Source organism: Dipteris shenzhenensis, chromosome 27 (assembly GCF_047967505.1).
Source record: "Dipteris shenzhenensis isolate YYH24624 ecotype China chromosome 27, Dip_SZ_1.0, whole genome shotgun sequence".
NCBI classification, from domain to species: Eukaryota; Viridiplantae; Streptophyta; class Polypodiopsida; order Gleicheniales; family Dipteridaceae; genus Dipteris; species Dipteris shenzhenensis.
Window position 1 is genome coordinate 39961237 of NC_141622.1, and position 144179 is coordinate 40105415.

The following is a 144179-nucleotide window of genomic DNA, read 5'->3' on the forward strand; positions in this document are numbered from 1 at the left end:
GGCAAGGTATTGAAAAATTTGCAGGTTCCGAATCTCCCCTTGTTTGTCATCATGGAAAGGCTGCCAACTGCGACCTGTGTAACATAGTGATTCGGTTGCAAAACTCCAAGGAAGTATGGAAGGCCAGTCCCCTATCGGGCAACATGCGAGTCAGCTTACAGAACCCATCAGAACTTTGGAAGAGCAGTCCATTTGCAAGCTCCAACAAAACCAGCAAAAAATAGGTGGACTTTGGGACTTCCTTCAAAATCAAATTCTTGTTCATTGGGTCAGCAGTGTTGTTGAATTGCAAAGGGATTGCTTGTAGCGTTGTTGATAGAGCGGAACTAACCTCTAAAATGGATGATATACAAACGGAAAATCTTAGGAGTAACTTGAACAGGGCAGGGTACTTACATTTGTATAGCGTTCCTATTCGCAGGAAAACTTTGCAATTTTACAGACACTAGAAGCTCAACAAGGCTCATTGATACTAGCGTTCCCATTCGCAGAGATACTTCAATGAGGATCATTGGTACTTTGCAATATTACAGACACTATAAGCTCAATGAGGATCATTGGTACTGCATCATCTTCCTGCAGACATAATCTGTGTCGCATTGCTCAGCCACATTAAGAGCTGAAAACTGTTATTATAGTCTCCTACTACCAGTCTCTCTCTCTCTCTCTCTCTCTAATTGCCATGTTTTGTTTGTGGGGTGCACGAGGCTGGGAGGAGGAAGTTGCTCGAAATGGTCTGCTTGTGTATTTTGTGCTTGTCGCTCTACCTCATTTATCGAGTACCATTACTTTCTTTGCAAAGAGGTGAAGTTAGATGATGAAAAAGAAACATATTTTACTACTAGAGCATTCGGCCATTTATGTCCCTCCACTCAACAAATTTCAGAAATAAGTATTGTCCCTTCCTGAGAGGAGGTAGTGCTATAGTGGAGGATTCAAACTACTTTTGTGAATTTCTAAGTGTAATTTTTTTAAATTAATTAAGTTAATTCCGATCTCCATTTATGGAGATTATCTTACAAAAATTGCCTTTTAATAACCCAATGCTGTTCAAAATTTTGGTTGCTTTCTTTGAGTACATCTTCTGATCATATATAATCGTCTCTAATGATGGCCATTATTTGGAGGGCTTGCATGCTTTCCATAGTGTGCTCGCCTCAACCTACAAGGGCTTGCATGAATTACTTTGATTTTCTATTGTCTCATAGGCTCGTTATTTGGAGGGCTTGCATGCTTTCCACAGTGAGCCCGCCTTAGCCTACAAGGCTTGCATGAATTACTTTGATTTTCTACTTTGTCTCATAGGCCTGTTGGGCCTTTAGAAGAGAGTAATACATCTCTCTCTCTCTCTCTCTCTTTGAGTCTCTCTTTTGCTACAACATATGTTCATGAATCCATGAACATTTTTATCACCTTTTCCCTTTATAGTTGCATAAAAAGTTATCATGTTTTATGAAATTTTTAGTACTAGTCACACTTACCTCCATTCTTGTTCTTCATTAGATCAACAAATTGGGGTTGCACTCTTTGGGCGGCCACACTTTGGTTTTTGGCACTAATAATCCCAAGGGGTACATCAGGTTTTGCATGGTAAATTGCACAATTCCTATGCAACCTAAAAAGTACTGGGGCTACCCTTGTGATGACACTTGGTTATTTGGTGGTTTTTCCCACATCTAACGAAATTGATGGGTGTTTGTTGGTATTACTTGATTATTGGCATACATTGGGATGAGACCTTTCACATCTTTTCATGTTGTACATTGGGTGCTCTAGCTTAAATTTCTATTTTAGTTCTAGGTCTTATGTTGAAAGAATGAATACTAGAACGAGATTGGAAGCTCTAGAATATTATGGAGTCCTCAAAGTGGAGGCACTTGTGTCCTCACAAGGGTGAGATTTGACCTTGGCTTGACTATGTGGGATTGCTTTGCATTGCCAGTTGTGCGTGGTAAATGCTTTGTGAGCGCTTTATCATTGCTTATTACTCATTTTTATTTTTGCTTTTTGGATTTGGTAGTGAGAATTTGTGCTTCTTATTACATAAGAGTGGATTTGGTAGTAAGCACAAATGCTATACATATGGGCACAAGGACTAACCAAAACCATTTCTAGATTGTCCTCACAAGGGTGAGATTTGACCTTGGGTTCTTGTGTGGGATTGCTTTGCATTGCCAATTGTGCGTGGTAAATGCTTTGCGAGTGCTATCACTGCTTATTACTCGTTTTTATTTTCACTTTTTGGATTTGGTAGTGAGAATTTGTGCTTGTTATTACATATAGAGAGGATTTGGTAGTAAGCACAAATGCTATACATATGGGAACACGGACTAACCAAAACCCTCATACATGATATGGAAATAGTAAAAATTGCGGAAAAATGAAAGCAAGGTACGGATGTAAATGGACAACCATCCATTTTAAAGTTCCCAGGCATACTTAAACTCCCTTGGACCTCATCACTTGAAATAAAGAAGTGGAATGTCTAGGGACAAGGTGCACAATAAGCACACAGAGCCCATGTGAGAGATAGCTACTATGAGTGAGAGAGAAAGTCACAACACCTAGGGAGAGAGATGGACAAGGTAGAGATAGAGGCCATGAAAAAGACAACTACTGTAATGGAGGTAGAAAGACAAATGAGGGAGAGACAGAGGCCACCTGAAAGATAGTTACCATAAGAGGGAGAGAAAGATGTAATTACAAGATCGTGGATGTGACCAAGCATGGGCATTTTTGTTGTTTAGATGCATCTCCTTGGATGCACTTCCTCTTTATATCTCTACATGTTTATTTTTATGGTGCATGTTTATTTTTATCCTTGATGAATCATCTTCACTTTTGTCTCCTTTGCAAGTAGTATCTTCACAATTTATGTCAAAGTTCAATGTAAAAATGTCCTTTATAAATTCCATCATTGAATTTGACTTAGTAGAAAAAACATCTCTAAAATTACACCCATCAACTCCCCACTTGGTTCATTAAGTCCATTCAAATTCATCATGCTTTCATGTTATACAGGGCAACAATCAGACTCCCCCACTCTTGAAAGAACATTATTGATTGGTCCATATGGCTATGCCTTTTGACATCATGATTTTTCTCTATAATGTCATATCTATAATTGAATACACAAATCCCTAAAATGCATCCACATAATATCATATCTATAATTGAATATACAAGTCCCTAAAATGTATCCACAAAATATCGTATCTATAATTAAAATATACTCTTGACAAAATATCATATCTATAATTGAACATATAAGTCCCTAAAATGCATCCACATCTAAAAGAACACAACTCTTTACACTCTTGACCACTCATGACAAACTCAAAAGACTAGTCCGACGATGTATCAAATTCCCTATTTCAATATGCTATCATTTTTATTGTTATATGCATTAGCATTGTCATTGAAAATCTCATATCTATTGATCGTCTTTAAAATTGCAAGATCCATCCCATAAACTTTTTTGTCTCATAATATGGGCAGAGTACGGACCATCAAAAAGGTTACAATATCCATATTATGGTGTATGCATGTTTGGTTGGACTATAAAGCAGTGTCTTGACATTGCTATCTGAGTGCTTGTAAAAGCACATTTTAATTAGAGGTTTCAAAAGTCAGCTGATTATTTAACTCCCACATCCATGTTCGACATGCATAAGATAGTAATGGATCAAGAGAAGATGATCAATTCATGGGGATGTAGATGAATGCATTATGTTAAGTTGATGGACATTAAGAACTACAAGGCAAATGGGTGATAGAGAAGGAGCGGTGAGGAATGAAGAAATCATCTTTTAAATGGAAAAAGAATCTACAACGATGCATAGCAAGCTAGATAATTTCCCTTATGGGATCTATTGGAACTTAATTAGTAAGTCAAAGGAAAATTCATGGAAATGAAAGAGGGTGAAAGATAATAGTACAACATTACATTTCAAAGAAATATTATATAATTTTCAAGAAGAGAATGCTCTATGTCAACCACAATTATCTCATAGACCATCTAATGCTAAAGAGATCACTAAAAAATAGTTTCTGATGCGGTTAAGGGAGAAATACGTGAGGAAAAGTAGCCCATGTTGCAGAGAAGACAAGATGGTTTTTAGGTTTGCTTTTTGCTTTGTGTTGATAGCGCATTTCATAGTAGCTATCAAAGTAGTATTCTTGTAAGTGGGACATACATATGAGGATATTAATCAAATCTTCACCAACATCTCAAGAGAGTTAAATCAATGGGACATGGAGACAATGGATGATTTGAAAAGAAGATGTGGGAGGCAAATAGGTGCATGAAAGAAAGCACATAGTGCTCAAATCTTAAACAAATATATCATGTTAACCAACATATTATTGAAAGATATTTATTCAACCCTTTGTAACTATCCATATTGATTCATTTCTTTTTTTAAGATGATGAGAAACTAGTTATGTAGTGTCACATTATTCATCTAGTACAACAAATTGATAAGGACTAGAAATAATTGCACAAACTGTAGAAAGTAGGGGATAATGCGAATGGGGACTAGAATAATTATACGTAGCTTGTGCAACAACATGTTGAATTAAATGAGGAAATGTATCTTTTCATTAATTTTAACTTTGTGAACATAGTCCCTCCATCTCATTTGTACCACTTAAACATGTTTACAATAGATATTTTTGCAGTAAGTGATTGGATCCTTCTCAACAAATGTGTTAAGTCCCTACTTTTTGAAACTATTATGAATATTCTCATGTCCTTGTATTTTTTATGTACATTGCTGATATTTTGTTATGCACATTGTTGATGTGTCTATGTTTTCTCTCATGTAGAAGCTCCATGACATGAATTTAAGCTATGTGAGGTTTTGGAATGAAAATTGTTTGTATATGTGGAAAGTATGTTCATGACATTAAATTGAAAGAATTATGTTTTTGTCGATTTGAATTACCAAAGTATTTTGATGTTCACGGTAGCTTCCCAAGTCACATATTTGGTATTCAGTTTGAGTAACCACCAAATTCATTTTTTATTTGCAAATGAATTTTTGGATTTCCTCCAAAATCATATAGGATTCAAAAATTAATGAAATGCATGTTAATTATCACCATCTAACTAGCCCTAATACTTAAACTATGTAGGTATTGCGGTTAATGATAATGCTTGAAACCTAACTAGTAACGAATTAGCACTAGCACCACTACCAACCTACCAATTCATGTAGCACTATTAGTTAACTATTTAGAAATTCTTTTAAGGTGCTAGCGAGTTAGCTAGTATAGAACTAGGACTATGATGCAGATTTTGAAGTCCATGTTTTCATGTATAGAGTGTCAGTGTATGGGTATCCTAAATTTTGATAGCTAGACATTATAGTCCCTAATTAACTATAACGCCAAGAAACAACCACATATTATAAAGCTTAATTTGATTTTTAAAATTTTTAAAAAAATTTTAAACTTTTTCCTTCATCAAATTTAAGCTTAAGAAATTTGAAAACATGCCTTTTTTATGTGAAGTTGATCAAAGGCAGTAAAGATGTTAATTCCACTTGTTTAATCTAGGGTTCATGCACACATAAGGTTGTCTAGTCCAAAGATTAAATTTGAAATCCAGTGGATACATCTTCATATATCTACTTTGGATTTTTACCTCAGGTTATAGGTATATGTATATTGTTTGTTTGTGTGTGTGTGTGTGTGTGTGAGTGAGTGAGTGTGTGTGTGTGTGTGTGTGCGTGTGTGTGTATTGAATCCTTCTGGAAGTCTGAGAACCAAGGTCGGGGTCAACTTACCTACGACCATCCAAGAGAAACTAAGTGTTAGAACATCATAGTATAGGTAAGGCAAGGTTGTTCAATGTAGATGAAATGTAATTTTCCTCTAGTATATCCTAAGGTACATTCTTACTCTAGACCCAAGAAAGCACACCTACACCAACATTCACAAGATGTGAATGATTAAGAAAATCTTGCATTAGAGCCTTCACTTGTTTTTTATCAACCCCCTATAACTTTACTCTCCAGTAGTGGTTTTGTCTCTAAGTATCCATCTAAGTATCAAGCTATTCAATAATAAAAGGATTGTTCCAAATTGATGTTATTTCTTTGTCATTCACTTAGACGTTGTTTCATGTAGCAATTCATAGAGAGATGATCGTGTTTATCTTTCTTTGAATCAATAGCAAGAGGGAAGATTGATTGGGATATCCTATCTAGCAAGTACACACTTGACAAGGACCAATATGACCACGTTGAAGAAGACTAAGCATTGGGCTCCATTATGATAGCTTATACATGATCAATCAAATGTGTGCTAAATGTGTTGTATTGCACGTATATGGGAATTCAAGAAACTATTGAGACAACAATGTCTTGGCATATTTGGAAGCTGGGTCTTGCTTTGGACATTAAATTGATATGTTCAAGAGCTTTAATCCATTGAATCTAACATAGGGATTGTGATTCTTCACACTACATTTCAAGAAATGTAGAGTCCACTGGCTATATGGTGGTTCCCCTATTAGGTTCTTGCAGTGGGACCCAGGGGAGTGGGAATGGATTGATGAGAGGCACCGAGAGAAGAGCTTTCCCTTCTTTTGCTATACAGTTAGAAATGCTCGGAGATTTCAGCTCAGTAATAGAGGTTGGAGGCCCTCCAGAGCACCACATTGGCATAGTTTTCAGATTTCTATAGCTGTGCGGAAGAACTTTTGGCGTAGGCTTTAGAAATCCCTCAGGAATAAAAAGATCACTCTTTTATTTTGGCTTTCTATTCATGGAGGGATTGCAGTGAACCTGTGGAGATCCAGGTTCAGGGTTGACCCTTACTTGTCCTCGTTGTCACATGGCAGTTGAGTCAGTACAGCATTGCCTTTGGGAGTGCAGATAGGCAAGGACGGTCTGGAAAGGTGTTGCTAGGATTTTCAGCATCTTTCATACATCACCTTTCTATATGACCTGGGGTTCAGTGGCTTAGTTATCTCTTACTGGCCCACAGGTGTTTTTCGAGGGACATGATCCAGATCCAGCTTTCATTGTACGGCGACATTCAGTGGAGTCTTGTTCCCTCCAGGATGTTCCCCTCATTCCTTTCAAAGCTTCTCATGCCTCACGAGACATGCCTTGGGAGATTTTGGCTAGCATTGCAGCTTGGCATATTTGGAGAGCCAGGTGTACAAAGGTGATGGAGGGTATCCAGGTTCACCCTTCTCTGACTATGGCTAGTATTTGGACTGACACAATACACACTCTGATGGCCATTGGGGTGAGCATACAGGGATCTTCCAGAGCAGCCACTGCCGGGAGAGTTACTTTTCTCAGAGTTTGGAGGGGATCTCCTTTCTTCTCTGAGCTTCCGTCAGGGTTGAGATGGCATTTTCAGCCTCCACCTTGGTTCTTTATTAGCTCACTTTGAGCTATTTTTTCCTCATGCATTGCATGATGCACCACCGCATTTGAGCTTGCTCTCGTAGTTTTCATTCATACTTAATAAAGTAATTTATTTATTTTTTTAATGTAGAGTCCATGGTGTACTAGTTTCAATCATCTTTAGGATCTTGTATAGTGCATCAACAAGATATATCAATTTGTCCTTGTTGCATCGGTACTCGATGTACACATTTTGGGCATGATGAATCAATGCTAGAAAAGGTTGGAAGTAGAGAGAGTAGCGAAGCTATGAGACAAACACCAAGTGATAATGATTGTCAAAGAATCACAAATACTCATTAGGGGAGAATTGGGGTCTTAAAAGGGCCTCATAAGGAATGGATTAGGGAATGCTTAGTGGGCTAATGCAAGGGGCTTGGAGGGTCCCAAAGAGGCCTAACTAGCCTAACCTAGGTGGGTTAAGCCCACATTTGAGCCCACCTCTCCCCCCATCAATGAGGGGAGGGGGCCACTTTTTGAAATTTGAATTTCAAATTTCGAATCTCCCTCCCTCCCTCTCTCTCTCTCTCCCTCCCTCCCTCTCTCTCCCTCCCTCCCTCCCTCCCTCCCTCCCTCCTCCTCCTCCCTCTCCCTCTCCCTCTCCCTCCCTCCCCCTCCCTCTTCCTCTCCCCTCCTCCGTCTTGCTCCTCCTCCTCCCTCCTCCCTCTCCCCTCCTCCTCCTCCTTCTGGCTCCTCCTCCCTCCTTCCTCTCCCCTCCTTCTCCAGCCGCCTAGGATCCCTCTCCTCTGCTCCTCCCTCCTGCAGAATCTCTCCCCTCCTCCTCCCTCCTGTAGCATCTCTCCCCTCCTCCTCCCTTCTATAGCAGCTCCTTCCCTCCTACACCTGTCGCCCTACTCTTCTCCTCCTCTTCCTCTTGCCCTCATCTGCTTCTCCTCCTCCCTCTTCCTTGCTACTCTCTCCCTCTCACTGCTCCATCTTTGCCAGCTCTCCCCTACATTTTAGCCTGCATCACTGATACCTCTCTTTGAGTACTCATGGCACCATTCGAGGACATATCCAACAAGTACCATGTGAACCTACAATTGGAGGCAGAATATGCAAGCACATGCTCTTTGGAATATAGTGGAACTCCTCAAAGTGTGCTCCACAGTCTCCGATTGCAAGGGAAGAAGCATCTTGACCTTTGGGTGGATGGAAACTTGTATCCTTTAGACCCTGCCACCCAAAAGAGTCCTCCTTTTCATATAGTGCATGATGTTGTTCGGTTTGTTGGCAAGGGACATGCTGGATTGCTTGGCTATTGCAATCGATTGAACCATTCTCATACATTGGCTATGCAAGCAAGCGAGGTGCAGAGAGCCCAAGCAGAAGAACTTGCACATTTGGGAAATATTACTATTGTGGCAATGCATAATAGTATGTAGGATCTCCAATTGCAAAACAAAGAACTCAGTGACAAAGCACATGCACTGGACTTGGAGCGACATGAATTGGAAGAATCAATCTAGAAGCTTGTTGAAAGCAAACAAGATTTGGAAAGGTCTATCTATGGCCAAGTTCAACGTGCTATGGAGAAGGAACGAGAGAAGTCGATAGAACGAGTACAAAAGTTGAAGGGAACACCTTTGGGACTGAAGGAGAGGAAAAGACAATTGCAATCTATGGATGCATTGTCAACCAATAGTGGTGCCCGAAAGAGGAGAATACGGGCTGCAAGGTTAGTTCCCCAAATTCTCAATGAAATTTCTTACCCCAAAATATTTGTGGTGTTGCATTCTTTCCACTAAGACTCATTTGTACTCTACTTTAGGAATTTCATGGAGGATGTGATGGGAACAATGGAAATGGATGATAGTGATCCTTCATATGTTCTAAGAAGTTTAATAAAGCCAAGTGATGTCATGGAAGTGTTGAAGGACCCTAGACAAAAAGGGCTACGTAAACAAGTTGCTAGAGAGGTAATGAAAGATTTCAAGGGCCTCGTCCAAGCAAAGGAGGTGCTTGAAGCTTGTGATGCTGCTAGTGTAAGTCGTGAAGCTTACAACTCTGTTTTTAAAATTTTCAAGTCTGTTATGGAGGAAAAGTATAAGATATCTACAGTGCCATTGCCAACACCGTAGTCTATAAGGCTTGCATGTCAAGAAATAAACTAATGTGCTAGAGAAAAGCTTGGAGGATACCATTGTGTAAGTGGCACAATGACTTGGAAGAGTAAAAAGAAATCTGGCATCCAAACATTTGAGATGAATGCTTTTAATAATGTTTACGTGGATGTAGAGAATTTGTAGAGAGCCATGGTCAAATTCTATGGGATGAGAGAAGAAGGTAAGAGAAATTCCCTCTTCACATTCAACTTTATTTCTTCTGATTTCTATATCCTTACTGAATTTCTCTTTCATTGTACAGATGGCAAGCTAGTATTTGTTATAAAAATGGATGAAGCTCAGTTGGTAAAAGAGCATAAGCTAGAGAGGGTGAGCATTTGTATTATGAATGACGCCTTGCATTTTGCTCAAGGGGATGAGGAAGTTGAGCAGGGTTTCTCAGTCCAATCTGAGAAGGACATATGGTGGCTTACAGCCTTTGAGACCCCAAAGGAGTGCCACGAGACATTGAAGTGGGTTTTGGAGAGAACCGGCATCCCATCGATTATTCAAAGACAAGAGGTAGGGCAAACATTAATTGTGGATGGGCATGGAACGTTTCAAGTTGAATGGCATCTAGCTGGTGATTTGAAGACCCTCAAGTGCTTGTATGGTTGTGATATAGGTGCAGATGCAAAATGGACATGCTTGTATTGCACCCACTCTCAGAAGATGCAAAAGGGAAGCCTACAGTGGGAAAATGGCATCCTTTCTTGCAACCAAAGTGCAGCCCTTGATCGTCACAAAAAGGATCCTAAGTGGGACCCCATTCTACCAATTCCATTGGAGCGGGTACACGTGTGTACTTTGCATGCTATCATTTCCTAGGATAGGAACCTATTCCCTGTGTTTCCGATGACTCCACATGCTAGGAGGTCATCAGTGTCCACCTCCCTAAACCCTATGGGTGTGAGCTAGGCTCGAAAGCGATCTAAATGCTTCACGAACATGGGTTCTTGATTGAACAAGTACTTTAAATGATCAATTGGGACCCATCTTTATGTAGACTCATCAGGTTGATATGCAAAACTGGCGATAGCGTCTTGCATGTACTTGATGAGGTCTTCAAAATCATCTCGGGCTCCCAAGTAGGTGCCTAGGACATCTATGCTCTTATCAAAGACTGGAAATAACTCCTCCTCTCTATCAATTAATGGAGTACGGGGTATGAAATCGTGGAAGGCAGACCTAGCAGAATCCATGGTAGTTTGGTAGCTAGGAGAACTATGGCTATGATAGTGAAACTTTGAAACTAAAGTAACTTTATAACCTATGTATACCCAAATGTTTAAAATATAAAAAATAAAAAGAATTATAAATTTTTTGGGAAAAACTTGACATTGACATGAAACAAAACCATTCAAAACATCAAAATTAATTGCACCACTATTAATTGGAAAATGTCAAAATCCACAATTGTTTCACCTCACATTTTCTAGACAATCTTCAATATTGCAGGAGGGATAAAAGTGGCAGTATGCATGAGCTTCTCTGTACACTTTCCTACCTTTTCACCATTTAAGGTAAAGTGAAAGGACTCAGACATGCCATCCTCCATGACCAATAGGTGTTCCCGCACGTCCTTGAGAGTCCACTGTGACATGACAGTCACATTCTTGACATCTCCTAAATGAAAACCAATACATAAACTTACCCCTATATTATCATCATCGTTAGAGTCAAGGGGGAGCCAATTGCCACTTGTTTTCTTCCAGTGCCTATATTGGAAAGCAAAATATAACATTTGGCAAGAGATGTGGTACTTGACAACCACATTGTCCTTACATACATGGCATTAAAACAAATCACCCTTTTGTTCACCTGACCTGCTTCCCCAATTCACCCCAAGCAATTCCTCAAGGGCATTCTCATGTAGGCACTTGCATGACCACACAATGGACTAGAGCAGGAGGGGGCAGAGAAAATGCTAAATGAGTTCCCACATTTGAAAAATGGAGGGAGAATGGAGCTGGACCAGAGAAGAGGAGGGGGCAGGCCTGGAACAAGCTGAGAGGGGAGAAAAATTCACCCAAAAGGACCCACCGCCCCTTGAATGACTTGTAGATTTGTTTGGGGGAGGTGCATATGGGAGAAGGGTCAAGCATGGGTTGAGGGGGCGGGGGGATGGTTTGACTGGTCCCCGGTGTAAGAGGAGTAGCCAATAGGGCCTGTTTGTAGGTCTACCCACCCTCCACCTCAACATGGCATTGCCCCACAAAAAGGAGCACTCCCATTGGTACACCTCAAATACCTCACTAATCCCTTGAACTTGGGAAACACTAATTGGGGGCCCTTTGGAGACCCCAATTCTCCCCTAATGTATTGTTCCTACGTGTATCTATCAAGGTTGTGACTATTTCTACTCAAATTATCACTTCAAACAATATGCATACAATATCTTGGATAAAAGTAGAAAACCAGGGAGATACAAGATGGGAATCTTGATTACATGGAAGGCTTGTGGACTCACACTACTAGGGATGATTGTGTTGTTCATATATTTACCAGAGACATTATGACACACTAATGAGAACAAGAAACTCTCCTCTGTGTGTGTGTGAGTGTGTGTTTAGATTTAATAATCCCATCAATATATGAACCATACAATTAATTCAGTCATTTGGATAGTTATAAAAAGATGCATATGAGAAATGGATTGAACTTTAAGAGAACTAAATTGAGGTAACTTTTAACAATATTGTAATCCAAAATTTTGGTACGAAAAACAAGAGGAATGGCAATAGAATTTTTCTTAATATTGATTTTGCAAACTTAGCAAAGAATCAGTACAACGGTGTCAAATCCGTCAGGTAATCCAAGCTTCGAGGTCAGGGTCTACTTACCTGTCACCATCCAAACAAAACGATGTGTTAAAACATCATAGTTTTGTGGGGGAAGATAGGTAATGCTTGTAAACCCCAGCTTGTTATTGCTTATACCACAAAGCAAGACACCTATCAAGATTCTAAAAATATGGGGCATCAAAAAAATGTTTTTAAATTTAAAGGGGGAACCCCATCTATTTTTCAAAAATCATCAAGCTCTTATAAATGAAAGAAAATTATTGAGAAATAATGAACTTCTTGTAGTATGGGGGGTAGTCCACACCCATAATGAACATACCCATGGGGGATAATCCACACCCAAGATTAACAATTTGGGATGAACCACCGCCCTTAGTTTTGGGGGGTGTACCATTAAAGAAGAAGAAGAAGGGGAGTATACCACTCCCATCATGGTAAAAGGCTCTACAAAATTTCTCAAAAATTAAAGCTTTCCTAAAAACAACTAGGTCTTTCAATAAAAGAAATTTTAACAAAAATAAGCAATAAATTTTACAAGTGCTATAAGGATACATGAATAAACTATTACAAAAAAAATTAAAGACAAATCTATATATAATATAAAACAAGAGGGCAACAAATAAACCAAAGTGAATACAATCTATAAATGCATATAAATTAGTTGATAATTTGTTCTAAGAGAAAACCACTTAAGAATAACTTAAAGAAGTAACCGAAAAAGAGGAAGCTACAAAGAGCAAAAACCCATAAGAGTAAAACACCATAAATTTCAAACACACGAGAAAAATTTTAATAGTACACACATAAGTATATAAAAAAATAAATCACACAACTTCATGGGTAGTTCCATTAGAAAGTTTGCGTTAGTGCGAATCAGTGTGTTTCCCAATAACTGGGTGAAGCCAAGGAGATGCGTCCTCGTACAAACTGAAGAGAGACTAAGGGACCGCCTAAGCTTTCAGCCAACCTGTCGCCAGGCAGTAAAGCTAAGGGAAATAGCAAAAGCTACGCGAGGCAGCAGCAGCAGCAGCTACAGGATGTAAAGAGCAAAAGCTAAGGGAGGCAGCAAAGGTTTCTATAAAGCAAACTAACAGCTTCAAGAGTTATAAAAAAGAAAGTGGCCGACCACAAGCAGGTTGCTCTAAGCAAGTAAACTGAACGTGGAATATGCTTGAGAAGCAAAGAAGGAAGGCTCTTAAGCAGCTTGAGAAGGATCTTAAGGAGACAACAACAACCTGGGTTGGTCACAATGAAGAACTAGCCGTAGCATCACTGCCACCAAAAGTGATCAAGGAAGGCGTATGAAGCCCACGAGGTCACCATAGAGTTGTCGCCGGGATTTCAAACTTTAAAACGTCTCTCATTAACTCGTCATTTGTCACGTTTGGTCTTTCGTGATGCTTTCGATCAATATCTCTTTGTAAAATAGCAGTCTATGTCCCATGCGCTATTGCGAATGCTTGGCGGACTTGGTACATGAGCAACAAATATGGTTTGTATAGTGTGAATAGTAAGAAGAATGTTGAAATTCTCATTTTTAAGTACTCATGAAAGAAGAGTCGACCATCATGTGCACCATGACCAAAAGGGAATACGAATGGAAAAAGTGCATTCTCAAGTGTCAGCTCCTCGCCTTGTATCATGGCATTTTGTGTTGCAATCACTTCTCGTTCAATCAAATTTCCCTCTGTACATATCATGATAGTTTCTACTTCTCTCATCGCTGGCTTGGAAAATTGTGACTTATTTGGAACGTGGTCAATTCGCTCTAAGACTGACAAATAGTTCCTATCATGAGCACTACCCATTGCCTCAAATGGAGAATCAGCAGAATGTTTTTCTATTATTTCTGTGATAACATTTGTTATGATAACACTGATTCCTAGCCTCGGATGAGCCTCTCAAGCATCATCTTGTATCGTTGTAACACTGGGTTTGAGATGAGATTTAGAGATAGGATGTCTTTAATATCTGATAAAAAATCTTCAGTGCTTTGGCAAAATCGCTCTTCGTGATTCCAACATATTAAAGGATTATCCAATAATGACCATGATGTCAATTGTCCCGCTGCCAAAGACCGCATGACTCTTATTATATTTAGGATGACATATCTAATAGTGACAACATTTGCACATGGAAGACGTTTGCTCGAAGTATCGATTGCATGTACTCGGCTTTGTAAGGAATAGAGTAGAGCTTCTGAAAAGGATACACATGCCTTGCAAGTCATACATGTTGCTAGTTCTCCGTGAGACTTCTTGGCGTGTATGTGTAGCAAGACATTGGAAAAGCAATAAGGAGGTACTATGTTGGATTGTTGTAGACTATTAGATTGTGTAAGTTTCTTGCTTTTCCCAGTCCAAAGCTTGCATTTTCCACATGATGCACAGAATTATAGCTTCTTAATATGTTGCGAGTAGTCACTATTCCATTCACTTAGCAATCTGTCTCGAAACATCCAAGATATTGTTGAGGGTTGTAATTTCTTTTTTTTTTGTCTAACATCCTAGTTATAGCTAGGCAACGTTTCTTGATAATCCTGTCTATTGCCATTATTCTAAATGTAGGTGTCGTGCATCTATTGTAAGCAAGCGAGTACAGAATTAGTTTATGTGCTCTACAAATAATCCAACATTAACAAAGAACAAACTTGAAGTAGCGAGTTGCTTCTTTATGAAATTTGCAGAACTATGAAGGATTTGTTGTAAAGTTTCCTTCTTTTTTTCTTGTAAATTAAAAAAAGAGAAATACCTGATTATAAATTAAGCTCACAATAGCAGGTCCGTCAAATAGACGTGTGTGGTTGAGCATTCCCTTCTTGCGAACACCTCAACACAGAAACAGAAAAAGAAGAATTTAGAATATGCAAAAGTGATTTATTTTAAAAAAACATAAAATGGAAAACATATGTGTGTGTGTGTGTGTGTGTGTATAATTTATATAACCACACATAGTGTGGGCGAGGAGGTGGCGGGCTTCCTTCCCCAAAGAGTTATAATCCGAGGGAACGGGCCCTTCCCCATGCACTAAAGTTAAAATCACCAAGAGTACTAGTGCCGAGATTGAGTATCGCGACTTATGTAGGAGACTAATATATTACCTAGATCTCAATGACCGTATCTATACTCCAAGTCGAGCGTCGTCCAAGTTCTTGTACAAACCAACCATATGCGTCTGCAATACGTTTGAAATAGAAACAATGTCAAAATATGGTATCATTAAACAATAAATTATTAATCTAGCTTGTAACGGGATTTCTTGAATCTTTTAAAAAAAGTGGTTTGCACGGATCAGTCGCATACTTGAAATTAGTCAATCCACTATCTGGACTTAAATTACTCACAAGTTGATGATACATTATGTTTAGTGTATTAGAACTTATTTATTGAAAACTCGGGAATTTGCAACTTTAGATCATAAAATACTTATGAATTCAATGTAAACATAGAATATAGGATTGACCAGCATGGAATGACTTTGTATATTCGATTTGCCTTTATTACATCAAAAAATTAATTTGGGATCATATCGTATCCCATCTCTTGTAATGGTTGCATACATATATCAGGCTTGATTCTCCTCGATGAAAATAGATTGCATGAACTCTGTAGTGATATGCGGTCTTTTGGATGTTGTTTAAGCATCATTTTGGAAATGTATGGAGAATTTGTAAACTGGGTACATATTTCATTATGTAAGGGTTGATTTTAGAAAGCTCTGAGAATATCCAACCTAGAGAGAAAATGTCTGAAGCAGATGTCCAAGGTTTTTTTGTAGTACCATCATATAGCTCAAGGGCTAGCCAACCCATCTTGCCAAGTCTCTCTCTTTCAAGCTCAATTCTATTCTTGTATTTAGTATCTTCCTCACTAGAATGTCTGGCTAAGAAGTTCTTCTTTGAATTTATTACATATGTAGTACATCCCCAATCACAAATACCAATCCATACTCGCATAGTATGCATAGTCCAGAAGGACATTTCCACTGTGCAAATCATTGTGGATCCAACCTTGTTCATGTGGCTTTTGAAGTCCAAGGCAAAGAGCAAAACAAAGTTCTGATACGAGAGTCACAACCTGTTCTATATTATTTGCAGGGATTTGCTTTGTATCTAACTCAGGCTTGGAATGCATGAACCTTTTTTTGGTTTCTTTAAAAAATGTGTACAGTGTCCCTTGAGGCTTGATATGTTCTTTCTCCCTCCCCCTCCTACTTTCTCTATGAGAGAACCTTCTCTGCTTCATTAGGAGACCACAATTCCCTCAAGCTTCTCCAATCACATATCCGTCCCTCGAATGCCCATCTGTACTTCTGTTTGATGGCATCGGAACGACCTCCAAAAGTGCAACACTGTTGGTAAGAATGGATAGCCACAGCGAGTGCCAGAGATCAATCCCTCGTGTGTCCAATCCCTCCCAGACTCCTCCTTTGGAATTGCTTTATTCTTCCTACTCCCCGGCTGCTCTCTTAAGCCTCCATGCTGAAACAAAGTTGGAAGCTTAGCGTAGCTCTGCAATGAAGTACCCTTGGCCTTCAGTCAGTACTAGCGATCGATTTCTGTGGTTTGGAAGAAAACGTAGCCAATGCTCCGACCTGTACGAAGGTCGCAGATGAGATTCGCAAAGTGCTCGAGTCCGATTCCCAGTACCACTACTGCTCTTAATTAGTGCAGTAAGGTAAAGTGAGTATGTGAACGTCATGAACAAGCAATAATCATCTATTTTAAGCTAGCCCACTTTGACATCCCACATGAAGTGCCAATGTAGAGGCTTCTACAACATTTAGTGTCTTTGATAGATTTCACACGACCATACCTTCACAACCTCACCTTTTGGAACTTGCGGTTTTGTGTAACTTACCAACCTGGTCCAATTCGCGTGCACAATAAGATGTTCCATCCGAACTGCTTCTCAAATTTGAACACGAAAATCCTTTATACGATTTATTCCTTACTGGTAACTAGGTGGTTTTTGTTTCAGTGGTTTAATCAGACGAGGGAATGCTAAAGATATCGAATTCTATCACAACATCTACATTGAGGGAGCCATCGAAACTCAAAGATGCAGTGAGCGATGAGATCACCTACACAAATCAACTACGTCAGATGCCAATCTTCAGAAAGTAATGGAACTGATCTTGCACTAAACATGCAATTTCTCTTACTTGAGAGACAAGGACGGATGCACAATGTCCAAAGGATGCCTATAGATGTCGTAGATAGCCTTACTTGCATTGCTAGGATAACTTCGTCATCTCTCTTCTTGATCACAAAAGATCATTGCCCCATGAACCGTAAAGAACAAAAAAAAAAGCGAATTCGAGGTAGCTAATCCCTCAAGTCTAAAGGGAGCCATCAAAGCAACAATACCCAGCATAAGCAATGGTGTTCGAAGCAGCTCTGTGGCGCTAATTAGTTTGATAGATAGCCCCTTGAATTAAATTGCAAATTGCACATGATCCATGCGGTGCTTTAGATCGCGCTCCTTAAAAAACTCCATATGTCTGCCGTTGCGAGCCTTGCTGTATTGAAAGCAGACATCCTCCTGAAAACAAGAGGCTGATTCTTCCCCAAATCAGTCCCTCTATCAAAATTGGAAACCTGGTTTGAATCGCCAACATCAATCATGCAGATTTGAATGCAGATCATCAATCGTAAGCCTAGGTCCCAGGAAATCCACTAAACCCCTTGCATTTGTTTATGGTACAAATTCCCTCATTATATCCCCTTCATTAGCTTGTGTTACCTCGCTAGGTAGTGTTTGTTGTGTTTGTTGTGTTCAGTTGGTTGGAAGGAGGGGGGGGTCATCGATGCCTCCGATAGCCTATGGTATACTGACTGCCGATTTTTTCTACATGATAAAATTTTTGAATTTGTTAAATTCATTGTACGATATCAACTTTTTACCTTGGGGTATTTCTGCAAGGATCTACTCAGATGGTATATTGTTTGATATTGTCTTAATTACCTTAAAACCCAGAATAAGAAAATTGCAGATGCATGATAATTTTTTTACACATGCTGTCAACTTTGTGCCTTGGAGTATTTTCGTAAGGTTTTGCTCAAATGGTATATTGTTTGACCATGTTTCCAACGTAAATTTTTTTAAAATTTTGTTAAGTTCACTATACAATATCAACTTTGTACCTTGGGGTATTTCCGCAAGGATTTGCTCATATGGTATATTGGCATGATCTTGACTTTGCAATTATAATATTGTCACATAATTTTAAATTTTCTGTCTCTTAACTTTCTATTTTGCTTCACACCATTAGATCTTGACAAATCAACGTATGAAATTGAGACAAGTGGCTTCATGAGAGCTCTTGAAAGCCAAACATTCCTTTAGGCTGCCTACCATAAAGAGTCTGAGAAATAGACTGAGTCGTATTCATAGTAGTTGCTACTACCAAGTGAGGTCGGGAGAGCTAAGCACTCTATCACAGTGAAGATCCCAAAGTAAGAAAGATGGTCTTGGACTGCAAGCCATATATCAAGGTGAAGGAAGTGTTACAAGAAAGTCCAAAGGCAAGGTCGTGGGTGGTGAGGTTGTGGGAAGGGGGAATGTGCTATGAAGGAGCTCAAGTGTTAGATGGTGGAGAAGAAGCCGTGGCACTTAACGATGCAATTACAAGGAGATAGTGGATAAGAAGTCATGGACATTATCGATGCAATAAGTGTCACACTACAGAGAATGTGCAAGGAGAGAAAGGTTCAAGGGTGTAACTATGTGGGTCTAAATAGAGCGTGTGTAGGTTAAAGGTGGTTGGGGTAGAGGTTGTAAGTGTGCGGGTTAGGGGGGTTTTGCAAAGGTTTATCGGCCTTTAAGGAAAAGACAAACAAAGGGGGAACTTGACAACAAAGCAAGTGTTAGTAAGTCTAAACATACTCAGGGCTAAAAGAAAAATAATTAAAGACTAGGGGGTTTGGGGTAACCTCACGGACATAAAGATAATAAGGACTTACCCTTTTTGTGAGACTTAGGGGGGACACATGTATGAGTGTGTGTACATGGGTGTGTGTGTGTGTGTGCGTGTGTGTGTGTGTGTGTGTGTGTGTGTGTATTGATAAATATGCTTGGGGCTAATACAGTATCTTGGGATACCAAGTTTGAGACTTATAAAATCAAAGTAATCTAAAAGATTAGGTAGGGAAGAAACTTTTACCACTAACCATTGGTAGAAAATATAATTCCTATACAAAATTTAGGAAGGTTAATAAGTATATGTGTGTGTAAGTAGGGAAGGCGTTATAGAATTGTGTGAACAAACAAAAATTGCTTGCAAAAATTCAATGTGGAAAATTAATCAGTGACGTTCGAAACTTATGAAAATACTTCTCAAACACATAAGGACTATAATGTTTATTACATATATAATTCTAAGCCAAACCAACAATTTAGCACAAGGTTAAAGCTTAAGAAAAGAAAAGTGGATGGTGGGGAAAAGAAAAAATCAATATGGGGGGGGACAAATGTGTAAAATTTACCAAGAGTGGGAGTGAGATTCCAACACACACACACACTTGCCTCCCAAGAGGCAAGAAACTAGATCCCAACGGTGACCATATGGGGGGACAACTCACCCATGTGTAGACGACCAAATGAAAAATGCATACCCACAAATATTAAAATGGGTTGGATAAATAAAGTTGGGGAATCTTGCAATACCCATATGAAAACCCCCCCCAAAAGGAAAAATCAGGGGATAAGATGTTACTAGGGGAAGGAGCCCTTCACACAATGGACACACACCCCTCACCTCTTCGCCCACTGGCCTCTCAAAGAGGAATGGACATACCTCTCACTCGAAACCCTAAGGATAGGGCAGTACTACCCTTTTACATAGGATCGACTACAAATATGTGCACCTACACATACTTGCCCCGCAAGAAGGACAAGAATAGATTCCAATATAGAGCCCATGGAGGGAACAACACACACCCATGAGTAGGGCCAATTGCAAATATGGATACCCACAAATATTGAAGGCATTTGACCAAAGATTAGAGGCATATCCAAACCTCTTGAATAACCCCTTCGAATAGCAAGAATTGCACAAACTGACCCCCGAGATCCGACAAGCATCTCGAGTTTCTCAGGAAGGGCACATTGACTTTCCGATGAGTAAGGAAAATGAAAAGAGGAAATATCCAACCAAGATTAGAAGGCGAAAATGGAACAAGAGGTTGGAAAGGCCCTTCACATCGAACCCTCCACCCCCTAGACCCATACCCGATGGTTTTTAAATAGTAAGGCCCCTGAATGAATGAGGTTTCATGGAGCCTTTGGGAAGTGCAGGGTACTTGGACCCTCTCGCACTTGCAAAATTAATTTCCCGCCCTCCCACCTTGGGCGTGGTCCACAATAGCCACCTGAGGACACAACTCCAGAAGGTATCCAAGGCATATCGAGCCCAACGCCAAAGGAAACAACAATGAGGCCTTTGCTCTAGCATTCTAGATTTCCATGTATCTCCAGCTCTGAGAATCAGCAAAAAGGCCTAGCATGATGGCTCATTCCAGACGAAGCTCTTGATAGACAACTAAAGAGCCTCGAAAGATACGCGCCCAACGAGCCCTTAGACGATGGGAAACAACCAAGTAGGTCACACAAATGCTGTTCCTTCTCTTCTGCCAGGATGGGAAACAACCAGGTAGGTCACAAAACGCAGCACTCCAGTGAAGGCTTTCCACTCGAAGAGATGAAGCTATAGAAGAAGGATGGGGAGACCATTTGATGTGAGAGAGCACCTGCTTCCAATCCTGAATCAAGGTAGTAGAAAATGGACAGCCAGGCATTTTGCCTTGAAACTTGCCAAGTACTACTTCCCATGGATCAGTGAGCCAATGCCCATAAGCATTTGTGCACATCTGGCCACACATAACTACCAACATAAAACACCATGGCTGCTCTTGCTGAAAAAAAGTCATCAGCATAGTGACCTTTCTTGCCAACACATGAAATTTGATGTTTAGAATATTCAAACATCCATGCATCTTTGGAGAGCAAAGCAGGTCCATTTTGAGCAACCTCAAAGTTTTTTTATAGAGCTTAGTTTTCCAAAAAATCTCCATGGCTTGAGACATAAAAGAAGAGAGATCTCGAGATGATAGTAAAGGCAAGTAAAACTGGACATAAGCCAAAACAATGGACTGGACAATTCGAAGCCGAACATGCAAAGGCCAAGTGGAGATCTTCCAATATTTTAATTTGTCTTGAATTTTGTTGAATACCCAAAACATTTGCTGCTTGTTGCTAATTTTCCAGCCAATTGGATAACCCAAATGCCTTATTATGTGCTCAAGAGGAGCAATTTGACCTAGCCAAAGAAGAGCATGCCAGTCACAAAGCTTGAGAGGCAAGAGTTTTGATTTCTAAAAATTAATATTTAGACCACCTGCTGCTGCCAAATCAAAATCAGAAAGGGTATCCATCAATAAGCAAAGCTCCATAGGACAATTCTTTGGCATGCACAAAGAATCATCTACATAAGCCTGTGCAATAAAAGGCCATAAGCCACACACACACACACACACAATTTCTATTTTCTTACACATAATTACACACACACACACACACAATTCCCAAAAAGAAATCATATCATAAAGAAAGTGGGGCAATTAAATGTATAAATTGTGTGTGTGTGTGTGTGTGTGTGTGTGTGTGTGTGTGTGTGTGTGTCTCATGGCCTTTTATTGCACCGGCTTATGCATATGATTCTTTCTGCATGCCAAAGAATTGTCCTATGGAGCTTCACTTATTGATGGATACCCTATCTGATTTTGGTTTGGTAGCTAGTCTAAATATTAATTTTCAGAAATCAAAACTCTTGCCTCTCAAGCTTTGTGATTGACATGCTCCTCCTTGGCTAGGTCAGATTGTTCCTCTTGAACACATAGTAAGGCATTTGGGTTATCCAATTGGCTAGAATATCAGCAACAAGCAGCAAATGTCTTGGGTATTCAACAAAATTCAGGACTCCACTTGGCCTTTGCATGTTCGGATTTTAATTATCCAGTCCATTGTTTTGGCTTATGTCCAGTTTTACTTGCCTTTACTGCATTGGTCATCTCGAGATCTCTCTTCTTTTATGTCTTAGGCCATGGAGATTTTTTGGAAAACTAAGCTCCATAAAAAAACTTTGAGGTTGCTCAAAATGGACCTGCTTTGCTCTCCAAAGATGCATGGATGTTTGAATATTCTAAACATCAAATTTCATGTGTTGGCAAGAAAGGTCACTATGCTCACGACTTTTTTCAGCAAGAGCAGCCATGGTCTATATGTTGGCAGTTATGTGTGGCCAGATGCGCACAAATTCTTATGGGCATTAGCTCACTGATCCATGGGAAGTAGTACTTGGCAAGTTTCAAGGCAAAATACATGGATGTCCATTTTCTACTGCCTTGATTCAGGATTGGAAGCAGGTGCTCTCTCACATCAAATGGTCTCCCCATCCTTCTTCTATAGCTTCATCTCTTCGATTGGTAAGCCTTCACTGGAGTGCTACTTTTTACTCTTCTTTTGATGTACAACAACCAATCAGGGCTTACAATATGATGAAGTTGGGCATTCAGTTCATTGATGATGTGGTGGATATTCGGGGGCATATTCTCTCTTTTTCGGTAACTTGTCAATAATACAATCTTGGGATGCATCATAGACCCATATGGAAAGTTATTGCAGATCTCTTACTCCCTTTTGTTCCGATTCCACCATTGGCAACAGTAAGAGACAGGCTTCAAGATTGGCATCTTCAGTCTTCAAGGGATTGCTCATCATGCCAATTCTCTTTAGCATCTGAATAAGTCTTTATCTTGGTGGAAAGCAAACTTGAAATTAACGTGGAAGCTGAAAATGCCATTAAAGCAGAGACTCTTTTCTCGGAGATGTATTGCTAGTATTTTTCCAGTGGGAGTGAAATTGGCTCAAAGAAGGATTGCCTCTCCTCTTTGTCCAAGATGTCATCATGCTCCTGAGATTATTTAGCACCTATTGCAATTTTGTCCATATTTTAGGGACCTTTTGGACAGGATCACCTATTTTTTATCTCTCAGATTTCCGGCACACAGGTTCTCGAGATTTTTTTGGATTTTTGGCAGATTACCAGCTCCTATGTCCCAGTACTCTCTTTTCTTCCATTGGATCAGATACTGGGCGTTGTGGACCCTCTGGCTTTAGCGAAATCATGCATTTCTTTCTTCATCTTTTCAGCACCCTTATGAGTTCTTCTGGGCCTCATTGTGACAGTCCTTATATGATGCCTTGCATGAGGAGGATTTGGACGTCTGTTGCATTCTTCCATTGGATCAGATACTGGGTGTTGTGGACCCTCGGGCTTCAGCGAAATCATGCATTTCTTGCTTCATCTTTTCAGCACCCTTATGAGTTCTTCCGCACCTCATTACGACAGTCCTTATATGATGCCTTGCATGAGGAGGATTTGGATATCTCTTACATTGAGATTTTCTTTTACTATTTCTAATGGATGGGGCATTGGCTCTTTTCTGGAGCCCTGCCCTATTGTAAAATGGTTATTTCATAATATAATGTTCATAGTTCCACACAAAAAAAAGTGTGTGTGTCTGTGTTGCCTATCAGAACAGTAAAATCTACTTCTCCCTTACTATAACTTTCCTGCTCCTAATAATCAAAATGCCCTTTCCCTTTACGTATCTTGGGACCCATGCATTTACTATAATCTATGCTGCAGCATACATATATCCACAAAACTTCAAAGAAATTCCCAATTCTGAGTTCATCATATTATATTAATACTATCCCAATCAAGCCATACATCAGATGACTATTGCATATTACAAATATTGTTTCCTTCTTAAAGTCTTCCAACAAAAATTACTAGTTTGATTAACATAAGGGATACTCAAGAGTATCTGATAATCATATCTTGCTTGTTCATTGTATGCTTTACAGTAACTAGTTTGCCCTTTCCTCAGGCATAACTAGTAAGGGGCTGCCTAAATAGCTTCCAAAATGCATCAAAAAGTAGAGTAAGTAATCGGCTATATATAATAACCATTCCTGCCTGGAGGAATACCGCATAGTGAATCAAATCTGCTAGTAAGTGTGTCAATTATCCTCCCCTCCCTTTTTCAACCAAAAAGTTGAGACAAGTAGCTAGACTCACCTGCATCCATCCACAAGCACAGCATGTTAGCACATGAGTACAATGCAATGTGAGACTACAGGCTTAAGGGCTCAGCTACGGTTGTTATCCCTATTAGATACAACTTTTCCTTTAAAAAAACAGCGGAGGTATTGAGGGAGCATCAAGGATCTCAATCACATTAGAGAATTTTTCTCAGATCTCAATTACATTTAGAGAATTTTTTGGTAGTTCACCATTAGTAGCATTCCCATACCCAAAATGATATATAGAGATATTTTAAAAAAAAATTGCTGCATATGTGGTTACTAGACCGTCATATAGCTGTTTCTATATTTCTCATATGCTAGCAGGATTATGTCAATCAATAAAAGAGGTCAGTTTTCATAGATACATCTATGCCCCTTTTCTATTAGGAGGGTTTATATTACTAAAACATTGTCAATTAACTGAAAGGTAAAACACTTATGACTAATGCCGTTGTTACGAGAGCATCATATGTAAGTGCATTTGCTGCTCAAGCTGTTTAGTTCCTATCTTTGTTCGTGTCAAAGTACACAGTAGGGATGTAGGTAAAACCTTCATATATTAGTGCCTCTGGCCCAAATTAGGGTGCCCGAGCTAGTGTACATGAAAGTTGAAGGGAGATGCATGGCAGCGTATACAAGCAAGTTGAAGAACTATTAACAGCATTGCTATTGTCGACACTTGTGGGATACCCATATCTAAGCTTCATTACATATATAAAAATCAAGGAATGTACGATTCGGTATAGAGCTTCGTATGTATCTGGATAAGTCATTTCGAGCATTTAAATGTATGCAGGGGCTAGCAAGGACATGCTATGAGTCCCGAGTGCTTGACGGGGGAGGAAAAATGCCTTGTAGGGAATAGCCAGGTCCATGTAGCTTTTTAGTAGCTACTCATCATTCATGTGCCTGAGTTCCTAGGAAGTTTACATATATATGTGCGTGGTCATATTCCATATCGTAGTGTAAAACTATACCGGAGTGGGTGCTGGGCGAGGTCTACTCATCTAACGGCTCCTAGCTCTTCAGCCACTCCTGAGCCCTTTCATTTTTGGGTATTACTTCCATACGTATCTTACAAAAGGTACTTAGGAACTGGTACTGGATGACCAGGTTTGTAGGCAGTTCCATCAGGCGAGGGAGGAGCAATGTCATCCTGCGGCAGGGCAGAGGAGAAGGAATGGCATTTATGTGACCTACCTGGTTGTTTCCCATCGTTTAAGGGCTCGTTGGGGGCATATCTTTTGAGGCTCTTTAGATGTCTGTCAGGAGCTCCGTCTGGAATGAGCCATCATGCTAGGCCTTTCTGCCGATTCTCTGAGCTGGAGATACATGGAAATCTGGAATGTCAAAGCGAAGGCCTCGTTGTTTCCATTGGCATTGGGCTCGATATGCCTTGGATACCTTCTAGAGTTGTGTCTTCAGATGGCTATTGTGGACCACACCCAAGGTGGGAGGGCGGGAGATTAATTTCGCAAGTGCGCGAGGGTCCAAGTACCCTGCACTTCCCGAAGGCTCCATGAAACCTCATTCATTCAGGGGCCTTACTATTTAAAAACCATCGGGTATGGGTCTAGGGGGTGGAGGGTTCGATGTGAAGGGCCTTTTTCCATTTTCTCCTTCTAATTTTGGTTGGATATTTCCTCTTTTCATTTTCCTTACTCATCGAAAAGTCAATGTGCCCTTCCTGATAAACTCGAGATGCTTCCCAGATCTCGGAGGTCAGTTTGTGTAATTCTTGCTATTCGAAGGGGTTATTCAAGAGGTTTGGATATGCCTCTAATCTTTGGTCAAATGCCTTCAATATTTGTGGGTATCCATAATTGCAATTGGTCCTACTCACTGGTGTGTGTATTGTTCCCTCCATGGGCTCTATATTGGAATCTATTCTTGTCCTTCTTGCGAGGCAAGTGTGTGTAGGTGCACATATTTGTAGTCGATCCTATGTAAAAGGGTAGTAATACCCTATCCTTGGGGTTTCAAGTGAGAGGTATGTCCATTCCTCTTTGATAGGCTAGTGGGCGAAGAGGTGAGGGGTGTGTGTCCCGTGTGTGAAGGGCTCCTTCCCCTAGTAATCCCCTCCTTTTCCTTTCGGGGGGGTTTTCATATGGGTATTGCAAGATTCCCCAACTTTATTTATCCAACCCATTTTAATATTTGTGGGTATGCATTTTTCATTTGGTCCTCTGCACGTGGGTGAGTTGTCCCCCCATAGGGTCACCGTTGGGATCTAGTCCCTTCCCTCTTGGGAGGCGCGCGCGCGCGTGTGTGTGTGTGTGTGTGTGTGTGTGTGTGTGTGTGTGTATGTGTGTGTGTCCCGCTAAGCCTTATTCCCGCAGCGGTCTCCACTTGTTAGTCTATCCGTGGGTAGCTGTCCACCCATCCTCATAGACTGGGTTGGACCGCGGCCCTGCATATGGTATATATAGGGGTAAACTTAAAGATGTGAAAAGGGTTACGGTGCTTACTTATCCATCGAGTTCTTGTATGTATATCCAGTGGGCATCCAGGGAAATCGCCTTTAAGGAATTCCAGTATCAAGCCTTTGCTCCTGCCTCCATTGAATTCGTTCCTTTCAAACTTCCCGATCAATTTTTCAATCTGTATCAAGGCATTGAAATTCCCACTCTCCGTGTAGAGGATAGGCATTACTTGTGAAAGTATAACCTTTTCTAAGAATGATTTTGGTCTATTTCCGTCTTGTCGAATGTATTGGCATACTTTGTACTTAAGCTCTTCAAGTTTATCAAACTTGTTGGTAACCGCCACTCCATTTTTGGGGTGTACGACCGTAATGGTCATGTTCAGAAAGGAAACCTTGGTACCTTGGGCTTTCGTTTGTGTATCGGGGGAGTATGCTTTTGTTGTTTCTTTGATTTCTAAAAACTCCAGAGGATAAATCCAATATGGATTGTTGGGGTCTTTCTCATTGGATGGATCTAGGAACTGTCTTGGGTTTGGTACATTAATCAAGAGGATGTCATCCATGCACCTTGCTGAATGTCTGAAATTCTTTAAGGTTTGCTCTTGTTTTAGGTGCCATAGTCTCACGGTGAAGTTGTACTCGAACCAAAATAGGTAAAGGTTGCACCAAAGAGGGGAGAAAGAGAACCCCATGGGGGTGCCTGAGACCTGTCTATAGGTTCCCCCTCCTAAACATAGGTGCATATTGCATAGTAGCCCAGTATTCATTTCAATCAATTCCTATTTCGATGTCGAGGGGGTATGTTGTGGTGTCACCCGTTGCCATTCTGCTTCTCCTCGTTTTTGAGGGACAATGAAGCTTTTCTCTGAACATGAGAAAGTGAGATCACATGTTCCATTACCTGGATGAGACCCATCTCCCTTGTAGAGGGATGTTCTCAAAACATTTGCCAATGTCTGCTGTGAATACACTTGTTATTGCATCTGGTAAGTTTATCTTTACGTCATAGACCGACTTGACTATCCAGAAGGCCTTCGATGGGACCCCAAGGTTGTCCATGATGGATTCTTGTAGACTTGCACTAGCAATCATGAGGGGTTCCAAGCATGCCTGTAATGCTGAGGAGATGAATCTCGCTATTTCAGAGAATACACATGCATGGGCATTCGTAATCCACCTAAAGGAGCTCTTGTGTGCTTTGTATGTGCACATTAGGTAGGGTAGTGAAAGGTGTTCAGTAAGTGGACATATTTGAAATGATAGAATGTCCTTGGCTAGTCGGTCAAGGGAGTCCCCATGCTTAATCCGAACGAAGTCCCGGGCTTTGTAGCCTCTCAAATGCTAAGGAGAAGGCGAGTTCATCAGTGCATATAAAAATCAGAGTGGATGTTGATTTATCCGTGGAGGTGACTAGGACTATAGATGTAAGCCGTTCTATTTCCTTTTGTACTTCAAGGGAGTAGAAAAAGGTTGAGGGCTCCCCTCTTTGGGGGGTCTTGGATTCAATTAAGTGTTTCAAGAAATCTCTTGTGAAACTTTCAAGGTCTTTACTTACTTTGTAAAAGCTGTCCCCTTCGATTTCATCACTCAAGCCTATCAATTGATGCCAGGCTTGCATTAAAGTAGAGAGTGTATCTCCCATTTGTATTTCCTCCCTTGGGATATGGTTCAAGCCTTTTTGTACTTCATTAGGGAGCTGTACATTCTGAATAATGTTAGTATCCATTGTTATCACATGGCTCCAAGTTTTGTCTATGAACTTGGCCATGTTGGGTTCAGGGCAATGACTTACCTTCATCCCTAAAGACCTACCATGGTTTCATTAATTTGGCTCCCATGTGGTGACCTTTCCTAACGACTGTTCGGTGAACCCACTGGAGCAGTGCAAGCGCACTCAACGGAATACTGGAAATTCTAACTAAGTATATCCTCGCATTAAGATGGGATCTTGGGAGGTTTACCTTCTCACACTATGAGCAGAGCACAACTAACTAGATAGTCTATTCTAGCGGTAAGTGGTTAATGTAAGCTCCCCATGGGGGAGGTAGACAAGATTTTTTGATGGGGAGTTGCATACCTGCAAAATATCAGTTCTTGTCATCATACAAGAGGTGCTTAACTAGTAGCTTTTTATTGGCATCCTGAGTGAAGGACATTGTCTTGCCGCCTCTCATAATTTTTGAACGTCTTACTTGAGATTCACTTGTGTCCAAGTGGATTGAGCTCTCTACACTATTCTGCCATTCGATTTTCTTCGAGGTGCGTGATTGGGCTGGTTATATCACTTTGGATCGCCCATATCCTCCTCCACCATGTGATTGGAATCTGCCTCGTTTTGAAGAGCTGACTCCTCTATGGTTGCTGCCATCATGTCCTCTTATGATTCTTTCTCTGTATGCCCATATTCCAGGGGGTGGTTGTGGGAGTAATGGTAGAGATGGGCTTTTCTCCAAGTTCCGTACTACTGTGAGTATCAGTTCCCTCATGTACATGAAGGTGATAGAGGCCTTTCCTGACAAAATATGTGTGCCTCAGGATCTATGGAGCACTCTAAGGTGGATGGAACCTATGTGGAAACATGATGAAGAGAGTACTCATGACATGTACCTCAAGTCAATTAGGTTCCAAGATAGATTAGCTTGGACTCATAAAGAGAATCTTGAGAAAGTGCAAAGTGCTTGATTGATATTACTTCAAATGAACCTCCCTTTTATAGGTGAGGGTACTTACATCCATTTGCTTGCTCACATGTGGGATATCTCCTCCATGCCATGTGGCAGCTTTCCCTTTACTCATACCTTTGCTCTATATGTGCTCATGGCACCACAACTCTCAACACCTCCCCTTGGTGCCATAATCCTTTGGCTACTGCAAGATGGTCAGATGTGAGTTACAAGATCAAATCCTCCCCTGGGTGCCTACATGGCTACTCTCAGGTGGTCAGGTTTGATTTACAAAATATAGGCAAGGTTGGCAAGGTTTTTGTTTTCTCAATACATTCCATTGATGTCACCTTTTGGCTCATGGCTTGATGACGATGTCGTTGTCTTCTTCGCTTGATGTAGCTTCATGCATGATGCTTTGTTCTTCCATGTGCCTTGATGCTTTATGTGTGGATGCCATGCTTTCTACTATGGTCATCTCATGCACTTGTGCTTTTGGCATGCTTATGACAACGATGTGTGCATTCATGCTTTGATTTTTCATTTGTTGCAAAGGTCTTACCAATTGATTTCTTTCAATATTGGCAGTGTCTAATTGCATACAATGATTCTGATCTGATAGGCGCGTAGAGCTCGAAAAGACGATCACTTACTCTTTTTGGAGCGTGTGCGAATTCCTCCTGGATTGCAAGTTATGGCTTGTCGAAGTTTCTGTGAACAAGAGGGCCTTTGATGATGTGGCACAGGGATTCACATGATGAATTCCACACTGTGCTTAGGTGGCACTTGGTGATGTGGCACTTTTAACTAACCCTAGTTTAGTTAACCCACAGTTACTCAAACTGTATCAAGGTTCAACTGACCCAAATAGTTAACTTAACCACAGTTAAAGGTTACCACCTTATCTGCCACGTGGCAATCAGCCAGGTGGCCTAAGGTCTGAAACCTTAGGTTGAAGCTTCCATGCAGAGAAGTGACGACGGCGAGAGGTCGACGGAATGGCATGGCAACGATGAAGATGGCTATGGCGACGTGGTGCTTTGCAACAAGCCGCGAGGGTCGTTGTCATTTCGAGGGTGCATGGTTGGGTTTTTCCTCATGCAAAGGCAATCGGGTCTCTGAGGAAGCGCCGGAAGCTTGTCCGGAGGAGCTTCATATCCCACAATTAGTAACCCGAGTCATTGTAGAGTCCGCTGCAAATCTGAAGCTATGGCATGGCGCTGCTTGGCGGCTATGGCAGAAGCTCGTCACGCTAATGGAGCAGTTCAGCCCTGGGTGTTGCAGGGTCGTGGTTGTAGGTAGTGCGTTGGCGACTGGCTGCAGGGAGCTTCTGGAGGTTGATGGAGGTGTGCTGAGCCTGGAGGGTCAAAGCTAGTCGGTGATGGAGTTTCTGCATTGTTAATGGAGGTGGAGGTTAATGGAGGGCATCCTTGTTCGTTGCTTGCTTCTATAGCTGAAGTCTTGTGGCAGATTGACGAACCTTCTGATGCAGTCACTAGTCGATGCAGGTCTATGGAGTCGTAACAAAGTAGTCGATGCAGCTCTGTGGAGTCGCAACTCTGTTGTTGGGCGTTGTTTGCTGTTGTATACTGGTCAGCTTTTGGCCCGTAGTTCAGTTAAAGGAGGCAATGGATGTCACCCGTCGGGAGCGCAGAAGGAGGCTTTAGTTGGTGCAGTCGACGTTGTGAGTAGCAGTGCCAAACCTGCGCTCTTTGAGTCGTTGGGAGCTTCTCTTGCTTTGTCTCTTTTAGTCAAGATTATGTTTAAAAACATCTCTCCTTCTCAGCAGATCCACAGGAGGTCTCTCACAAATCTTTCTTTGAAAGACTCTCTCTATCTCTCTCTCTCTCACAGCAACAAGGATCACTCAAGCTCACAATGAATCTCTCATGAAATGGATGGACGCAACATTTCTCTCTCAAGGGACGGAAATTTGTACTCAATCTACAACTAAAACTAACCTAGGAATGGGAGCAATCCTAGTGAACTACTAATGAGCTAAACTAGGAGAGCTAAACCTATGCTCTGATACCATGACAAAATATGTGTGCCTCGGGATCTATGGAGCACTCTAAGGTGGATGGAACCTATGTGGAAACATGATGAAGAGAGTGCTCATGACATGTACCTCAAGTCAATTAGGTTCCAAGATAGATTAGCTTGGACTCATAAAGAGAATCTTGAGATAGTGCAAAGTGCTTGATTGATATTACTTCAAATGAAACTCCCTTTTATAGGTGAGGGTACGTACATCCATTTGCTTGCTCACATGTGGGATATCTCCTCCATGCCATGTGGCAGCTTTCCCTTTACTCATACCTTTGCTCTATATGTGCTCATGGCACCACAACTCTCAACATTTCCAAACAGCACCATATCGGGGGACTTTATGAATAACAGGAATGAGTTGAAGGCTGCCTTTATAGGTCTTCCTGGAAAAAAGGTAACTAGATTATTAACAATGAACCATATGGCATGGTCAAACCAAAGTGGCTGGGCTTTATAGTCCATTTTCTCTTCATTGCATCTGCACTTAATATATGGTCTCCCCACGTTAAAGATATCGTTGACGTATTTTGGAGACCTCCTCTCTGATTCACTGATCTTGCTCTTGCATCTGCCAAATACCCCCACTAGGGATGGACATCTGCCCGATGCAAACATGGCCATGGGGAAAAAACTGGCTAATGCGTGGCTGTAAATAATCGGGATGTCAAAGTTCTGAGCTACTTGTTTCGCTTCCAATTTTAGGCTTTTAGTAGATTGTAGGAGATCAGTGAGAAATAGCCGTGTCAATGTGAAATGGGGCCAATAAATTCACATCATGCAGGTCCCAAACTTTGTTATCATATGCCATCAATTCTGCCTCCAGAACCCTGGGTAGGAAGAAGGGGTTTGTGTAAGTGGGGCATGAGCTCCTTTTGGTAGTGGTGACTGGTGTCACCATTAAGTCTGAAAAGATCTTGTCTTGGTCATCCTGAGGCAATCCCTCCATATTGCAAAAGCTGTGTTGGGGGGGAGAGACAGGACTCTGTGGGGGGATGAAACACTTCAGCCCCATGTTCTCCGCAGATGCTGGACTGATTGGGGGGTTAAGGTTGAAGTTCAGAAATAGATTCCTCATAGTGTTTGGAGATGCTTCTGCAAACTCCAAAAGAGTTTAGTTAACCTCATGAATAATCTTGCGAGGAAAAACGCCTTGTAGGGAACAGCCAGGTCCATGTAGCTTTTTAGTAGCTACTCGTCATTCATGTGCCTGAGTTCCTGGGAAGTTTACATATATATGTGCGTGGTCATATTCCATATCGTAGTGTAAAACTATACCGGAGTGGGTGCTGGCGAGGTCTACTCATCTAACGGCTCCTAGCTCTTCAGCTAGTGTTGAACCCTTTCATTTTTGGGAGTTACTTCCATAGGTATCTCACAAGGTACTTAGGAACTGGGCGTAGCGAGCTTCTAGGTCCTTCCTAGCAAGCTCCATGTATAGAGTAATGTCTATCTGTGGTACTATGAGCTTACATGTAGGGCTATCTTAAGCACTTGACGTTCTTTGCAGTCGTGGGTGATCCGTAGATTCGTGAGGGTTCTCCTCTCAAGTTGACTGTGCTACTAATACGGCGAATGTCAATCCCCTTATGGAAGAACAGGGTGCAGTGAAGCCTACGGTCCGAGCATCGTTTTTACAGTGCAAAACACTCCCCATATTTTCCATTAGCTCCAGAGCAAGGGAGGGGGAAATGTGTGTGTGTGTGTGTGTGTGTGTCCCACCAAGCCGCAATCCCGCAGCGGTCCAGGTACCACAGTCCATGTGTGGGTAGCTGTCCACCCATCCTCATGGACTGGGATGGACCGCTGCCCCACACAAGGTTTAAGGAGTGTATGCATTATGTCGTGTTAAAGGTGTTAAGAGGTGCTTACTCATCCATTGGGATATCGCTCGGATGTTTAGTGAGCTTCTTGGGGAGTCGTTTTTCAAGAACTCGAGTATCAGCCCCCGACTCCTCTTATCAAATCCGTTCCCTTCGAATTTCTTCATCAGCTTCTCAATCTGTACGAAGGCATTGAAGTTTCCACTCTCCGTGTAGAGTATAGGCATTATTTGTGATAAGATAACTCTTTCCGCAAAGGATTTTGGCATGTTTCCATCCTGCCATATGTATTGGCATACTTTATTGTAGTGTGTAGCTGAGTTCCTCAAGCTTATCAAATCTACTAGTAACTGCTACCCCGTTTTCTGGGTGTACGACGGTGATGGCCATGTTTAGGAATGAGACCTTTGACCCTTGAGGTTCATTCTGTGTAGGAGGGGAGTATGCTTTTGTCGTTTCCTTTATCTCCAAGAAATCCAGAGGGTAGATCTAGTATGGGTTCCCGAGGTCTTTTTCCTTTGATGGGTCAAGGAAGCGTCTTGGGTTCCGTACATTAATTAAAAGGATATCATCCATGTACCTTGCTGCGTGCTTTGGATGTACCTTGCTGCGTGCTTAAAACTCCTCAAGGATTCCTCTTGCTTGAGGTGCCATAGTCTTATGGTGAAATTGTATTTAAACCAGAAAAGGTAAAGGTTGCACCAAAGAGGGAAGCAACCAAAACCCATGGGGATGCTAGAAACTTGTCCATAGGTCACCCCTCCTAGGGAGTGGTGCATATTGCAAAGGAGCCAAGTGTTCATTTCAATCAATTCCAGGGGGTATGCCGTGGTCTCCTCTCATGCCACTTGGCTTCCATCCGTTTCCGTGGAACAATAAACTCTTTTTCCGAACAAGAGAAGGCCAGTGAAATCACCTGCTCTATCACTCAAATGAGGCCCATTTCCCTTGCAAAGAAATGTTTTCAAAACATTTGCCAATATCGCCTGTGAAGACACATGTTATGGAATCCAGTAGGTTTATTTTTGTGTCATAAATTGATTTGACTATCCAAAATGCTTTAGAGGGGACTCCTAAGTCGTCCATTATTGCTTCCTATAGTCTTGCACTAGCAACCACGAGGGGTTCTAGGCATGCTTGTAGTGATGATGATATAAAACCAGCTATCTCCGAGAAAACACATGCATGGGCGTTTGTAATCCACCTAAAGTTGTGTGCTTTGTATGTGCACATTAAATAGGGTAAAGAGTGTTTCTCAATAAGTGGACAAATCTGAAAGGATAGGATGCCCTTGGCCAATTGGTCAAGGGAGTCCCCATGCTTGACCTGAACGAAGTCCAGGCTGTGTAGTCTTTCATATGCTAGGGAGAAGGCAAGCTCCGTGCATATGAAGGTCGGTGTGGATGCTAATTTATCCGAGGAGGTAACCAGGATACTAGATACAATTCGGTCTATCTCTTTCCACACTTCATGAGAGTAAGAAAAGGTTAAAGGTTCCCCTCTTGCGGGGACTTAGAAGCTATCAAGTGTTCCAAGAAATTACTTGCAAATGTTTCAAAGGGTTTTGTTAGCCCTTGTAGGTGGTCCACTTCATGTTTATCAGCCAAGCCTAATATCTGGAACCAAGCTTGCATTAAGGTATGTAGTGTGCCTTCCACTTGTATTTTCTCTTTTGGGATATGGTTCAGGCCTTTTTGCACTTCGTTGTGAAGCTGCTCGTTCCTAATTAGGGATGTATCCAGTGTTACTACGTGGTTCCAATTCCCATTGATAAATCTTGCCATATCAAGCTCAAGGCAATGGCATGCTATGTTCCCTTCATCCCTAAAATATAGCCATGCTTTCATTAGCTTCACTCCCAGGTTTTCCTTAAAGGACCAGCTAATACATGCCTCCATTATAAACGCACTAGCCTTTGGTAAATTGTGATCCAAATAGAATTCAGAAAGCAGTTTCTTTACAGAAAAATAGTCAAGGAGGGGATCATCAAATTCCAATGTTAAAAATCCTTTCTTATCATTCAATCTACGAGTGATTAAAGTAAATTCCCCATGAGGGAGGTGGACAAAGCTCTTTGGGGGAAGTGTGCGTACCTGCAAAACATCAATCTTTTTCATCATAAAGGAGGTGATTCACTGCCACTTTCATATTGACATCTTGAGTAAAGGACATAGTTTTTCCACCTCTCATAATCTTTGACGGCATTACTTGAGATAGAGCTTTCTGCACTATTTTGCCATTCAATCTGCTTCGGCCCCACCTCGTGATTGAAATCTGCCTCGCTTTGAGGAGCTGGTTGCTCTGTGGGTGCTGAAATCGTGTCCTCTTACAATTCTTTCCCCATATGAGCAGATTTCTAGAGATGGGTGCGGGAGCAATGGCAAGGAAGGGCTTTTGTCCAAATTCCGTATTGCTGTGAGAATCAGTTCTCTCATATACATGAATGTAATGGAGGCTCTTCCAAACAGTACCATATCAGGGGTCTTCATGAATAGTAGGAACGAGTTAAAAGCTGCCTTTAGAGGTCTATACCAAGAAAGAAGGTCACCAAGTTGTTGACAATGAACCAGATGGCATGGTCGAACCAAAGCGGTTGGGCTTTACAGCCCATTCTTTCCTCATTGCATCTGCATTTGATATATGGTCTGCCCACGTTAAAAATGTCATTGACATATTTGTGGGTTCTGCTCTCTGCTTCATTAATTTTCCTCTTGCATCTGCCAAAGACTCCTACTGGGGATGGGCATCTGCCTGATGTTAACATAGCCATGGGGAAGAAGCTGGCTAGCGCATGGCTATAGACAATTGGAATTTCAAAATTCCGAGCTGCTTGTTTTGCTTCTGACTTTATACTCTTGGTGGACTGTATCAAATTGGTGAGAGATATCCAAGTGTCAATGTGGAATGGGGCCCATATCATGCAGGTCCCATACTTTGTTATCGTGTGCCATAAGCTCTTCTTCCAACACCCTGGGTAGGAAGAATGGGTTGGTGTAGGTGGGGCAGGAACTTTTCCTAGCACTTGTCACCGGGGTCACCATCAAATCTGAAAAGATCTTCTCCTGGTCGTCTTGAGATAATCCCTCCATATTACAGAACTTATGCTGGGAAGGGGATTGCATGTTCTGTGGGGCAATGAAGCATTTTAGGCCCATGTTCTCTGCAGAAATTGGGTTGGCCAGGGGGGTTAGATTGAAATTGAGAAGGAGGTTCCTCATGGTATTTGGGGATGACTCCACAAAGTCTATGAGGGCTTTGTTATCTTCATGTATGATCTGGTCCAGTTATATTTGGAGCTGTTTGATGAGAGTTATTGCCTCCTCTACTTTTCCTTTGTTGAGGACCAAGACTTTGCACTAGTCATTGAAAGATAACTGCATTATCAGCAGCCTTCCCGAATCTGGGTGCTCCTTCAATTCCTGCAGGTCCAAACCAATAATGGTCTCATGGAGAACATGGTCATGATAGCTTGGCATGCTTGAGAAGGGGCTAGTAGTCGATCCTCATAACCAGCTTTCGCGAGGTCTGGGAACCAAGTAGTTGTTTGGGGGGGAGAGAGAAACAAACCCATCAAGTTAGGCTCTTTGTAATCTGGACGAGCTTGTTATGGTGTGTGTTGCCTAGCAGAACAGTAAAATCTACTTCTCCCTTACTACAACTTTCCTGCTGCTAATAATCAAAATGCCCTTTCCCTCTACGTACCTTGGGTCCCATGCATTTACTGTAACCTATGCTGCAGCATACATATTTGTGTAGATATATCCACAAAACTTCAAAGAGATTCCCAATTCTGAGTTCATCATACTATATTAATACTGTCCCAGTCAAGCCATACATCAGATTATATTAATACTGTCCCAGTCAAGCCATACATCAGATGACTATTGCAAATTACAAAAACTGTTTCCTTCTTAAAGTCTTCCAACAAAAATTACCAGTTTGATTAACATAAGGGATACTCAAGGGTATCTAATAATCATGTCTTGCTTGTTCATTATATGCTTTACAGTAACTAGTTTTCCCTTTCCTCAGGCATAACCAGTAAGGGGCTGCCTAAAGAGCTTCCAAAATGTGTCAAAAAGTAAAGTAATCGGCTATAAATAATAACCATTCCTGCCTGGAGGAATACCGCATAGTGAATCAAATCTGCTGGTAAGTGTGTCAATTATCCTCCCCTCCTTTTTTCAACCAAAAAGTTGAGACAAGTAGCTGGACTCACCTGCATCCATCCACAAGCACAGCATGTTAGCACATGAGTATAATGCAATGTGGGTGAGTACAATGCAATGTGGGACTACAGGCTTCAGGGCTCAACTACGGTTGTTATCCCTGTCAGATCCAACTTTTCCTTTTAAAAAACAGCGGAGGTATTGAGGGAGCATCAAGGATCTCAATCACATTAGAGAATTTTTCTGGGATCTCAATTATATTTAGAGAATTTTTCGGTAGTTCACCATTAGTAACATTCCCATACCCAAAATGATATATAGAGATATTTTTAAAAAAATGTGCTGCATATGTGGTTATTAGATCATCATATAGCTGTTTCTATATTTCTCATATGCTGGCAGGATTCTGTCAATCAATAAAAGAGGTCAGTTTTCATAGATACATCTATGCCCCTTTTCTATTAGGAGGGTTCATATTACTAAAACATTGTCAGGAGTTCAAAATAAACTTTAACTGAAAGGTAACACAGTTATGACTAATGATGTTGTTACGAGAGCATCATTTATAAGTGCATTTGCTGCTCAAGCTGTTTGGTTCCTATCTTTGTTCATGTCAAAGTACACGGTAGGGATGTAGGTAAAACCTTCATAAATTAGTGCCTCTGGCCCATATTAGGGTGCCCGAGCTAGTGTACATGAAAGTTGAAGGGAGATGCATGGTAGCGTATACAAGCAAGTTGAAGATGAACTATTAACAGCATTGCTATTGTCCACACTTGTGGGATACCCATATCTAAGCTTCATTACATATATAAAAATCAAGGAATGTACGATTCGGTATAGAGCTTCATATGTATCTGGATAAGTCATTTTGAGCATTTAAATGTATGCAGGGGCTAGCAAGGACATACTGAGTGCTTGTCTGGGGAGGAAAAACGCCTTGTAGGGAACAGCCAGGTCCATGTAGCTTTTCCATCATTCATGTGCTTGAGTTCCTGGGAAGTTTACGTATACATGTGCGTGGTCATATTCCATATCGTAGTGTAAAACTATACCGGAGTGGGTGCTGGGCGAGGTCTACTCATCTAATGGCTCCTAGCTCTTCAGCTAGTCTTGAGCCTTTCATTTTTGGGTATTATTTCCATACGTATCTTACAAGGTACTTAGGAACTGGGCGTAGCGAGCTTCCAGGTCCTTCCTAGCAAGCTCCATGTACAGAGTAATGTCTATCTGTGGTACTATGAGCTTGCATGTAGGGCTATCTTAAGCACTTGACGTTCTTTGCAGTCGTGGGTGATCCGTAGATTTGTGAGGGTTCTCCTCTCAGGTTGACTGTGCTACTAATACGGCGAACGTCGATCCCCTTATGGAAGAACAGGGTCCAGTGGAGCCTATGGTCCGACATTTTCCATTAGCTCGGGAGCAAGCACTCAGTATGTCCTTGCTAGCCCCTGCATACATTTAAACGCTCAAAATGACTTATCCAGATACATATGAAGCTCTATACCGAATCATACATGTTCCAATTGACAACGAGTCTCACCCAAAAGATATTTTAAACTTCACAATGCGAGGTAATCCTTGGAGTTCACCCTTGAAGAAAAATAGATTGCCTCAATATCCCTCTATAGACTTGCTTGGCGATGTGGAAGAGTCCCTTGAAGGTGAAAGGAATTACAAGTTTTTTCTCTTTTAGATGTTTGTCTTTGGATGCATGGTATAAAATATTAAATGCAAATTTGTTTTTCATGGCATTATAGAAACAATGTGGAGATCTTTTTGTAACTACGTTATGGAAGGAATCCATATAACTTGAGGTACAATATCTTCTTTCTTTTTTGCATAAAGCTAAAGGAATTTCTAAATAATTGCTCGCTCTAGTATGTAAGTTGGCAAAAAATACATTTTTAGCATTAAAGGGGTTTCATGGAAATTAATTGTTGGATGAAATTCCTATTAGCATTCTCTAGGCCCATCATCCAATTGGACAATAGGAGTTGCATGTGCATTGGTTTAATTGGTCTTGATTGTAGCCAACTCTATACTAATCCTCTATTAAAAAATGCCAACATGGTAAGACAACTACTAAACAATACCTTTTCAACAACATTGAAGATGAAAATGGTATGAGTTGGCCTCACAAAAGCCTTCTTAACACTCCCTTGGGCCTTTCATACCCATGGTCCAATTGGAACCCGTTCATTCCAAGCTCATTTATTTCACATTCCTTGTGACAGTGTGAGACTTGCCAAAAATGCACTTTCATGGTTATTAAATAATAATTGGATACATAATGATGCAACCGTGCAAGGCAATTCTCAACCCCAGCAGCTTTCGTGGTTATTTCGTCTTAACACGAATGTTTCTCACATTGTTCGACAAATTGGACCTCCTTAGAATTGAAGACCAGAGGGCCTTGAGGGTGCTCTCACAAACTTATCAAAAGACACGTGAATCTTGTGGTCCAAAAGTTTGTGGGTTATAGCCCATCATGTATGCTTTCAATTCAAGAATAGTCTACACAAGATTTTTCAGTGAATGATCGGCTTAGAGTTGGTTAATAGAGTCCAATCAATCTATAGATATCCTAAGTGCTAGGAAATGGTTCAAAGAAGGTTGCACAAGATAGAATCACCATGGGATCTTATATCTTCCTTGTTGTTATCCATGAAAATGTCCTTTACAATAGTTATCAATAATGGCGAGTATGTTTTCGAGATCCCATTTTCCACTTTAATCTCAATGGAATGCTTGTTGTGTGGGGTTCACAAGATGCTGGGCATTTTTCAATTTTGATTGGAGTTACCTGTATCCAATTGGCAAACACATGTGCAAGCGCCTAAGGAATGGTAGTTGGCTTGTTTATGCAAGCTAAAATCACCTCAAGTTTTTATCTACTCCTTTAATGTCCATGAAAACATGTTTTTGGGGCTATTTTCACACCATAGTAAGCAATGTTTTATAAGTTATTGTTTTAGATTAGGCCAAAAGTACCTCAGCAGCGCAAGGTTGTGCAAACCCCTAAGGAATGGCCGTAGGAAGATCAATTCAAGGCCAAATTACCATAAATAGAATTACAAATTTCCCATCTAAAAAAAGATAGAGTAATTATCTATGAATACACATTCACCCCCTAGGTTTTTGAATCTCACTTTCATAAATCTTTTAATTGCCTTTCAATACACCCTCAACTATTCATTGTTATATGAGAAAATGAGGGGAGAGGCCTCTTTCCCTCTTTTTTATGAGGATGATGTTTTAAAACCATTATACCATACTTCTTTCACAACATCTTTATATAACGTAGTGGTAGGACCTCATAAATGCCTTGAAATCAACAGCTCTTTTGCATGATATTTTAAAACTATCCCTTGGACCCCAACTACTCCACCTTTTCTCTTAGAGAAATACCAATGACCTTAGCTCTACTTGGGCTAGTCTACTTTTACACCTATGAAATATCAACTTAATAATTGAGAATTACAAGTCCTTAATTATATTTCATCTTCGGTTAAGTTATATTTATGGAATAATTTGTTGAGATAAAAGGCCTTTAGAACAACTAGATGGGAAGCATAGATGAGCAATCTAATGGAGGATTTGGGTGAGACTTAAATAGGGGGGTGTAATACCATGTATGTGTGAGATAATGCAAATTTTCACAATACTATTATAGTTGCAACCTCCTGATGTAGGCTATGGCCGAGCCTCACAAGGAACATGCAAGTAACTGATACATCTTCCATGCTAAAAGAAAAAGTAAGCTTGTTTAAAAAAACCACCGGCCTGAAATTTATTTTATCTCAAAACTCTAACCTTTCTAATGTCAACCATTCTGTTGATTTTTTAAAACCACATACTATAATCTGATTTGAGTCTTGGGATGAAGTGTTGGAAACAAAATTCCCAACTCCTATGAACATTTACTACTTTAAGCACTATTATGAAGTTTTCCCTGCCGTGAGTGCACTAGCTGTGAGTCAAAGTGACCGGTACTCACTACAATTTGCACAAGCTACTTTTCGACATTCATTTAAAAGGCCAAACTTCGATTCCACAAAAGGTTTAAAAACCTCTTTTCAAGTCTATTAACCCTTTTTTTTACCTTACTAATCATTCAATCCTCATCTTCTCCCAGCTTTGAACTTACTTTGCGTATTCTTGGCACCTCATCTCATTCCTACTACTATTCAAATGAGAGCATATCTCACATACAAATCCTCTTGACCTGCACCAGCTTCCCATGCCATTTATTCTCTATGTAGAAGGTGTCATGTAACTTCACACTGTGTTGCAAGGTGATCCCAAGATAAAGCTCAAGCTACATTTACGTTTCAGAATCAACATCCTCGACGTAAAAGGACTTCTCAATATTGTCATGCAACATTGTCTTTTTGGTGATATTTTTTTGTGTTTTAACTGTTAGAGTTCCTAGGATCTCTTTTAGAGTTCTTAGGATCTCTTTTTTGATTTCTTACGCTCACGTGTAAATTGTTTTTACGTGTTAGCGTCCTTAGGATGTTTTATTTTTTGTTTCTTAAGATCTCTTATGTAAATTGCTTTTTTGTTTTTGTATGTTAACTCACTACTGACCATAAATCAAGGGATTAACAAGCACTTAAATTGGGTGCAAAATTTGCTCAGCATCCCAGCTTGTCTACTTTTTTTCCTTGGTTAATGGAGAGCCGTAAGCAACATGGACTATGAAAGCTTTGCACAAAAATCTGGAGATTTGCGTGCAAAGAATTGTCCTTGAGGCTTTTTGAGCTAAGAAAATGCTTCATTGTGATTCAGTCCAGAAAAAGTGTGTACTAGAGTTGTAGATGCCATTCAACCTACATGGAAACCAATCAGTTAGATTAAATTGGCATTTGTAATTCAATGCCTTCTGGACTACAGACAAAAAAGAATGATGAAATGGGAGTATGCGATGTATCCTTGGATCTTGCATAGCGCACCGAAGAGACTTACAAAGGTGTACATGTGGCCAATCAATAGACATCCTTTCCTTGATCTTTGCACGTAGACAAGTATAACCCAGTAACTTCAATTCAGCCTCTTTTTTGAAACTAACCAAAATTTAGAAAATTAGACATTCTCGTCCAACAAATATGACAATAAAAAAGAAAACAATGATAATGTCACATGCCTCCGTCAAAAACGCCTTGAGTAACCACCGCCACCTCTGTGGCCATCTTTCTTGACTTCTATCTTACTTGAGTCAAGTCTGTTCTCTGATCTACTGTTCTGTGCTCGTCCAGCATTTGAGAATTTTAAGGGCACTACTGGCTTTAAGTAAGATTGGCCAGGATTGTGTCTCAGAGATTTGTGAAGCCTTGCAAGTTCTGGAATCCAGTGTGCAACATATTCACCATCTGGATCATAGTTCTGGGCCTGAATTACAACAAGGCAAATATGATATAAGCACAGGAAGCCTCACCTTTGGAACTATTTTAAATTAGAAGGAGACAACCATTAATGTTCATTAAAGACCTGCTTTGGGATGCTGAAATACCGATCTTCCCTTGGATCATTTCCAACCCCTGCATGCATGAAGTATAACATCAATGCCATGGCACAAAGAATGATATCAGATCTGCCCATTCACACTCAGCAAACTGGATACAAGCAGCCATTGCAATATATACAACGATTGAGATTTGACAACAACTCTCTCCCCACTCTTAATGAGCAGGTTGCGGTTTACTACAAACACGAGACAAAGCCTCAAGATGCAGAGTGAGAAAAAATAGTGGCCCAATTTTGTTTGGAAGAATTCAAAACTTGTGACCCTCGTCCTTGCACAATCCTAAATGCTTACTGCAATGCAGATAAATCCTGAAAGAAAATCTCTACTAAAAAGAATCCCCTTATCTTGACAATTCAAGACATTTACTTGCACTCACCAGCACCATATGTCCAATTTCCATAGTTAGAACAAGGATCGTAGTCAAGCAAGCAACTCTCGAACCATTCTGCTCCCATACGCCAGTCTATTCCCATGTCTCTCACCAAAAAGGAGCAGACAATCTGACAAAATCACAATTCATTCGGGAGTTCAACTGAAAATTATGTGCTGAAATCCACAAAATGAGCATGTATGCTAATGAAGTTGCAGAAACTGTATTGTAATGTGCCCTTACATGGAATGCCAGGTCAGCAATAATCAGCACATTCCTAAGCACTACCTTGCTTAAAATGTGCATTCCCCACACAAGAATCCCAAAAAGCCATTATAACGCTGCAAGCATAGGTTCAGCCGAAGAATCTCAGCACAACTGCTTGATCTTGAAGGCATTGATACAATCTGACTACAAACACTGTTATTCTTTTCATAACATGGAATCAGGGATGAAACCCCAGGCATATTTTGAAAATGACCATTACCATTGAAGATTAACGTTGACCTCACAACAGACTCAGCCCACAACTTTCCAATGGAGACCCTTTGTAATAAGGACCTTTAGAACAGGTGATATAAAGAGGAGTACGTGAGCTTTAGTATTCTTGAACTTTTACACACACTTGATGCCAGAATTGACTTCTAGGAGGCAAAGGGAAGACTCACCTAAGACTAAGAAGAGATAGACTTAGCACTGCGATCCCTGATTTTCCACACCTTAACATGACCCAGGTAAAACATATATATGACTTTTTAATTTACTCAAAATAGCTAAAGAAGTAAATTAATTATTTAAGTACCTGCCGCCCCGATTTGACATGAATGCTATAATAATATGCTCATTACTATAGATGACTTTTTATTTCATTCAAAAACTTTGATTCACAATTAAGTACCTGCCGTCCCCGATTTGACATAAATCCTGTAGCCATAAGCTCCTTCATATTTGCATCAATAAGAGGATAGCTGCCAAACATACACACACATTTTATAAGATTCTCACAGACATCCATAACCAGCTTAGATGAAACCCCCCCACCCCCCAAGAAAAGAAGAAGGTAGTTCACCCTGTCCTGCCTGTTCTCCAACTTTCAAAAAGGTCTTTATCCTGGCTCCATCTGATTCCTTTGACCCTTCTTGGACCCTCTATGTTCATGCAATAGTCATGAATGAGAAGTACGTTGATGAAAAAATGCACATGGGAGCAGATGCATAGTGGGAGCAGTGCTTGAAATTAAAACATAAGTAGAAGCCAGTTTCATCATACCAACATCAAGTAATGCATTTTATTTTAATCCATGGCTATGACAAAAAGAATAAAAACGTTCCTATCTTTCATTCAAATAATGTTACCCTCCATATGACATAACCTTGAGTGAACTGAACGCTAAACATCAATATGCATAAATTTCACCATGAAAATAGGATTTTGATAGCTGCTCACCCAATTGAAATATTAAATTTCCATACTTCAGAGACACAAAGCGGAAATAGTCTCTCCAAATAAGCTCAAACAATACCCTGTATGGCAAAATAATGTGGAGCTACATGAGCAGTAAAAGAACAACCATCTAGAATGGTAGACAATCAAAAGGTTCAATTCAGATCTTACCAGTAAGTGGAGTCATTTGAAACCCTCTCTTTCTCATAGCGCTTAACCTGTTCATGTTAAGTGCAGAGTCAAAATTGGATTATTGGCATGCTTTTTTAAGTAATACTACTCTGCATGAATATACAGGAACTAAATATATACCTCCTCATAAATATAACGTGGAGATAGGAAACCTAAAGCGAGCCCTGGAGAGAACTTTGTAGAATAGTCTGCACCCAACATCCCATTTCTAGTCTCCTTGTAGATCCGTAACTTGTCCTACACAAATGAAAAGAGAAGAAGACTTGCACTATTAACTGCATGCTTTCATATCTTAGCCGTTCCCTGCAAAACCATTGTCTATACAAGGACAAGGTAAGGCAATGAAGATCAGAAAAGCCTCAGCCCCAATTCTCCTATATCCCTCACTCAACAGAAAGGAACCATGAGGATCCCATCAGAAACGTGAGTTCTAAAAAGTTCATCATCATTGGGGCCAAACCAAAATGCAAAGCAAGTTTAGTCTTACATTGTCCCGCTACTCCTGCTGCCCTCCTTCCTGCTCCCCTCCTTGCTGCCCCCTCCCTCCCCTCCTTGCTTCTCCTCCCTCCCCTCCCCTCTACCTTCTGCTCCCCCCGCCTCCCCCCCGACTCCCCTCCCTCGCTGCTGCAGCCCCCCCGCGCTGCTGCAGCCCCCCTGCGCGCTGCCGCCTCCCCCCCCGCGTGCAGCCTCTTCCCTCCCCTCCCTCCTACCTGCTGCTCCCCCCGCCTCCTCCCCCAACTCCCCTCCCTCGCTGCAGTAGCCCCCCCCACGCTGCTGCAGCCCCTCCCTGCGCGCTGCCTCCTTCCCCCCGCGCGCAGCCTCTCCGCTCCCCTCCCTCCTACCTGCTGCTCCCCCCGCCTCCTCCCTCCCCTCCTTGCTTCTCCTCCCTCCCCTCCCCCCTACCCCCCGCCTCCCCCCGGCTCCCCTCCCTCGCTGCTGCAGCCCCCCCACGCTGCTGCAGCCTCCCCTTGCGTGCTGCCTCCTCCCCCGCGCGCTGCCTCCTCCCTCCCCTCCCTCCTACCTACTGCTCCCCCCACCCTCCCCCTCCCCCCTCTCTCCTCCACTCCTCTCCTCTTTCCCCCCTCCTCTCCTCTCCCTCCTCCTTGCTGCCCCCCCTATCCCCTTGCTGATTCCTCCTCTGCTCATCCTCTCTCTCCCTCCTTCCTTTCACCCTCTCCCCTCATCTGGAGTACCCTATTCTCCGTTAAGGGTCTCTTGGGCTTCAGGAAAGCGGATGAAGTTTTTTCCTTGCATTTGAATCGGCCTTTCCCACCTTGATTGACGAATGGGTTCCCACTCATTCAATCCATTACCGCCCACACCGGCCGCGAGAACCATCGCTTTCTCAAAAGACGAGCTACAGCAATTGCAAAAGGATTTGGAGCATGAGTGTTCCACGACTCTCTTCGCACGCACTCATGGCTCCCACCCCTCCAGGTCACAAGCTAGAGATTGGATGCTTGCGGCACCTCCCCAGGAGCTGGCCCCCCACCTTAAGGATGTTCGTTTGTTGGGACGAGGTTTCTTTCAGGTGTGCCTAGATTCCCCGGACGTCACGAGAGACCTGCTACAGGCCGAGTTTCTATTTCTAGGCTACAAGAGGATTTTTTTGTTTCCCTTTCAACTGGGCTTTGACCCAGTTGAAGAGGACAAGCAGGGAGTTTCTGTTTTCATCAGGTTCCCTAGTCTCCCCTCAGTTTATCACAGGCTTCTTTCAATTATTGGAGAGAGGTTTGGTGTGGTAGCAGAGATTACCCCTCTTCCTGGCAAGCCCTCTTCGGCTGCTGAGGCGGTCAAGATGAATGGGGTACCCAGGGTTAGGGTCATTGTCCAGGACCCTAATATTTCAGATGACCACATCATGCTACAGCAACCCGATGGGTCCTTCTTCCACCAGAGATTTAAGGTTGCAAGCCGGCAGGACCAGTGCAGGATTTGCAGATCCTCGGGGCACTTCGCCAGAGATTGCCCAAAGAAGAAAAAGAGGCCCAGAAAGCAACCATCTCGTACTAGCTTATGACAGAGAGCAGGAGCAGGACTTACCGCTCCACAGGCACCGCCTCAGACACGGGCTCCCTCCCTCCAAGGGCTACTCGAGTCCCTCCCACACCCTGCACCACCTCTGGCCCACGGTGGGTTCCGGTCGCGGTTAGGCCCTCTACTTCAAATCACACATCCACCGCTTCAGAGTCTATCCCCTTGGAGCCTCGGGAGGAGACTAGTGTTCAAGAGCCTTGTTCGACTCCACCCCAGGATCAGGCTGTACCTTCCTCTGCAGCCCAGGTTGTTGGTACCTCATCCGTAGCACTTCTTGATCAGGACTCAGTACAGGTGCCTCCTTTTGTGGATAGAGGGAAGGGGGTCTTACATTCTATCCCTACTTCGGTAGGAATCCTTCGCACCCCCTCCCCAGGACTGGCTCAGTGGAACTCCTTTTTCGCTCTGAAGAACTTCTCTGACCTCCCAGATGATGATTTTGTACCTTCCACTTTCGGAGAGCCAGTTATCGGCATCCTCTTGAGAGATCTTTCGCTCTCTCACCTATGGACTTTCCTCCCCTTGGACCTCGTGTGTATGGCAAGAGGTCAACTCCGGTGGAGGGTTCTTTTTCCGCCACCAGGTCGGGTAAGGTATTCCAACCCGCTTCCTCCTACCGATGAGGATAGCCAGTTGGAATATGCAGGGATCGGGCGGCATCCCTCATCGCCGTCGCAGACAACTGATCAAGAATCAGCTCCATCCAGGTGTTTCAGGTGGTTCCCTAGACATACTTTTTCTTCAGGAACACAAACTGGATGTCAGAGATTTCTCCAAGTCAGGTAAGCTGCTTTCATGCCGGACTTTTTGGCTTCCTGCCTTGGGAACCAAAGGAGGTACATGCATATCAGTTTCAGATTCTCTTCTCCCTCTGATCATTGGACACGGTACCATTACCCCCTCCAGGGCGCAATGGGTTTTACTTCTGATTGACGGATGTAAGGTTGGTTTCCTCAACCTCTATGCTCCGAACAACAGAGGGGACCGCGTTCTGTTTTGGAAAGAGTTGCTCTCGTGGGCTGACATTGCAGATTCGTGGATTATTGGAGGTGACTTCAACATGGTTGAGGCACCTTCTGATAAGCAAGGAGGCAGAGAAGGTGGTATTCATTCCCTCGAGAGAGCAGCTTGGGATGCCTTCTTGTTCAGGTTCAAAGGCAGAGATGTTTGGTCAGATGATGCATTTCATGTTCAATCTCAGTCACTTTTGTTTTCATGGTCGAACCATAGGGTGTAGAAGCCTATCCATGCCCGGATTGACAGATTTTATGTGGATGACTGGGACAATTCGCATTGCACCTGGTGTTTCCACTTCCAACCATTTTCTGGTAGTTTTGTCCATCTCAAAGCCCCATCTGAGAGGACGGTCTCACAGTATCAAGATCCCCGATGCCTTATACACGGATGAGACCCTCACAGAGGCAGTCTTGGAGATCTAGGTTTCTCACATGCAGGGGGGGTGGCCGGTCCTTCACATGTGGCCACAGCACTTGCCAGTATCAGCGACTTTTATCACTCCGTTGCTAGTGCTCGGCGAGGTGAGGTACTCAAACCGGAGATTGGTATCCGCTGGCAGTTGGCAGCCTTGCAGAGGGAGGAGCAGAAATGACCATCTGATGCTTGGGTACAGGAGCGCCTTGCTACGGCAAGGGCTCACTTACAGACATTGCTTGATCAGAGAGCTGAGTATGCCTTCCATGCACGGGAGTCCTTTTGGATACAGATGGGAGGGAGAGTCAATAAACACTTTTTCTCTACACTTGGTCCGAGACATAATAGAGAGAGTGTCAGGCAGCTTATTAACTCTGACGGCGTTTTGCAGTCTCATCCGAATACCGTCATGCACTTAGCGACAACTTTCTATGCCTCCCTTCTTTCTGCAAATCCTGACACACAGGCCAGAGATGTGGCTAGAGATGAGATTTGGCAGAGTTTACCTGTGTTGGTCACGCCAGAGATGATATGCTCACTTAATGCACACTTTACCAAAACAGAATTCAAGAGTGCTCTCTCCGCCCTTCATAAGGGCAAATGCCCTGGTTCCAATGGTCTTACTCCTTTTTTTACAGCCTTTTGGGATATGATAGGTGATCATATTACTTCAGCCCTACAGGGCATTTGGGACTCGGGTGAGATGCCTGACTCACTGACCGAGGGACTCATACACCTTATCCCGAAAGGTGGCAACAGGAATTTTGTATCCCATTGGAGACCCATCACTCTTTTGGGCTCTCTATACAGAACCCTGGCCAAGGCGATCAGCATCCGGTTGCAGCCCCTTCTTCCAGACCTTATCCATGATACTCAGACAGGCTTTGTGCATGGCAGGAGCATATTCGATAATATATTTTCCTTTTGGAAAGCCACAAAGTGGACTATGCAGAGCGGGCAGAGGCTGGCAATTCTACTCCTGGACTTTGAGAAAGCCTATGACAGAGTAGATTGACAGAGTAGATTGGGGTTTTCTTGAGGGCACTCTTCTACGGTTTGGATTTTCAGATGCATGGATTAGAGGGGTGGCCTCCTCAGCCCACAGCCAGGTTTTAATTGGAGGGGTAAGGGGTGACAAGTTTCAGATTTCCAGATCACTTCGTCAGGGATGCCCTTTAGCCCCCTTCCTCTTTCTCTTGGTGGCAGAAGCTATGAGTATCTTCTTTAGATCTCAGGCTGAGCTTTATGGGTTGAGATTGCCCTTGAGACAGGAGCAGGAGCTTCTTGACTATGAGTTGGCTGATGACACTGCTATTTTTATTGAGGCCTCTTCGCAGTCACTTGATTCTTTCCGGACAGCCTTGGGTATTTTTTGCTCAACTGCAGGGCACACATCAATTGGCATAAATCCTTTGGCTTTTGGATCAGTGATGAGGACACTCCATGCTTGGGAGTTGACATTGGCTTTTCTTGGATTCAGAGGGGTGTTCCTGTCATGTATTTGGGATGCTAGGTAGGATTGGGCATCTCTTCAGCACAGCAGTTTGTCCCAGTATTAGAAAGTATAAGGAAAAAGCTCCTTTTTTGGTGCTCAGCCAAACTCGACCTTGTCTCTAGAGTTGTGGTAGTGAACCAGGTTCTCTTGGCCACCGCCTGGTTTGTGTGTTCTCGCTAGTGCCGGTCTAGATATTGCATCACTCGGCTCATTAGACCAGTCAGGAATTTTCTATGGAGTGGACTTGATGGCACGGCAAATGTTGCAGCGAGGGTGGCCTAGGAGACCATTATTCTCCCTACATGGGAAGGGGGACTTAATATCATTGACCCGGACTTGCAGTGCAGGGCATTGCTTTGTAAGGTGGTGGTGAGGGCACTCATGCCTAATCAGGAACCTTGGAAGGATTTCTTTTTTGGACGCATTCAGGCTTGCACACCTACCTTAGGAGATGATTGGGTGGACAGCCCTCGCTGGATTTTTTCTTCCGCCTCTCTTAGGTCTCCTGCCTCTCCTCTCATAACTGCCATCCTCAAAGCTTGGGGGAGCTTCAGGAACACTCTTCGAAGGGTTCCGCCCTCTACCCTTTAAGAGATTGATAGGCAACCGATCATTTGGAACGATAGTATACTTGATGAGCATGGCAAACCTCTGGGCACTTCCCATTATATGCAGTGGTCTGGATGGGAGAGAGGCCCCACCTACACAGTAGGCACTTGGAAGGCTTTTATCAGGCTACCTGAGGATCAGAGACTACAATCCGTGAGTCACCTCAGAGGGGTAGCACGCAGGATTCAGCAGATAGATGCAGCCATCCCGGTGGAACGGACAGTTGAGGTGCCTTTTACTTCCACCACTTGGATGGGAGCTTTTTCGAGGACAGCAGTTCCTCTACAGGTGATCGATCGCTCTTCGAGGTTTCGGGGAAGATCTTTTGGTCTTTGACGTTGGGGATGGAGGTACACTCTCTAGATCCACGGATGATGATATTCTTCTAGAGGTTGCCTTTCAGCCTGTCAGGATTGCTGGTTTTGTGGACCACGGAGCGGGCTTGCAATGGTACTTAGACCCCAACCCTCTGCTCTTGGCCCTGGGATCCTGGAGGTTGTGGTTATATGGAGGTGCACCTATCAGGTACTTACAGGGGGAGAGGTGCACCTATCAGGTGCTTGCAGTGGGACCCAGGAGAGTAGGAGTGGATAGATCATGGGCACCGAGAGAGGGGGATTCCCTTCTTTCGTTTCACGGTTGATAATGCCAGGAGATTTCAGCTGAGCAGTAGAGGTTAGATTCCCTCCAGAGCCCCCCATTGGGATAGCTTCTTCATCACCGCAAATTTGCGTAGGAATTTCTGGAGGAGGCTCTGGAAATCCCTCAGAAATAAAAAGATCACTCTTTTCTTTTGGCTTTCTATTCATGGAGGGATTGCAGTGAACCTGTGGAGATCACGATTAGGGGCTGATCCCACTTGCCCTCGTTGTCATTTTGCAGAGGAGTCACTGCGACATTGCCTTTGGGACTGCAATCAAGCGAGAATTGCTTGGAAAGGAGTTGCTCGGATACTCAGCATTTTTCATACTTCCCCTTTCTTCATGACTTGGGGCTCGGTCGCATGGTTATCCCTTACTGGGCCCCAGGTGTTAAATGAAGGTGAGCCTTCTTCTTGGGCACTCTCGATCCGCCGACAGGAGATAGAGCCCTGCTCTCTTCAGGATGTACCACATACTCCTTTCAGAGCTTCACATGTTTCAGTGGACACCTCTTGGGAGATTTTGGCTAGCATTTCCTCTTGGCACATTTGGAGAGCCAGATGCACACAGGCCTTGGATGACACCCAGATACACCCATCATAGGTGTTCACTAGTATTTGGAGTGACACGGTTCACACTTTGATAGCCATATGGGCTAGCATGCAGGGCCCTTCACGGGCAGCCTCTTCTAGGAGGACTGTATTTCTTCGAGTTTGGAGGGGTTCTCCCTTTTTCTCGGAGGTTGCTACCGGATTGAGATGGCACTATCAGCCCCAATCCTTTCTCTTTGGCTCTTGAGCTTTTCATGCATTGTATGGTGTATCCCGTATTCCCGTATGGAGCTTGCTCTAACAGTTTTCTTTAATACTTAATAGAAGTCTCTTTTTTGGGAAAAAAAAAAGAAAAAGTGACACATGAATTGATTTTTTGAATTTGATAGGAGAAACTTGATAAAATAGAGAGCCTCTGTGGAGATGCTTATGCCTGGATCCCATTGAGCTCCCTAGGAGGAACCAACGCAGCCTTAGGAGCTCCTCCAGAAAGTGCTGCCACCTAACGGCAAAGTGTTGAGAATGTAATTTGCACAATGTGCGTCAACAATTACTTGCACATAAAGAGTGGTGAAATGGGCATGTCCCAAATGTAAAGGGTGAGTGTGAAGCGACAATTAGAGTTCTCAAGTTGTACATGTCCTTGTAACCTTCATCTTTTTCAATACAGAGTTATTCCTTTTGTATAGAGATCTTGTGTGTGGGAGCTGCCTCTCTCCACTCCTCACACCTCAAGACACTCTCTCAATATGGTATCAAAGCTTATGGTAGGCCCATTCTCTTCTTCCAGACTTGCATTTGTGTGTGTGTGCACGGGCGTGTGTGTGCTTTCAAGCCATAGCAGTCTTCTATTCATGTCCAGCCAGTATTGCTCCTGTAGGTCTCGTTACTATGGAAAATAAGTCCAAAAAAACTCCTCAATTGGAGTTTTGAAGACCGAATTAGCTCAGTTTGAAGGTTTCAGCCCTATGTGGTTAAGGGAGCACGTTTTTGACATTTTTAATCATTTGCCAGTCCAAACTATCATTTCAGTCTGCTACCAGTTTCTTAGAGGACTTCTTCATGTTCCACCCCTTTGCGAGTTGTCCTCAGTCCTTTCAGTGACCTGTGAGGGTTTTACGTTGGCATTTGTGCCAGATTTGTAAGGTTCAAGAGGGGGTTAAGGTATTCTACTCTATTTCATCAGGCAAAGTAGCTAAAATCTTGGCTACCAGAAAATAGCACATTGCCAAAGCATGACTGTGGAGAAGAGATTAGGGAGCTCTTGGACAACATTACAACCTAGCACGCATCCAGAAGGAAAGCGATAGGTCTTGCAAGCCTAAACAAGAGGCCTTCCAAGAGCATAGAATCTCTCAAAGCAATAAGAAGACTCAACTCCAAGTCACCATGGCAACTCAAGTGAAGGCTTTAATAAGATTTGCCATCAACATTAATAGTTGAACTCGGCAGTCGTCGTCGAAGCCTATGTGGCTAGTTGATTAAACCAAAACCTTACGCTAATTCCTTATTAGCTAGTCAAAGACTGGATATAGATATTCAGTGCTGAGAAGAGAGCAATCGAGCTCAAGCAACAACTCACCAAGAGCTTCAAAGATCTCCACAGGTGGAGCAGCGATACGAATGCTTTACAAAGAACACCACGTGAGTATAAATAGCCTAGAACCTAGTAAGGCCGGTGACTTTTCAAGAGCATGCTTAAAAAAGGTTACAGTAAATGTGATGTGGGCAATGAGAAGACCACATAGTGCTACTTGAGCACCATTAGTCACAATAACCAAGAGTAAACCAGCCAAGCAACACTAATAGAGAGAATCTACATGACACAACAAGGTACAAGTGCAAAGGGAGACAACACGCTATAGAAGAAGTTAGTCTACAAGAAAGAAAGAAAGAAAGAAAGTTTATTAAAGTCTTTGGAAGACCGATGGGTCTATGAGACTGTGAAAATCCTGATACAATGAGCTGTGGTAGTGGAGCTACTAAACGAGCGTCCATACCAATGCAAAATGCAAAAACTGCAAAAAATGCAGAATGGCAATACTAAGTCCTAAGTACAACATAGTCATGTCGATGGTCAACTATATATCAATCTCAGCATCATCATCAATATCATCATCATCCCCAGCAACAGCAAGATATCAGGATGGATGAAGCAGTGGAGGCATGAAGTCAGCAATAGAGTGTTGTAGGCCACTCAAAGGTGCGGTCCAGGCACGTCCCCTGGTCGTAGCTCTGCGTCTAACCGGGGCTACTGTGACCCCCGTCGGTCGGGCTCCAACTCTAACCAAGGAGGGGATGTCTCCAAGTGTGATCTGTGTGTCGACCCTCTGTCTGAGCTGTCGGGTCACGGGCTCCGGGTCACGGTCATGTCGAGGCCTCGTCTCGTTGGGGTCCATGTGATCTAGCTGAAAGAACTCCGTGATAGAGCTCTGAGAGGGATCACCCGAGTAAGAAGTCTGCTCCTGTCTTCGTGCTCAAAGTACCCTCTCGCGCTGTCTAAGTGCCTCATGAATGAAACCTATCAAACACCGCTGGTCTGGGTAGGAGAGTAAATGGGATATGATCCCATAACTATCTCTGAAGAGGCAGTGGAAACGTCCTCGGATCTCATAGTACACAGGACACCTGAAGATGAAAAGCTCCTCTGTCTCAACCTCCTGTATGTCACATAGTGTGCATATGCGCCGCTCCCTGGGTAGTTGCTCTGCTCTGCCGCTCTCGATGCGAAGTCTGTGTAAAGAGACCCGGAACTGCCCAAGAGAGATCCTCATCGAGTGGGGTAGGTGAATCTGTGTGTATCCTAGTGGGTCAATGAAACCCTCCGCTGTGATATGTAAGAAGTGATCTCTGTAGAAGCTAAGCTTCACTGGGGGTTCACTCGATTCCAACCAGGTCCGAAAAGTGTGTAGCTGTACTAGATCCTCACGGATAACCTGGTTGACCTCGTGTGATAAGAGGGGAGAGAATGGAGCATCCATGCTATACTGGAAGGGAGGTAGTCTATCCATGTGGAGCCCCAGTTGCTCAAACCATATCTCTGTACGTGCATACCAACTCCTCTGATCTCCTCCTGCTACAAGTGCCATAGAAGAGGATAGAGCTATCCATGGTAGCCTGCTACGCCCCGAGGTATAATCCCCATATTCCCTAACTCGGTACAGATATGTGATGACCTGAAATGTAGCATCTAGCTGTAAAGGGGGTGACCCAAACTCAGCCTGAATGATCTGGTGAGGAACGGATGACTTACCACGAATCATCCGTGATAGCATGAGAACCTGTAGCCGCTCCACACGGGCCCACTCTGTATCCGACAAGTCTGGCTCCCAACAAGGACTGCCGTACATCCCCGCTGGGCGAGCCAAGGAGTCAAAAAGCAACCCCTTGGTGCGTGGATCCTGAAAGTGTGAGCGGAAGCACTGCCTCTCTAGCCTGGCCAATGAGGCATGCCCTCTACTCAAGCGTGCCTACATCGCGGGTCTCATAGTGAAGCTTGGTCCGGAGAAGATAACCCCAAGATAAGTGTATGATGAAACTATCTCAACAGATGACCCCGCAAATGCCAACTGCTCCTGACACATGATGGCTCGAGATGTATTGAAGATCATGACCTTGGTTTTACCCAGGTTGACCTTCAAATCAAGGAGCATCACAATCCTTCAAAGGACTTGAAAGTTCTTTTAACCCTAAGCGAAATCAAGGAAGGTCTTCACTAAGAGACTAAGGTAGATATAAGAAGCACCAAGAACTCAAGCAAGAAGCGTTTGGAGAGGATCTCCTTTTTTTTCTGAGTCTCCCTCAGAGTTGAGGTGGCATTTTCAGCCTCTGCCTTGGATTTTTATTAGCTTCTTTTGAGCTGTTTTTTTTTTCCTCATGCATAGCATGATATATTCCCGCATTTGAGCTTGCTCTTGCGGTTTTCAAGCATACTTAATGAAGTAGTTTTCTTGAAAAAATAAGAAGCAAGAAGATCATAGCAACAAACAAACTTGAACAAAAGCTTCAGCATTACATTCGAAGAGCTTAGGCACCACATAGAGGCCCTGTAAGGTGACGTAAAGATCATATGAAGTGCTATAGACGCAAGTGAAGAAACGAGACGCACAAGAAGGCGAGTCTGCAAAAGTAGTGGACACTTTTTTTTTTCCAAAAAGATTACTTCATTAAGTATGAATGAAAACTGCAAGAACAAGCTCTAATGCGAGAGTACATCATGCCATGCATGAGAAAAAAAGCCAGCTCAAAAAGAGCTAACAAAAATCCAAGGTGGAGGCTGAAAGTGTCACCTAAACCCCGAAGGAGACTCAAAGAAGAAAGGAGATCCTCTCCAAACTCTGAAAAAAGTACCTCTCCTGCTGGCTGTGGCTGCTCTGAGGGATCCCTACATGCTCGCCCAAATGGCCACCAATGTGTGTATAGTATCAATCCATATACTGGTCATAGACTAGGAAGGATGAACCTAGGAACCCTCCATCACCTCCGTACATCTGGCCCTCCAAATATGCCAAGCTGTAATGCTAGCCAGAATCTCCCATGATGTGTCCACCAAGGCATGAGCAGATCTGCACGGAGTGAAGGGAACATCCTGGAGAGAACAAGACTCCACAGAGTGTCGTCGTATAACAAAGGCTGAGTCTCAAGTCATGTCCCTCGAAAAACATCAGAGGGTCAGTAAGAGATAACCATGCCACTGATCCCCAAGTCATGAAGAAGGGTGCTCTATGAAATATGCTAAAAATCCTAGCTGTTTTAACACCCTTCCAGATCATCCTCACCTGTCTGCACTCCCAGAGGCAATTTTGAACTGACTCAACTGCTGCATGGCATCTAGGACAAGTAGGGTCAGCCCCAAATCTGAATCTCCACAGGTTCACTGCAATCCCTCCATGCATAGAAAGCCAAAAGAAGAGATTGGTCTTTCTATTCCTGAGGGATTTCTAGAGCCGCCTCCAAAAAAATTTCTGCACCTTTGCATAAAACTGAAAACTATCCCAATGAGGAGCTCTAGAGGGCCTCCAACCTCTACTGCTAAGCTGAAATCTCTTGGCATTTCTGATTGTGTAACGAAAGAAGGGGATGCTCTTCTCTCAATGCCCTTCATCAATCCATTCCCACTCCCTTGGATCCCACTGCAAGAACCTAATGGGGGAACCACCATATAAACAGAGTCTCCAAGATCCAATTGCCAAGAGGACAGAGTCAAGATCAAGATACCACTGTGAGTCCTTGCCCCACTCCATGTAACCTACAACCTAACAAGCTAGAAGGCAACCTCCAAAACAATATCATCTGAAGATCTAAGAAGTCTGCCTCCTGACTGAACATCAAAGACAAGGGTCTCGTCAAGTGCATCCTGCAAGGCAATAACCTATAAAGGAATGCCCGTCCCCATAAAAGCTCCCAACTAAGTGGACTTTGTGATAGGCATGTCATCTGTATCTATCCACTCTGCTGGTATGGCTGCATCTATCTGCTGCATCCTGACTGCACTCCCTCTAAGGTGGCCAATTGATAAGAGTCTCTGATCCTCTGGAAGCTTCCTAAAAGCCTTCCAGGCACCTAATGTGGTGTTGGGGCAAAGGCACATTGCCACCCCTTTAAAGTTATGACACCTATGACTGTCTTAAGTCATAGGGTGAAAAACCTAATCCTAATAAAACCTATGAGTTTGTGGTGTGGCTCAACACTTTTTGACGCACCCACACATTTTGTGTCTCTCTCTCTCTGTCTCCATTGTTCCACTCCCCTACTCTTTCCCTCTCAACTGGTATCAGAGCCTTTACCTCTCCCTCTCCACTTCGCTCTACCCCTCCCTCTTCCCCTCCCTCTCCCCTCGGATCTCGTGCCCTCATCGGCTAGCAGGGCGGCAGCGCGAGCAGATCGGGGCAGCGCCAGCGCACGGGGTAGCGCCAGTGAGCGGGGCAACGAAAGCTTGCAGGGCAAGCAGCCAGTGCAGGAGCGGCTGCTGCTAGCTGCGCGGGCTCAGCCAGTTTGCGCACCGCACAACACCGGCCGCGCGCAGCCAGCGCGACCAGCGCGCAACACAGGCTGCGTGCAGCCCTTCGTACGGATAGGTACGCCCGTCCGTACCGACTGTACGGACGCCGTACAGGCGGCCGTACCGTACGGACGCTGCGTCAAGGAGGTACAGGTTGGATTTTTTTTTTGGGATTTGTGCCCTCGCAGGTACCCTGCGCAGGTACAGCAGGTACCCTGCGCAGGTTTTTTTTGGGGAAGAAGGAAAAGAGAGAGCACTCTGCTCTTCATTCCCGGTTGTTCAGATCTCAAAACTGTGTGGTTGAGGTACAGCAAGTACCCTCGTATCCCTCGTGCTTAAGGTGACTAGTGCCACAGTGTGTGGTGGTTGCACAGTTATTTTGTTTCGGGAAGGTCAAATGCCTTGATTTTGCAGAGGGCTTTTATGCTTTTGCTGAGTGCAAATCTCAGCTTTCGGGTGACAATTTCAAAGGGCTTTTGCCTGGAAGTTTATGCAGTGTATGCCTTGAGGCAGTGTGGAGCCAGGGTACCCACATTGGTCTTGTTTCCGCAGTGTATTCAGTGACATTTCTTGCAGGTCACATTCTGTGTACGACACTTTGAAAAATCTCAGTTGAGCCACGCTTGGCCAGGGCGCATCGAGTTTACTCGGTCCCTAACTGTCCATCGTTGACAGTGCTCAAAAGATTCTCTTCAGTGTTTGTACGTTGGGATCTGTGTTGTCACTGTGTACACAGGGCCGTTTATGCATTACATTGTCAGGTGAAAGTGCCAGGAGAGCGCTGTATTTTGTATGCTACCTCAGTGTTGAGGTGTTTTTCACTTGGTACAGGTGTCAAATCAAGGGGCTTTTGTCCAGATTTTGCTTGTGAGCACTTGCGTTACTGTTTGAGAACTTCAGATGCCTTTTATCCCCTTGGCAGAAGGGTGATTGCTTGGGATTTGTCCCATTCCTTGTTGCAGGTTTGTGACAGGCTGAGGTGTTTGGAGCCTTTTTCAGTGGACAAAACAGTGTATGACAAGTGGTTTATGCATATCAAATCAGTGCAATACCTCATCTGAGGTGGGAGAAGTGTCCAGGACAGCAGTGTTTTGTGCTTCGTCAGCTGATGATGCACTGATAAAGCACTTGTGGAACAGCTGCAGCATTCTGAAGTTACTGTTTTATGCCTATTTGAGCACGGTACAGTGTGTCAGAAGGTACAGTGACTGGAGGGAAAATTTTCTGTTTTGCTGCAGATTTTTTGACAGTAAAAACAGCACTATTGTGAGTGCTCCTGGCTCTTGATAGAGCAGGTTTTCTGAGAAATCAGAATTTTATTTAGTCATTTTGTGACTTACAGGGAGTCAAGTACTTTCCTTTTCTGATATGGCATCAGGGGGAAGTGAATCTTCAATTCTGAACATAAAGAAATTGGAAGGGGCACACAATTATGCATTATGGGTGGAACAGTGTTTGAATGTACTTCTGCTAAAGAAGATTTCTAAGCCCATAAGGGTGAAGGGTGTCAAGCCATCTGGGATGTCAGATGATGAGTGGGAGGAGCTTGATTTGTCCGCTAGGGCTGCTATCATGCTTACTCTCAGTGATTCTCTTGTGTTCAATGTTCAGGCTAAAAAGACCTCTTATGGCCTATGGCAGAGGCTAGAAGAGTTGTATGCCCAAAAGAGTTCAGCTAGTAAGGTTTATTGGTTGAAGAAGCTTGTCGATCTTCGCATGAAGGAAGGTACAGCTATGACCTCACACTTGAGTGAGTTCATTGCCATCTTTACACAGCTGATTGCACAGGGGTTGAACCTTTATGAGGAGTTCAAGGCTACTTTCTTGTTGTGTACCCTCCCTGAGAGTTGGGACACTTTCAAGACCACCCTGTCTAATTCAAATGTCACTCTTATGTATGCTGATGTGGAGAGCTCTCTCCTTATGGAGGAGATGAGCAGGAAGAATAATATGGGCAGCAAGTCTTCCAATGCTTTGCAGGTACAGGAAAGAGGTAGGACTCAGCAGAAGGGGAGATCTGCTGGAAAGTCCAAATCCCGCAGTCAGTCCCGTGGCAAAAAGGATATTGAATGCTTTTACTGTGGCAAGAAGGGACATGTGAAGTCTAAGTGCTTCAAGTTTATACGGGATCAGAAAGCCAAGAAGGCTGAGACAAAGGATGCAGGCAATGGAAGCAAAGGCAAAGGCAAGGCCAAGGCAGATGACTTGGATGCAGTGAATGTTGCAGCAGAGGACAGTGAAAGTGACAGACATGATGTTTTATGCTCTTCTGCTGTAATTGCACATACATTGGTTATTGATGGCCATGACATGCACACCTGGCTCTTGGATTCAGGTGCTTCTTTTCATGTTACTCCTCATAGGGAGTGGTTTACATCCTACACAGGTACTCATGGAGTTGTTCACCTTGGGAACAACTATGCATGTCAGATTGCAGGGATTGTCAGTATACAGATAGTATTCCCTGATGGACGCACATTTATGCTTGATGGTGTTCGCCATGTGCCGCAAATCAAGAAAAATCTGATTAGCACTGGCTTGTTGGATGACAGTGGTTACCACACCACATTTGGGGATTCCAAATGGGTGATTACTGATGGCCAGGTTGTAGTGGCTGAGGGTTATAAGAGTGATACCTTGTACCCTCTTTATGTTTCCAGTGTAGGTAATCATGTTGTTGCCATAACCGAGCTGCCAAAGGTTTCATTGTGGCATAGCCGGTTGGGACACATGTCCGTTAAAGAAATGCAAGAACTGTCACGTTTGGGTTATCTGCCGTCCCTTTCATTTTCAGATTTGCCTACTTGTGATCATTGCATATTTGGCAAGCATTCTATGACTCCTCATAAGAGGAGAACTCCCCAAAATAGAGCACCACTTGATCTAGTGCACACTGATTTGTGTGAGATGCCACAGCTATCACTAGGGGGTGCAAAGTATTTCATGACTTTTATTGATGATGCCACACGCAAAGTGTGGGTCTATTTCTTGAAGCATAAAAGCGATGCTTTAGATGCTTTCAAGAAGTTTGTCGCTCAGGTTGAGAATCGGACAGGTCGCAGGCTGAAATGCCTCAGATCCGATAATGGGGGTGAGTATGTGTCACATGCTTTTGTACAGTTTTGCGAAGCTAAGGGCATTAAACAGGAACTCACAGCCCCTCATAATGCATCTCAAAATGGTGTGAGTGAGCGGATGAATCGACTATTCAGGAGAAGGTTCGATGTATGTTGTCTTATGCTGCATTGCCCCATGGCTTTTGGGCAGAAGCCGTGCAAACAGCAGTTCACATAATTAACAGGTCGCCGAACAAGGCTTTGGAGTTGAAAGTGCCAGAGGAGGTGTGGTCTGGCAAGCCACCTTCATATAAGCACTTACGTGTGTTTGGCTGCGAGTGCTTTGCTCATGTACGCAAAGAACTGCGCACCAAACTGGAGCCAAAGTCTTTCAGATGCATCTTCATGGGTTATGGTGACGAAGGTGAAATGGGGTACAGGTTATGGGATCCCGTCAAACGGAAGATTATACGCAGCAATGATGTCATCTTTAAAGAGGATAGTGTACACAAAGAACCCGTGCAACCTGTGGAATACAGGAGGGTTGTTTATGATGATGTCGGACAGCAAAGAATGCCCATTAATATGCAACAGCAGGCTGCTGTAGATAACCCTGTTCAAGAGGGTGTACAGGCTGAAAATCAGCCAGACAATTTTGCCAATGATGCACCACTGGATATGCCAGCAAATGGGGCTGTAGAACAGCCAAATATGGTGGTACAGCCACCCGTCATGCATGACGAACAGGCTAGACAGCAGCCTAATCCGGAACATTTTGTTAGGAGGAGCACCCGTGTAAAACGGCCTCCTGACAGGTTTGTTCCAGGAGCCAATAATGTGGCTGATTTTATCATGCTGAAGAACAGAGAAAAGGAAGTGGGAGAAAGCCATGCAGTCAGAAATGGACTCCCTACTTCAAAATGATACATGGGACTTGGTGCAGCTACCTGCAGGCAGAAAGGTTTTGCCATGCAAATGGGTTTACAAAGTCAAAGTGGATTCAAATGCTTTACCGAGGTATAAGGCCAGATTGGTTGCCAAGGGATTTAAGCAGGAGAAGGGCATTGACTTTGATGAGATCTTTTCCCCTGTAGTCAAGATGACTACTTTGAGAGCAGTGTTAGCTCTTGTTGCTCATGAGGACATGGATTTATGTCAGATGGATGTGAAGACTGCTTTTCTTCACGGAGATCTCCATGATGAGATCTACATGAGTCAGCTAGAGGGATATGCTGTTAGAGGGAAAGAGCAGCTTGTGTGTAAGCTCAAGAGGAGCTTGTATGGACTCAAGCAGGCGCCAAGAGAATGGTACAAGAAGTTTGATGCCTTCATGCAGTCCCAAGGGTATCATAGGTGTGAGACCGATCACTGCTTGTACACCAAACGGGCAAAGGATGGCAGTTTGATGCTCCTCATTCTATATGTGGATGACATGCTGATTGCCAGCAAATCTCAGCTGGAGATTAGTGCTTTGAAGAAACAACTGCATAAGTCTTTTGATATGAAAGACTTGGGTGATGCAAATCATATTCTTGGTATGCGGATTATCCGTGACAGGTCCAAGGGACTTTTGTTTCTGTCACAGAAGGAGTACATTGATAAAGTACTGCAGAGGTTTAAAATGGAGGGGGGGAAGTCTATTAGTACCCCGTTGCCTCCACATTTAAAACTCAGCAGTAAGGACAGCCCCAGATCAGATGATGATAAGGCTGAAATGGCCAAGGTTCCGTATGCATCTGCAGTTGGTTCTTTGATGTATGCCATGGTTGCCACTCGTCCGGATATTGCTTTTGCGGTGGGAGTCATCAGCAAGTATATGGCAAATCCAGGCAAGCGGCACTGGGAAGCAGTGAAAGGTGTCTTGAGGTATCTCAAGGGTACCAAAGACTTGTGCATATGCTATGGTAGGCAGGATGCATTGGTGCATGGTTTTACAGATTCAGACTATGCAAGGAATGCAGATAACCGGAAGTCTACTACCGGTTATATTTTCACATTTGCAGGAGGTGCTATATCATGGGTGTCTCGGTTGCAGAAATGCGTTGCACTGTCAACCACTGAAGCTGAATATGTTGCAGCCACTGAGGCTTGCAAGGAAGCAATATGGCTTACTCGCCTGGTGGGAAGTTTGGGCATTACAGGAGATATGCCAGTTTTGCATTGTGATAGTCAGAGTGCTATCATGTTGGCAAAGAATCCGGTCTTTCATCAGAAGACCAAGCACATAGATGTGAAATACCATTTCATCAGGAAGGTACTGGAAGACAAGCGACTTGAGCTTGTGAAGGTGCATACTGATGATAATCCAGCAGATTTGCTCACTAAGAGCTTGCCTACAGAGCGGTTTGCACATTGCCGCCACATCATGGAATTAGGATGAGACCATTCTTATTTTATGGTCTTGTATACAGTAACTGTATATTGCTGTAATTTTTATTCTTTTCTCCCTTTTAGGCACATTGGCCTTTAGGTAAGAGGTTGTTGGGGTAAAGGCACATTGCCACCCCTTTAAAGTTATGACACCTATGACTGTCTTAAGACAGTCATAGGGTGAAAAACCTAATCCTAATAAAACCTATGAGTTTGTGGTGTGGCTCAACACTTTTCGACACACCCACACATTTTGTGTCTCTCTCTCTTTGTCTCCATTGTTCCACTCCCCTACTCTTTCCCTCTCATGTGGAAGTAGGTCTCCTCTCCCATCTAGACCACTGCATAAAATGTGACACTCCTAGTGATCTGTCATTCTCATCCAATATTAGAGTCATTCCACATGACTGGCTACTTGTCTATTTCTTCGCGAGAGGAGGGTGGAAGTACCTCCCTTGATGCCCAAGGCGGGTGACCAAAAAGTATGGCCAGAGAGAAGCTTACCTGACTTTGCACAATCCTTGACATCCAATTTGTGTTCCTGAATCATGAGAATATCAATTGGGCCCCCCATAACACTTGGATGAAGTTGGTTACGAATCAGCTGCCTACGGCGGCAGTGAGGTACACCTCCGAGGCCCTGAACGTTCCAACTGACAATTCTCATCGACAAGAGAAAAAGGCCGGATGAAATATCTTACCCGACCTGGTAGCAGAGATATCCCTCTCCTGGGAAAAATTCCTCCTATCAAGAGGAGGGAAGCCAACTAGGGAAAGCACTCCCACACCTGCAGAAGGGGAAGCTCTATCCACGATGATCTGAACAACCTGCTTCCCAAAGGTAGAGGGTACAAAGTCCTCTAACTCAAACTCTGCCAGAACTACAAAAGAATTCTTGAAAGATGCTTCTGATGCAGGTGTGCGGAGGATCCTTGCGGATGGTCAAGAACCGACGACGGAGAAGAACATAATCCTTTTAGATTCCGTCGAAATCATAAAGATTCCGATGTGTCTCCTACAGACACGTGGCTTGAGTGCACCGGAATCATAAAGATTCCGGTTTGTCTCTTAGAGACACGTGGCTCGAGTGCCACCTCATCTTATCTGCCACGTGGCAAATAAGCACTTACCTTGGTTAGCTGACAACTAACCCCAGGCTTAGCTGGTGGTCAGAGTTTAGCCACATGGCAATCTCTCTTATCGTACCATGTCAGTAGACACATAATCAGTGCCATGTCACCCTGTCAACTCATCAACCACGTCATCACTGCCACATCAACTACCACATCATTTGCCACATCATCACTGACACATCAGTTGCCACATCATCTACCACGTCACTTGTGCCACATCATCTACCATGTCAGCATTGCCACATCATCTGCTGACATCATCATCTGTGCCACCTCAGCTGTCCAGTCGGCACTGACCTCTGCAGGCACACATAGTGCTCCACAGTCACTTCATGTGACCACCCCTACCACCTCAGCACAGGGCTCCACTGGCACACCTCTTGCTAGGCACAGTGCCACATCATCACTACATGTGACCCACAGTGACACATCATCATGAATGGATATCGATGTCTTCTTACAATCCTCAGAAGAAATAACTACGCAAATCTCCGACAAGTGTCCCTATTGTCATCAACCAAAATGTTTTCTAATAACAAATGATACATCCACGGTTGAAGCACTCAACATTCAAAAGAATTTTGACATAACCTTCCATATTTGAAGCAATCTTTGTAGATGAATGTGGGAATAAGCCTTGTGGCACCGATGCAACTACTTTGATCATCACATGCTCAAGTAGACTATTTCAATGAGCACTAAAGAAAATTTGCAAAAGAAATATATATTATAAGATTTATCAAAAGGAAAAAAATGCATGAGCAAAGGATGGGTAACTCTCTAACAAAGAGCAGTTCAAATATCTGTAACAAGAAGCACCTCAGATATGGGTAAGCCCTCTACAATGAGGAATGACAGGTTTAAAAGCCTCTTTCACAAAGCACTGCAAACAAAGAAGGGGAAACATGGCTGGATGAAATGCCAATTCAAAAGCCAGGAAATTCTGAAAAGTTAATGCAATCTGTAGCAAATGATTAAATGATATCAGCAAATAAAATCAAAGAAATTAGAGAAAATGAACAACAAGAAATTCATGATATGGGATTGCATGACAAACTCCAAAGTTTCCAAGTTCTTGAGTTTGTAGAATCGTTTTGCTGATGTAACTTCTCCCCATGGGGGGCAGAGGGGGCTTATCAAGAACACCCCACGCACATACAGTCAGGGAGAGTGGTTCAGGCCGTCTCGAGTAGGCCAGACAGAGAGTGGAGGAGGTACCCTTTTTCTCCTACATGCCCAAATAGGACGGCGACTGCAGATGGAGGCATCATCTTATACACCTTCGAGAGAGACATTGGGCAGTACAGCAGGTAACCCAGGAGGGTCGCTCTTGCTTATGGACGTGGCTTTGGTCCAGCCTTCGACTAGAGAAGACATCGTACTTCTTCTGGTTGACAGCTCAAGGTGGCTTACCCATAGGCCCTTGGCTAGAGCACATGTAAGAGGATGGGCACTGTCATTGCTGTTTGGATGGTGTCATAGACACAATCCCGCACTATCTTTGGAGCTACCAAAGCGCCTATAGGATCTGGCTAAAATCTCTCCGGATTGTGGCCCGAATGCATAATATCCACCGAGGCTTCACTTGGGGCATGATGGCTTGGTTCATACAGGATGGTCAAGCCTTCCACATCGATGAGGTCTCTCTAGCTTATAGGATACACCGACAAAGCATACATCGGATTGAGCTGCATGAGGCGATTCCTCCAACTTGACACTCGGCTCCAGAGGATGGTGTGTGGGAGATAGTGGCCAGCACCACGGCATGGAACATCTGAGTTGGCCCTTCAGCCTAGGTTTGGGAGGATATCGTGTTCCACTGGCAACATCTTTGACTACTATTTGGCAAGATATCATCTATACTCCACATGTCAACGTGGGAGCGTACTGTTTGGAAGCCGCAACTTCATGGAGGCTTTGTTTATTTTCTTAATGATATGGAAAGGCCCAAAACTTCTGAAGGAGAACTTGGGGCATCGCTTGCCCACCCGTTTATTCCTTTGCTTAATAATCCTTAAATAAACCCAATCACCCTCTTTATAGTTGACATCTCAACAAGATTTGTTGGCTTGGAGGGTGTTCGTTGCTTATGCTTTGGCGAGGCGGTCTTTAACTGACTCCGTAATCCCTACCATGAATTCTGTAGTTTTATTAGTTTCAAGAGACGGGGAGATTATCCTAGTGAGGAGTGAAGAAAACTCTTGCCAAAAGCTACTTTATACGGTATACGACCAATGATCAATGAATATGTATGGTTAGTAAGGCAAGTACGAGTTGAGGCTACTGCTCCCACATTGATTGCGTGCGCATCATGACAATCAGATTTTAGCATACCGAATACCAATTGGTTATATATTTTTGATTACCCGTCAATCTGCAGATGAAATGCACTAGACATTTGGAGCTTGCTGCCGAAGTTTTCAAGAGGTGAATTCGGAATCCCTAGCTGTGGTAATGGTCCGTGGCAATCCTCCAATCGTATACCAATACCTGATAAAGTGGGCTACATCTTTACGCTAGCCGTCTGTTTACAAAGAATAAGCATACAAAATTTGCCAAAGCAATCAACAATGGTTAGACACTAAGTGTTTCGCATACTGAAGATGCCGGAAGGGGTCCCACAAAATCCATCCTAAAAAGGACCTCCTGGGATCAGTGAGGGCTGAAGCAAGCTTCTTGTCTTTTGATGGGACACTTTTACTTTTTCGCAAATTTGACATCTCTGCACATAACTATGCACATTCTTCTGCATTTTTAGCCAGTAAAAGTACCAATTCTAGTTTCTCCATTGTGCTATTGATGCCTCTACGGCCAGTTGTGAGGGCATCATGGGCATCAGAGAGGAGCCTACAGCTTGTCTTTAAGCACACATAGTCAATGCTTGTAAAATAATCACTCATCTTTGATTGAGTAATGGCCGGGAGCGAGAGTTGTGGCAAACTAATACTGCGTGCCAAACTCCACTGAATCCGTGTAATGTGTCTTCATAGAATGAAGGTCTTTCCCTTGAATATCGAGCACAACGGCCCCTTAACCTATCTAAATGGATGCTTTCCTACTTATAGCATTGGCGATGGGGTTATTCTTTCCAAGGACACATTCGATCATGTTCCCAGATTGTTGGAATATTTGACTCCATCGGGATTGCCGATCACTCCACTGGGAGCTGGGCATTGTCTAAAAGCCATTTCAAGACTTGACGATCTGTTTTGAAAGTGAAAGTCCGTCGATAGAGGAATGGCTTTCTGTGCTTCAGTGCCTAAATCACTCCAAGTGATTCTCTGTCATAGATAGAGTAATTCTTGCGCTTTCTACTAATAGTAAGCCACAGGCCTATCTTCCTATTGTAAAATAGCCCCAATGGCCACATTGCTTGCATCTGTGATGACCAAGAATGGATCATCCCAAGATGCTATTTTCATAAATGGAGCTATAGTGTCTATAAATCGTGAAAGGCCTATAAGCTACGCCGATAATGGAAATCTTTTGCCTACATGTCTTAACCCCTTTTCATAGATCTATTAAGGGTGTTGAAGTGGTGAAGAATCCAAGCATGTGAGAACTGTAGGCCTGACAAATCCCTACAAAAGATCAGATCGTCTGAGCCGCCGTGGGGACAGCCTAGCTTGTGATTGCCTGAATCTTTTTGGGGTTCAAGCGGATACCACTGCGCTGATGATGTAGCCCAGAAATTGGATTTCCATCAGCCCGAACTTTGCATTCAGCTAGAGCTGATTGTTGCGCAAAAGCTGGAGGGCTTTTTGTGCATCCCTTACCTACTGCTCCGCTGTGGCTGAGAAGATCAAGATATCATCTAAAAAGATGAACAGGCACACTCCTATATGACTAGTAAACACCTGCGACGTCATTTTACTGAACGTTGGTGGTGCATTTTTAGGACCGAATGACATGACTACGAACTCATAATAAGCTCGCTCTATCATGAACGTCGTCGTTGGGATGTCGGAGTCAACTATTCGGACCTGATGATAACCCCTCTTAAGGTCTATGTTAGAAAAATATTTTGCACTGTTCAAGCGCTCTAAGATGTCTTCTATGAGGGTCATTGGACATTTATTGCTGATCATAATCTTATTGAGTGTCCTTGTAGTCAACGCATAATCGTATGGACTTATCATTTTTTTGGACAATATAATATTGGAGTTGCAAAAGGCGATCAGGATGGCCAGATAAACCCAGCGCGCAGTAACTGAGTCAGCTTTTGTTCTAACTCTCCCTCCATAGACTTAGATAATCGATACAAAAACTTAATAGGAGGGGTAGAGTTTGGGACTAACTCGATGTGATGATCCTCGGGTCTATGAGACAGAAGCTGTGGTGGTAGATCGTCCCGGAGCATGATATCTTGAAACTCCTGGATGAGATCGGCCATGGCTTGCCCCAAAGGAGGAGCTGGCTGCACTGGATTCAACTAGCAACGGACATACTAGATTCAACTAGCAACAGACATACACCAGTGCACGCACCGCACCTTTGTGAACAGCTCCAGCTCAAGTAGTCCTTTGACAATCATGTGAAGGAATCCTGCCGTCAATCGTGAATAGTCTTGGAACCACTGGATCCCCAGTATTATGTCACATTCTAATAAGGGTGTGAGGATGAAGTCCGCTGAAAAGAAACCTTATGAACTCTAAAAGAAAATATTTTGGCATTGTGTGATCTGAGTATGTAGCCTGGGCATGAATCTATCTACCGCAAGCTCATGAAGCACTAAAGTGCACCCCATCTTCTTGGTGAGCTGAGGGGATATAGCAGCTTTTGAACACCCCATGTAAAATAGGACAACGAACCGTTTCCCTTTACCTGTGCCATAGGCTCTGATGAGAGCCTTCTTCTCCTCATCGAGCATGCCTCCTTACCTTCAAAGACCACAGATGGGACGGCATTCAAAGCGGGACCCAATGCTGCCACCATGTAACCGCCTCACTCATCAAATGAGGGGCTGCTGGGTAGACTTTGTCTTATTTGTCTTGAATGCGTGCTAGCGGAAAGTAAGAAAGCTAGTGAACAAAACTATAAAATAGCTGAGTGGTCACACTTACACCATATTTGGTGAAGTTCGGCATGGACCAAGTGAGTGGAGTAACCTTGGCTGATGTAGAAGCTGGTGTGGATGCGGGAAGTGCTATGCTCATGCTAGCCTACATAGTGGCCAACATCTGGTTATGCTAGAGCAACATGGCTTCCGAGACGAGTCGGTGCTACTTCTCGTCGGCTTGGGTCATCTCGTCATGTCTAAGTGCATCCTCGTGTTTGCACTCCTCGCACATCAACAACAGCACTTTTTCAAAATCCGAGATTCCCCTGCTTTCTTCTAGTTATTCTCCCTTAGTTTTTTTTTTCTTCGAGCTTCTTCTTTATCTCCTCCAAGTGCTGCCTTTTTCACCCAGCTGCCATGAAGTTTCCTCGAGCTGGGCCAGGAGGATTGGATTATGTTCCATGATTTCAGAACTAACAAAGCAGATTTCATCCAACACAAGACCAAGGCACTCATGTTTTCCTTTCATCATAAATGGCACAAATCTGTAACTATTGGTAGCTGCACAGCTGGTTGATGTTAATTACCTTTTCCCAAAAGTAATCATGTAACCGATTTAGGGCTGCTGTCTCCCCTCCAATAAACCTCATAACTCCAAGGGGACTCTGTGCACATGTGACAAGATAACCACCCAATTCAAAATTGTCAGGAAAACACTTTGTTTGTTATGAGAGAGGAATCAATCATAGTATTCCACAACACTGCTCTCATATTGTGATAATAAAAATGTCACTTCTAGCATCAAAAAATCATGACTTGAAACAGGATTACCTGATCTCGAGCCTCAAGACCCAGGTCATTAAGAGTAGGAATATTTCCCCACCCGATACCACCATCCATGAATATCTTAGGTGGCGGAGCAAGCGAACATGGGACCTGAAAGCATGAACGGACTGTACAACGAGACTCGACTGCCTGTTGGAAATCATTTATTATGAGATTACCATCCCCTTGAAGAAATCTGAATCCAACTCTGCCATTAAGGGTTGGTGAAAACTACCTTCCTAAACTGCGTATAAATGTCTGGAAGTTCTCTTGGAGTGAATGGTAAGTCATCCAAATGATACATTGTGTTACCCCAAACCAACTCCAATCTCGGATGCTGCATTCTTGTACTTCTGGATGTGCCATCAGTGGATTTACTTGATGAAAGGTTGACTTTTTCAAGGCTTTTCTGAAGAAGTTTCTCAACTAGCAGTTCTTCACTACAAGTTTCCTTGTGAGCAAAAATCTGCACGAATAGAGAGAAAACAAGTCACACAATTATGGAGGGAGAAAAGCCAGTGACACCACAGGTCTGATCAATTTGCATATGGAACTTTACTACGCAACCTCCTGAGTTTAACAAGCATGCAACCATGACTTCATCAAGATTTTCCAAAACGTATTACCTCCAACATAAGGCGTGTAGCTACCGCCTGTATTTTGAAAATACCAGCCATAACTTATACATATCACATCTTTGAGGAGCAGTCAACATACTTCATGGACTGAACAAAATACAAAATTTAATCACCGTTTTACAAGAAGCTAGCATTGAAAGCAAGCTTTCTATATACAAATCCAGTTGCAAGCATGGAAATCTCGTTTGATTTCCAATCAAACGAAGGGCTGTGCATTATTCCTTCCAGGATTAAAGCTTCCAAACACCAACTAGGGTGCAACATACACTATATGATAGCTCTTGGATCCAGATTCGCAATAAATTATACTTGTTTTTTTAGTTCATAACATGATAAAAAATTGGGTGGACTTGCAAGATGAACAGAAGGTGAAACCATTTACCAAATAGGATTGACTATTCACACCATCTCAAAGCCGGCCCTCAAAACAAAAAAACCATGTCTACAAGTGATTCAACAACAGTCAGCCAGTTTTCAGAACACTTTTAAAAATGTTTTCTGAATATATCCTTATATTTACAGAAGTAGAATACAGTCCCCTCAGCAAAACAAAGAGCATGTGAACTGTCACAGATGATTTGACAAGCTTGATAACAAACATGCAGGCAGTGCATATAACTTCTTGACTTACAGACAAAACATGCAGGATTGAAGAGAAAATGGTATAACTGTATGTGCTCCTGTTAATTCAGCAAGTTTTGCTATAACTTCTTCAGGCTTCCCGCCGAGCTGTACAAAAAGATCCAAGCCTCTGCTTTGCAAATTGCTCCGCAGATCAGCTAGACCCTCCAGAAGGTATTGAGTACGAAGCTCTGCAAACAACATGAGATCACCAAAAAACCTTCATAAGGCACCTTCAACGGCACATACCATGGGTGGCATGTACAAAAATGAAATACACAACTATATAATATCTACAGATATTGTGTTTTTAATCAATAACCATCTAGCACATAGTCCCAGAATTACAAGGCAGTAAAGAGGACAGCAGCAATATTGCTAGGCAAAAAAGTTTCAACATTCCCTGTGTTGATAAAATAGACCAGTTGCATGGTAAGAGGATCTATTATATTCACATAACATTTTCAAACCCAGAACCCTCACCTGACCTAATCACTATTTTACAAAAAATACAAAACATCATCAAACTGAGAGAAGCAAAAATGTTTGCAACCCTAGAAGCCTTACCTGACCTAATCCGCACTTTTACCCCCCCCAAAAAAGTACAAAGAAGGCCACAACAGTGACGTCATCAGCCTCTCTGAGTCTGATGAAATCATTGTTGTATGGCCTTGTTTCTACTTTGTTGAGGTGGTGTGAAGCACGCCTTGACCCTGGAGCGTGAACCTGACTAACTGCGTCTTTTGTTTGACCTTCCAAGATTTCTCATGTATTTTGCACCTGCACAAGACCTGTGTTGAGGCCCGAGGGTGCATCCCTTCCAAACTATACCCAGAGACTTACATAGGCTATAGTGCACATCTTCAGCCTGCTTGTTATAGAGGCAACCTGGCCTACCAACATTGGATCTTTGCTGCTGCCAGCTTGGTTGTCATTCGTTCAAGAAGCCTGGCCCACTACAGCCGCTGATTCTATTCTTTTCATGTGTTTTCCAAAGGCATGATATGGAGGAATGAATGCAAAGACAGACAAAAATGCAGAGATCACCTTTTTTGCAATTAAATAAACAACTAGTCTTTTTTTGCTAGGAAAGCATCCCTTTTTCAAGTGAAGCACCTCCTCATTGAGTTTCAAAAACTCCAAAAAAAGAGGAGATGGAAAATTAAAAGGGCATTCTGTTAGCAATGAAATCCCTACAGAGGGTATTTTGCAGTGGAAGACTGGTAGAGCGTCCCCCCCGGGAATTCCACGTGGAAGTGTTTACCTACGGAATCAAAACTTCTTTACTTGGCCAGCACTAGAGTGTTTTATGAATTCTCAAATCCTATGAAGCCGTGTGGCACATCTTAAACCGTTAGATCAATGGGCCATTGTACTTATCAGGAGGCACATTATCAGCTGTTGTTTCTGGCGAGGGAACGCGAAGAGGCATGAGGAAGCAATCTCGCTTCCGTCCTTAGCTTTCTTCCCAATTCCCCAGTTAGTACCTTGCCAGCGATCTGCAACACATCCCGCCCTTCCTCATAGGAGTTTGTCTCTCTTTGTCTGAACTTCTTTCTTCCTTTCGCACTTTGGTGGTCACTGCTGCACAAAGCACTGCTCCTCCTCCTTAGGGTCCATAGAGAATCATTCCAGAGCATGATCTCATGTCCAGGGACACCAGCAACGGGTGACAGGGTTGCTGCTGTGAGCCATAGTGCACCACAACAAAAGCTACTGAAAATATTTGTGGAGGAAATAATTGTCTCCCACCATAGTATTCCTTTGTCTCTTGAAGCTCATCTGGTACATGAACTGAAATTTAGTGTTGTAGACTTCTTTTAACAGATGATACTTTTGAGTCTTCTTCAACAAATCACACACACGTGTTGCACCCACCCTTACACTTCTATCGGCCTTCAACATGTTGCGCAGTACTGTGATGGCCACGGACACTCCAGCCATACCCTCAAATAGTCATCACTGACTTTGTCATTTTTACCTGTAGCAGTTCATCAAAGCCTTTCGAAAACATCCAAGAGGGCATCCCCATGACAACCTTTTGAGAAGTCTCTTTGATGGCCATATGACAACCTTTTGAGAAGTCTCCTTGATGGGCCATATACCACCCCACAAAAATAAGACTTATCTCCTGTGGTTTAACAATCCTGAAACCTAGTTTCTCAGTGTCCCTTCCAACAGAGAGAGTGAGCCCGTAGGCATTTTATGAGTAGCTTTCGGTGTTTGTGTTCTTCGTTTTGTTCATTGTATGGGATGCTTTTGGAAGTGCTTGCAAGGAGAGCAAGCCAACATTTAAAGTGCACATGCACTGGCACGTTCTCAGTGTCAAATCCAACGGAGAGAATGCCAGCAGAAAGAGTGATCCCGGAGGCACTATATGGGTACTTTTCCATGTTTGTGTTTATCTTTGTGTTCATTGTATGGGATGCTTTTGGAAGTGCCTACAAGGAGAGCAAGCTCACATTTAAGTGCACATGCACTACCAATACAAGTAAGGTGGGCTAAGGAATTAGGCGAGAGGACTGCATTGCAAGTAATGAGAAACGCGTATTAGGATCTTTTTCAGAGCTGCCTCTACACAAGCCAAAAACTCCCGAATAAGAATGATACATAACATTATTCTGGCAATGGAGGATAAGATGAGCGTACCTATGGTCTCTAGTAGAAGCTTGAGGATATGCGAGTATATACTGGATATCACTGCAAGAAGCTATGCTCACAATGTCGGCGGGGTATATGCTAGACATATGTGCTTCATCTCTGAGCACTTGATCACTAAACACTTGCTCTTAAGAGTAGTTTTTTTTTTGACAAAATGCTGAGCATATGTGCCCAATTCCCTGAAATTTTTCATCATTGAAATATTGCAAGTTCATCATGGAATACAATGGGTTTAGCAAGCTCATTGGCGCTTATACCTTTGATCATAGAGTTGGGAGGCGCGATGTAAGCCTCCTGTATGCACGAATTAGAAAAGATCAGAAGATGAATATCCAAGAATGTACACATGTGCGGGGTATATAGATAACACACTCAATCAATTTGGCGAAATATGATGACCATGGGTGAGAGAGAGAGAGAGAGAGAGAGAGAGAGAGAGAGAGAGAGAGACCTTGCAAAGTTCCATGTATGGAAAATTGGTATTGCAATTGCCAAGCTCTACATCTGGCGTCTCTTCTTGAAATCCATAGTTCATGGCGCTTTTCTTGTTGTCCCCAACCAGCACACCTGGCTTCTTCACAAAGCCGGTGGCTCACCCTCTCGCTACTTAATCTCTGTGTCCAACACAAGATCAGCTTCAAGATACTCCTTCGAGAAAGGCTCACGATGATGTGGGGGCTGGCAGTAAGCCCGTATCTCTTGCCAAAGGAAGAGAAGGCTTTCTACATCTCGGGATGCACGTCTGTTGAGTAGAATTTTGGCAGCACGGCTCTGGCAATGGATTTGATATCTGCCACATTGAGACCAAACAAAGTGGTAGAGGACTCAGGCGAGGGAGCAAGGGGCATGAGGGCAATGGCACGAAGCACACCGCCGGTTTCAAAGGCAACAAGCATGAAGGGAAGGAGCTACGGCCTTGGAGGAGGTTGCCATTGAGGTCAAAGACCACACACAAAGAGTCTCTATCAAAGAAGCTAAAGGTATGGATGGGGGGAAAGGGAATGGTAGCTGTTTCAATACAATCTTTGGGCTTAGGCATGGTTCTAGATTGAGGTTGATATGAGCTAATGTCAGCTAGGAAATTTCCAAGTACTAAGAGAGTTATTTATTTGCTCGTTTAAGCTGGAGATAGTAGATGCAATATCGAGTGCTTCATGGCCTTCTAATGCATCTTTATTACTTTCTCAGCCAATTAGTATTATTTGTTTTGATCCTAAGTTGATCATTCTTCTAGTCATTTCTACTAACTTGACTTGACATGCAATAGCTGATAAGAACCATCTTCGTTGATCACAAGACAAGAATGTATGAAATAGGTTGCTAGACAAAAGTCAATCCTCTTTTGACTTTGCGAGATAGTATGATCATTTTATATAAAACTATCTACGTAGGGGCATGTAATTGAAAGCTGCCTTAAGACAAGAAACATATTCGCTTTGTTGTGTCTTTAATGATACATGTAGATTTTCATCATATCCAAATAGTAGCCACTGCTCAAAGATTGACCCAGCACAATAAGATCCCAAGAATGAGATCCTTCTCTAGCTACCTTAGACCTTGGCCATCTTCTCGCCATGGTCCTATCTCCCAGCTGACCCACTCTACCTACATCAGGCCTTGGCATTTTCTCACGAGACTCTGTCTCCGTAAACAGGTAACGTTTTGAAAATTCCAGGCATTATCATGTTGTAATTTTTTTACATTTTATTGGTATATTCTATATTAATGAGTTTGATTTTCTTTTGAGACATTAATACTTTATTAATTTGCACGTACTATCAATCCAATAGCACATAAGCAGAGCAGACTTGACAACAAAAAAGACACATTTGACACTCCACGTAAGTCGATATTGCAAGATTGCTTTGTTTTCATGCAACACATCCAACACTGGATGCGCTCTCCCATGTGTTACACCTCCAACATTGGTGGTTATCTTTTTCAAAACGGGTGAAAGGCACATTCCCCTATGATTATAACTTTACTGAGAGAGTTGTACTGACTCTCTGCCATAAGTTATGTATGGATTTTCTTTGTTTTTTCCCTTTCCCCTATCTTCCCTATCTTAGTGCACGCATTCTAATGAACACCTTCTCCTCATGCACGTTTACATTACTTTAGCATTCCATGCCAAACCTACTAGTCCTTTTCTTTTTGTAAATTCAAAACAAATGTCATAATTTAGAATGGATGTTCCAAAAGACAATGTTTGAACATTACAAAATAGACATCAAAAAAGATTGTCTTCATCGTGTCAATTATCATGCATATTGAAATTTTAGTCAAAGGACTAAAGGTCAGCATGTTTGCATACCACTCATGTCTAATAATCTCAATATGACGACTCCTCATGTTTATATCCGAGCTGGCCAAGCATTTTAGTTACTTGTATGTACTTCACAACCATTAGTGTGTGGTGCAAGCCAGTAAATAGACAGTTCTCCAAGAAAGAAATAGAATCTACAATGGCATATTTCTATCCAAAACAAGACACAATACAAAAGAGATGCAGAGTCCCACCAAACCGTGGTCCTCTGATCTTACCAAAAGCTATCCTCCTATCTGCTTGGCACCTCTAGATCCTTGAGCCCACATGCTCCTCCTGAGCTTATGTAGACTCTCCGTCCAGTGATCTCTCCACCTTAGTGCCCGGGTAGTCAGCCTAGGTGGGCAGCTCTTGTTGAGCTAAGTCTGCAGCTCCTCTGCCCAATTCACCTCCTGGTCATAGGCCCAATTGGTGCTGCTCTGCTACTCCTTCCTGCTCCCTGAAGTGCTGCTCCAGATGATGCCATATGAGGCCCAAATGACCTCCTTATATAGAGTTGGATGCCCCCCTTCAAAAGCCGACTGGATAGGGGCCATATGGCCGTCCCAACCCCCTGTTCCAGCCAACCCAGGTAGCCCCTACTTGCCGACCTGGTTGGCCCATATATTCATGCATATGCTGGCCCTGCCTAGCCACGTGGCAGGCTGCCCTGAAACCGACCTGCTCCTGCTCATATAGCAGGCCCAAAACTACTGTGATTCTTGTTCCTCCATGCTGCTGCACATCCGCACCTGGCAGCCTTTCTCTGCTGGATATCCTGCGCAGACATCCAACGCAGATGGGGAGGTGACCAACCCTAATCCAACACCAGAGCAGTAACTCAAACAGATCAGAAACAACACCATAATGTGAACAATCTGAATTAAGGCAGTGTTACCTAAGTCCCACAGATTGGCTCCCATGGCCCCAAAGTGTGGTTGTCAAGTGAATGCAAGAAAGACCTAAGTGGAACTTGCAGGTGGGTCCCAACCAGATTGTCTTGCTTCATCTTGGATTTGAGAACATCAATATAACAACTTTCTTTTGCAGGAAGGAAGGTCACTGCAAGACGAATGCCGACTATAGAAGAAGCATGATACAAAGAGCATGTAACCCCAACCATGCACCAATTGCAGGAGTGGTGTTCACAGCAGAAGCAAAGGTGGTCAGAAGCTCATAGGGGACAAAGGACCCGATAAAAAAGAAGCCAAATGAGCCAAGATTTGCTGGAATGAAAAAAAGAAGGTGGCGAAGGAAATCAGCCAACCACTTAAGCAAAAAGAGCCTTTTGTACAGCTAAGGGACAAACTCCAATGCACTCACATAAAGAATGAGAGCAAGGATGAGCCAAAATGCAGTCACACCGGGACATATCAGAAGGGAAGGCAGTCCAATGGAGAAGAACCAAATCCACACAGCTTGCGAAAAATCCCAAGAATAAATACAACAATTTTCATAAAGCAGCTTCTGGAAATCACTCGTCGGTACACGAAGTTTTTTTAGAATCCCCCGACCATCTTGCAACCCATGGCTAAACTGTTGATCACCATGGCAGAAGTAACCGAAACAGAGATCTAGGACGAAGAAGTACCCATGATCAACGTGAAGATTCAAAATCCTAAAAGTACGTAGAGAGAAGTTTCTTCCAGAAAAGGACAAGATCCGAAAACCAAGAGAGCTCCCCGTGAGCTCCTGCCGCGCCCCCCTGGCTGCCCCACTGCCTCTCCCCGCCCGCCTCCTCAGCTTCCCCTCCACACTCCCTCGACCTCCCCGCCTCCCCCTCTGCGCTCGCCCCGCTACTTCCCGCCTCCTTGCCCGCCACTCGCTCCTCCGCCTCTGCTGCCACTCCCCGCCTGCTGCGCCCCCCACCAGCCCCACCACCTCCATCTACTCCGCCTCCTTCTCAGCCCCTTCTCCCCCACCTCCGCCAACCTTGCCCGCTCCCGCCACCTCCATCTCCCACCACCTCCATCTCCGCCACCTCCACCCTCTCCTGCCACCTCCATCTTCCCCCCCTTCTCCTCCACTTCCACCCCCCGCCCTCTCCGCCCCTTCCACCCCCGCGTCCCCTTTCTCTCCCCCGTCGGCTCCCCCCCTCTCTCCCGCCTCCTCTCCGTTCTCTTGCCCTCTCACCCCCTCACTTTCTCCCTCTTCGCCTTCTTGCCCTCCTTCCTCCTCCGCCTCCCTGCCCTCCTTCTTCCATCTCTATCCTGCCCCCTCCTCCTCCCCGCTTTGCCTCTGCCTCCCCCTTTGCCACTTTTCTTCCTCACCCTCCTTTAGCTTTTCTTCTTCCTCCCTGCAGCGGGAGCACTTGTGCTTGTTAAGGCGAAAGAAGAACCTTGGTGGTGACCCTTGGTCTGGCCAGAGGGGCTCTATGGCAGCACCCTCGAATCCTACAGCCGTTAAGGTTCTTCTTTCCCCAGCTGACAAGCAACAAGTACAGCACGCAGTTCAGTACCTCCAAGACAAGGCGCTTGTGGGCAGAATTGTGGGCCTCACGCCTACACGGAGACAGGTGCGAGAGTGGATCCAGGCGAGCTTGGCATTAGAGGGAGACCACATCCAGGAGGTCACCATCTATGGACGAGGCGTTTTCCTCATCCAGCTGAGCTCCCCCGACTCTGCCTCGTCACTTGTGGAGCAGAGCCCCATCCTCCTTGGCCCGCATCTTGTCTACCTCTTTCCATGGTATCATGGGTTCATAGTGAAGGACATGGATGCGACACATCATGTTCCACGTTTTTCAGTCACACTCCGCTTCCCAAGGCTCCCCAAGGAGTATTGATCCATCCTCCCTTCCATTGGTCGGGCATTTGCACAATGCTCGAGTTCCCGCCAGAGTCAACCGCCTCAGTTCTAGCAGATGATGGAGTCCCCAGGATCAGGCTGGTGGTTGAGAGCCTAGAGTCCCTCCCAGAATTGATCCTTCTCGAACAGGAGAGTCCAGGATTGGGATCCTGAACGTGTATGCCCCAGCGTGTAGACAGCACCGCCCGGCCTTTTGGAGGGGGTTGTCAGAGTGTCTTCTGGATATTGACTCCTGGATTGTTGGAGGGGACTTCAACAACCTGGAGTTTGGGAAAGACAAGCAGGGCGGCACCTCGTTCTCTGAGATGCCAACAGCAGAGCGTAGTACCTGGGAGCAGTTCATTTTCATGATCAGTGGCAGAGACCCGTGGAGAGAGCCGAAGTTCAGCAAGACTCCTGGCAGCCTTCTCTTCTCCTTTGGATAGAGGAGACACGATGGATTGCTCAAGAGATTAGACCGCTTCTATATTGGAGACTGGGCATTACACAAAGGCAGATCTACTAGGATTCTGGCAAGTACCACAATGTCCGACCACTCTCGAGTGATACTTCCCTTGGATCAGCCCCGCCGAGGTCTCCCCTAGAAGGAGGTCCGCATTCCAAAGGACCTCTTGCGGGACGAGGAGATTCAGCAGGTCATGGCAGAGATCTGGGAGCATTCAGAGATGGCACCGAGTGAGGGCTAGGCTGCGTGGGTGGCCAATGCGATTCAAAGTAGTAGTGTGGAGCTGCAGGCTCACGCCCTTAGGCAGAGGAGGACCCTTCAAGAGCACGAGCGGGCTTTGAGGAGAGACCTCACCTCCATCGAGAGGCTCAGGGAGCAAGACCCAGTTTCTCAGTGGCTTAGTGACAGATTTGAGAGCGCTCATCTCGAGCTTCAGGACACGCAGTTGCGGCGGGTTGAGTTCTCCTACCACTCCTCCTGGGCCCCCCCGATGGGTACAACAGGGGGACAGGATGATGAAGCAATTCTTTCAGGCCACTATGAGGAGATTGGGTTTCTCAGACAGATGGGTCAGAGGAGTTTCAACGCTATATGCAAGGAACTCTAATTATTCGAGCTACCTATCAAGCCAGGTAGAAGCAAACGCCCAGTAGCTCTATAGTCTGTCACGCGATAGTAGAATAAGTATAGCTCCCTTCCTCTTCTTGTTTGTAGCGGAGGCTCGGGGCTACTATTTGAGATCACAGGTGGCAGGTCTCACAGGGTTGAAGCTCCCAATCTCCCAATCAAGCAGGAGGAGGAGCTCCTTGACTCGGAGTTTGCAAATGACACGACCTTGTATGTTGAGGGCACCACACCGAGTCTAGAGAGAGTTAGAGGTGCCTTGGCTATCTATTGTGAGGCCTCGGGGACACGGATCAACTGGATGAAATCCATAGGCTTCTTTACGGGCTTTGAGGAGACACAGGAGATTCGTGAGTGGGGGAGTGACTTTGGTTTCAGATGGATACCGTGGGACCAGATAGCGAGATACCTCGGACGCCAGGTGGGTATTGACATCACAGCAGAGCAGCATATTGCCCCGGTCCTTGAGAGTGTTCGGCGCAACCTTCTCTATTGGAGCTCGACCAAACTCTCCCTCGCAGGTCGCCCCTTAGTGGCAAACTAGGTCGTCCTTGCCACTGCCTGGTATATTGCCTCCTGTTGGTGCTTTCACAGAGGATGCATTGGGCAGCTCCGACGGTTGGTATGGAACTTCCTCTGGGCAAGTTCAGAGGGCATGACGAACACTAGGGCCCGAGTAGCTTGGCAGACGGTGATCATGCCGCAGGCACTGGGAGGCTTGGGTATCATTGATCCGGAGATGCAGAGTAGGGCCCTTTTGTGCAAGTTGGTGGTTCGTGGCCTCACCCCAGGTGCCGAGCCTTGGAAACTCCTCTTACACAGAGGGCTTCTAAGGAACACCCCACGCACTGGGGGACAGTGGCAGCCTTCACATAGATGGATCTTCTCAGAGACCCCCCTTACAGGAAAGGGCTCCCCCATGATAAGGAGTCTTCACAGGGTTTGGCAGAGACTAGCAGGATGTCTCATCCGTGCTCTGCCCAGATGTAGAGAGGAGTTTGAGTGCCAGCCTCTTATGTGACACCCAGAGGTCAGAGATCGGGAGGGACGTATGCTCGGGCAGCAGACTCACATTGGCTGGGCACAGTGGGACAGTGGTTGTCCTTTGGTCGTTGGAGCAAACTACCTATGGAGGCAGAGCGAGGCTTGACGCCCTAGCGCATCTGCGAGGGGCAAGGCAACATATGGGCGAGATCGAATTAGCCATTCCTGAGTCCTGGTGGGAAGGACTTCACATTTGGAGAGACAACAGATGGTTGGGGCAGTTTTCTCGTACTGGTGTTCCCTTGAGGATTTTGATGCAGTGCGGCAGCACGCACCCCGGCTTCTTCCGTGTAGGACCTGGAGGCCTACTTCAGCCCCTCGCGACCCTGAGATGGATGGGAATCTTGATGGGATACGCTGGCAGATGATCAAAGTGGTAGGACGCTTGGGGAAGGAGTGGCACATTGACCCTCCTAGTATCACAGAGCAGGACGCCTCTAGATGGCGCCTTTGGCTATGGGAGGATAGACCCCTGAGGGAGGTCCAATGGGATCCGCGAGAGTGGTTCTAACCCTCCAGGGGCGGCCTAGCTGAGACGGTAGATGAGATGCCTTTCTTTTCCTACACCACACGGATTAGCAAGAGACTTCAGATGGACTCGTCGAGGTGAACCCCCTCGAGGGAGAGACACTGGGTGACCCAGAGAGTGCCGCGAGATGTTCGCTCCAGGTTGTGGACACAGTTGTGGTCTAGCTTGCGGCTGAGGAAGATTTCATACTTCTTCTGGCTGGCAGCCCACGGAGGCTTGCCCATCGGCCCATGGTTGGAGCAGATGCGAGTGGAGGGGCACTGCCATTGTTGCTCAGATGGTGTCCTGAAGACTATCCCACATTGCCTATGGAGCTGTCGTAGCACAGCAAGGATCTGGATGAGAGCCCTCAAGATCATGACACGTATGCAGAGTCTTCACAGAGACTACACCTGGGGGGATGGTGGCTTGGTTGACAAAGGAAGGACACGCATTTCAGATTGATGAGATCTCCCCAGCCTACCGGATACATTCAGAGGATTGCACTCCACGAGGCAGTGCCCCCTGACACCCTAGCTGCTCCTCCTCCTAGGGAAGACACTGTTTGGGAGGTGGTAGCCAGCATCTTGGCTTGGAACATTTGGGTGGCTCGCTGCAGTCTTGTGATGGGAGAGCACCCGGTTCCACCCTCAGCTATGTTGGTTGCCATCTGGAAGGATATCATTTACACTCTATGGTCCGCCTCAGAGCGTGGGACTCCAGGCTCCAGGGCGACTATTGAGAGGCGTGCTCGTTTCTGCAAGGCTTGGCCTGCCGGCGTTTTCTACATCTTCACTCCGCGAGGGATTCGCTGGCTGCATAGTCCCCCCACTTGGCTGTTAGCCCCAGTTCCAGAGATCCCCTAGGCAGTGAGCTGGGCTTCTCTAGAACAGGCCGGTTTCTTTCTTTCAGCCTTTTCCGGTTGTTTTTTCATACTCAGCACCTTCGGGGCTGCTGTCTTGTATGAAATCTTTCAAGCATTAATAGAAGGTTCCTTTCTTTGAAAAAAAAAATGCCTAAAAGTGGAGGAAGCATACACCACTAATATAGAAGATAAGTTACTCGCACTAAATATTGCGCCAACTTTAGCTGACACAATGTGTGTATGGGGAGTTGACCTCTTCCTTTCCCCTTAAAAGACACATCAGACAAGGTTGCCCCTCAGCCCCCCTCCATTTTGCTATAACCGTTGACTCCCTGGATAGGCTTTTACACAAACAAGTAGAGGAAGGCACAATCAAGGGAATTGAGTTACATCAGGAAAGCAAATTCTGTGTCAACAGTTTGTAGATGACACAAACCTCACACCTAGGAATAAATCCCAAGATATCCAAAGGGTTATGGGATAGAGACGTGCAATAATTAGAACGTAAGAGACACTATATTCAAGGAAGTAAAGGAGTGTGAATAGTGCGAGAACTTCAATGTAAGGAGCTGGTGAATAGCTCGAGGGACTTGAGTTCCCACAACAAGCAGACTGAGGCAATGTACTCGACATAGAGCTCGCGGAATGGCTGTCTCACAAGTAAGGCTACTTAGCCTGGACTCTTTCATTGGTTTATGCGCCAAGACATTACATATGGAGACCCGCGCCTCCCGTTAGCAGTATTGTAGAGTAGGAATAATGAAGGGACCTTCGTCCATACCTATAGCTCCATTTCAGTGCGGTCTGGCGATGCAGAGAAGGGAGGGGAGAGAGGTATTCGACCTCTACGTGAATCGTTTAGTGAGGGGATAGAGGTCTACGCTATTTCGGACTGGCTAAGGAGATGCGCTGCTACTCTGATATATTTCACAAATAGATAAATCCCAAAATACGGTGAAGACGTTCAATAGATGTGCTTTCCATACTAGACTTGGTCTTTACGTCTTGTAAAGAAAGTGCGCGTTGAGCGAACTCTTAATCCTTTCAACGAGAATACGAGATGGAATCAAGTGAAGCACTCGCCTTTACATATTCCAATGATGAACAGTGAGTTACACCTTATGGAAGGCAGGTCTCCATTGGTTGAGGGTGAGAAACATACCCCAGGATAACCAAGAGCTAAACCGTTAACAATGCGCCATGACTATAGAATGAGGATGAGATCTTATGTTTCGAGAGCCCGGATGATTAATTGTATTGCGATCAGAGGATGATAGTGAAGGTTACGTTAAGAATATATCACGGGAATGTAAGTCCACATTGTGCTCTTCATGCAGACTCGATGGACTTCGTAAGAGGTCGACCACGGAGAGCCTGGCACTTAATAGACTCCGTGATGGCTGAGGGCGTTACTAGCCCAAGGAAAGCCTAGAGCTTAAGTGACAATATACATGAAGAGAATAGGAAAAAGCGCAGCATAAGTTCTGAGATGAAAAACAATCCCATGAAAACTGTGTTGATTGCAGACTACGGAGGTATAGTATATATGAGGCTCATATGAGGCGTGTTTTCCCTTCATGTCATGCACACTAACGTGCTTTAAGCATTTGGTTTTTAAAACAACGGGATATCTTCAGCATGGAGAGAGTGCAGACAAAGCGCGGTGATCATCCCTAGATTTATGATATGTGTTCCATCCCTATCTTCATAGTATTAGCATTATACATCATTCACGACAACTCCCTAGATGGGTATTACTAGAGCTTGCAGTAATTGTTGCACAAATGGCTGCTAGCAGACTGTTGGCTCTTTTCCACGGCTTCTGTAGGAAGAGCAGGGTTTTCTCAGTATGCAGGGTTCCGAGGCTTTTTGTCACCTACAGATATATCGGGGTTGTCGTTTGTAGTATACATGTAGCTAAGGACCTCGAGTCGTGTTCTAGTGAGAGACGTAGGCTTAAGTGTGGTAAGCAAACATAGTGCATGCATGTGTAAAAGGAGCGTGTATCATCATGGTTGAGGTAATAAAGGATTTCGTCTTAGTTTGGGGTGTAAGAAATTTACAAAGGGCACTGTTTTCAGACTCTTAGGCATCCCCATGGGATTTGAAACCAACATGAAATAGAGATGAGACTGGTTCATAGATAGATTCAAGAAGAAACTTGATAAATGGACAGGATACCAAGCAAACTTGGCTGGGAGAAGGATGGTCCTAACTCCTTAACCACTATATTTATCCTATAGGAATATTTTTATATTTCCTGTTGAGGCCCTTTCAAAGCAGGACTTGACAAATTCACAAGGCTCTGCAAATCCTTCCTCTGCGGAGGAGACTCAAGGGTCTCTAAGGTTAGATGATCTTTTTATGTCAAACCCAAGGAAAATGGTGGGCTAGGGGTAGTTGACATAGAATAGGCTGCCAAAAAGCTAGCAGCCTCTTGTATCATCAAAGCAATACTCAACCCTGACAGTTGCATGGTCCAACTTCTACTCAGAAACAAAGATCATGTCAGGCCTGTTAGAGCACCCAAGTGGAAAAGGTATCCTTTAGTAGCTGCTAATTGTAACCCTGGGCTCTGCAGGTCTAAAGGTAGTCCTTTATGGCAATCTCTTTGGAAAGAATTTGAGGAAATCAAAGCTCCAAATGTATTCTTAGGCAAGGGTGCCTTCATGGCCCTGATTCTATTTAGGTTTCTGTTATCTTTAAGCACAACCCTCTTTTTGACATTGACATAGTTAGAGCCAGCCTTTTCTTTAAGAAAGGCCTTCAGAGCTGGGGTCAAGTCTAGCACAAACTACATAGGAGATGGAAAAGTTTCTCAGAGATTCTCTCAAATCAGAGTAAGGATCTTGTCATGGGAGGTGAGGATAGAGCTGTGGAATTGGTGATACTCAATGGAAAGGGATTACATCTCTGGTTTACAGGATTGTAATGAAGGGGGGAAAAGGGCTAATTTAGAGGCCCCTTTAGAGGCCTTCTACATGGGAAATGTGGAGGGACTATATAAGTCCCCATCCACTCCTTATTGTACACTTTTTGATGGGGACTATAAGTCCCCATCCACTCCTTATTGTACACTTTTTGATGGGGACTATAAGTCCCCATCCACTCCTTATTGTACACTTTTTGATGTGACATCTAATCCTATCTACTCCCACCTCCTTCCTCCTACGTGTTGCCTACACTCTCTTTCCCAATCTCTCTCTATTCTCTCTTCTCCTCTCCCTTCTCTTTCTCTCTCTCTCTTCCTCTCCCTGTTCCCCCTTTCCTCACTTCTCACTCCTTCTTTCCCCTTCCTATCTCTCCCCCCTCCAATCTGCCCCTGCTTCCTTCATTGCATTGGTATCAGAGCTCCCCCTAGGGCTCTGTAAGTTCTTCTCATTCTCAAAGTACTTGTTCTTTTGGGTACCTTCACCATACCACAGTGTGAACAAGGTACTAGCAGATAAAAGCACACATTACATTCGGCAACACAACCTAGCAGAGCTCCATCGATAATCACTGCTCCACTCCAAGATCGTCTTGAACCAAGATGCATAAGCCGGAAAGGAACTTCAATGTGCAAATCCCAGACACATGCAAATCCCATCCAACCATGGCTCTACACCGCCCATCGTCCCCCTTAGAAATTATCATTGTACTTCTCACTGCCCCTCGCTAGCATTAGGCCGCCCCACCATTCTCGATTTCGTCAGCCCCTACTGCAAGTTCTTCACCTACGACTCCTGTGACGGCTGCTCGTTGACCCTCCGCATCTCTCTCATCTGTGACGTTGTGAGCCAACACCCACGCCTACATGCCACCTCGCCATGCATTTCTACCACCTCACCCGTCACCCAATTCAACCTCCGACACAACCTTAGTGTAATCATTAACTACTTACCCGGTTAAGTTGACTGCAGGTTAGTTGGGGTTAGATTTGGTTAGATAGGCTTAGTTAGGTTACTTGGTTAGCTGAAGCTGTCTGGACTATGGCAGTGGACTAGTAATTGGAAAAGGGGATGGGTATTGCAAGAGATGTGCAGAGATGAATGAAGATATTTTCCATCTTTGGTGTGGCCTGCCCTTTTGCCAAAAAATTATGGAAATTGGTCAAAATGCACATAGGGAACCCTTTAATTGGAAAGCAATGCTCCTTGGTACTAAATCAGCTCACAAAGCAGGACACAAAATTTGAGTGGAATGTCAATCCAGCTGAATTGTTCCAATTTCTGCAAGAGATAGCATTGAAGGCATCCCTACTCTAGAAGCCAAACGGGAATAAGATCTTTCATATGCATGTTGACAATACGTATTGCCGCTATTAAAGCGACGTTCAGGCGTTGCTGGCAAAACATGAACTGGAAATCGAATTCTGAACCTGAAAATATATATCACAAGTGCAACGGACGAGGGAGGTCCTCACCACCCGTCTTGGGAAACCGGAAATGGTGTGTGGTACCGAAGTGCCTGGGATCAACACAGTACACGGGAAGGACGGCCTCGGACGCTATCCACGCTCTATAGAGAGCTTCATTATCCAGGAGCCGCAAATCATTTCTGAACCACACGATTGCTACACCCCGCCCTTTCCTGTTCAGCTTGTCAGTTGTGTACCTCTTAAATGATCCTTGAGCAGCCATAGGAAGCTTATCTCTGCAGAAAGTCTCGGCGGTCTCGCAAGTCTTGTTGATACCGGACGCGAAGCTGCACTGAACCGTCACCAGCTGATCTGCCAGAAGTCAAAGAATTGCAGGAACAAGTAAACTCTTCGGTTGAACGTAAAGAGGTACAAACGCAACAAATCCAAGTGCGAAGCAACGACCAAGAGACGATGGAGCTAATCACAAAAGCTCCAAAGATGAGAAGCGTTAGATGGGCAACAATACATGCAAGGCGATGACGAAGATGAGAGGGGAAGCAATGAAGGAAGCGAGCGGCGGAAGGAAGTGAGGATGGAAGAGGTTGGAGGGAGAGAGGAACAGCAAGGTGCATGGTGAGGTTGAGGTGGTGATTGATGAGTTCCCATGGCGTCGCGTCGTGATAGGAGAGCTCTTCTTGGCAGCTGATAGTGCTCGTGGTGCCTGGGTGGTGGACTTTATGGTTGACATCAAAGAGACGCGTGGCCTTCCCCCATCCATGAATCATAATCCTAGGGGCGTTTCACACCGCCGCGGAGTGGCGCCCTCCAGGGTTTTACACACTTATGCCAGAGGAAATGAGTTACAGACCTTGAGGTTTTACACACTGCCAGTGGAGGAAATGAGTTATAGACCTCGCTGCCCCCCTTGCGGGCATCGATTGCATTGAATGCTCCCCTTAGTGGCTCTCGCCCGGAGCTTGGTGTGTATGGATATGGCACCCGCCAAGCTTGATTCTTTTTTCTGATTCGTTGAGTAGCATTGAAGCGGGCATCCGAGGTTTGGTGTGTAACCAGCCTAAGGCGAATGTCAAATTTCAAATAACGTTCACTTTGCAAACCAAGCTTGCAATGCAATAGAAAAACGGTTGCTGGTCAGCTCTCACAGGAACATGGTGGTTTCTAACCCACCTCTCCCGCGCGTCTTATACTCTTCCCATTAATCCTAAGCATGTTGGATGTCAAATTTCAAATTACGCTCACGCTGCAAACCAGGTTGGATGTCAAATTTCAAATTAGGTTCGCATGTAGTGATTTTGGTGGGAAAACCTGGTTGCTACCAAGGGGCCAGTAGGAAAACCTGGTTGTTGGTCAGCCCTGACAGGAACATGGTGGTTTGCAAACCACCCCTCCCACGTCGTGAATAGGCTCTTATACTCTTTCCATTCATCCTAATCATTTTTCGCTTAGTGTTGATGTTCTAATTTGAAATGGAACGTATTCTATAGTCCACATGGCTTTGCTCCTTTCTAGCGCGCATGGCCAACCACCTTCCACCATGCGGTGCATCATGAGGTTGCTCTCCTGAAGATGAGTTCCCGTGGCATCGTCATTAGAGCTCTTCTTGAGAGTTGATAGCGCTCCTGCTTTGTAGAGCTCCATGGGTGGAAGGTGGTTGACATGATGGTTGAAATCAAAGCCCAATCCCCTCACCATGAATGATAATCCTAATCCTTTTTTCCTGTAAATCCTTTCTTTGCCATGAATGATAATCCTAATCCTTTCTTTCTATTAATCCTAATCCTTTTGTGCTCTTCCTCTTTGTAACTAACTACTAGGTTAGTTATTCATCTGCACCCCCAAGGACATTTGCACAGAATCCCCAAGGAGCCAGATGCAAGAAGGGAAAGGTCGAGAAGCGTCTCAATAGACAAGCAGGGAAAGTGAGAGGCAACGAGACAGAAGGAGAGCAAGGGACTAATTTTTTAACTACTTGGCTTACCTATTCAAGTTTCAATGGGGGTTTTTTACTTATGTTGATCAATTTGACTTATGTTAAGAGCTCTATGAATAGCATTGACTTTGAGCCACCATGGTAGGAATCTTCACACAAGCTCTCTTGAATTAACAGTTCATATGTCGTCAAAGCAAGCAAGAGATGAAGGAGAGAGCATGAGGATTAGCATATGCCATTTTCCTTGGAGCGGTATAGGCCCAAGTGGTTATAATATGAGAATGACAGAGGTACAAGAATGAGAGAGGTACAAGAGAGTAAAAAGGTTACCCTCCCTTCAAAAGGTGGAATGTACATTAAAGGCAAAATTTTTGACTTTGGTCTCTATTGTGTACTTGCAAGTGTACTTGCAACTTTGAAAATAGAAGCTCTCTCTTTCTCTACATTCTCTTGCAATGAGTCTTCTTGTTTCCTTTTTCTAGTTGTCTTGTGATTGCCACTATCCCCCTCCCCCACTTCCTCCCTCCTCTCATTCTCATTCCCTTCTCCCCTTCCTCTCTCCCCCTCTCTCACCTTCCTTCCTCGTGGAATCACTTGCACCCAATCTGATAGATGCTTAGGTGACACAAGTGTGAGGCTTGTGCATACGAAGCTCCCACAAGGAGTTGCTCGAGAGTAGAGTCTTCGACGGCATTCTTCCAAGATCCCCACGACACATGAGTCACCACCATACTACATAGTTTTAGTCCCGTTGTTGGAGAGTTTGAGGTATGCTTTTATATTGCACAATCTCTCTAGTACCGTTAACCACCCATTGCACAATGCTTCTAGCTTAACTAGGAGTGTTGTTAGTGGAGTATATGATGGGATTGAAGGAGGAAAGTGTGAGCTTGAGGTAGGAGAATAGAAACTATCATTTTTGCCCATAGAGTGTGTTTTCCATGCATTTGTGCTTACTTTTTAGTGTTTTGTGCTATCACATTCTAGGAATAGCTAGTGTGGGTGATTGCTAAAGTGTGTGTGGTGTCAAATCTCACTCAAAAACACTAAAAGATGAGGTTGGATCAAATTGAGTTGAGGTGTGAGTGAGTTCTCAACCACCTGCTTTAAGTTGTTGTTTTTTGTAATTTCTTGGTTTGGTAGGTAGAATAGGTAGCATAGCATCCCCTTGTGTTCACAAACTTGCACAGAAGCCTAGAAATTCTTAGAGAGCACCAAAAACCAATTAGTCGCTACTTTATAAAGTAGCGTAACATGTGGACTACCAGTTGGCCAACCATCCCTACCCACCTCACCTAACATCACGTGGAATTTTATGAACTCAACTTTCACTTCAAAGGTCAACCCTCGCTTTAAGGTTAACGCAATGACTTACAATCCGATGCATTAGGAGTCGCTGCTACTGACCCTCTACGTTAATCAATCGTTGCATTGTCAGTCTCGCTGCATACCAATCATTGCTTTAATCACCTGTTGTGTTATCACAATTGATACTTTAAGGACCCGTCGCATTAACAGTTTCTATTATATTGCTAATGCAGCGATTGCTGCTTTGAGTCTAATGTAGCGATGACTGACAAGCCAGCGACCCAGGGAGTCATTGCTTTAAGGCTAATGCAGCAACTACTGCTTAAGGGGCAAAAGGACACAATGACTGATTCTGATTGGGCAGCTAGGTCAGTGGTGGGCGACACATGCACCTAAGGTTTAGGAGGGTGATAGGTATTGAGCTCGAGCCAAAGGATAGCGCTTCAAACAACGTCCTAATTAGTCCATCGAACGTTGCATTGTCAGTTCCATCCGAGATCTCAACCTTAAGTTCATATTCGATCCACGATCCCATGCACACAAAGCCCTCAAGTTCGGAGGATGCCATGAGCTTCAACGCGAACTGGGGGAGAACCGGAATCCTAGGGCCGCCATGGATCCTAATTCCATCTCTATAAGGCCCCAATCCCCCACCCCTTCCACTACAGCCTTGTGTTTGAGGGAGTCGTTCTCCAATTTTATGGGACGGTTCGACTTGTCTGCCCCAACCTAGTCAACCCCTTCGCCAAGCAAACTAGATTGACTGAAGAGTAGCAAGACCCCCCACCAACTTTTGTATTAGGTAGTGCTCAACGAAATCCCCTGTCCATCTTGACCGAAGAGCCTTCAATTCTATGAGGGTGAACCATCCTTCATGAGGACTTTGGAGCCATGGGCACCAAGTCCTAAAGGGCAGGGGAATGATCAAATGGAATTTGGGGAGAACACCTTACCACACCAAATGGCCCCTCGTCCTAATTTTTACACAACTTGGGGAGGAGCTCTAGAAGGTACTCCCTTTCCCATGGCCACATCTTATAGGCCAGTGCCTAACGTAAACATACCAATGGCAAGGCCCATACTAGTGAGGCCAGTAAACCCAATCCCACCATCCGTGCCGACTCCATGTCCCACGAGGCTAGGACTAGCGAACACAATTCCTATTCGGTTGACGAACTTCTATAATCCACCCCAAGGACCATCCAATTATGGTGCCCCTGCTAGTCCCTCAAGCATCTCCACCTAAACCACAAGCAATACGCACTGATGAGGCAATGTGCAAGCACCAACACCAGAGTTAGAGTGGCTTGGGAGACTTTGATTCCACCAACCCAAGAGGTAGGGCTTAACATTGTTAATCCAGATGCTCATTATAGAGATTTTCTTTGTAAGCTTATTGTTATGGGACACACCCCAAGCTAGAAGACATAGAATAATTTTTCTTAGGATGCATTGGGTCTTGTATCCCTTCTTTAAGTGGTGTGTGCTTGGATGGCACACACTGGATCTACATCCTTGTAGAGTCTTCCTCACCTCTTATGGCTTCTATCATCAGAAGTTGGAAACTTTGGGGTTTTATAAGGAGGATTCTCACCATTCTATAGAATGACATAAAGCATCCACTGGTCTTGAGTTAATGAATCTTCGATGAACTTAGTAGACCTCTAGTCTTGAGTTAATGAATCTTAGATGACCTTTGTAGATTTTTTGGTGCTTTAGGTTATATGTAGTTGTCTTAATGGGAGACAGGTAATGATTCCTTTGTGGGGTCCTAGAAATATTTTAAGGGACTCCTTGAAGAACAAATATATCATAAGGTAAGTCTTACTAGAGGGAGAAGTAGAAGAATTGATGAAATAGATGCAACTGTCCCTCTGGAAGGGGCCACTAAACATGGGGGATATCATAGCCACAAGACATACCAAATGAGCGAGGGATTTTTATGGCATAGGAATTCTTTCTCATGTGATTGGCCTCTTGTGGACACTTGTTGAGGATTCATGTCAACATAAGGTTTCATACTGTGAATAGCACTAAAAAAAGGTGCTAAAAAGGAAAGAACATTGGATACCCTAACCATAATCTTGAAGGGATCTGTATATATTCATTCTTTTCAACTAGCCTAGTGTACAAGAAGTCATTTGTGGTGTGTTGTCTAGCTATTCCTTCTCTCTTCACCTCCACTCTTCTCCTCTCCCTCTTCATATTTGCTCATGTTAGTAGGTTGTGATCCATTTTGAGAGGAATCTAGATCTTCTTCCTTTGTCAGTTTCTTGAGAGATTTGTGTGAAAGTTATCTAGAGTTCGAGGTATTCCTTTATTGAGTGATTGTGAATGTGAGAGAGTTTTCTTTTGTATTCACTCACACTCACATCTACTTTTGAAGAATCTACAACTTCAAGAAAACATACCTATCTATAGCATGCTTTGACCCAGCTAACAAGGAGCAGACATGCACACACATGACTTGAAGAAGATGAGTGCCTCAAAGAGAGAGAGAGAGAGAGTTGTGTGTGTGTGTTTGTGTGTGTGTGTGTGTGTGTGTGTGTGTGTGTGTGTGTTAGAAATCCCCATGATAAAACAAAATAAGATAAAAGTCTTGATAAAAGTCTTGAGGACCAAAGCCACTTTATGTCCAATATTATCCTAGTCAAACTTTCCTTGATAACCAGGAAAGGAAAACTGGTCCAAAAAGATATAGAAGCCTAGCATAAACTCTCATAGTAAGATGTTTCACATATATTTTACTATACTATGATTGGCAGTGGTAGTTTGCTTTGTTCATTCGAAGGTTTCTTGAGCATAAGCATATTGGATAGCGCATCTATCGAGTGTGGGCATGCAAAGGTAGTCACGTAGTTTGAAAAATGCAATGATAGAGAAGTGCATCGGCTATCGAGGGAAGGAAGGCTTGTATACCATCTTGCTTCACCACATTGTCACTATGCTCGATGAGCATTCCAAGCAGGATCCAGAGCTCACCATTCGAGGCTTCGTTAGCTCTCATTGAGGGTAGAGGGGTATCGTTGCTCTGTAGCTGGGTGGGAGATGGAGAGTGAACCAGTGTGTCACACTTGTGTGCTCTCCATCTCCTTAGGAAGCATCCGTGGTGTGTCCCCCGAGGTTCTCTCCCCATTGTCAGGTGCTCCGTCCAAGCTAAGCAGTCGCTCCAGGCTTCCCTTGCTTTTCTTGATGGTTCATACACCCCTGTACCTGGGCTGTCAGACCTTCACTAAGGCAAGGCCGCACTCTCGCTCCATGGCAATAGTAATTCCAGTGCTCCTCGGTTCTGTTGCTATTCAATGCTGGTAGTTCTTCTTGAAAAATAGATCCCAAGCCATGACCAAAGCTTAAGGTGTTAAGTCCAATGTGCCTTGGATCCTCCATAGTTTAGCAGTCCCAAGTGGCTGTTGTGAACCACTCTCAAGAGCGGGAGGGCGGGTCATTAAAGTTGCCAATTGCAAGGTCACCAGGTACCTTGCATTTTCCAAAGTCCCCATAATATGCCACTTATGTCACATTGTATTTTGGGGTCCTTTGTACTTAAAGTCACTCATGGTTGAGGGCTCGAGGTGAAGGACGTTAGAATTTAGTCTATTCATCCTCCTCTTCTTCCTGTTCGAATTTTTACCCTCTTATCTTAACCATCAAAATTCTTATGCATGCAATATATCCATATCTAAGCATGCGCTATTATCCCAACTTTGTCTTTCCCTAGTAGATCTCGTTTGCTCCAGTGTATTCCTTTTAATGCTAGCCACCACAATAAAGAGATTAATGGTGGATGGCTCGTGGTCAAGGACATGATTCCCTTCATTATCCTTGTCCTTTTTGTTCTAATTTCTTGGTCTCATCCTTGGTCTCCTACTATAATTCTTGACTCTAGGATTTTAAAAAATTGCATATATCTCCAAATCCCTTTTATTGATATGAATGATGTGTTTATTGTCTCCCAGAGGCCAATTAGTGCAATTATGGTTACATGGGAGGGCTAATTAGGGTGTTCGTAATTGTCTTTAAGTCCATAGCCCAATACCCTCATTAAGTAGTAGCATGTATACTTGTAGGTGATCATATATATAGAGATGTATTGTCCCATCCATGCCTCAAAGGGAAGCAAATGTGCAATTTCTCCATCCCTGAAGTGGGTCATGCCCCTCTAGGAAGCAAGTGTGTGTGTGTGTGTGTAAAACATTACTACATCAATAGCATATATCAATTTAAATGTATTTCTTTAATAAAATACATTGGTCCTTGGTCACATGTGTGTGCCTCTCTAGTCAATAGAAATATCCAATGGATGTGAATTAACTGTATGGCACTAGCCCGCCGACCAAAGGCTAGTTGGAAAACCAAAGTGTGTGTTTAGATTAAAAAGTCCCATCAATAATTGGGCCATACAATTAATTTTATCAATTGGATAAAAAGTAAAAAAAGAAAAACATATAAGGAAAAAATGTTTGAGACATCCAAGTTGAAAAATGCAACAACTAGAGTTTGCAAAAATTTCGACCAAAATTAAGAATTTTTAATAATATTGAGTTTGACAAACATAATATTGAACAAAGATGTTGAATCCTCAAGCATTCCAGGTTCTGAGGTCGGGGTCCACTTACTTGCCACCATCCAAACAAACTAGGTGTTAGAACATCATAGTTACATTTGGGTAGACAGGTAGTGCATGTTTTCCCCGGCTTGTTTATCACTTTACTTAGGAATATAGACAACCATATATATTCTTAGATAATTAAAAATGTTTAAGTCACAAGTGGAGTAAGAAGTGAATGAGTGCATGGGTTGAGAAAGGATTAGATGTATGGGACGATTAGTGGACTTGGTGTGTGGGGTGGTTAAAAAGAGAGTGTAAAGGGGAGATTTCATAAGAGGTACATAAAAGATTAATCCATAGTTTGGGAAGTATAGATGTATGTGTGTGTGTGTAGAAATAAGTGTGTGTGTGTGTGTGTGTGTGTGTGTGTGTGTGTGTGTGATACATTTACTAATCAAAATTATTGTGTGTGTGTGTGTGTGTGTGTGTGTGTGAGAGAGAGAGAGAGAGAGAGAGAGAGAGAAATCCCCATGATAAAACAAAATAAGATAAAAGTCTTGAGGACCAAAGCCACTTTATGTCCAATATTATCCTAGTCAAATTTCCTTGATAACAAGGAAAGGAAAACTGGTCCAAAAAGATATACAAGCCTGGCATAAACTCTCATAGTAAGATGTTTCACATATATTTTACTATACTATGATTGGCAGTGGTAGTTTTCTTGAAATGGAAAAAATTTATATCAAATATACTAGCACCCAAATCAAAATGACCACTAAGGGTTTTTCACAATCTTTCTCGGTCCTCCGCAAGTGGTTGGGAGTTCCATATGATAAAATGAACCCCCTCCAAAATTTTGGTGTTGCCATAAAGGTCCTCCTTGAAGGTTGGTATGGTCAATGCATCCCAAAGTAGATTTTTCAATCGTCAAAATCAATCATCCCATCAATATCATGATGCCAAAGATATTACTCTACGAATGTGGTTGAGAAGTGCACCAATTCACTTGGAACCATCACAACATATCATGAGTTTGTTTGAAGGTTGAAGAAAGCCTTGTATGGCTTGAAGCAAGCACCCAGAGCATGGTCTGACAAGATAGGACAATACCTTGTCACTATTGGCTTTCAGATTTCCAAGGCAGATTTCTCACTTTATGTGAGAAAAACAAAGAAAGGTATTATGCTGCTTGTCATTTACGTTGATGATTTGATCATCACAGGTGATAGTGATGAAGATATCCTTCATGTGAAAATGTTATTAAAGCAGAAGTTTGAGATGAAGGATTTGAGAGAGCTACGTTACTTCTTGGGCACTGGTATTCTAGGAGCTCAGGAAGGGCATTGTGAAGCCATATGCCCATATTGCTTGCATTCAAAGCAAGCACCTGCAAACAACCCCCATTTCAGCTTGTAGAATGCACTGCCCATGGAAACATTATTGATAGTAACTGAATAAGGAGCCGGCGTCACTCTGAATGCAAAAATATCCCATTCGGTGGCAAATGCCATCTTATGTTGGTCTTCGACACTACAATGAACACTTGGTAGTTGTTCCCATCTTTTCGGGCATATCTATGGCTAGCATCCAATTGTGAGAAAAATTGGTTTCTAGAAATGGGGCATACCAATGTTCATCCCGATCCTTAGATGTGGCTTTCTCATTATAGGCTTGGAACACATTGATTTATGTTGTCCGTTGGGTGGTGTGTGAAGAGAGTGGGAGAGAAGGAAGGAGTCTCACTTGCAGCTTTCTCACATACACAATGGGGGAATATACACAAAGGTGGAGGCTGAAAACAGTTTTCCTCTTCTTAGTTGTGAAAGCCAAAAGAACTCTCTAAGTACAAAAGGAATAGGTGAACCCTATATGTGGGTCTCAAACCAAACTCAGCTAACTAAGGTGGCATACTAACTGAGCCACTAACTAGAGTACATAAGGATAGCTGTAATCTAGCTATTATTCATGGGTGGTGTACCAACCGCATCTGCAGCTAACAAGTCGGTGACATAAATACACAACGATCACCCTGGCATATCACGAGTGGAGCTCGATATCTCAACACTCACCCTTGAGCTCAATCCCGATTCCTGTACACCAAGCAGGTCTCTAAACTTGTGCAGCTTCTCTGCACCCAATGCCTTCGTGAATATGTCAGCTACCTGATCCTTTGTGCTGACATAAACTAGATCAATAAAACCTACTAGAACCTTCTCCTGCACATAGTGATAATGCACCTCAATGTGCTTTGTTCTAGCATGATAGACTGGGTTATTTGCCAAGTGTATACTGCTCATGTTGTCACAATAAATGACAACTGGCCCATCTGTAGGCTAATGCATATCATAAAGTAGCTTATGCAACCAAGCTGCCTCACATGCAACCATTGCTGCACCCCTGTACTTAGCCTCTGTGGTCGACAAGGCAATTGTAGGCTATTTCTTGCTGCTCCAAGTGACTACAATACTCCCAAAAGAGAACACATATCCACTGGTAGATCATCTATCAGAAATACTACTAGCCCAATCAGCATCAGTGTATCCATGCAACTGTATCTGAACCCCAGTGTCATAAAATAGTCCATACTGCAATGTGGACTTCACATACCTCAGTATGCGTCTAGCTGCATCCAAATGCGATTTCCTTGGAGCTTGCATAAACTGACTTACCAACCCAACAGCATAGCTCAAATTTGGCCTGGTAATAGTCATATAAATCCGACTTCCTACTATGCGTCTGTACATAGTAGGGTCTTCCAGAAGCTCACCTACATCTGCACTCAACTTCACATTCTGCTCCAAACGACCTAGCAAGATAGAGCTACAACACTGACCCAGTGGGATAGTAGGTTGGCAGGATGATTAGTATGGTAGCTCTGCGTCTAACCAGGGCCACTGTGACCCCCAACAAAAAGGCATGATTTTGACTAAAAAGATGGAGACACTTAGCCAACAGTAACCCAATCTCTATCTTTATGGACTTTGCCTTCTTTGGATGCCAAAAAGCAAGTTCGATTTTATCTATAAATAGAAGGATGGGGCGCTCAGTTTCAATCAATCATCTTGCTTGTCTTTTTGATTATCAACTTCAGTGTTTCCTGTCCACAGTAATAATATGCCATTATTCATATAAATCTAAAAAATCTGCTCGTTTTGCATTATATCTCTATCACCTTTACGGGCCTTTTTCCTTTTATATGTTGTTAGTTTTTTTTCCATTTCAAGGCAAGATGTTAGAACTAAGACAATCAAATCTATTGAATAATCTATAAAACCAAGGCCAATACCACCATATTCTATATAACCAGGGGCAAATATATTACTATATGTTGGTATATTCAATTCCAAAAAATGGAGATATATCATACTCTATAATAGGCTCTTATAAGTTCATGGATCCTCGTTTTCTTTGCAATAAACTTTCAAACCACATTATCCCCAAAGTCTATTATTTTATGTACTTACCAACAATTATTATACTTCTTCTCCCCTATATGGGTACGTATGCTTTGCTCGAAAAGATAAGATTCAAAACATGGAGCCCCTGTTCTTACATGCTCTCTTGTTTTCATACTACAATTTTCCCAACAAACATGCACACATGAATCTCCAAAGTCCAGTTGTAGAGGTTCTCTACACAACGGCTACTTATCTCCATAAATTATCATGTGTTAAATCTTACAAGGTCTTCGGCAAACCACAACTCATATCATATATATTCTAGTGTCCTCGAAGGAGTAGGACTGCTAAATGCAGCACATAATTATATAGCTTGAGCAAGGACTGTAGTCTTTGTTGGGAGACTTAGTTCCACCTTATTGAGCTACTTGTCTGTAGATTAAAAACGGTCAGGAAAAACTCCTTGTTATGATAGTGCATCTCCTGCATCGGTTTTCTCTATCAAGCTCCCAACCTACTTCTATTGCAATGATTAAGAGTTCTTCTAAAAATGGATGCAAATGATGGGCATTAGTGGCATTCACCATGGTCCATAGTGATAAAACAGACTGAAACAACACATATAACACTAGGGAAGACATTATTATATGAGCCCAAGTGTCTTATTCAAGGGTGGTTAGTAAACAGAGCTACTATATATATATATATATATAAATGCCCGGTTGTCATAATCCATAGTGTGCTGCCACTCCTGAGTCAACAAACTACTACATAAGTTTGTTGTTCTGATAGGACGTCACATTGGACATCCATTCAAGGGAAGTCTCATTACCTGTCTATAGCAGGATCAAGGGGGGGTCAAACATCCAATGTGTCAAAAGATCCTCACATATTAGTACATTCCTGAAGGTAGTAAGTTCATACTTTTTAAAAATAGTCATTGTGATGAACCTTAAAGTTCTACTACGGTTGTTCCTATCTATACGAGTTACAAACATTTCGACACCCATTCTTCTTAGTTTTGGGTTGAAGTGCTCGCTTGGAAGATGGATGCATGTTTTCATACTTTGGAATGAGATCCTTCTTCCCTCAATGGGGTAAACATAGATTTTTACAGGAATACTAGTATTTCGTGACCTCTCCCATATTCTGTCACTAAGCAGTTAAAGTTTTCAGTATTCATTTTAGGAAAACTAGCCATATTTGGTCGTTTGGGCATGACAGATCTTTTACAACACAACCAAAGTTATTTATTATTAGATTCTCTACTCTTTACGGTAGCTAACCTAGGGAAAAATTTTTAGTTTTTGAGCTCTTGTTGAGCCATGTATATCAATGGTAGAGGTTGATTTTATATACATCTAATGGTGTAGCTTTATTTTTTTATGAAACCACTTGTCACAAGGGGACTTAAGTTTGCTAAAAAAAGCTCTCTCTTGATTTTGATTTTACTGAGGTATTCTTGACATCTTTTCAGCAGCACGTTCGAACAGATCACCGTGCAAATCTATGAAACTTGTCGCATAGTGAGGGAGAAGGTCTTTGCAAAGAAGTATAAAGCAAAAGCACGCTACAAAAGCTGTTTGCACCACTTAGAAGAAGTGGAAATGATGGCAAGATTCCAGTGGAGTCTAGTAGACTCTGACAAAGGGGAGAGGGGCACTAATTTCTCCCCCTATTCAACCTTTGCTCCCATGTTCATATTTAGTTGCTGCGATTAATTGTTCCAACTTCCGCTGCTTTTACGGGCACATTTTAGAGGAATCACAAACAAATGACTTTATTGTTCACCTCCTTTATGAACAACCCTATGACTCTACAGCAAAATTGAGTTTTCACGGAGGAAGATCTAAAGGGCACTGCAAGTTCTGCCGGTTCTTTGATGAGTAGCCTCGCTCCCTCGACCAATGGACCTTACACCTCTAATTTTGCCCCCAACTTCTTTGGTTCACATTCAGACTTTGAAACCGAATAATCAGATGAGCTCTTTGTACCCAAATTGGCAGTGCACCCCTCGCTGCATGTATGGACCATCGCATCTTATAATGGATCCATCCAGTTGGCCTCCAACGTGCAAGAAAAGTAAAACAGCTCCTTCCATCAGCTTTCCTCGGTCATTCAACGCTTCCATATATGAATTGGAAGAGAACGTATTCCTAAATGAGGGGACACACAAAATGAAACAGATGGCTAAAAACTGTGACCCTAGAACGGCATCCAATATGCAAAGGCCTCAAAGATCTCCTAAGCATCGACCAATTTCTTGCACCAGTTGGAGTGAGGAAGCCAAGGATGATGTATCATCCTTAGATATAGAACAATGATATGCTGTCTAAAATAGTGATGCTCTTGATATTGCACTCGTGATGATAAAAGAAAGGTTAATACACAAACTCGATAGAGCGACTATATTAATATAGTAATGCTTCTGACACTACACTAGTGCATAATGTCACCCACATAAAAAATTGCCATAAACAATTTATATCAGTCTACAAAAGTTTAGAAAAGTAATTATTTGATGACCTTTGATAGGGCAATCCCAAAATCCTTTTCTTAGATCTTTCACATCTAAAGAAAGTTTTCCAAGAGAGAACATTACTGGAGGATCTATTACTCTGAGAGTGATGGATATTATTCAAATGATATTTCCACATATATTCTAAAGGATAGAGAGAATATGCTTTCTTGATCCATCTATTTGGAGTATCTGCTGTCTTGATCCGAGTATTTTTTAGGATACCTGGTGTTTTGGATAGTGGTATGCATAGCTAGGTAGCTTAGTTGCAAAGTATGGATGAACATATAGCTTAATGCTTTTTTAGTTCACATTGTAACCCCACTCCTAAGGCAAAGGCATGTATGACAAAAGTAATTTTTGTAGGGAATAAATTTGAGATATTTTGGAGGGTACACTAAGCTACTTTAAGAACATAAATATGAACATAAGTATATGAAAAAAAAAAGGCAAGAAGCATAAATAGGTAAAGGCTAATATATAGCTCAATAAACAAAGAACAATAGAACTCAATGAATGAAGGAAAAAAGAGGCAAATGAAGATCAACTCCCCCCGTCATCACTGGATTATACCTGCGCGATGAAGATGACAACAATCTCTTGCCTCTGGAACCCACAAATGTAGCACTATATGATTTTTTGATACTGCAGCCGGACGATGCTAATCCTTTGCTCCCCACTGAATCAAACTCGGATGATACCATTGATGGCCATCTTGTTGGTGTTTCTTACCCACATGATTCTGTCCAAGATTACCTAGTCGATCCTTGGACGAGATAGAACGGCAAATAGTTGGATCCGAAGACACCCCGAGCTCGTCAGGCTCACAGGCAAGCATCCCTTCAACTGCGAACCCCCCTATGTCGCTTAATGTAGCATGGATTTCTAACACCCACTTCTATGCAACCATGGCTAAGTTCCCTGAACAAATGTCTATGAATGGACTATCAAATTTTCTAGCCTCGTGAGAAGGCCACAAACACTATGGATGCGGCAAATAATCAATGAATTCGAGCCTTGGGAGCTGCCTGTTTGGTTTGCCATAAATTAATGAAAAGAACAAAACATGATACAGCAGACTATCAGATTCAATTGGGGCACTGCTAGCATTTCAACATTGGTGTGGCAGGAGCACGACTGTGCGATTTTCTTCGTCGGTGGTGCGAGATTTATAGCAAAAAAAAGGGATCTCTTCATGTCTGCTTCAAGGGTGAGGAGTGTTGCCCAGCGGGGGAGGATCATGCTATGGTACTAGCATATTTTTTGGTGTTGCAATGGATCAATCTTGAGATATTTTGGTTGCATACTTGCAAAATGGCCAGCATTTAGAGCCAGATCACGGGTTTCCTATCAAAGGATCATATTGGGGATGTTCATCAGAGGGTGCACGATCAAGTGTCTCAAACACATAATAGTGACAAGCAAGGAATCCAAGATCCAATATCACTACAAAGACAATTGAGTTCTTCCATTGCTGTGGACACAGAGACAAAAAATGGTGAAGGTATGCACTCCAAGCCATATGCATGCCAGAGACATGATCCCTCCCTTTTGTCTCAAGGCTTGTGCAGCCCACTACAAGTGTAGGAAGCTCTACTTCTCCTTGACCCGGTTGTTGTTGCAATCCATTCTCATTGACTGCTCACAGTAATTTTAGGCCGTTAACCCCTCCATTTCAACCTCAAGATTTGTCCCAAGATTCCCTCTATACCAAGTATTGCAGTTGTTTGCTATGGGGCCAGCAACAAAGAATCGATGTCTCTTTTGAGCCTAGTGAGCAACTTTAGGAAAATGTTGCCCAGAATTTTTTGTACTTTGCAACATCCATGGAATTCGTTAAATGTATTAACAAATGTTAGTCGAGGATTGGTTCACAGGTTCAATTTCTCTTAATTCGCCAACATGCCATAGTTCATTGAACGTATTTAAATGTTGCAATCTCTATAGTCTCGCACTATTTCACACAAGATTTGGAAGTGAAAGTACTTTATTTCGATGTGAGTATGTAGTGTAGTATCGTTCAATTCCATAATTATCAAAGGCGAGCTTTTCTTGTGGCTGTCTGATACCGTAATGGGCTTGATGTGACTTTGATCTATTGGACCTTTTCTTGATTTTTACAGTGGAGGGGAACCCAAGATACATGAAGAAATGTGCTATGCTGGTAGGAGGGACATGTATAACTCCCATACATTAATTGATAAGGGCAATTCTGAAGGATCCTAAAGACATAATAGAGATCTATCTCATTTTTGCAAACATGAGGGAGGAGGATATAATGCTACGCTACGAGCTAGACAAATGGGCAGAGCAACACTCCAATTTCAAGATATGGTAGGGAGCCTGGTCTTGGAGGTACAACACATGGTATATCATAGAGGAGGTAGTGAGGCAGCATTTGCCTATTGGCTCCTTTGAGACTATAGCTTTTATGTGTGTACCTCCTTCTATGATCCAATTTTCTTGCCTTCCTAATCTCGAGATGATGGGCTATGGCAAAAACCTCTGCCATCAAGTTTTGATGTCTCGAATTAGCCTTTTCTTGGAAAGAAGATCAGCTCTATGACTATCAGTTTTTACTTTTCTACTTCATTCCAAGCCCTATCTTGGAAAGAACTCAAGCCATACAAATGGCATCAAGACAAGATACGATGTGGCTTTTGTCAATACGTGGACGTTGCCTCCCTACCTATACTAATATGCTATCCCATGGCAAAGCCATAGGATTTGACTATACTGTAAGATAATTCTCACGAAGTAATGGTACTTGTCAAAACAAAGAGCATGATTGAAACAAGAGCTTGTTGCTTGACACCAATCTGTTTAGCAAGCATTCACAATTGGATCGTGTAATGGTGAAAAAAATCGTGCTACAACATGCAAAGTGTTATTTGCCAAATTCAAAGTGCTATGTGCCAAATGCAGAGTGCTATTTACCAAATTCAATTTGCTATGTGCCAAATGCAAGTCGATATGAACCCAAGGAAGGGCACGTTCCTTGGTCTTATAATTTTTGGAGAGGAAGTGTGCTAACTCTCCCCCCACACAAATGTGTGGTTATGTGCTAACTACAAAGTACTATGTGTCAAATGTGAAGTGCTATGTGCCAAATACAAATTGCATGTGCTAAATTCAAATTGCTTTGTGCTAAATGCAAAGTGTTATGTACGAAATGCAAAGTGCTATTAACCAAATTCAATTTGCTAGTGATAAATAAAAACAAAACATGTGGTCAAATGCTAAATGCAAATTGAAATCTAATAATATAACACAATAACAACTCATCACATCTCTAATATATAAAGTCAATTTTACTTTCTTTGAATTAAAATCTTTGTAAACTATCTTCAACTTTATTTTGCAACTCTCCTCCCACACAAATGTGGTTATGCGCTAAATTCAAAGTAATATGTGCCAAATGTAAAGTGTTGTGTGCCAACTTCACAATGCTATGTGCTAAATTCAAATCGCTTTGTGATGAATGGAAATTAACATGAACGCAAGGAAGGCCATGTTGGAGACAAAGTGTGCCAACTCTCCCTCCACACAAATGTGTGGTTATGTGGAGAATGCAAAGTGTTATGTGCTGAATGCAAAGTGCTATGTGCCAAATTTGAATTTCTATGTGCTAAATTCAATTTTATGAAAAAAAGACTTGTGGTTATATGCTAAAATTATGAAATTCAAATGAAACATATTCTTTGTCAATATAGCTACATGCGGCCTTGAAACTTGGAATTTCATTTCTTGGAATTAAAGAATTTTAAGATCCTACCTTGAGACTCAGCGGAGCGGGTCTCTAACCCGTCGTAGATGGGTCATGTTACTCGTGTTACTTATGGGAGTGATTCTTGTTCTTGGGTGTGTTATGCCTTGCCTTGTGGCCTGAGGTTTAAGAATCACCCACTAGTGAAGGCGAAGTTTGTGCAGAGTGATTTCTGGGAACCATGCCAATCGCATTTTGCGATATTACTTTACTACGTTTGTTGTTCCGATCAGCCAAACCATTGATCTGTCTGTCTTGTGGTGTTCTTAAATTTTTGCGTCCGTCATTCCTCGTAACATGTGTTGGAGCTTGTTTATAGCGATGTATAAGCGCATTCTTGGACATCTCTTTCGCTACCTTGTTCTGCTCTATCCTCCATGATCAGCCAAGTCATCGACCTGTCTGATTAATTCGGTGCCTGTCCGAAGCAGGTGAAAGTGCTTGGTTTTGTCGACTGGATTTGTATATATGATAATGTAGATGTTGGTATTATGCATATTGTAGGCAATCCAAGCATTTGCTTTTATGACAACGTTAGAGCTGCTCAGCTCTATGCCGGTTACATCGTGATTCATCTAGTGAGCCACATGTCGTGTGCACGTGCAATTTCGGCTGCAACAGTACAATTGCTGTCTGCATCATGTAGGGTTGCAGAAGACTCAAGTTCTTTTGGCTCTTTCGTAGGTGTTAAAAGACTTTGTACAGGTGGACAACTCAATGAGGCACTTCAAACAGTGCATTGTATGAGGCACCAAGGACTTCAGCTTACTACAGACATTCTTCATTGTATCTTGCAGGGATGCATGAAAAAGGAAGACGTGAGAGTAGGAAAAGCGGTGTATTGTCTGATTGTCACAAGTGGTCTTGAGTCAAATACATTATTAGGGACCCTCCTGATCCGTGTGTTTGCTGTCTGTGGACATCTGGTAGAAGCAAAGAAAGTATTTGACAAACTGCCTGAACCAAATGTGTTTACATGGAGTGCTATCATCTCCGCACATGCCAAGCTTGGACAAGGTGAAAGGGCTATCAAGCTTTATTACCAAATGCGAGACTCAAGCATGAAGCCAGATGCTCATGTCTTTGTCGCTGTTCTCAAAGCATGTGCTAGCACAGCTGCTCTGACACATGGCAAGCTGATACATTTCCATATTATGCAAAGTGGCTTTGAGTCAGATGTATTTATTGGAAATACACTTATTGACATGTACTCAAAATGTGGGAGCTCCAGTAATGCTCACTTGGTGTTTGACAGATTGGTCAAGCGAGATGTGGTGACATGGAGCGTGATGATCACGGCATGCGTGGAGCAGGGGAATGGTCAGGAGGCTCTGGAACTTTTTGTGCGAATGCGGGAGGAGAGAATTGAACCAGATCAAGTCACCTTTGTTTGCGTCTTGAGAGCATGCTCTAGTTTAGCAGCTCTGGATCATGGAAAGCTTATCCATGCCCACATTGTTGAGAGTGGGCTTGAGTCCGCTATTTCTCTTAACAATACAGTTATTGACATGTATGCAAAATGTGCTAGCCTGGAGGATGCGCATAGTGTCTTCGATAGATTGTCAATGCGAGATGTGGTGACATGGAATGCAATGATTGCAGGATATGCCGCCAATGAGGATGGTGATATTGCAGTTGAACTTTTCAAGCAAATGCTCCAGGAAGGCAAGGAGCCAAATCAGGCCTCATTTGTTAGCATTCTGAGAGTATGTTCGAGCATGACAGCCGTGCTCCACGGTAAGCTGATTCATGTCTACGTCAAGGAAAGTGGTTTTGACTCAGATGTATCTGTTGGAAACGCTCTAATCAACATGTATGCAAAATATGGGAACCTAGAGGATGCACTCAAACTGTTTGACACATTACCGACGAGGGATGTGATGACATGGAATGCAATGATTTCAGGAAGTGCTCAGCATGGTCATTTTCTGGAAGCTTTTCAGCTTCTCGAGCAAATGTCACAACATGGCATGGAGCCAGATGGAGTGTCCTTTGTCAGCATTTTGAAGGTGTGCTCCTGTGCCACTGCCCTGCGTCAGGGGAAGGATGTCCATAGTTATATAATTGAAAGTGGCATGGGTTTGGATGTGAGTATTGCCAATTCACTTATTGACATGTATGCCAAATGTGGCAGCTTTCATGATGCTTGCTGGGTGTTCGACAGTCTGCAAAGGCGAGATGTCATTACATGGAGTACAATGATTGCAGGATGTGCCGAGCATGGACATTGTCAACAGGCTCTTCAATTATTCCAGCATATGCCACAAGAAGGTGTGGCACCAGACCAGGTCACATTTGTGTGCATACTGAAAGCACTTTCAGGCATAGCAGGCATGTATCAGGGCAAGTTGATCCATGTTCAAATTGTTGGAACGGGATTAGACTCTGATTTATTTGTTGGAAACACCCTTATTGACATGTATACTAAATGTGAGAGTGTTGAGGATGCACGCAGCGTATTTGACCAATTAAAAGAGCGAAATGTTGTAACATGGAATGCCATGATTACAGGATATGTGCAGTATGGTCATTGTCAGGAGGCTTGTCAAACTTTTCTTCAAATGCAAGAGAAGGGCATGGAACCAAATCAGGTCACATTTGGGTGCATGTTGCGAACATGTTCTGGCATAACAGATCTGCATCAGGGAAAGCTATACCACGGTCACATCATTGACTGTGGTTTTGAATGTGATGTATATCTAGCAAACACCCTCATTGACATGTATGTGAATTGTGGCAGCCTCGAAGATGCATGCAGGGTCTTTGAAAGATTGCCAAATCAAGATGTAGTGACCTTTAACTCAATGATCTCAGGATATGCCATTCATGGCCAGGGGCCAGAGGTGTTCACACTGTTGCACAAAATGCTGCAAGATGGAATAGAACCAGATAAAATCACATTTGTATGCATTTTAAAGGCATGCTCTGGTGTAGTTGCCCTGCATCAAGGCAAGTTCATACATTGTTTAATTATAAAATGTGGTTTTGAGTCTGATGTTATTGTTGGAAATGCCCTTATGGACATGTATGCAAAATGTGAGGGCTTCGAGGATGCATGCCTGCTGTTTGATCGATTGTCAAAGAATGATGTAAGAACCTGGGGTGCAATTATTGCAGGGTGTGCCCAGCATGGCAACTATAAGTTGGCTTTGCAGTACTTTGAGAACATGCTATGCGAAGGCCTGAAGCCAAATGAAGTGATATTTGGCTCCCTTCTTTCTGTTTGCAGTCAACTGGGGCTAGTGGATGAAGGCTATTGCCATTTTAAGTCTATGGCTGAGGATCATGGAATTGTACCTACGCTGGACCATTGGAATTGCATGGTTGATCTTCTTGGCCGTGCAGGACACCTGAATGAAGCAGAAGATTTTCTTCGAAGTATGCCATCTGGGCCCAATGTTGTTGGCTGGATGTCTTTGCTGAGTCAGTGTCGAAATCATGGCAATGTAGAGTTGGGACAGAGATGTTTTGATTGTCTTCTGGCACAAGATTATAAAAAAGCTGGTGGCTACACGCTTATGTCCCACATGTATGCTCATTCTGGCATTCAAGTGGAGGCAGAAAAAGTAGAAGAGCTCAGGAAAAGTGCTAATGCATGGAAGGAGCCAGGGAATGCCTTCATCAAAGTTGCAGATGAAGTACATAAATTTATTGTGGGAGGGATGCAACACCCTCTAAATGATGACATCTTCACAAAATTGAAAGGTTTGGCTATTCAACTGAAGGAGGAGGGATATACGCCTTCTTTAGATTTGGTGCTGCAGTCCATACTAGGTAAGGACCAGGAAAACACTACTGGCCACTCTGAAAATGACTGTGGCATCCATCACAGCCCAAGCATGAATTCATAGGCCCTATAAAAGGGCACCCTTGGGGGGCATTTGCAGTTGGGCCAGCAACAGTTTGGGACCTTCCTGTGTGCAGATAATCACCCAGGGGAAGAGCAGCAGTGAAGCCCATGAGCATAGTTAACAGCGATCCCTGCTTGAGCAGTCACTGATGCCTGACAAGAGGTGCACAGCAGTTTGGAGGAGATCCTCAGCAGAGGGTGCAGGATACGGGCCTCGTTGTGGTGCCTTTACTCACCAGAATTCGCTGCAAGTGTTGTTATACTTTTGGAGCTCCTTTTGTACTGATTCTACATCTATTTAGGAGAGTTTGCTGCAAGCGTTGGTACAATTGGAGCTCCTTTTGTACTGATTTCTTCATCTATTTTTCCTGTACATCTCAGTGCGCTCTCTCATAGATCTGTGAGTACTTTCTATCTTTTTGTGTATGCACGTGTTGAAGCGAGATACAATGGGTGTTGTATCTTGGCATATATTTTGCACTAATGTCTTGTGTTCACAGTTAGTGATTGCAAGGACATTGGTAATAGGATAGGTTAGAGAAGGAGAATAAGAAAAAAAAAGGGGTAAGAGGAAAGAAAGAGAAAGGAGAGGGTAGAGACAGAGAAAAGGGAAAGAAAGAGGAAAGAGGAAAGAGGAGAGAAAGAGGGAAAGAAAGGGGAAAAGAAGATTAAAAAAGAGGAGAGAGAGAGAGAGAGAGAGGAACAGGGAGAGAAAAAGGCAAGAGATGAGGAGAAAAGAAATAGGATAGGGAAGACGAGTAGAAGAGAAAAAAAGACTAAAGGGAGAGAGATATCGAGGAGGAGAATAGGGAAGAGGGAAAGAAAAAAAAAGAGAAAAGGGGAGAGAAAAGAAATAGAATAGGGGAAAGAGGAGAAAAGAAATAGAATAAAGGAAAGTGGAGAGAGAGAGATAAAGGATGAGAAAACAAGCAGGATAGGGGAGAGAAAATTAAAAAAGAGGGAAGGCGAGAGAAAAAAGGTAGAAAGAGAGGAGAAGGAAGGGAAAAAACATTCAAGACAAAATTAGAGAAATAGAAAGAGGATTTGGAAAAGAGGGAGTAAAATAGAGAGAAGAAATGGAAGGAAAGGAAAGGAAAGGATGGCAAAATATGAAGAGGGGAGAGGAGAAGAGTGGAGATGAGGAGAGAGGACACAGCTAGAGAGCACACTACAAGTGACTAACTGTACACTAGATTTAGTTGAAAATGTAGAATATATACAAACCCATTTAGACATAGGATTAGGGCACCTAACCCTTTCCTTTATAGCATTTTATATGTGTTAAGGCTATGCATATATAATCACATGATGTTGAGCGTGGTCTCTCAACACCTTCCCTCAAGATCAACATCATGAAGTAGACCTTCCCTCAAGACGATGATTATGGGGAATCGAAGAAGAATTGAGCTTTACATTCCATCACACCTCTTTAATGGAAATGTCCTTCCTTTGTGTCAAACCAAGAGCTTGTCGGTGTTTCTCGAAAAGTTCTTTACCGAGTGGTTTGGTAAAGATGTCTGCAACATTCTCTTTGCTATCACAATGCTGTAGTGTGATGTCACCAAGTAACACTCTTTCTCTGATGAAGTGTTCTTTGACATCAATGTATTTTGTCCTAAAGTGATATACTGGATTCTTGGCCAATGCTTGAGCCGATTGATTATCATAGTATATTGTTGTTGGCTTTGATTCATCAAAGTAATCTGTTTCTGACAATAGTCTTCTGAGCCATATAGCCTCACATGCACCTGTAGTGAGTGCTTCATATTCTGCTTCAGTCGAAGACAAAGAAACAGTTGACTGTTTGTTTGATAACCATTATATAGCACCTGGACCAAGGAAAAATGCATATCCCTATGTGGATCTCCTGGTCTCATGATCTCCGGCCTAGTCACTGTCACAGTATCCATGCAACTGTGGATCACTTCCTCTGTTTTCTATCCCAAACTGTCTTATACCTCTTATGTATCTCAAGACTCTTTTGGCTGCATTTCAATGAGACTGTTTTGAATTTGCCATAAACTGTGTAAGTGAACTTACTGCATAACAAATATATGGCCGTGTGATAGTCAAATATATAAGAGATCCGATGAGCTACATGTAGTATCTGTCATTGACTGTAGGCTTTTTTGAATCTTTTGTAAGTTTCAAACTCTGTTTCATGGGAGTGGTTGTAATCTTGCAATCTACCATATGAAACTTCTTCAGGAAACTGTCAACATATTTGAGTTGATTCATGAAGGTGTTGTCTGAATCTCCCCATCACTCAATTCCAGATAATAGTGCATAAGTCCAAGATCTTTCATGTCGAGCTTTGTTTCATGGGAGTGGTTGTAATCTTGCAATCTGCCATATGAAACTTCTTCAGGAAACTGTCAACATATTTGAGCTGATTCATGAAGGTGCTGTCTGAATGTCTCCATCACTCAATTCCAGATAATAGTGCATAAGTCCAAGATCTTTCATGTCGAGCTTTGCATATAAGTCTTGTATCAATTTCTTGATGAAGCTATCCTTGCTTCCGGTCACAACATATTTGAGCTGATTCATGAAGGTGCTGTTTGAATCTCTTCAGCACTCAATTCCAAACAATAGTACATAAGTCTAAGATCTTTCACGTCGAACTCTACAGATAAGTTCTCTTTCAATTTCTTGATGAACCTATCCTTGCTTCCAATCACAACCAAATCATCTACGTACAAAAGTGTAATAGAAATGTCTTCCCCTTGAACTTTGTAGTAGAGAGTATGATCTGCATTGGACTTCATGTATCCCAGATCAGCAAAATACTTCTCGATTTTGCTGTACCAACTTCTGGGTGCTTGCTTTAAGCCGTAGAGACTTTTCTTAAGATGGCAAACCTTATTCTCCTTTCCTGGTTCGATATAACCTGCTGGTTGTTGCATGTAGACTTCCTCGTCTAGATAACCATTGAGAAATGCATTCTTAACATCGAGCTGATACACATTCCATCTGCTAAGTGTCGCTAGTGATATCAAGAACCATATGAAATCCATCTTTGCTACTGGAGCATAAGTCTTATCATAATCCTAACCATGTTGCTGTGCAAATCCTTTTGCAACTACTCTGGCTTTGTATCTTTGAATGCTTCCATCTGGATTGTACTTCACGTTTTATACCCATTTGTTTGCTATGGCTCGTCTACTGCGTCTTCAAAGTACACTGGCTCTTCTGTAGCCATGATGGTAGTTATAAGAGCATAGTTGGTGGTTTCAATCTGAATTGCTTTGCCTTTTTGAGCATATGTCAATCTGTTTGGTAGTCCGCTTTCACAAGTAGACCGTCTGAGTTGTTGTGGTTCTTCTCAGGGTGTTTCTGGCAATTCTTGCTCTTCTTCATCAACCTTTTTTGTGATGATTGTGAAATTGATGCGTCTATCTCCTTTGTATTTGAGGTTTTCCATTCTAATTCTTCATCGAAGATTACATCTCTGTAGATAATGACCTTTCAGTTAATAGGATCATACAACTTGTATGCTTTGCTTTCTTCACTATAGCCAACCATGATGCATTTACGTGACTTCGCATCCAATTTCCTGCGATGGTCGTCAGGTATGTGTGCATATACTATGCAACCAAATATGCGAATATGCGGAGATGCCCAATGCGTGGCTTGTGTCCAGTGAATGCTTCATAAGGTGTCATACCCTGAATCGGTTCGGTAGGAAGCCGATTAAGCAAATAATTTGCAGTGACTATTGATTTTGCCCAATACTGATTTGGAAGATGCTTCTCACTAAGCATTGCTTTAGCACTATCTACTAAAGTGCCATTTTTCCTTTCAGTTCTTGCATTCTGCTGAGGAGTATCTGCATAAGTGAATTGTCTTCGAATGCTGTGACTTCGGCAAAAGTTCATGAATGTTAAAGACATGTATTTACCTCCTTTATTTGATCTCATGACTTTGATCTTTCTGCCTGTCTGGTTTTCTACCATGGCTTTGAATTCTTGAAATCTGGAAAAGAGTTCAGATTTCTCTTTCAGAAAGTAGACCCAACAATATCTGTTGTAGTTGTCGATCAAAGTGAAGTAGTAAAGTGAACCATTGATGCTACGGTCTGGGCATAACCCCATACATCTGTATGTATAAAATCAAGAATACCTCTTGCTCGTGATTTTCACGACACTTTGAGTACATTTCTTGCGCCATGTCTACGACTAGCAACCTCAATCTGGAGGCATCTGCTAAGCTAGACAACTCCAATTACAGCACATGGAAATACCGAATGGAGACCATTCTTGTACTTCAGCACAAATAGGAGTATGTCGATGGATCTACACCTAGACCATTGGATGATTCAGCAAGCAGTAGCTCTACTCCACTTGTCACAACACCAACATTGAGATCTCCAGCGGAATCTCTAGCTACACCAACAGTTTTCGCACCTGTAGCAGATCCTGCCATTGCCCGAGCACAGGTAGAATGGGACAAGAAAGACAAGTATGCATATCATCTGATCAAGCAGAATGTGCAAGATGTCATGCTAGGACAGCTAAACACCGTCAAGACATCAAAAGAAGCATGGGATATGTTCGCAGCTCTTTATGAGTCTAAGAACACTTCCAAGATTCTCACACTGAGAAACCAAATCAACCAGAGTTTTCGCAACAGCAGCAAAACCGGTCATGCTTACGTACTCAGGATCAAAGACTATAACAATCAACTCGCAGCAGGAGAGACCATGAATCTAGCAGAAATGGTTCAAGTCATCCTGAATGAACTAGGAGAGGGATGCGAGAATCTAGTCCAGAGTATTGCCATCCAACGGTAAATTCCGACACTGGAAGAACATCAATTAGTCTTACTTGGTGAAGAACAGGCCATTCATGCACGCAAAGGTCATTCTAATGATCAGGCATTCATAGCTTCAGATAGAAGCAGAGGCAGAGACATATCATTCCAGAGAAGTGGTCATCATCAATAACATAATCAATAGCAAAGTCATCATCAGCATTAGCATCATCCTCATCAACATCAACATCAGCAAAGAGGAAATCATTCCAATCAAGGAAGATTCCAAGGACAAGGGAATGCATCCACCAACGTGTTAAACATCCAATGCAACTACTGTCATAAGTTTGGACACTATGAAAGAGATTGCCCGTAAGAAACAGTACGATCCAGGAATATTCCCAAACTCATCCTTTAAAAACACAACATACTGCAGTTTCAATCTCATGATAGTCACTCACAAGGTTGAAAACCATAAACTCCATCATGCATAGCAGGGACTAGCTACTATGACATCCCCACTGATGTCATCAGCGCCCAACAGTGGGTGTAGACCATAGTATAAAAATATGCTCTCACACATACAAATCCACACACCCACACATACCTGAGCATCCATTTATACAAGGTCTTCATACTGAGTTTCTGTCGGCACTCCGAAGGTGACGGGCAGACTCAGCCATGACAAAGGCTAGTACTAAAGGAGAAGGCTAGTACGACCAAGGTAGTCAATTCAGTAGCAATCGAGGGAATTTCTGCGGAAGAGGAAATCATCATGGTGGACATTCTAGTCACGGTCATTATGCAAATGAACATGGGAATATGTTTCTTGCAAACGAGAAAATGCAAAAGACTGATACAGTGTACCTAGACATTGATTGCAATTCAAAAGAGGATTTCAACTATCAAGTCGACCAAGCAATTAAGATCCTTGGTAAATCGATAGCAGTGCATCATCTCATATGACAAATCATCAGGAATGGTTCACAGAGATGAAACCACTAGAAGGTCAAAAGAATGTCATCTACATAGTAGATAATACAACGAATCTAGTTCAAGGGACGGGCATTATCCCTATGAACAATTTCATTGGTACGAAAGGATTGGTGAAAGATGTACTCTACGTTCCGAAGCTCAATAAGAACCTCTTGTCACTAGAACAAATGATAGAACACAACTACCAAGTCATCTTCGACAGAGATGAATGCACTATCAAAGACAAATCCAGAAGATTTCGGCTAGTAGAAAAAGGAGTCAAGGAAGGACGCTTGTATAGAATGCTAGCTATAGTACCAGATTTGCATGCTATGTCAGCTCAATCGCAACAAATGCCACTATCTGCAAAATGGCACAAGAGATATGGTCATGTCAATTTCAAGAGCTTGATAGATCTCAGGAATAAGAATATGGCAATTAGGATTCCAAAGTAACAGTTTCTTGAAAAAGTTTGCGAAGCATGCTGCTTCAGCAAACAAAAGCGAACTAACTTTGGCAGAAGCACCTTTGAATCAACTGCAAAACACTAACTGCAGCAAGTGAAATTTGAACTGTCGATGAAGGTAGAACTGCAATATATAATCCGATATGAATTATAAGGCTTGTGGCAAATGATGCCAAGAATAGCCAAGAGGCTTTACAAGGTTGGAATAAAGTGCACAATGCCGTGAAATAGCCAAATAGACTTTACAATGATGGCATGTGTGTGTGAAATCAAATCATGTGCTATCTGTCCACTGAACAATGTGCCAATACCACTGAAGACTGCTCACTGAACTGATGAACGTCAGGTTTTAGGTAATGTGATGATGTGACACTGTATGTGAGCATAGGAACTGACTCCGAGTAGAAACTAGTCTGGAATTTCAGGCATGGCTTAGATTGGCAACTTGGAGAAATTCAAATCGTCTCCTCTATGGTGATTTAGTCTACTCTGATCTAGATCTATACCAACCATCGATCGATGAAAGAACAACAAAAAAATTCTTTTTCTTTTGTTCTTTTTGTGTGTTGGGTCAGATGCATCGATGTAGAGACTGATGTGCATGTAGGAAGTGGATTTGATGGCGAGGCTCAAAAGTGAGTGATACTTGTGCTGAAATGTGCGCATGATGTGGCGAACACGTAGAGCTCAAAAAATTAAGCGATTTTTCTTTTTGGAGTGCTCTCAAATTCTTCTTGGATCAAGAGATATGACTTGATCTAGGTGGAGGGGCAAAAAAAAGGGTGCAAAGTGCTCAATGTGATGTGGTACTCATGGTCACATGCAGGCGTGTGCCTGACAAGGGATGTGCCAATGGAGTAGTGATGATGTGACAACTGGGTGCACATGCAGTGACTGTGTGTGCCTTGTAGGAGGTAACTGTGTCTGACAGGGGACTACCACGTGGCACTACTGAGGTGGCACTGACTAACTTAACCCAAGGACATGTTGACCCAACCATGGTCAAGTTGACTAACCCAAGGTCAAGTTGATTAACGAGAGTCAAGTTGACCTAATCAAGGTTTGACGGGTCAATGTTGATGTGGTAGATTACATGGCATTGATGACGTGGTGTTGATGATGTGTCAGATGACGTGGAGCTGATGATGTGTCATATGACAGTTAGACTGCTGACGTGGTAGATAAGCTTATACACGTGGTAGAGGGACCGGCCTTACTGACGTGTCAGGCAGTGGTGGTTGCTGACATGGCACGATAAGGTACCACATGACACTTCAGTGATAAGTTTGCCACATGGCAGAGTATGAGCGAAGCTGGAGATTCCATCAAAATCTTGAGATTCCGTTACTGTCTATGGAGTGTCGTCTGTTGCATCGTGAAAGACCATGAAGACTGTGTAGGTGATATCCGTGGAGAGCTCTGTTTAGGAGCTTGTTGTGGCTGCAAAGATGAAGCGGCTCGGCGGCGGTTGAGGATGAAGGCGTTGTTGTACGTCGCCAGTGTAGGAGGCTAGAGCGACACCACCGACTCGTAGAGGTTAGGCTACTGCAGTCTGGGCGATGCTGAGTCGTTACGTGTTTGGAGAGGTTTTGGAGTCATCGTGTTGGTGCAGCCGCTCGTATGAAAGTTTGAGGGCTTGGTAAATGCGCCACATTGCCAACGGTGAAGATGTTGTAGAAGGTGAAGCTCCTGTTTGGTAGGCTGGTCGTTGAGCCAATGAACATTAGGGGAGAATTGGGGTCTCCAAAGGGCCCCCAATTAGTGTTTCCTAATTTCAAGGGATTAGTGAGGTATTTGAGGTGTACCAATGGGAGTGCTCCTTTTTATGGGGCAATGCCATGTTGAGGTGGAGGGTGGGCAGACCTGCAAACAGCCCCTATTGGCTACTCCTCTTACACCAGGGACCACTCAAATCATCCCCCCCCCCCCTCAACCCATGCTTGACCCTTCTCCCATATGCACCTCCCCCAAACAAACCTACAAGTCATTCAAGAGGCGGTGGGTCCTTCTGGGTGAATTTTCCCCCCCTCTCAGCTTTTGTTACAGGCCCCCTCCTCTTCTCTAGTCCAGCTCCATTCTCCCTTCATTTTTCGAACGTGGGAACTCATTTGGCATCTTCTCTGCCCCCTCCTTCTCTGGTCCACTGTGTTTCTCCCTCTCTAGCACCTCCTGTAGCAGTTGCTCATTCTCTCTCCATTCCTAGCTACAGCACATCCTACAACAACAGCTGCTCATCCCCCTCTACTCTTTCTTCCTCCATTCCTAGCTACAGTACCTCTTGTAGTGGCTGCTCATCCCCCTCTGCTCTTTCTCCCTTCATTCCTAGCTACAACACCTCCTGGAGCAGCTACTCATCCCCCTCTACTCTTTCTCTCTCCATTCCTAGCTACAGCACCTCTTGGAGCTTCTCTCAACCTTCAGTTGCACCCTCTATACCTTCTCCCTCTCTCTCCTTCTATCGGAGCTACTCTCTCCCTCCAAGCTACACTTTCTAGTCCACTATTGCTGTTGTGACCTCTGTACAAGCATGGTGAGGAGACCATACATGTACTCTGTGTCCCATAGGAGCAAAAATGCACTGGGTGAATGGGTGCCTTGCACCTATAGCTTGAATGATTGGATAGTCATGAGAGGATTTGCCAAGGGTCCACATAAGCTTCCCAAGAGCAAAAGAGGTGATCTTTTGCATGAATGGAAGAGCCGCATCGTGAAGTTCAAGCTTGGGAAGAAAGGATTGCTTGCAAAGGTGCAGCACATCTACATGGGGAAGGACATGTGCCTTCCTCTGTCAAGCAATCAATCGACAATACCATCGCATTGTAAGTCTGCATTTTGTGTAAGATTTTGAAGTGTAATGAGTTAGCTTGAAATTGTATTTTGAAATAGAACCAGTGTAATGAGTCAGTTTGAAATTGTATTTTGAAATAGCACTTGTGCATAGCAGATGTATTTCCTTTAGACTTTGAGGAGTGGAAACTAGTCGAGTGCTTCTTAGGTAAGTTTACTACCATTCATGAGGATTTAGGAAGGCAAATGCATGCTGGAGAGAAGTCCTTTGCTTTGAAACATAGAAATATCTATTGGTATAATGCCAAGTACATTACTCTAAGGACGGCATCAGGCTATGGCCATCTTCAATGCATTGCAACACCACAACTTGAAGACATGGATTGCAGCATGGTGGACACAAGAACAATGCAATCATACAAGGAAAAGATTGCAAAGGATGTGGGCATGGCCATGAAGTTTACATTTGGCTCTAAATGGGTAAGGTTGTCTTGGTTTATGCCTCTGCACATTTTTGCTTCTTGTTTTCATAATATCCAAATGCACAGAACAAAAACCATGTGGTCATGCAAGTGCCTACATGAGAATGCCCTTGAGGAATTGCTTGGGTGAATCGGGGAAGCAGGTCAGGTAAACAAAAGGGTGATCTGTTTCAATGCCATGTATGTAAGGATAATGTGGTTGTCAAGTACCACATCTCCCACCAAATGTTATATTTTGCTTTCCAATATAGGCACCGGAAGAAAACAGGTGGCAATTGGCTCCCCCTTGACTCTAACGATGATGATAATACAGGGGTAAGTTTATGTATTGGTTCTCATTTAGGAGATGTCAAGAATGTAACTGTCACGTCAGAGTGGACTCTCAGGGACGTGGAGGAACACCTATTGGTCATGGAGGATGGCATGTTTGAGTCCTTTCACTTTACCTTAAATGGTGAAAAGGTAGGAAAGCATGCAGAGAAGCTCGTGCATAGTGCCACTTTTATCCCTCCTACAATATTGAAGATTGTCTAGAAAATGTGGGGTGGAACAATTGTGGATTTTGACATTTTCCAATTAATAGTGGTGCAATTAATTTTGATGTTTTGAATGGTTATGGGTAGCGTTTAAACAGCGTCCAGTGGGTCTAGCAGTTTGTTTAACTCGTGCCATAGAAATGAGGGATTTTAGGATTTTGAAGTGCTTTATATAGTCTTTTTAAAAGCACTTTAGTGTTTTTCTTTTAAATTAGGGTTTTTTGAGTGTACCTCCTCCCCCCCAGTGTTTTGTCGCCAGTTTGGTAATACTTAATCTTCACCACCCTCCCTCCCAAGCCACTCACCCCTCCGCCCTGCCATGTCGCACATCCAATTCTGCAATTTCCAAACAAATTTGTGAATTTTGGAATCTATAATTGACTCAAAATAGTATTAACTTTATTCATCAAACATTTTACATTTGGGGCTCTCTTAGGACCCAACACCTCCCTTGTCTGACTCTACGTTGCAACCAAAGTACAACCCCTTGGCTCCCTATTGAGGACTTCCAAGCAGCACATCTCCTTGCCTTCTTGACATGTTGAGCCGCTTTTGCGAGACTTGAGACCTCTACCTTATCGCACTTAAGAGTCTTGGCCTCTACACATCTATAAAACCAATCGAACACTTCGTGTAGTGCATTGCTTTGCGCGATACCACCCCCATGCCTTGTATTCTTGAAGTATGCTGCCTTTGCTCTGTAGTGTGATTTCTCCATTCCTTGAGTATTCCAAATGGATAGAGGGCCCCATTGCTCCACAAACCATGGTGCATGTGTGTAAAGAATATGCTGTAAAGAAAAACATTGTATCAAAAACCTAAACTGACTCAAGTTTAAAGCACAAAATTTCAACCTAAGGAGGATTACCATGTAATGTGTAATATGTGACTCCCCCCATGCTTCTACCATCAATGATATGAATTCTCCCAATGCTGTCCTGAATCTCTCATAATAAAGCTCATCTGTTTGACCTTGTCTAAGCAACTTTATAAATGCATCAAACTTTGTCCACAGTTTTGCTCTCAAAGTAGCAATTCGCGGATGTGAAGCTTTATTTGTGGTGCACTCACAAAATCTTTCTAGTACTCCCAACCTAGGGTGCTTTGAGCCAATGTATGTTTTTCTTTATCAGCATTGTGGTTGGACAAGAACCTCCTTGCCTTTCCTCCACCCATGGATACTTTAGCAGGAAGATTTTGTGTCTTTCCTAATTGTTTCTTGTCCTGCTTAAGCTTCACATTGCCTCCATGAAGTCCCATTAGTGAGATTAGTTCTTCAGCTTTTGCAATGCATTATGCATATACTTGCTGTGGCCTCAAATTCCAAGCATAAACTAGATGGAGATAGAGTAACTTATCAAGTATACGCAGTTCAGCATGCAAAGTACACATGTGTACCCGCTCCAATGGAATTGGTAGAATGGGATCCCACTTAGGATCCTTTTTGTGATAATCAGGGGCTACACTTTGGTTGCAAGAAAGGATTCCATTTTCCCACTGTAGGCTTTCCTTTTGCATCTTCTAAGAGTGGGTGCAATACAAGCATGTCCATTTTGCATCTGCACCTGCATCACAACCATACAAGCACTTGAGGGTCTTCAAATCACTAGCTAGATGCCATTCAACTTGAAACATTCCATGCCCCATCCACAATTAATGTTTGCCCTACCTCTTGTCTTCGAATAATCGACGGGATGCCGGCTTTCTCCAAAACCCACTTCAATGTCTCGTGGCACTCCTTTGGGGTCTCAAAGGCTGCAAGCCACCATATGTCCTTCTCATGGATTGAGAAACCCTGCTCAACTTCCTCATCCCCTTGAGCAAAATGCAAGGCGTCATTCATAATACAAATGCTCACCCTCTCTAGCTTGTGCTCTTTTACCCACTGAGCTTCATCCATCTTTATAACAAATACTAGCTTGCCATCTATACAATGAAAGAGAAATTAAGTAAGGATATAGAAATCAGAAGAAATAAAGTTGAATGTGAAGAGGGAATTTCTCTTACGTTCTTCTCTCATCCCATAGAATTTGACCATGGCTCTCTGCAAATTCTCTACATCCACGTAAACATTATTAAAAGCATTCATCTCAAACGTTTGGATGCCAGATTTCTTTTTACTCTTCCAAGTCATTGTGCCACTTACACAATGGTATCCTCCAAGCTTTTCTCTAGCACATTGGTTTCTTTCTTAACGTGCAAGCCTTACAAACCACGGTGTTGGCAATGGCATTGTAGATATCTTATACTTTTCCTCCATAGTAGACTTGAAAATTTTAAAAATAGAGTTGTAAGCTTCACGACTTACACCAACAGCATCACAAGCTCCAAGCACCTCCTTTGCTTAAACGAGGCCCTTGAAATCCTTCATTACCTCTCTAGCAACTTGTTTATGTAGCCCTTTTTATCTAGGGTCCTTCAACACTTCCATGACATCACTTGGCTTTATTAAACTTCTTAGAACATATGAAGGATCACTATCATCCATTTCCATTGTTCCCATCACATCCTCCATGAAATTCCTAAAGTAGAGTGCAAATGAGTCTTAGTGGAAAGAATGCAACACCACAAATATTTTGGGGTAAGAAATTTCATTAAAAATTTGGGGAACTAACCTTGCAACCCATATTCTCCTCTTTCGGGCACCACTATTGGTTGACAATGCATCCATAGATTGCAATTGTCTTTTCCTCTCCTTCAGTCCCAAAGGTGTTCCCTTCAACTTTTGTACTCATTCTATCAACTTCTCTCGTTCCTTCTCCACAGCACGTTGAACTTGGTCATAGATAGACCTTTCCAAATCTTGTTTGCTTTCAGCAAGCTTCTGGATTGATTCTTCCAATTCATGTCGCTCCAAGTCCAGTGCATGTGCTTTGTCACTGAGTTCTTTGTTTTGCAATTGGAGATCTTGCATACTATTATGCATTGCCACAATAGTAATATTTTCCAAATGTGCAAGTTCTTCTGCTTGGGATCTCTGCACCTCGCTTGCTTGCATAGCCAATGTTTGAGAATGGTTCAATCAATTGCAATAACCGAGCAATCCAGCATGTCCCTTGCCAACAAACTGATCAACATTATGCGCTGTATGAAAAGGAGGACTCTTTTGGGTGGCAGGGTCTAAAGGATACAAGTTTCCATCCACCCAAAGGTCAAGATGCTTCTTCCCTTGCAATTAAAGACTGTGGAGCACACTTTGAGGAGTTCCACTATATCCCAAAGAGCGTGTGCTTGCATATTCTTCCTCCAGTTGTAGGTTCACATGGTACTTGTTGGATATGTCCTCGAATGGTGCCATGAGTACTCAAAGAGAGGTATCAATGATGCAGGCTAAAATGTAGGGGAGAGCTGGCAAAGATCGAGTAGTGAGAGGGAGAGAGTAGCAAGGAAGAGGGAGGAGGAGAAGCAGATGAGGGCAAGAGGAAGAGGAGGAGAAGAGTAGGGCAACAAGTGTAGAAGGGAGGGAAGGAGTTACTGTAGAAGGGAGGAGGAGGGGAGAGATGCTACAGGAGGGAGGAGGAGGGGAGAGATTCTGCAGGAGGGAGGAGCAGAGGAGAGGGATCCTGGGTGGCTGGAGAAGGAGGGGAGAGGAAGGAGGGAGGAGGAGCCAGAAGGAGGAGGAGGAGCCAAAAGGAGGAGGAGGAGCAAGACAGAGGAGAGGAGAGGAGGAGGGAGGGGGAGGGAGGGAGAGGGAGAGGGAGAGGGAGGAGGAGGAGGGAGGGAGGGACAGAGGGAGGGAGAGGGAGGGAGGGAGAGAGAGAGAGGGAGGGAGGGAGGGAGATTCAAAATTTAAAATTCAAATTTCAAAAAGTGGCCCCCTCCCCTCATTGATGGGGGGAGAGGTGGGCGCAAATGTGGGCTTAACCCACCTAGGTTAGGCTGGTTAGGCCTCTTTGGGACCCTCCAAGCCCCTTACATTAGCCCACTAAGCATTCCCTAATTCATTCCTTGTGAGGCCCTTTTGAGACCCCAATTCTCCCCTAATGGCTGCTACTATTCGTTTGTGGAGCTTTCAGTGGTCGCAATCAGAAGGGCTGGCTGAGAGGTGTGCTTCCACCAACCGTGAGTCTCAGCTGGAGTTCTGTTTGTTGAAGTAGATGGAGTCATTAGATGGAGTCGGCAGCAGAAGCAGCTGGTCGTCGATGCAATGTTGCAGGGCGTGCATAGTTTTTGTGTCATTTATGGCAGCTCTCTTTGCTTGGGTGTGGAGTTGCTTGTAAGTGTAGGCTAATATCTGGAGAGCTCGCTGAAGGTGTAATCTTATAGTAGTTGTTAGGAGTGAGTATGCAGATGGTTAGTGAGGCTTATGGCACTGTTGGTTGCTGGAAGAGTAGCTGGTGGGTCATTTGGAGCTTGGGATCTACATAGTCGATAGAGTACCTTAAAGGAACTGCCCGTCGAGATGACTTTGAAGGAGCAGATGATGTAGAGGACCTTGGAGGTGGGAGCCGAGTCTCCCGTTTAGAGTTGCAAGCCTTAGGTGCTTGAAAGAGTTCACTTGGAGATGGTTGTAGATGGAGCTCGTTGTAGAGGCCGGCTCGTTGAGTCGCCCGTGTGCTCAGTTTGAGCTCTCTCTCTCCCTCAAACTAGAAAATGAAACTCAATTAAATGAATCTCCCTCAAAATGGATACGAATGGATAAGAAACTCTCACTTGATCTCTCTGAAATCCTTAAGAAAAGAGCTTTAAAACTCTTCAATCACAATGAACGGAAATTTTCTTTTAGTGGATGGAATTCTCTCATCAATGGACAGAAATTCTCTCAACGGAAGTGAACAGAAGGAACTCACGATTACTCAAGAGAAATCTTAATCTCTCAATCTCTATCTCACTCTCAAGGGTCGCAATGCCTCAGCGAAAGGCAAGGGAGCTCTGATACCATGACAAAATATGAAGAGGGGAGAGGAGAAGAGTGTGGGGGTTAGTCACTGTGCCTTTATCTCGGTTATGTACAATACTCAAACACATATATAAATGAATGAAAAAGAAGAATAGGGTGTTCTGCACCCACCAAAACTTGTGTGGCTCTCTGTTTCTCTCTCTCCCTCTTCCGTTCTTGCTTCCGTTGAGAGCACTCTCAACTGGTATCAGAGCCCGGGTGATCTAGCTGAGCGTGCGTGAATGCTTGAAGCTCAGCAGCTCTGTGGGAGGAAGGAGAAGCTCTGTGGGAAGCTTTGTGGGTAACTTTACTTGCATCCGAGTGTTCAGAGACCTTGGAGGAACCTTTGGAAAAGTCACTTTGGTTTTGCGAAGTGGTTTTGAGAGCCTGTTAAGTGTTTTCAAAGAAAAAGTCGTTTTTTGAGCTTTTCCCTATTCCGTTCAATGACAGAGAATCCGTATTGACTTATAGAGGCAACTATTGCTTGCTTTTGGTGTCCACTTCACTTCAGGAGCTTGGAAACACCTTTATTCTTGAATCTGGGATCATTTCATTGGATTTCTGACTCACTGTGTCAGTTTTTGCGTTTTTCTGCCCGGGTGTTGGAACTCAAGTTTGGAGCAACCATTTGTAGATCTGTCAGTTCCGGTAGACTCAGGAGGTTTTAAAACTTCTATGTTGCTCATCATTCGCACTCCGGTGGAGTTTACAAACAGCTCTGTTTCCAAAAACGTTTTTCAATCCGTGTGTTGGACCCAGTGATTGAGACCACAGTTTCTAAAACCGTTTGTCCCATTACATTCCGGACGCGCAAAAACCCCTACTTGTCAGTTCTTACGTGATTCGGTGGAGGATTTTCAGAGTTATAGATCTCTGTGTATTCGATTTCGTCTCTCTGTTATGTATCTTTCATTCTAATGTTTTGAAGCCTTAGATTTATGCCACATGGCAGTGGATAAGTGTTGACTCCCATTTCTCACTCATCGGTTGGGATTTTGGAGTTCTGACAGAAGAGAGATATTTGCAGATTTTCTTGCTGAGTCCGATTATACAATGGCGCCCATGTTTTGAGGCATCTCAGGTTCTATTTTCAGTAGCGGTCATTACCGTGGGACCATGATTTCTTGAGCATACCTTATGCAGATCACTCTGGTTGCAGTTTGAGCAATGTGCGCTCATTTGTGGTGTGCATTGGGTTGCAGTGGATGATTTATAGGCCATTTGGATGCATTGTGGTCCTTATTGGATGTGCCGATAGGCCCAAATTGCCTTGTGGGATGCTATTTTTATGGACGCTTTGCACATGGATGCTATTTTATGCTGAGGGACAGCTTTGACACATTGCAGGTGATGCATTGATAGTCCTATGCTCTCTTGGATGAGATATTATTGATGCATATGCCAGTGGACGGTGTTTATGCTTGAGTCATTTGGCACTTATTGGCATTTTGGATTGCCATTGCAGTTGGCATTTTCTTTTGGGCCAGATTGCTCATATGGATGCATAGTATATGCATATGAGTCAGATGCATCTTTTGATGCTTTGAGCTTTGAGTTTTGGTGATATTTCACTCTATTGTGGCATACACATTTGGGTGCACCTGGTATTTGTTGTGATTCTCTCTTATAGGCACTAGCATTTGGGATTTTGCTTTATTTGCATCATGGCATCCTCTTCCATGTCTGAAAAGGAGATTTTTAGCATTAAAAAGTTTGATGGGACAAACTTTTCTTTGTGGAAAGAACAAATAAGTGATGTGCTTATTCAAAAGAAGCAGATTAAACCCTTGGCAGGGATTGAAGCTAAGCTTGCAAATATGTCTGAGGATGATTGGAATGAGTTGGATGCATTAGCAAAATCTACTATTAGACTTCATCTTGAAGAGTCAGTTTATTTCACAGTAGTAAATGAGCAGACTATGGAAGATTTGTGGAAGAAACTGTGTGCCACTTATGAAAAGGAAACTGCCTCTAATAAAGTTTACCTCATGAAGAGGTTGTTTGAGCTGTAGATGAAGGAAGGGGTCTCCATTGCTTCTCACTTGAATGAATTCAATATTATTTTCAGCTAGCTTCAGGCTCAGAAGATGAATTTTGATGCGGAGACTAAGGCAATATTTCTCTTATGTTCATTGCCATCCTCATGGGATACCTTCCATACAGCTGTCAGTAACTCTGCACTTGGTGGAGTACTGAAATTTGATGATGTTGTGGGTAGCTTGTTGGCTGAGACGGAAGTCTATGGACGGCAACAAGTAGGATGCAGCCTTAAATGTGCAAATGGGTAGATCACAGTTCAAGGGGAAGTCCCAAGAAAGAGGGAAGTCTTGTAGCAAATCCAGGGCATGGAACATTGAGTGTTACCACTGTGGCAGGAAGGGCCATATGAAAAAGGATTGCTACAAGCTGAAAAGAGAGCAAAAGTATAAGAAAAAGAATGCAAATTGAGGTGCAAATCAAAAGGAAGAGAGTCCAAGGAAGGACAAAGGAAAAGTGAAGATCGAGGAGATCAATGCAGTCACACATGATAGTGACAATGACGTTCTCTTCATGTCTAATTTATCTGCAGAGTTGCTTACCACTTCAGATGATGCATATTCCCAGGATTGGATTTTGGATTCTGGTGCTTCATTCCATGTTACTCCCCATAGGGAATGGTTCTCCACTTATGACAGTGGAAAGACAGGTTGTGTGCATCTTGGAAATGACTATGCATGTGACAGAGTGGGAGTAGGTGACATAAAGTTTTCTTTTGCAAATGGGTCTGCATTTGTTTTGAAACATGTGAGACATGTGCCTAAGTTGACAAAGAGTCTTATTTCAATGGGTCAGCTAGATGATGCTGGTTTTCACACCACTTTTGGCTTTCAGAGTTGGAAAATTCAAAAGGGCTCTATGCTTTTGACCAGGGGTGCCAAGTGTGGGACTTTGTATCCCTTACATGTATCAGGGGTATTTGATCATGTTGTTGCAATAACTGAGCAGCCAAGCACTTCTTTGTGGCATTGCAGGTTGGGGCACATGAGCCAGAATGGAACTCTTATGCCGTTTGGGTTATGTACGGCATTTGAGTTTCTCTGATTTCGAATTTTGTGAGCACTGTTTCTATGGGAAGCAGACTAAATCAGCCCATAAAAGAAGGGGAAAGAAAGAGTTTGAAAAGCTTGATTTGGTGCATTCACACGTATGTGGTCCCATGCCTACACGGTCATTAGGCGGGGCTGAATACTATGTGACATTCATTGATGATGCAACTAGGAAAGTGTGGGCTTATGCTATAGCTCGGAAGAGTGATGTGTTCCACGTAGTTCAAAAATGGCTGGCCTTGGTTGAGAATCAGTCAGGTAGAACGCTTAAATGCCTACAGACTAACAATGGTGGAGAGTATCTCTCTCATCACTTTCAGCATTTCTGTGATACACGTGGGATTAAGAGGGAGCTCACATCCCCTCGTACTCCAGAGCAAAATCCAGTTGCAGAAAAGATGAACCATACCATTCAAGAAAGGTTGCAATGCATGCTTTCCAATGCAAGTCTTTCTGGTGGTTTTTGGGCTGAGGCAATGAAGACTGCAGTGCATGTGATCAGTAGATCACCTAGTAAGAGTTTGGATGGTGGTATTCCTGAAGAGGCATGGAGTGGCAAGAAGCCCTCTTACTCTCATTTGCATATATTTGGGTGTGAGGCATATGCACATGTGCCAAAAGAGCTTCGAAAGAAGCTAGATCCTAAGTCTAGGAAATGCATCTTTCTGGGTTATGGTGAAAGTGGAGAGATGGGCTATCGTCTCTGGGATCTAGAAGCAAAGAAGATCATACACAGCCATGATGTAGCCTTCAATGAGAAGAAGATGCATAAGGCACCCATGAGGGATGTGGAAATGAGGAGAATCACTTTCCAGGATGTGAATACACCTACATATGTTGATAGACAGCAAGCTGTCCATGGACCAAATGTGCAAGAATTGGTATTCTTGTACAACCAAGTACTCCCACAAGTATACAATCAACAGTAGATGATGGATCATCTATTGGTGGAAATGATGAGCCAAATGTGGCTGATATGCAGGTGGGACAGCAAGCTGAAATGCCCTTGAGAAGATCATCTAGAGTGTCTAGACCGCCTGATAGGTTTGTTCCAGGGGTAGACTATGTGATGCTTACTGATTGCGGGGAGCCTTCTTGCTACAAAGAGGCTATGATGCGCGAGGATCAATGCAAGTGGGAGTATGCTATATGCAATCAGAGATGAGTTCACTTATGAAGAATAAGACTTGGGACTTGGTTTCTTTGCCACATGGAAAGAAAGCATTGCCATGTAAATGGGTCTACAAAATGAAGGTCACAGGTGATGATGTGCCTAGGTACAAAGCCTGTTTGGTTGCTAAAGGGTTCAAGCAAGAGAAGGGTGTGGACTTTGATGAGATATTCTCTCCAGTTGTGAAGATGACCACACTTAGATGCATGCTTGGACTAGTGGCAGCAGAGGATATGGAGCTTATGCAGATGGATGTCAAGACAGCTTTCTTGCATGGGGATTTGCATGAGGAAATTTACATGGTGTAGCCGGAAGGCTTTGAAGAAAAGGGCAAAGAGCATTTAGTTTGCAAGCTGAAGAAGAGTCTCTATGGTCTTAAGCAAGCGCCTAGAGAATGGTATCAGAAGTTTAATGCTTTCATTTGGTCCCAGGGTTTTAGAAGGAGTGAAATTGATCACTTCCTCTACACTAAAAGGACTAAGGATAATAGCCTGATAATCTTGGCACTATATGTGTATGATATGCTATTGGCTAGCAAGAATACTTATGAGCTAGATGCATTAAAGGCCAAGTTGCATGAGGCCTTTGATACGAAGGATTTGGGATTTGTAGGTCATATTCTTGGTATGCGCATCACGCGTGATCGGAGTAGGAAACTCCTTTGGCTTTCACAAAAAGAGTATGTTACAAAAGTATTGCAGCGTTTCAATATGGAGGGGGGGAAGGTAGTGAGTACTCCATTGCCTCCATATGTGAAACTGAGTCATATAGATAGTCCCAAATCAGATGAGGAAAGAGCCATGATGGCCAATGTTCCTTATGCATCAATAGTTGGGAGTCTTAGGTATGCTATGATAGCTACTAGACCAGACATTGCATTTGCAGTGGGAGTTGTTAGCCGATATATGGCTAATCCAGGAAAGAGGCATTGGGAGGCAATTAAGTGCATCATGAGGTACATAAAGGGTACCAAGGAGATGTGCATCTACTTTGGTAGAGGAGACATGCATGTACTTGGGTACACAGATTCAGACTATGCAGGGCATGTGGATAGTAGGAGATCCACTTTTGGTTATGTGTTCACCTTTGCAGGTGGTGCAGTGTCGTGGATGTCTCGTGCACAGAAGTGCGTTGCTTTGTCTACCACAGAGGCTGAGTATGTTGCAGCCACAGAGGGTTGCAAGGAGGCTATATGGCTTGATCGGCTAGTGGGAGATTTGGGGATTCATGCAGGTGTACCGACATTGCATAGTGATTCCATGAGTGCTATTCAACTAGCACGGAATCCGGTCTTTCATGCAAAGACTAAACACATTGAGGTCAGGTACCATTTCATCAGGGAGGTACTTGAGGACAAGTGCATAGAGCTTGTCAAGGTTCATACAGATGATAACCCTGCAAATATGCTGACGAAGAGTCAACCTAGTCAATGGTTTGAGTATTGTCGTGTATTGATGGGCATATTGATGGGCATTGGATAGTATGCTCACTCGTTGTTCTCCCTTAAAGACACATTGTCCTTTAAGTGGGAGGTTGTGGGGGTTAAAGGTCACTGTGCCTTTACCCCGGTTATGTACAATACTCAAACACATATATAAATGAATGAAAAAGAAGATTAGGGTGTTTTGCACCCACCAAAACTTGTGTGGCTCTCTGTTTCTCTCTCTCCCTCTTCCATTCTTGCTTCCGTTGAGAGCACTCTCAAAGAGTGGAGATGAGGAGAGAGAGCACAGCTAGAGAGCACACCACAAATGACTAACTGTACATGACTAACTGTACACTAGATTTAGTTGAAAATGTAGAATATATACAAACCCCATTTAGGGTTAGGGTTAAGGCATCTAACCCTTTCCTTTATAGCACTCTATATGTGTTAGTGCTATGCACATATAATCACATGATGTTGAGCGTGGTCTCTCAACAAAGGAAAAAAGAAGAGGGAATGGAAATGAAGTGCTTGTATTATAAAGTCCATGGGAGACCCCTTAGGATCTATGGAAGTGAAAAAAAACGAGTACAAAATGCAAGGTCTAGAGAGTTTTAGACATAACTCCACTGGACAAGAAAAACAGCAGCAATCTGTGCTAGGGTAAATAAACCTACCCAAGTCAGTTTAAAGTTACTGAGACGATGAAACAAAATTACAATAATGTAAAACTAGAACATGTGAAAACTAGTAACAAAGAGTATGCACATATATGGTCCTGGTGAGCGGTCTGCATATCCCTACAAGCCACCCAGTGTGTGCGATGAAATACTGCAAAGGGTAGCTAAGATTCCCCCCCAATGGTCAATGCTCACTTCTAGATGCCAGGAGGGTCTTCCTATTGTTGCCATTTGGATCAATGTAGCTCCAACCTATCGTGCTAGGAGGGAGAGAAAAGTCATGAGATCCTGTGTACCACCATCTACATTACCTATGCCATGCTAATTGCTGAGTATCCATTGCACTACCATATATAGTGATGCTCGTCCTCAATCAAACTGTCCTCAAATTTTACAAAGCCAACCATGGGAGCTGACTCTATATCACAGTCACATACAAAGCCAACCATGGGAGCTGACTCTATATCACAGTCACATGAAAACCCATTTTGTCCTGTCAAATACTCGAAATGACGAAACAAACGAAATGCTATCAACAAAACCTTTGTTTCACCCAAATCAAAACACACATTTGTGCCCCGTTTGAAGCTTGAATTTAAATAAATTTAAGTAATGTGTTTGTGTGTTGAATTTCCTTTCTAAGTGTCTTGACTTCTATTTCTCTTTGTCCACTCTAAACTTCAGTATAACATATCCTATCCTTGTATATATTCAGTATCATTTTGAAACCTATCCGAGCTTGAGAAAGAAGATAGAAGGCTTGAATTTAAGTAAATTGAAAGAATGTGTTTGTGTTTTGAATTTTCTTTTTAGGTGTCTTAACTTTGTTGACTCTAAACTTGAATATAACATATCTTATTTGCCCTATCCTTGTATATGTTAAGTATCAATTCAGAACCTATCTATTTTGTCCGAAAAGATGAAACGAAACGTGTCGAAACAACAAAATAGATGAAGCATTTCTTGTGACTATGCTCTAAATCGGTGAAGATATTGTCCTTGAGGTACTTAATGTGGGGTTGATCTCTTTCTTGTAAAACTCCATTTTCCCCTAACATCCTCTCCATGAAGTATCCACCACTTTCTACCGTACAAAGTCCCTTGTGGCCCTTTTCTTCTCAGGTAATCTTGGCTTGAGATACCCCACCTTTCCAACCAGTTATGTGCCATCCTTTTCTCTTGTAGCTTCCATCACCTTGTAAGGAATTCTATTGCGTCCATTTTTTTCAATTTGACCATATAAGACCTCAAGAGACATTTTTGAGTTTCTACCAATATCATGGCATAGGGAGTTTTCACTCTTACCCCTAGCTCTTCTATTAGGAACCTTTTTTGAATTCTCTCTATTCTTTCCCACATTTCTTTTGCTATATTTGTGCCCCATACTTGACATCTAGATATGATCACTGGCTGCACTAGAGTCTAAAATAGTAATGTCCTCATACTCCAATTCCATATATTTGATTTCCTGCATTTATTTTGTAAGCTGAACGAAGGTTTTAGGCTTCCAAGTATCCTATTTTTCTACACATATATTCCATTTGTAGTGGTCCTCAAAACCCAGTCCTAGATACTTGTAAGATTTCACCACTTCTACTTTGCTTCCATCAAATAGAATAGAATAGAATACTTGTAAGATTTCACCACTTCTAGCTTGCTTCCATCAAATAGAATATAATCAGACGTATCTTTTCCATGATCATCGTACCTGTGTTTTTGCAGAAATTTGAGCGAAACACATTGAGGTGCTTTTGAAGTTGAGCCACATTTTTGGCAAAAAGAATCACATCATCTACATAGATAAGCAATAAAATCACATATCCTACAATCTGGATGCCACCTCTACCCTTTTGTCTTATCCATTCCTTTAGTTTATCTATGAATAGTCCAAAGAGTGTGGTAGGCAGCCGTGTTTCACTCCTATATCACTGATAAAAGAGGCTTTAGGGGTGGAGTTTTTTATGGGATGTCTAAGCTGAGCTAGGACTTCATACAATTTGGTTGTAGTAGCCCTTATTTTTGGAGGGACTTAGTTTATCCATTCTTTCCCATACTTTGTAGGCCTTCTCTTTGGCTGAAGAAAGTTCTTGTAAAGGGCTCCATAATTAGTCTCCTAAAGATTTCTGATGTGTGCAATCAAAATCCCCCAAGACACTTCAATTTCAGTTGTCCTCCTTTAAGAGTGTAAGTTCTTTCCAAAAATCTTTTGCATTGAACCTTAACTTCTTGAAAAGTTCTTGCTGCTAGGAAAGTCCTATTTTTTCTCCTTGTCATTGTTATAAGTTTTCTTCTTAATATCCTTTTCTTCAAGAAAGGCTAAAAGCTAGTCCAATCTGGATTTTTTGGATTCTTCATCAACCAGCCATTGCACAGCTTCCTTGTCCTTTTCAAAATACTTAATGGGATGTGTTTTTGAGAAGCTGAGAGAGCAGTTGATCCATTTCTTGGCATGTACTTGGCTACTCCATTTCACTAACTAATTTTCCTGTTTCTGTTTCATATTTGTCTGAATTTTTTGTAGTCCGTCTTAAGCTTGCTTTGTCCCATTCAGTCCTTGAGTGAGTTCCCTTCCTTCCCCCCACCCCCTCTCTAATTTTTCCCTAGTTTTGTCCTTTATTTCCCCCTAATTTTGCTTAAATTTCCCTTAGATTTTTCCTATATATTTTTCTTAATTTTCCTACCCCCCCCCTCTAATTTTCCCCTAGTTTTCTCCTTTATTCCCCCCTAATTTTTCTTAAAATTTTCCTATTTATTTCCTATTTACGTTTTCCTAATTTTCCCTTTTTATTTCCTTTTTCCCAAATTTTTTCTTTATTATTCTCTCTATCATCTCTCTCTCTCTCTCTCTCTCTCTCTCTCTCTCTCTCTCTCTCTCTCTCTCTTTTCAAGCTCTATATATTTTTTCCCTTAAAACCCCCCTTTTTTCCTTTAGATTAATGTCCATTCCTTTCTTCTCTCTTTATATTAATGTTTACTTTTCCTATTCTATTTCTCTATCTTTTCTCACTCTTTTATTTTCCTAATTTTCTTAATTTATTTTCCTAAAACCTCCTTATTTGTTAAAATTTTCCTCACTTTATAGGTTTACTTCCCTACACAATTATTTACACAATCGCCTAAACTTTCTATGCTACCTGAATTAAAAATACCCCCCTCCTCGCGCTCTTTACACGCCCATTTTTTGGCAATCCTGCCTTTCCCACCAGCACGCTTCTCCATGAAATAAACCACCCTATTTACACACCTTACAAGATCCCCAACCCCCCGAATCTCTCCCCGACTAACCCTCCCTGCCCCTATATTTATAGCCTACTCTATCCTCCTCAAAGACTCACTTCATGTGCTTCCCTTTACCCGTTGCCTAGTCTACACTGCCTACGCACTCCTCGGAGTCCCCAGGCTCCTGTCCTCTGCCCCGCATTCTATACCTCCAATGCTCGCCCTGTTGCAGGCTACCGTAGCTTCCCAAGCTCCGTGCGCCAACTGACTGTGACCCGTTGCAGACCCGCTGACTGTGACCCACTACAGACTGGCCTGACTCCTCGTCCGAGTTTTGAAACACTACTCCTTTAGTCCTTTCAAAGACTGCCGCCACCAGTGCTGCTTCACTGCCTCTTGGCTTCTCACGTAGCCATGCTCTACTCCACGCCTAGCGAAGCGCTATCATCACATGGCTCCAATGACTCACAGGTGCTGTATACCTCTCAGCCTCTATGCCTTCCCCCCCTTTTTTTATCAAAAACCCCCCTGCCCCCTCTCTCCAATTATTCTTTTCCCCTCCTTTACATTAATTCCCCCCCCTTGCCCCCTTTTCCCTTATTTTCTCTCCCCTCTAAGAACTCCCTCTCAAATTATATCTACTTTCCTCCCCTATTTATATATCTTTCTCTCCCCAACCCCTCTCTATCTTTCCCTCTCCTTTTCTAAGACCCCCCTCTCCCCCACCTTTTTTAATTTCCCCCTTTACTTATAACCCTTTTGCCCTTCGCCCCTTATTAATAACAACCCTTTTCATCTCCCCTTTTTAAAAAATGCCCCTCTTAAAAAATTGTAATTATACCTTTTCTTCTTCCCCCTTGCTATCCCCTTCTTTTAGTTAGATTTACCCCTTTAATATTCCTTTGTTTCTTAAACATTCACTTAAATATCTTATTTCCTTTTATGCTTCTATTTACTTTTTATTTCATTACTTCTAAATAAGTCATAACCTTTTCTCCCCTTTTCTACCCTCCTTTATCCATAATTCCTAATGTTCTCTAAATGGTCTCTCCTAACTTCTTCCTTCCCCCTACTGTCTATTTGCTCACCTACTTATCTAACTCATAAACCCTTTTTTCATTTTTTACCCTCCCTTTAAAAAATTCCCTCCATATTAACTCATTCTATTCTATATCCTTTACCTAAAAAGTTCATCCTCTTTTAATCACAAGTTTACATTGAGCTATTTAAGTTTGTGGTTAAGCTTCTATTTTTATTGTGACCTCGATAACAAGGGAGGGGTGTTTATGACTCCTATCTTCCCAACCAAGTTTTAAGCGGGTTATCGCCATGCTTTTCTTGTTGGATAGTGGCAGGTATGCACACTCTCCTCTTCAATAAAAGTGATGCTTGCGATGACTTGTCAAAGCAAAACTTGTTTGTACAATCATTCATTCTACAAACCTTTTGCAAATTGCACTCATCTAGGTTTTTTGTAATGTTTCATAGAATTTTTCTCTTTTGTTATCATTACCAAAATTGTTTTCATTTCACTATGAACTGGGGTTTTGTTGAGTCTACACACACACACACACACATTCCCTTTCCTTTAAGTTTACCTCCTTAGGGGGACTATTCATTTGCTTGTATACGATATTATTGACCTTCTAGTAATGAAAAGAATGGGAGTTGAGATTACCCCATGGGTATATACATTGGAGATATGTTGAAACCATAAAAGAAAAGGAATTAGCAGCCATATTATAGCAATGCTACATGGATGAATTTATACATGTATGTATATACATTACCCATTTGTAGGAACATGAAGCTTACCCCTTATATAAATATAGACTTCCCAAGAGTTGGACCTTTATATACACATATATTTTTGCCCTTGGTTAATATGTTGAAAGAAGTTCTGCATAACCATAAATACCACCCAGAGTCACACACCTTGTATATGAATGAACGAGACCCCTTAATAGTATATAGGAGGAAATACCTCTTGGATATATAGGGAGGAAAGTGATCTATAGTACTGATAATAGGGAGTATAGAAGACACCCATGATATCCTTGAATTGATAAGACAAAATGGAAGGGGATCCCCATTTTTTTTATTTGTCTCCTATAGACAAATAAGGAATGGAGAATGAAGAGTTATTCAATATATGAGATTTCTATTAATTGAGGCCGAGATAGCATAACCATAACTGGGTTGACCAAGAGATTGATGGAAATGTATCCATAAAGGATTAAATAGTTAAAAATTCTCGGTGTGAGCCAAATTAAGTGAAGTGACATGATTATATGACTCTAGAACATAAAGATATACCTATATTGGTCGAAAAAGTAAAATTATAGAGAGATTATTGTATACAATGGGTGACCCCCCTAGTAAAATAAATTAAAATTTATGATGAATCAATAGAAAGACATTGATCCATTGGACCCCTCTATGGATGGGTTGATCAAGATATTGATATAGTAGTATAGGAAGTATTATCAAAAGAATTAATGGATATTTTATCCCGTACCCTTATAGATACACATTGCCCCACTAGAAATAATGAGGCTCAGACTATACCCATATGTGTTGTATAAAAATGTGGCATTATGGAAGTATTAAAATATAGCCAACAAAAAGGGGAAGAATTTTTGTCATGAATTTTTTACTAGAATAGATATTTATGGATGACATTTCCTTTCCTTGACCCTAAGTTAACGAGAAGGGAACGACCATAACATGTGGATTATGCCTTAGTAAAATATATAAAAAAGAGGGGGAGATTAGTCATGATAGTACAAAGTCCCCCTTATGCATTGTGTAATAGCACAGGACTCTGTTTACCTGAGACATCCCCCCTTGGACCTAGATCAACTCAAAAGAGTACATGGTGGGTATTCAAATTACCCCCACTAGTAAGTATTATCTGAATTGGAGAGAAATTGGTTGAGTGATGTAAAAAGCTGGGAGTGGACCACTGATACATAGAACATAGTGATGCGTGTAGCTTTATGAACCTCTTTATGGTAGAAGATGTACATGGAGAACCTTGAGAAGCCCGCGAGAGCTTTTGTCACAGTTTGATGACTCCACACTCTGCCCGAGCACACAAGAATACAATAATTGGATCAAAAAGAAGATTTGAGCAAGAGAACGGCTAATACCCATGCCACTACAAAACTAGGAGTGACCCCCACACTTGAGAACTACAAAAAATGGAGGACACCCAAGTATGTGAACAGGACAATAGTAACCTAGCTGGAGCTCAACACCATAGTTTTGAGCTTTAACTTAAGGCCAGCTCTAAGATAAACATTGTTTTAGCCACGTCTCATGCAACTATTCACTCTACTTTGGTCTTAGTGTCTTTAGGTCCATGTTGATCGATGATAGAATGCATACTCGTTGAAGAACCCTCGACTATGCCCTATTCGTTTACCCAGTAGTAGATGTGCCCCATAGACCGAACACTAGGGAAGAGCAATAGTAGCTTCTGGACATAGCTTGACCTCACAGACAGATCCCCCCCCACGAAGAGATATATACTCCCCCCAGGAAGTTTCTATCAAGAATGCCTACCTTGAGCACTGATATAGTGAAAGGATTTATAGTTACGTTAAGCAATGTTACAGTGCAATGATTTGTTGTGTGTACATAAAAGTAATAGTCACCACTGGAATTTGGATTGAGTAGAGTGTTGGATGGAACTGTATGTCAATAATAGTGATCATATTGGATCTCTATGAGAAGCTTGAAAAGCGATACAGAAGCAAAAGAGTAGAGGATCTAATAATAGATAACTTTGGTTGCGTTGTAAAGGATCTATCATGCCCAATAGCCGAGTATGGCTAGTTTTCTTGAAACGAATACTAAAAACTTTAACTCTTTAGTGGTAGAACACGAGAGAGGTCACGAAATACTAGTATTCTTGTAAAAATGTATGTTCGCCAATTGAGGGAAGAAGGATCTCAATCCGGAGTATAAGAACGTGCATGCACAAGGGGTTGTATTTTCCAAGCGAGCGCTTGGACCTCAAATTGAGAAGAATGGGTGTCAGAATGGGTATAGCTCATAGTATAGATAGGAACAACCGTAGTAGAACTTTAAGGCTCATTGCAACAACTAATTAAATATGAACATACTACATTAGGGAATGTACTAATATGTGATATTAGGGAATGTACTAATATGTGATATTTTTTTGAACATACTACATTAGGGAATGTACTAATATGTGATATTTTTTTGAAAATCTTGTTGTCTCACACCAATGACACTTCCCTTCAATGGATGTCCAATGATGTCCTATGAAAACAATAGACTTACGTAGTAGTTTGTTGACTCAAGAGTGGCAGTGCACTATGGATTATCAGGGTCGAGCTTATATAGTAGCTCTATTTACTAACCACCCTTGAAATAGACACTTGGCCTCATATAATAATGTCTTCACTAGTGTTATATGATTTGTTTCAATCTGTTCCATTGCTGTGGAACAAACACCCATTTTTGCAGCGATTTCTAGAAGAACTCTTAATCGTTAGAACAAATTGTCACAAACTAGGTTGGGAGCTTGATAGGGAATCGATACAAGAGATGCACTCTCATAACAAGGAGTTTTTCCCGACTATGTTTTATCTATAGACAAGTACATATAACGTAAAGAACCAAAAGATCTACAAAGGTCTCCTAAGATTCATTAACTCAAGACTAGTGATCTACCAAGTTCATCTAAGATTCATTAACTCAAGACCAGTGGATTCCTATTTATTTCATTCTATAGAACGATGGGAATCCTCCTAATTAAACCTGAAGGTTCTAACTTCTGATAATAGAAGCCATAAGAGGTGAGGAAGACTCTACAACGATGTAGACCCAGTGTTTGCCATCCAAGCACATGCCACCTAAAGAAGGGATACAAGACCCAATGCATTATAAGAAAAATTCTTCTATGGCTCCTAGCTTGGGGTGAGTCCCATAACAATAAGCTTACAAATAAAATCTCTATAATGAGCATCTGGATCAACAACATTAAGCCCTACCTCTTGGGTTGGTGGAATCAAAATCTCCCAAGCCACTGTAGCTCTAGTGTTGGTGCTTCCACATTGCCTCATCAATGCGTATTGCTTGTGGTGTAGGTGGAGATGCTGGAGGGCTGGCAGGGGCACCATAATTGGATCGTCCTTGGGGTGGATTATAGAAGTTCATCAACCAAATAGGAATTGAGTTCGCTAGTCCTAGCCTTGTGGGACCTGGAACTGGCAAGCGTGGTGGGCTCGAGTTTATTGGCCTCAATGGTATGGGCCTTTCCATTGGTATGTTTATGTTATGCACTAGCCTATAAGGTGTGGCCATGGGTTAGGGAGTACCTTCTAGAGCTCCTCCCCAAGTTGTGTAAAAATTAGGATGAGCGGCCATTGGGTGTGGTAAGGTGTTCTCCCCAAATTCCATTTAATCATTCCCCTACCCTTCAGGACTTGGTGGTCAAGGGTCCAAAGTCCTCACGAAGGATGGTTCACCCTCATAGAATTGAAGGCTCTTCAGTCAAGATGGGTAGGGTATTTCTTTGAGCATTACCTAATACAGAAGTTGGTGGGGGGTCTTGCTACTCTTCAGTCAGTCTAGTTTGCCTAGCAAAGGGGTTGACTAGGTTGGGGTAGACAAGCCAAATCATCCCATAAAGTTGGAGAATGATTCCCTCAAACATAAGGTTGTAGTAGTGAAAGGGGTGGGGGATTGGGGCCTTATAGAGATGGAATTAGGATCCATGGCAACCCTAGGATTCAGGTTCTCCCCCACTTCAGCATTGAAGCTCATGGCATCCTTCAAACTCGAGGGCCATGGATCAAATAGGAACTGATAGTGCAACGTTCGATGAACTAATTAGGACATTGTTTGAAGTGCTATCCTCTGGCTCGAGTTCAATACCTATCACCCTCCTAAAGCTTAGGTGCATGTGTCGTCCACTGACCTAACTACCCGATCAGAATCAGTCATTGTGTCCTTCTGGCTCTTACACAACAGTTGTTGTATTAGCCTTAAAGCACTGACTCCTTGAGTTGCTGGGTGGTCAATTGTCACTACATTAGACTCAAAGTAGCAATCGCCGCGTTAGCAATATAGCAAGAACTGTTAACGTAAAGGGTCCTTAAAGTATCGATTGATAACACAGCAAGTGATTAAAGCAATGATTGGTATGCAGCGAGACTTATAATGCAACAATTGATTAACATAGCGGGTCAGCAGTAGCAACGACTCCTAATGCATGGGGTTGTAAGTCACTGCATTAACCTTAAAGTGAGGGTTGACCTTTGAAGTGAAAGTTGTGAGTTCATCGAATGCCACATGGTGTTAGGTGAGGTGGGTAGGGATGGTTGGCCAACTGGTAGTCCATGCATTACACTACTTTATAAAGCATCGACTGGCTAAGTCATTGCGTTAACCTTAAAGCAGCGACTCACAGTTTGGCTATGTTGCTAATTGGTTTTTGGTGCTCTCTAAGAATTTATGGGTTTTTCTGCAAGGTTGTGAGCACAAGGGGATGCTATGCTATCTATTCTACCTACTCAAACCAAGAAATATCAAAAAACAACAACTTGAAAGCAAGTGGCTGAGAACTCACTCACACCTCAACTCAATTTGATCTAACCTCATATTTTAGTGTTTTTGAGTGAGATTTGACACCACACACATTTTAGCAACACACCCACACTAGTTATTCCTACAATGTGACAGCACAAAACACTAAAAGATAAGCACAAATGCATGAAAAACACCCTATGGGCAAAAAAGATAGTTTCTATTTTCCTATGTCAAGCTCACACTAGAGAGCTTGTGCAATATAAAAGCATACCTCGAACTCTGTGACAGTGGCACCAAACTATGTAGTCTGGCGGTGACTCACGTGTTGTGGTGGGGATCTTGGAAGAATGACGTCAAAGCCTCTACTCTCAAGAAACTCTTTGTGGAAGCTGTGTATGCGCAAGCCTCATGCTTTGTCACCCAAGCGTCTACTAGATTGGGTACAAGTGATTCCACAAGGGAGGAAGGTGAGAGAGGGGGAGAGAGGAAGGGGAAGGCGAGAAGGGAATGAGAATGAGAGGAGGGAAATAATGGGGGAGGGGGAGGTGGATAGTGGCAATCACAAGACAATTAGAGAAAGGAAACAAGAAACTCATCACAAGAGAATGTAGAGAAAGAGAGAGCTTCTATTTTCGAAGTTGCAAGTACACAATGGAGACCAAAGTCAAAAAATTTTCCTTAAATAGATTCCACATTTTGAAGGGAGGGCTAAACTTTGTACTCTCTTGTACCACTCTCATTATTGTACCTCCATCATTCTCATATTACAAACACTTGGGCCCATATGCCTCCAAGGAAAATGGCATATGCTAATCCTCACGCTCTCTCCTTCATCTCCTACTTGCTTTTACAACATGTGAGCTATTAACCGTTGTTGTGGCAGTTAACACACGAATTCAAGAGAACTTGTCTGAACATTCCTACCATGGTGTCTCAAAGTCAAGGCTATTCGTAGAGCTCACAATGGTGACTGATGACAATGGTTAAGGCCCTTGGAGGGGTATGTTAACTTGATGCTTCGAACAACAAGTACAAGTAAAAACACTCAAGAGATTTAAATACATATAGGAGATACAAACAATATTAGCTTTTGAAGGGTCCAACATTGAGGGGAGCTCAACATTGAGTAGGAAATGAAATCGTTTAAAAGGTACATAGGCATTATTGTAGGAAACTGACACGCACACAACAAACCACCACCTTTTTCCTATATAAATGAAATAAACAAGAGTGTAGATAGTCAGTGAATTTTCAAATAGTATAAATCTTCTAAGGGGTTACATTTGTAAAGACATCCAATGTACATTTTGAAATTTCATGTTTGTATTACTTCAAGGATGCCAAGTTTCACTCAATATGACAAGGACTATGCTTTGAAACTCGTACACATGTATATGCATGTATTAGTCTCTAGATATGTGTTCATTTCTTGAAGGTGGACTCCACATCAAAGATTAATGTAAACAATCTTAAATTGCAAAACTTGAGAACAATGCTAGTTGAAGGTCTAGGTCCTTATGTTGACAAGATGCCTACTGAGACTAATTGAAGTTGTAGTCCTCTCATACTAGGGTAGAATGGCAAGTACTATGGTGCCCTACATTTTTAGCAGTAATCCATGGTGAAAATGGTCTTAATGAAGTCAGAATTTGAAGCTATCACCATCATCAAGTAGTAACAAGGAGCTAATTTTTATTTTCAAACTTTCCAAACATTTTGTGGAACATAAAAAACTATATCAGAATTGATGCTTAGTTTCGGTGAGGGCCAATACTAAGGCAATCTTGTAAAATGTGAAAGAAGAGCTTGACATGCCATCTTTTTCTACGAGGAGTACTAGGTAATAACATGCATAGAATGAGGTGGAACCTTCCTCCCTATATGTGCAAATGTCCTTGGATGCATGGGATGGAATTATCTACCCAATTCTTGCAAGGGTATATGTGCCCCTTGAGAACAAAAAATGGAATATCAAATAATCAATGCCCCCTCCACGACCAAATCAAATCGATTAACATAAGTAAAAAACCCCCATTGAAACTTGAATAGGTAAGCCAAGTAGTGAAAAAATTAGTCCCCTTCTCTCCTTCTATAGACATTTCTTGACCTTTCCCTTCTTGCATCTGACTCCTTGGGGATTCTATGCAAATGTCCTTGGGGGTGCAGGATGGGAAATGAAGATGAATAACTAACCTAGTAGTTAGTTACAAAGGGAAAGAGTACACAAGGATTAGAATTAATAGGAAGAAAGGACTAGGATTATCATTCATGGAAAATAAATGATTAATAGGAAAAAAGGAATAGGATTATCATTCATGGTGAGGGGATTAGGATTTGATTTCAACCATCATGTCAACCACCTTCCACCCATGGAGCTCTACAGAGCGGGAGCACTATCAACTCTCAAGAAGAGCTCTAACAACCATGCCACGAGAACTCATCTATCAGGAGAGCAACTTCATGATACATCGCATGGTGGAAGGTGGCTGGCCATGCGCTAGAAATTAGCAAAGCCACGTGGACTATAGAATGCTTTCCATTCTAAACAAAACATCAACACTAACCAAAAAATGATTAGGATGAATGGAAAGAGTATAAGAGCCTATTCACAACATGGAAAGGGGTATAAGAGCCTATTCACAACATGGGAACAGGTATAAGAGCCTATTCACATGGGAGGGGTGGTTTGCAAACCATCATGTTCTTGTCAGGGGTGACCAACAACCAGGTTTTCCTACTAGCCCCTCGGTAGCAACTAGGTTTTCCTGCCAAAATCACTACATGCAAACAAAATTTGAAATTTGACATCCAACCTAGTTTGCAGCATGAACACAATTTGAAATTTGACATCCAACATGCTTAGGATTAATGGGAAGAGTATAAGATGCACAGGAGGGGTGTCTGCCTCAAAATATGACCATTTAAACAATGAATTTTCTCAAATCAAACCAAAGGCATGCATATCCAAGTTCTCAATGCAAATGGAAGTATCAAAACCATTTGTAAACCTCCATCAATCAAACCTATTTCTCACCCAGGTTTCTTTCTCTCTAAAACCACTACAACCATCCTCAATCTGCCTCTTGACCTCGGGATCTATATCAACAAAAGCAAGTCCACCTCCAACAGAAACACCCCTACCAGAACCTCAATCAAAGGAATGACCACACCAACTAGATTGACCAAATGAATGACCACTATGAGATCCAAAGCCAATAGCTCCAATAGCACCAACACCTCCAATAGAATCTACATTACACAACAACAACATTGAAGGCAACAAACACAACTCAAAAGACTAGAAACACATACAAAAATGTCAACACAAAAAGAAACATAAACAAAAACTCACTGTGCTAAAATAGATGTATGATGTTTCATTAAAAGACTACAAAAATGATATTCCTTAGGGAACTAGGGAGATTAGCCATTTACTATCCAAAAATTCCCATTTTCTTCCTTTGCAACTTTGGTGGTGATGATTCAAAACTTGATATGGCACCCATAGGCCTCATTGAGTTCTTCAATTCTGTTAGGCCTCACAATGTTGGGATGACCATTGAACTACAAAATGGCTATGTTTCTTACCTCTTCCTTGTGCCCTTCATTTTTCCTATGTGCTTGCAATGACATGGGATGAAGTGGGTTAACTTGATGGGAAATTTGTTACTACCATGGTAGCTCCAACATTGGACTACTAAGATTTAAGCCTTGGCAGGTGCGTGGGGAGGTCAATAACCCTCATAGCAAAGGATGATACAAATATAAAGGTGGAGTTGAATAGCTATCTCAAATAGTCCTCCACCCAAGTGGGTTCCCCTAAATTCAAATTGCCTCAACTATCCCAAATGGACCAGATTCCTAATCAACTCTAGTTTGAGAAAGCTAATCACCTCAACTATGCCAAATGGACATATGTGCCACTATGGACCCTTAAGACATCAAACTAATTGCCTAATTATCCCAAATGGACTAAGTTCCTTACCAACTCTCATTAGGGAAATCTAATCGCCTCAACTATCCCAAATCTCCAGCTGTACCACTAAATACCCTTACTTGACAAAAGAATTAAAATTTGACGTACTTTTAATGTAAAAATATCATTTTTAGGGATCATTCCACTCGTGCCATGCAACTTTTTCACTATTTTGGATATATCTTGCTCATTTTTTCAATAAATCTTAGTTCCACATTCATAGGCATATTTCCCACACTTATGGAAAAATCACATGAGTGCATGGTGATTTGCATTTATGCATGTAGAGGGAAAATTAGTTTTGAGTGTGTGTGAGGTGTGTGCGATTCATTGCATGTGAATGATTATTAATCACTAGGGTGGATGGGATAGTGGACGATGTATGAATGTGATCTAACCCATTGTTAGAAATGACCCAACAGAGGGTACACACAGTGGACAATTGATAGAATTGCTTAGGAGCTCACACAGTGTGGTGTGGGGTGTGGAATCACAAACTTCTTAACTTAATGTGCATAGAATAGATGTGCAGACTCATCAATAGACAATGAACCAACCAGATAGAGAAACCACCAAAATAATATATTTCTGTCCAAATCTATGGACACAATACAAAAGAGATAGATTCAGAGTCCCACCAATGGTTTGGTCCTCTGATCTCTTACCACAAGGTCCTTCTCCT

General features: G+C 42.8%; 3 protein-coding genes and 1 pseudogene across 4 annotated transcripts in view; 3 read left to right on the forward strand and 1 right to left on the reverse strand.

Moving 5' to 3' along the window:
* LOC147884291 (uncharacterized) overlaps nt 1-765 on the forward strand; it is a 3348-nt gene extending 2583 nt beyond the window's left edge. For both annotated transcript variants that reach the window (XM_087398685.1, XM_087398686.1), the window contains exons 5-7: nt 1-6; nt 111-224; nt 422-765. The exon at nt 1-6 is cut by the window's left edge and continues 343 nt beyond it. In XM_087398685.1, the coding sequence (XP_087254811.1) occupies nt 1-6; nt 111-224; nt 422-588 (287 nt within the window). In that variant the 3' untranslated portion in view covers nt 589-765. The remainder of the gene's footprint in view (nt 7-110; nt 225-421) is intronic.
* Nucleotides 766-42177: 41412 nt separating this feature from the next.
* On the reverse strand, nt 42178-87913 carry CRY3 (cryptochrome 3). Its single transcript, XM_087398752.1, has 16 exons — nt 87682-87913; nt 87219-87519; nt 71602-71744; nt 70530-70760; nt 70301-70444; nt 70057-70134; nt 45267-45383; nt 45126-45172; nt 44958-45034; nt 44581-44659; nt 44410-44479; nt 43518-43641; nt 43105-43154; nt 42761-43005; nt 42583-42627; nt 42178-42446 (listed from the first exon to the last, which is right to left on the reverse strand). Exons 1-14 carry the CDS (start codon nt 87901-87903, stop codon nt 42766-42768), a joined length of 1923 nt encoding a protein of 640 aa, XP_087254878.1. The 5' UTR covers nt 87904-87913; the 3' UTR covers nt 42178-42446; nt 42583-42627; nt 42761-42765.
* A 2762-nt stretch (nt 87914-90675) lies between these two features.
* LOC147884293 (nitrate reductase [NADH]-like) lies at nt 90676-102888 on the forward strand (annotated as a pseudogene).
* A 1840-nt stretch (nt 102889-104728) lies between these two features.
* LOC147884294 (pentatricopeptide repeat-containing protein At2g33680-like) lies at nt 104729-108496 on the forward strand. The gene is made up of 2 exons (XM_087398173.1): nt 104729-106382; nt 106551-108496. Exons 1-2 carry the CDS (start codon nt 105137-105139, stop codon nt 108494-108496), a joined length of 3192 nt encoding a protein of 1063 aa, XP_087254299.1. The 5' UTR covers nt 104729-105136.
* The last annotated feature ends 35683 nt before the right edge of the window (nt 108497-144179 follow it).

Excerpts from the sequence above, each read along its gene's own strand:
- LOC147884294 (XM_087398173.1), top strand. The coding sequence starts at position 105,137 with ATGCATATTGTAGGCAATCCAAGCATTTGCTTTTATGACAACGTTAGA. Across the intron at positions 106,383-106,550 it reads CATGACAGCCGTGCTCCACG|GAAGTGCTCAGCATGGTCAT; the intron begins GTAAGCTGATTC and ends CAATGATTTCAG.
- CRY3 (XM_087398752.1), bottom strand. The coding sequence starts at position 87,903 with ATGTCAACCATAAAGTCCACCACCCAGGCACCACGAGCACTATCAGCT. Across the intron at positions 70,761-71,601 it reads AATTAACAGGAGCACATACA|ATTTTTGCTCACAAGGAAAC; the intron begins GTTATACCATTT and ends CTATTCGTGCAG. Across the intron at positions 44,480-44,580 it reads TGGAGAACAGGCAGGACAGG|CTATCCTCTTATTGATGCAA; the intron begins GTGAACTACCTT and ends TATGTTTGGCAG.